This window comes from Bubalus kerabau, chromosome 14 (genome assembly GCF_029407905.1).
Source record: "Bubalus kerabau isolate K-KA32 ecotype Philippines breed swamp buffalo chromosome 14, PCC_UOA_SB_1v2, whole genome shotgun sequence".
In the NCBI taxonomy this organism is placed as follows: domain Eukaryota; kingdom Metazoa; phylum Chordata; class Mammalia; order Artiodactyla; family Bovidae; genus Bubalus; species Bubalus kerabau.
In genome coordinates, this window is record NC_073637.1 from 82834489 (window position 1) to 82978667 (window position 144179).

Genomic DNA, 144179 nt, shown 5'->3' on the forward strand with positions numbered 1-144179 from the left:
ATTTCCCAAGTGTTTATGTTGATGCTTTCTACTCAGCAGACATTTCCATTCTTACATAACTTGTAAAATTTAAATTATTCTGGCTGCTACAGCTAAGGATACAGCTCTTCTATTTTGCTTACTGCTATTTCCCAGGGCTCAGAATCTACATAAAATTATCAGACACTCATCCATTCCTCATAGAAGTGGTAAAGATACAGCCCTTTGGAAAATAATTTCCCCACATAAATTGAAAGCCTTAAAAATGTTTATTGAGTCAGTAATTCCAATAGGATTCTAATGTAAGGATATTATTCTAATATAGAAATCTTTTGCACAAAGATATTTAATGCCACACAGATGTGTAACCCTGAAGACAGAATTTACATATGTTTATAAAGAGGTCAAATCCTTGATAAAATAACAATAAAAATAATAGCTTAATAGTGAGTCACTTACTATGTGTCAAGCATTAAGCCATGTGTTTTATAAATATTATCTGAACCAATCCTCATGACAACACCATGAATTAAGTACTATTATCCTTATTTTTATAGATGAAGAACTCGAGACTTAGAAAGATTAAGTAACTGGTCCAAATTTAAGCCGCTATTAACCCAGGGATTGCCCAAGAATACTGGAGTGGGTAGCCTTTCCCTTCTCCAGTGATCTTCCCAACCCAGGAATCAAACCGGGGTCTCCTGCATTGCAGGCGGGTTCTTTACCAGCTGAGCCAGCAGGGGAGCCCTACGACAGCAGGGGCAGGTCCAAAGCAATGAGCTTCTGCCGGCAAGTAACGCGGCCCACCTCCAAACTGCAGCAGGCGGTGATGCCAGCATCCAGTGCCTCTCATTCCCACAGTCTTCAAGGCCACACTCCCCTGGAGTCTACATCGTCCTCATTCTTTCCCTCTCTTCCACTCAGGACTCAATAAGTTAATCAATTTACCCTTTGGTGTTGAGTAAAGGTAACGCCCTTTCTGACTCTGAATTTAAAAGAAGACAGCTGAGAGTTAATGTCACTGGCTCTCAAACTGTGGGCTAGGACCCATGAGAGTCCCTGAGATCTCTTCAGGAGACGGGTCGAGATTTACTTCATAACAAATCTAACACATCCGTTGCTTTTTTCACTCTTGCTATTTTGCAAGTAATTTACAAGCGCTTCCCAGAAGCTACAGGATAGATCCCATCTCAACAGACCAAATGCAGAAATAGATCAGAGAATCTCCATGCCTTCTGTTAAGCCAGACATTAATCAGATTTGCAAAAATGAAGGGGGTTGAAGATGGCGGAGGAGTAGGACGGGGAGAACACTTTCTCCCCCACAAATTCATCAAAAGAGCATTTAAACGTCGAGTAAATTCCACAAAACAACTTCTGAATGCCGGCAGAGGACATCAGGCACCCAGAAAAGCAGCCCAACTCTTCGAAAGGAGGTAGGAAAAAATATAAAAGACAAAAAAAGAGACAAAAGAGGGAGGGACGGAGTTCCGTCCCGGGAAAGGAGTCTTAAAAAGAGAGAAGTTTCCAAACACCAGGAAACCCTCTCACTGCCGAATCTGTGCCGAGCTTTGGAAGCACAGAGGGCAACATAAAAGGGAGGGGAAAAAAAATAAACAATTAAAAATCGCGGATTGTGAGCCCTGCGGTAACTCCCCCAGCGGAGAAGCAGCGCAGACGCCAGCACACGGCATTAGCAAGCGGGGGCTGGGCAGGGAAGCGCGGCGCGGGCTGTGTCCCTTAGAGTAAGAATCCGCCCGAATGTCCTGAGCGCTATCTGAGCGAAATAATTTGGGCTAGCAAACCAGACTGTGGGATATCTACCACGCGAAAAGCCAGCCCTAACCTAAGACACCGCCAGGCCCGCGCACAGAACAAAGGACTGAGCAGAGATAGCCGGCTGCAGACCTTCCCCCTCCGGTGACAGGCAGCCAGAGCTGGAAGGGGGCAATCGCAGCCCCAGAGAGACACTATCTGTAAAACTGTAAGCAGGCTTCTTTGCTAACTAAAACTTCTTGGGGGTCTGGACGGTCAACATCTGCCTGAGAAGGTGTGCCGGTTTTACACCCAGATAACCGAGTGGCGGGGAGGCGATAAGTCGCAGCATTGGCACCCGCCAAACACATCACCTGAGCTGCTCGGATCTGGGAAGAGCACAAAACACAGGCCCAACCGAGTCTGCGCCTCTGAGGACTACCCGAGTGCCTGAACCTGAGCAGCTTGGACCTGGGAGCTCAGCCCAGGGCCGGCCTCTGATTGTTCCCGGCGGAACAACCTAGAGCCCGAGCAGTGTGGGCAGGGAGGCTACACGCGCCGTGAGCGGGGGCAGACCCAGTGTGGCTGAGGCACTGCGAGCGCACGCCAGTGTTATCTGTTTGCAGCATCCCTCCCTCCCTCCCCACAGCGCGGCTGAACAAGTGAGCCTAAATAAAATAAAAAAAATAGTGTCCTCCACCGTCCCCTTTGTGTCAGGGAGGGAACCAGACACTGAAGAGACCAGCAAACAGAAGAAGCTGTAACAGAGGGAAACGCCTTGGAAGCTACAGGCCATAGATTAAAACCCTGTGGTTACTACGGATTACATAGCAAGGGGCCTATAGATCTTGAGAATTATAAGTCGGACTAAGGAACTGCCAAAAATGAACTGAACCCACAATACTCACAACAAAACCAGAGAAAGACCTAGATATATTTTTACTATTTTTACGATCAATCTTTCTTTCTTTTTTTTTTTTTAATTAAAAAAGAAAAAAATTTTTTAAGTCCTCTATTGTCCTTTAATTTTCACTTTTATAACTATTACTTTGCAAAAAAAAAAAAAAAAAAAAAAAAAGACCCTATTTTTTTTTTCTTCTTCAGCAAACTTCATATATATATTTTATAATTTTTTGACCGTGGTTTTTTTTTTTTTTCTTTTTTCTTTTTCTTCTTTTCTTTAACATTGTATTTTTGAAATTCCAAACTGTACTCTAGATTTTTAATTTTAGCCTTTTGATATATGCTATCAATTTTGTACCTATAGTTTTTTTCATAATTTCTGTGACTTTTTTTTTCCTCTGTTTCTTTCTCTTCTTCTTTTATATAACATCATATATCTGCAATTCCAAACTCTACTCAAGATTTTTAATTTATGCTTTTTGGTATTTGATATCAATTTTGTACCTGTATTTTCTTTATAATTTTTGCGACATTGTTTTTGTTGGTTTGTTTGTTTTCTCTCTTTATTTTTCTTTTTCTTCTTTTTTTTTTTTTTTTAACGTTGTATTTTTGAAATTCCAAACTCTACTCTAGATTTTTAATTTTTGCTTTTTGGTATTAGTTATCAATTTTGTACCTGTAGTTTCTTTATTACTTTCACGACCTTGTTTGCTTTTCTTTGTTCGTTTTTTCTCTCTTTCTTTTCCTTCTTCTTTTCATTAACATTGCATTTTTGAAATTCCAAACTCTACTCTAGATTTCTAATTTTTGTTTTTATGTATTTGTTACCAATTTTGTACCTTTAAGAACCCAATCTTCAGGACCCATTTTTCACTAGTGTACGAGATTACTGGCTTGACTGCTCTCTCTCCCTTTGGACTCTCCATTTTCTCCACCAGGTCACCTGTATCTCCTCCCTAACCCCTCTCTACTCTACCCAACTCTGAATTTCTGTATGTTCCAGACGGTGGAGAACACTTAAGGAACTGATTACTGGCTGGATCTGTCTCCCTCCTTTTCATTTCCCCCTTTTATCCTTCTGGCCACCTCTGTCTCCTGCCTCCTTCTTCTCTTCCCTGTATAACTCCGTGAACATCTCTGAGTGGTCCAGTTGTGGAGTGCACATAAGGAAGTGACTACTGGATAGCCCACTCTCTCCACTATTGATTCCACCTCATCTCATTTGGGTCACCTCTAACTCCCTCCTCCCACTTCTCTTCTCCATGTAACGCTGTGAACCTCTCTGAGTGACCCTCACAGTAGAGAAACTTTTCATCTTTAACGTAGATGTTTTATCAGTGGTGCTGTATAGAAGGAGAAGTTTTGAAACTACTGTAAAATTAAGACCGATAACTGGAAGTAGGAGGCTTAAGTCCAAACCCTGACTCCAGGGAACTCCTGACTCCAAGGAACATTAATTGACAGGAGCTCATCAAACGCCTCCATACCGACACTGAAACCAAGCACCACACAAGGGCCAACAAGTTCCAGGGAAAGACATAACAAGCAAATTCTCCAGCAACAAAGAAACACAGCCCTGAGCTTCAAGATACAGGCTGCCCAAAGTCACCCCAAAACCATAGACATCTCATAACTCATTACTGGACATTTCATTACACTCCAGAGAGAAGAAATACAGTTCCATCCACCAGAACATCGACACAAGCTTCCCTAACCAGGAAACCTTGACAAGCCACCTGTACAAACCCACACACAGCGAGGAAACGCCACAATAAAGAGAACTCCACAAACTGCCAGAATACAGAAAGGACACCCCAAACTCAGCAATTTAAACAAGATGAAGAGACAGAGGAATAGCCAGCAGATAAAGGAACAGGATAAATGCCCACCAAACCAAACAAAAGAGGAAGAGATAGGGAATCTACCTGATAAAGAATTCCGAATAATGATAGTGAAATTGATCCAAAATCTTGAAATTAAAATGGAATCACAGATAAATAGCCTGGAGGCAAGGATTGAGAAGATGCAAGAAAGGTTTAACAAGGACTTAGAAGAAATAAAAAAGAGTCAATATATAATGAATAATGCAATAAGTGAAATTAAAAACACTCTGGAGGCAACAAATAGTAGAATAACAGAGGCAGAAGATAGGATTAGTGAATTAGAAGATAGAATGGTAGAAATAAATGAATCAGAGAGGATAAAAGAAAAACGAATTAAAAGAAATGAGGACAATCTCAGAGACCTCCAGGACAATATTAAACGCTACAACATTCGAATCATAGGGATCCCAGAAGAAGAAGACAAAAAGAAAGACCATGAGAAAATACTTGAGGAGATAATAGTTGAAAACTTCCCTAAAATGGGGAAGGAAATAATCACCCAAGTCCAAGAAACCCAGAGAGTCCCAAACAGGATAAACCCAAGGCGAAACACCCCAAGACACATAGTAATCAAATTAACAAAGATCAAACACAAAGAACAAATATTAAAAGCAGCAAGGGAAAAACAACAAATAACACACAAGGGAATTCCCATAAGGATAACAGCTGATCTTTCAATAGAAACTCTTCAAGCCAGGAGGGAATGGCAAGACATACTTAAAATGATGAAAGAAAATAACCTACAGCCCAGATTATTGTACCCAGCAAGGATCTCATTCAAGTATGAAGGAGAAATCAAAAGCTTTTCAGACAAGCAAAAGCTGAGAGAATTCTGCACCACCAAACCAGCTCTCCAACAAATACTAAAGGATATTCTCTAGACAGGAAACACAAAAATTGTGTATAAATTCGAACCCAAAACAATAAAGTAAATGGCAACGGGGTCATACTTATCAGTAATTACCTTAAACGTAAATGGGTTGAATGCCCCAACCAAAAGACAAAGACTGGCTGAATGGATACAAAAACAAGACCCCTGCATATGTTGTCTACAAGAGACCCACCTCAAAACAGGGGACACATACAGACTGAAAGTGAAGGGCTGGAAAAAGATTTTCCATGCAAATAGGGACCAAAAGAAAGCAGGAGTAGCAATACTCATATCAGATAAAATAGACTTTAAAACAAAGACTGTGAAAAGAGACAAAGATGGTCACTACATAATGATCAAAGGATCAATCCAAGAAGAAGATATAACAATTATAAATATATATGCTCCCAACACGGGAGCACCGCAGTATGTAAGACAAATGCTAACAAGTATGAAAGAAGAAATTAACAATAACACAATAATAGTGGGAGACTTTAATACCCCACTCACACCTATGGATAGATCAACTAAACAGAAAATTAACAAGGAAACACAAACTTTAAATGATACAATAGACCAGTTAGACCTAATTGATATCTATAGGACATTTCATCCCAAAACAATGAATTTCACCTTCTTCTCAAGTGCACATGGAACCTTCTCCAGGATAGATCACATCCTGGGCCATAAAGCTAGCCTTGGTAAATTCAAAAAAATAGAAATCATTCCAAGCATCTTTTCTGACCACAATGCAGTAAGATTAGATCTCAATTACAGGAGAAAAACTATTAAAAAATCCAACATATGGAGGCTGAACAACACACTGCTGAATAACCAACAAATCACAGAAGAAATCAAAAAAGAAATCAAAATTTGCATAGAAACGAATGAAAATGAAAACACAACAACCCAAAACCTGTGGGACACGGTAAAAGCAGTCCTAAGGGAAAAGTTCATAGCAATACAGGCACACCTCAAGAAACAAGAAAAAAGTCAAATAAATAACCTAACTCTACACCTAAAGCAACTAGAAAAGGAAGAAATGAAGAACCCCAGGGTTAGTAGAAGGAAAGAAATCTTAAAAATTAGAGCAGAAATAAATGCAAAAGAAACAAAAGAGACCATAGCAAAAATCAACAAAACCAAAAGCTGGTTCTTTGAAAGGATAAATAAAATTGACAAACCATTAGCCAGACTCATCAAGAAACGAGAAAAATCAAATCAATAAAATTAGAAATGAAAATGGAGAGATCACAACAGACAACACAGAAATACAAAGGATCGTAAGAGACTACTACCAACAATTATATGCCAATAAAATGGACAACGAGGAAGAAATGGACAAATTCTTAGAAAAGTACAACTTTCCAAAACTCGACCAGGAAGAAATAGAAAATCTTAACAGACCCATCACAAGCACGGAAATTGAAACTGTAATCAAAAATCTTCCAGCAAACAAAAGCCCAGGTCCAGACGGCTTCACAGCTGAATTCTACCAAAAATTTAGAGAAGAGCTAACACCTATCCTGCTCAAACTCTTCCAGAAAATTGCAGAGGATGGTAAACTTCCAAACTCATTCTATGAGGCCACCATCACCCTAATACCAAAACCTGACAAAGATCCCACAAAAAAAGAAAACTACAGGCCAATATCACTGATGAACATAGATGCAAAAATCCTTAACAAAATTCTAGCAATCAGAATCCAACAACACATTAAAAAGATCATACACCATGACCAAGTGGGCTTTATCCCAGGGATGCAAGGATTCTTCAATATCCGCAAATCAATCAATGTAATACACCACATTAACAAATTGAAAAATAAAAACCATATGATTATCTCAATAGATGCAGAGAAAGCCTTTGACAAAATTCAACATCCATTTATGATCAAAACTCTCCAGAAAGCAGGAATAGAAGGAACATACCTCAACATAATCAAAGCTATATATGACAAACCCACAGCAAACATTATCCTCAATGGTGAAAAATTGAAAGCATTTCCTCTAAAGTCAGGAACAAGACAAGGGTGCCCACTTTCACCATTACTATTCAACATAGTTTTGGAAGTTTTGGCCACAGCAATCAGAGCAGAAAAAGAAATAAAAGGAATCCAAATTGGAAAAGAAGAAGTAAAGCTCTCACTGTTTGCAGATGACATGATCCTCTACATAGAAAACCCTAAAGACTCCACCAGAAAATTACTAGAACGAATCAATGACTATAGTAAAGTTGCAGGATATAAACTCAACACCCAGAAATCCCTTGCATTCCTATACACTAATAATGAGAAAACAGAAAGAGAAATTAAGGAAACAATTCCATTCACCATTGCAACGGAAAGAATAAAATACTTAGGAATATATCTACCTAAAGAATCTAAAGACCTATATATAGAAAACTATAAAACACTGGTGAAAGAAATCAAAGAGGACACTAACAGATGGAGAAATATACCATGTTCATGGATTGGAAGAATCAATATAGTGAAAATGAGTATACTACCCAAAGCAATCTATAGATTCAATGCAATCCCTATCAAGCTACCAACAGCATTCTTCACAGAGCTAGAACAAATAATTTCACAATTTGTATGGAAAAACAAAAAACCTCGAATAGCCAAAGTGATCTTGAGAAAGAAGAATGGAACTGGAGGAATCAACCTACCTGACTTCAGGCTCTACTACAAAGCCACAGTTATCAAGACAGTATGGTACTGGCACAAAGACAGAAATATAGATCAATGGAACAAAATAGAAAGCCCAGAGATAAATCCACGCACATATGGACACCTTATCTTCGACAAAGGAGGCAAGAATATACAATGGATTAAAGACAATCTCTTTAACAAGTGGTGCTGGGAAATCTGGTCAACCACTTGTAAAAGAATGAAACTAGAACACTTTCTAACACCATACACAAAAATAAACTCAAAATGGATTAAAGATCTAAACGTAAGACCAGAAACTATAAAACTCCTAGAGGAGACCATAGGCAAAACACTCTCTGACATACATCACAGCAGGATCCTCTATGACCCACCTCCCAGAATATTGGAAATAAAAGCAAAAATAAACAAATGGGACCTAATTAACCTTAAAAGCTTCTGCACATCAAAGGAAACTATTAGCAAGGTGAAAAGACAGCCTTCAGAATGGGAGAAGATAATAGCAAATGAAGCAACTGACAAACAACTAATCTCGAGAATATACAAGCAACTCCTACAACTCAACTCCAGAAAAATAAATGACCCAATCAAAAAATGGGCCAAAGAACTAAATAGACATTTCTCCAAAGAAGACATCCAGATGGCTAACAAACACATGAAAAGATGCTCAACATCACTCATTATCAGAGAAATGCAAATCAAAACCACTATGAGGTACCATTTCACACCAGTCAGAATGGCTGCAATCCAAAAGTCTACAAGTAATAAATGCTGGAGAGGGTGTGGAGAAAAGGGAACCCTCTTACACTGTTGGTGGGAATGCAAACTAGTACAGCCACTATGGAGAACAGTGTGGAGATTCCTTAAAAAACTGGAAATAGACATGCCTTATGATCCAGCAATCCCACTGCTGGGCATACACACTGAGAAAACCAGAAGGGAAAGAGACACGTGTACCCCAATGTTCATCGCAGCACTGTTTATAATAGCCAGGACATGGAAGCAACCTAGATGTCCATCAGCAGATGAATGGATAAGAAAGCTGTGGTACATATACACAATGGAGTATTATTCAGCCATTAAAAAGAATACATTTGAATCAGTTCTAATGAGGTGGATGAAACTGGAGCCTATTATACAGAGTGAAGTAAGCCAGAAGGAAAAACACCAATACAGTATACTAACGCATATATATGGAATTTAGAAAGATGGTAACAATAACCCTGTGTACGAGACAGCAAAAGAGACACTGATGTATAGAACAGTCTTATGGACTCTGTGGGAGAGGGAGAGGGTGGGAAGATTTGGGAGAATGGCATTGAAACATGTAAAATATCATGTATGAAATGAGATGCCAGTCCAGGTTCGAAGCACGATACTGGATGCTTGGGGCTGGTGCACTGGGATGACCCAGAGGGATGGAATGGGGAGGGAGGAGGGAGGAGGGTTCAGGATGGGGAACACATGTATACCTGTGGCGGATTCATTTTGATATTTGGCAAATCTAATACAGTTATGAAAAGTTTAAAAATAAAATAAAATTAAAAAAAAAAAAAATGAAGGGGGTTGGGGACTTCACAGCAAATAGATGGGAAACAGTGGAAACAGTGGCTGACTTTGTTTTTCTGGGTTCCAAAATCACTGCAGATTGCAGCCATGAAATTAAAAGATGCTTACTCCTTGGAAGGAAAGTTATGACCAACATAAACTTTGCATATTAAAAAGCAGAGACATTACTTTGCCAACAAAAGTCTGTCTAGTCAAGGTTGTGGTTTTCCCAGTATTCATGTATGGTTGTGAGAGTTGGACTATATAGAAAGCTGAGAGCCAAAGAATTGATGCTTTTGAAGTGTGGTGTTGGAGAAGACTCTTGAGAGTCCCTTGGACTGCAAGGAAATCCAACCAGTCCATCCTAAAGGAGATCAGTCCTGGGTGTTCATTGGTAGGATTGACGTTGAAGCTGAAACTCCAATATTTTGGCCACCTCATGAGAAGAGCTGACTCATTGGAAAAGACCCTGATGCTGGGAAAGATTGAGGGCAGGAGGAGAAGGGGACGACAGAGGATGAATGGTTGGATGGCATCACTGACTCAATGGACATGGGTTTGGGTGGACTCCGGGAGTTAGTGATGGACAGGGAGGCCTGGCGTGCTGCGGTCCGTGGGGTCGCAAAGAGTCGGACACAACTGAGCAACTGAACTGGACTGGACTGGGGATTTCATTCTTCTCACTAATCTTTTTTATTTTGGAAAATGTAGTTCTTTTTCATTAAGATATTCTTTATATTAACATGTAATGGTCTTATTATAATAGCTGTACATTTTTGCTTTAAATTTTTATACAGCAATATCAATAGTTATGACTCACATAAACAAGAGTTCTCTGGAATTCCCAGTCAGTTTTAAAAATATAAACGTGTCCTAAAACAAAAATGTAAGAATCACTGACCTTGATAAGTTCTTCAGTAATAATGAAGTCCCTATTATCGGCTCCAGGTCAGCAAAGAAAACATTTTGGAAGACTTGACATTTCTAGCAGCTGTGATCTTTTTCACAGACGTGGACACCTACCTGACCTAAGTTTGCTTTCGAGTTCTCATCACTCCCTCAAGATCTTAAAAAAAAAAAAAGGAAAGAAAGAAAGAAAAGAATGCAGGCTACTGCATTATATCCAACCCCAATATTCAGGGATGAACAACTCATTTGTCCTTAAACCTAATAACATTTGCTGGGTACCTGCATGAATCAAGTATTTAATACAATCAATATTTGGCAGTGCTGAGACATAAACCCATGTTTTCTTACTCCAAGTCACTTGCTCTCCCCCCACATTGCCACTAAGTAAAGCTTTAGAGCGATCAGCTTAAGTGCCCCCAGCACCATCACCACCCACCGTGCCGGGATCCGCTGCCGCTCCCCCACCCACCTCCTGCTTTCTCTCAGTTTCTTTCACACACACACACACACACTCTCTCTCTCTCTCTCTCTCTCTCTCTCTTAATAGAAACTAGCTGCATCCACATTTTCTGAAATAAAAAGAGAAATCACCATTTTGACCTTTGATCTCTTACGGTAAAATAGTCTCTTAACTATAACAATGACAGAAAAGGTTCTTGCTTCATTTCCATTGATAACAGTATTATTGAGCTATTTCCTTGCAATACTTAACAATTCTCCGTGGTTTTTATTCAACGACTCAATCCTTAAAATAACTTGTGAGTTAAGTATTATTAGCCCCACTTTACAAACAAGGCCACTAATGCCTAGGGAGAGCAAATAACTTCTCCCTGGTCACATAGCTATTACATTACAGAGCTAGGATTCATACTCAAATTTCTCTTTTTGAAATGCCTCAAATCCTTAAACTAGCCCTTTATTGTCCTTTGAAAGTTTCATTCTTCCTATTTCTATTTGTGGTACCTGGAATGGAATTACTTGCTTGGCTCTCTCGTGGCGGCTGGATACTGTGCACACAGGCATGGGGGAATCAAGTTTTACTCCCGTTATCTACTCGCTGACTTTTCTCGTAAGATGGTTTCAGTTCCTACTGTGTTATGGTTCCTCGGAAGTTTAAACAACAGGTCATGAAGCAAATGAAATGATGAGTAGCGGTATTTATTCACCCAGCTCTTTTGAGTTCAATAAAAAATAATAAATTGGCTTTCTATTTTAATGTTAACTGAGATGCAAGAGAGCCCTCATGCAGTCCAGAGAGGAGGGGAAGAAATATGGACAGTGGCAAGTACAGTTAATTGAACATTTTATAGAACATTGAGAGAGTTCAAGGAAAGTGCATTTCCCATTTTTTATCTTCCCGTGTTTAATGAAAATCCACCTATTATGACTGCATAGAAAAAGAAGAAATAAAAGAGAATTATCATTTTTATTTCTACTTAGCAGCTCATCCAAGCATTTGAGTTTGCCGGGTCTAGAGGCAAAACGTGGGGAGTTGGTTGAAAGAGACAGGAGAGAACAAAGATATCCACCTCCAACCCCCCTCACCCGAGTTAGAACCCGCCTTAACAGAGACGTCCACCTTCAACCCCTCAAACGAATTAGAACCCGCCTTTCCCTGGCTGCGCAGTTTAGCTTTTACAGTGGATTCTGAAGGAAGCGAAGATTCCTTTCCATTCCCAGGGCTCCTCCTGTTTGGGGCTTTACCTTCCATCTCTCCAGTGGGTGCCCTGCTCCGCTCTCCCTTGGGTGTCTGTATCCAGATGAACTAAAAAGTGTACTCGATCAGCTTTGATGGAACGCAGTACTGGGGTCCAATACCGCTTACACTCCACTGATGATCAAAATCAATAGGTGAGAAGAATGGAGCCCCAGCATGAAATGTTAGGAAAGGGGATTACTCATCAGAAGCTGGGTTTTTGAAAAGCAAGTTCAGCCATAGTGTCGAGACGGGCTCGACAAGCAGGGTTTCCGAAAGCGTGATACGGCCAGAGAACGAGAAACAAGACACAAGAATTCAGTGAAAGGTGAGGATCAGAGGACCAACACCCTCCAAGGTGAAGGTGCCGAAACTGAATCCAAGCCAGCTTTCCATACTTTCAGCCATGAATGAAAGAATATGCGGGGAGTTAAGCTATAACTCATGTGGCCTTCAGGGCCAAAGAACAAAATGATCACTAACCACTGAGTAACTAAGAACCAGTAATCAATAACAAATCAGTAACTAATATTCTTATCTATAGATTTTCCACCAGATACATAAAACGTGTGACTCTGAGATGCCAGCTGAGAAACACTCTGGGGTCGGTTTTCCGACCCCAGGATCATATCTTGTTTTCAAGACTATGAACTGTTCCCTCTGGACTTGTTCCAAGAGTCTCGTGCCTCATGGCATCCAGTTTACGAATAATTACACCTCTGCGGCCCTCGCCAGGACCTGCTTTTATTTTATCCTTCCCGTCTCCAAGACCATAGTCGCTACCCTTGTAACCTGATCACTCGATTCTGAAGTCAAATTTTCAGTAATGAAGTGCGTATAAATCGTATTGCTGCTTTCATTTTCTGCATGTTCACTTTCTGATAAATATATAACTCTTCCATGAGACTCGTAGAGGATATTGTACTTAAACTTTTTACAGCTTTTAAGTATTAGGCCCTAAGTGCCCATTAGCAAGAAAACGGAAAAGAGGAATGGAGGGACAAAAGGAATCCAAAGGAAGGAAGAGAGAAAACTGAGCCTTTGAAGAAGAGATGATGCTTTCTCTAGGCGGGGATTTTTCACCGCACCGCCCTCTACCATGAGGGCCCAGGATGGAGGAAATCGATGCCAAAGGTGAAAGATTTTGCCAAGAGCAAACAGGGAGACACTGAGTCATTTCACGCCCAGTCCAGAATACTTCGCACAGCCGTGCCAGGATTCACTCTGCTTCAGCGACTTGGTTATAAAACCTCCATTTTCTAAATGCATTCTCTGGAGGGGTTTGGTAATTCCCACATCCCCATAGGGTCTTACTATCTTTTCTCCCCTTAACCAAACAAACCATCCGCAGCTCTATGATGTTTGATTTCCAAGGAGAAATAGAAATGCTAATACCACATGTTTTGGCCAGTCTGCTTAATCCGTTCTCTGCCCTTCATCGCTTTGTTCCACGTGTTAGGGGAAATGACCCTGTAAGTGATCCAGACACCCGTGCCAACTGACTCCCACCTAGGTTTGACTACGGAAGAAAAAGTAAAGCAAGAGGAAGGCAGAAACTATCTTATTTCCGCTGATAGCCTCTCTCCGCAGCCTAGAGGGGCATCTCTGCACCCCCACACGGCCCTAGCCCACCCACAACAGCGCCTCGCTTCAAAGACCCGGATCCCACAGCCTTCGCCACGGCTCCAGCTAGCGCCCCAGCTACGGAAGCCCTGGTAACATTTCCTGCTGCTTTCCCCGGGCAGAGCTGGAAATGATGTTCTCCTGCTGCTAGTACCCTGACTGACTTGCCATCTCTTGCTTCGCTTCTTAGGTCTTCATCAGCTGTGTGACCATTTGAGTATGAAATTCTGTTTGAAATGCCAACAGAGTTTGCTGCTTCTTGGCCGGACCCTCCTACGTCTCAGCTCCTCAGCCGATTTCTCCCTTTGAAAGAGAGCTCTTTGTTCAGCCCCTGATGTCCTCCCACTCTGTCGGACTCTCCCAGCCTCTCAGTCCTCAGGGCCAGACCTCACAAATGCAAGGTCTGTGCACAGCGAAAGCAGATGGACGCAAGAGCTGAGAGGCGGGACGCTCCTCACTTTCTTTATGGGAGGCCTTATAAACAACCACAGCCTGAGAACTCAACATAGTAAGAATGACTGACCGAAGTTAACACTTACTAGTAACACCCAGGTGGTGCTAACGGTAAAGAACCCGCCTGCCAGTGCAGAAGACGTTAGAGATGCAGGTTCCATCCCTGGGTTGGGAAAATCCCCAGAGGAGGGCATGGCAACCCACTCCAGTGTTCTTGCCTGGAGAATCCCAAGGACAGAGGAGCCCGGCCAGTGACGGTCCATAGGGTTGCAAATGGACCCAGCTGGACATGACTGAAGCAACTTAGCACACAGCACAGTAACACCAGTGTTCCCCTACACACACACACACACACAGACTCACACACACACACACAGACTCACACACACTCACACGCACACGCACACACACACACACACACACTCACACACACACTCACATACACACTCCTGGGACCCTTTAGAATAACACTTCACAAAACTGGAAAAAATTCTGACTGTGCATTGATGTTTTATTTGATAGTAGCCCCCAAACAATATGTCCAGTGTTTGACCAACTACAAGCCAGAAAACTCCGTGCACCTATGTGCTAACTTTAAGATGACATATGTGAACCAAGACTATACGGTAAGATGGATTACAAATCAGTCATTTGTCTTACAAGATGATTCATCATACCATTCCTTCAAGTATCAAACATCTCTAGCATACTCAAAGCATTATTTTATTTACTAAAACTTAGGAAACACTTTTTATCATGAGAAAAATATCAACATATGACATATCACCATATTTCAATTTATTAGGGTCCAACTGTCTTCAGTTCAATTTGCCAAAATCTATAATGGAGACTGTCCTACTGAAAGCATTCCTCAGGTTCAAAGACTAAATGTCTGGACACTTGGGTTATGTCCTACTTTGGGGCATTTGCTTCATGAGCCTTCCTTTAAAACAATGGAGATTCATGCCACAGAAGTTTAAAGAAGGAAATATTCTGGAAGAGTCAGGATGCCTGAGGTCTGGAGAACAAAGATAGGACCTGAAGATCCAACTCAGGGCAGCCCATGAGAAGGGTGCATCCTTTGCATTGATGAGGCAGACACAGGAAGCTACAGCCGAAAGCGTGTGCATCCTCATTACTCCAGAAAGCCTCAACATTTTAGTGCTAAACGTGCACTCATGGACAGTGTTGGGGGGAAGAGACGGAGGAGGCACTACAGGGGTGGCGGGGGCCAAGGCAGGGGCATGAAGGATAGCTTGGGTGGGAATGACTTTCCCAAATGAAGATGAGACAAGATCTCTTATCTCCCAATAAACACTAAGGGAAAACAACGTGTGTACGTTTGGGGGAGCCAAAAGAGAAGGGGGTGAGGAGGCTGGCGATGAACGGCATAGGGTTTTGTCATATTAGTGAGCAAACATTACAGCAGAATTCTATCTACCCATACTGAACTATCCACCCATGCTTTTTCATCAAAACCTTTTAAAGGAATATTTATAAGTGTAATGAAAGAGTATAAAATTTGGTACATTTCTCTTATGAGAAAATCAAAGATATCAATATCTAGAGTGTATTTAAAAGTAAAAGAGCCATGGCTGGAGGAACACATTATTCTAGCATTAGTGGTTCACCAGAGGACCTGAGCTTATAGTATAATGACTCAACAAGCCCACGGACACATGTGCTAGTGTATGATTTTTTTTTTCTTTTTTTAAATGAGGTCAACACCTTATAAGCTGTAGAGTTTTTAAAGATGAAATCATGCTCACACACACTCACAAATATTGGTTTCTATAAATCAGTTCAATTTTCTGATGAAATTGTTTCGATCAAAATTTAGTTCACAAAATGCAGGATATAATTTATTTTTTATTGCTTTTACTTCCCTGTCAACACTGAAGTACTAGAAACTAAATATAATTTTCATTATATACAAAACGTGAAAGGTGAATACAAAGAATTGCTCTACTACATAGATTATTCCTAGGCTTCACAAAGGCACTGATCAGAGGCTTCTAATTCATTGCTGAAGTGTATTCTTTTTTTCCATGGAGGAAACAAAAATATAATGACAAAGTTATTAATTCACTACTAGTTTACAAAATGCAGGATATAATTTTATTTTTTTAGTACTTTTCCTTCCCTGTCAACACTAAAGTACTAGAAACTGATTATTTCTGTGTAATTTTTCATTCACCTTTCAAGGGTTAATAGTTTTGTTAATTATTTTCAGAAAGAAGGATACAACACTAGAAATAGCTTGGAACTTGGAGACATTCATGATAAGGAGAGAAATTCAATCATTTTCTGGTTCTATCCCTGTAGTTCCATCAAATAAATTTAATAGGAAAAGAGATGATGATCCTAACGCAACCATGATTTGCAAATTGGCAATAAATGAATATAAACCTAGCAAGATATTTTTACATGCTTATTTATAGCACTGATTTATAACAGGGAAAGCCTGACTCTTCACACGAAAGCCTGCCGAGGGACTGGCAGCACGTGCGTGACGCTGCAGGGGGAACCTGGAAATGCCATTCACAATCTAACGTCAAGAGAATGTGGAAATCAAGTCACCAGAGTGCTTTGTCAAGAGCTAATCCAGGGAGGGGTCTGGAGCAAGAAAATACAAATTATAATCAAGTAAGTAAGTTAAATTTGCTTAAAGCTTCCTTCAAAACCAGCTGTGTTGTAGAAGATGGGTAAGGATCTCAGATGAGGACTAGCCAATCAGATGCTTTATCACATGTCCCAGGTCTTTGATATATTCGCTACATAAATGAAACAGTTTGTTAGACAAGAATACAGAAAATGTAGGTCTCGGCACAGTATTTCTGATGATGATGTCTATAAAAATATTTAGCTATTGAAAGCGATTGGTGATTAAAAAAAAAAAAAAAACTGTTGAACAGCTTCTCCAGAATTTATCTGACAGGTTTTACCAGGAGAAATACAATCGACTGGGGAAACAGATGGGGTGACATGGATGGAGCTGAGTTTATGAGAGTCACACCAAAGTTACCAAAGTTACCAAAGTTAGCCGGGATCAGATTAATCAGGTGCTTGGCAGAGATGAGGTCATATACTGAGAACCGTGAACAATTCACTCAAACAATCTGTATACAGATCATCTCAGAGTGTTCAATATGGTAACAGAGGCGGTAAATATGGGAACAGGGAACTGATTTAAACACTCTATGAATTTTCATCTATATACAAAACATGAAAGCCGAATATGAAGAATTGCTCTACTACACAGATTCTTCCTAGGCTTTACAAAGGCAGCAGTCAGAGACTTCTAATTCATTGCTGGAGTGTGTTATCTTTCTCTAAGGAGGAAACAGAAATATAATGACCATGTTGTCGATTCACTTTTATTCTTAATATTCTCCCAAGGCTGAGTGCTTAACCACGGCTATGCAAAAATATGAGTATTTTTACTGCAAACACAATTGTTAGGGTGAAAATGAAGCTTGAGCATTTGACAGAGAAAGTTGATTTTAAGTACATGCTATCAGTTGTTCAAGCCGGGATTAATGACAAAATTAAGAGTCCTGTTTCCACTAAAACATCGTTTGATAATAATATTCCTGGACAACAAAAGAGCCAGAGTTCAAGTAAACTTTCAGTTCACCATACAGAGAAGTTAGATATCTCAATGAGTATAGAGAAATTTCCACCAAGAATAGCTTTAAAGCTTTGCACCCTGTCACCTTTTAGCAACATTCTTTCAAGTGACTGAAGGTGTGAACCTAATTTCTGTCTGTACTTTTATGGGAGTCTGGATTAATATAAAAACAATTACCTCATCGATGAATTTAAAACATGGCTTCATCTCTCTATAAATTTAATCTAACAGTCATAAAGATAGTGCACCACAGAACTATCAAAACAAGGGAAGAGATGATTAATTTTCCTAATGGAGAATAATAAAATATTGCTTGATATTGAAACCAATACATTTTTGGAGTAGAACTAAGCTAATGATGCTTTGTATGAAAGAAAGTACTTCAAATGAATATGTGCCTGCCTTGAACTTTCAGACTATACCCACAGACGCCGCTCCACCCTTACACTTACCCAGTTTTCAGGAGATATTCTTGACAAAGCTTACGAAACATTAGTGTAGTTGATATAAATCTGGATTCATTAACATTCTATATATGTTACTGACTAGTTCTGTGAGGTTGGAAATTGCTTTTAAGTTCCCAGAATCTCAAGTTCCTTATCTTTCAAAATAGATAATAACCTCTAATTCACAGAAATATTTTAACAATTAAATTCAACAGTGAGAGAGACTGGAAGACAAGCATGGAGGCGTTCGCCTTTGAATGCGACAAGCGCTGCATCCGAGGCCCTCACACTGAGAGCACTCGGGCGAGACAGTTAGATCACTCGTGGGGACACAGGAGAAGCCGCACAGAGGACGCCGCACGCGATAAACGGTGCACCCAGAGAAGCTCAGAAGAACGTGAGCAACCAAGTAAGGGACTCCTCCAGTGGGAACGAAGAGGGGATTTTCAGGAGGAGACAGTGATCAAATGCAGTTGAGAGTACGGATGAAGTTTCCCACTAAATTCAGATCAGATCAGTCGCTCAGTCGTGTCCGACTCTTTGTGACCCCATGAATCGCAGCACGCCAGGCCTCCCTGTCCATCACCAACTCCCGGAGTTCACCCAGACTCACGACCATCGAGTCAGTGATGCCATCCAGCCATCTCATCCTCTGTCGTCCCCTTCTCCTCTTGCCCCCAATCCCTCCCAGCATCAGAGTCTTTTCCAATGAGTCAACTCTTCGCATGCAGTGGCCAAAGTACTGGAGTTTCAGCTTTAGCATCATTCCTTCCAAAGAAATCCCAGGGCTGATCTCCTTCAGAATGGACTGGTTGGATCTCCTTGCAGTCCAAGGGACTCTCAAGAGTCTTCTCCAACACCACAGTTCAAAAGCATCAATTCTTCAGCACTCAGCCTTCTTCACAGTCCAACTCTCACATCCATACATGACCACTGGAAAAACCATAGCCTTGACTAGACGAACCTTTGTTGGCAAAGTAATGTCTCTGCTTTCCAACATGCTATCTAGGTTGGTCATAACTTTCCTTCCAAGGAGTAAACGTCTTTTAATTTCATGGCTGCAGTCACCATCTGCAGTGATTTTGGAGCCCAGAAAAATAAAGTCTGCCACTGTTTCCACTGTTTCCCCATCTATTTCCCATGAAGTGATGGGACTGGATGCCATGATCTTAGTTTTCTGAATGTTGAGCTTTAAGCCAACTTTTTCACTCTCCACTTTCACTTTCATCAACAGGCTTTTTAGTTCCTCTTCACTTTCTGCCATAAGGGTGGTGTCATCTGCATATCTGAGGTTATTGATATTTCTCCCGGCAATCTGGATTCCAGCTTGTGTTTCTTCCAGTCCGGCGTTTCTCATGATGCACTCTGCATATAAGTTAAATAAGCAGGGTGACAATATACAGCCTTGACGTACTCCTTTTCCTATTTGGAACCAGTCTGTTGTTCCATGTCCAGTTCTAACTGTTGCTTCCTGACCTGCATACGGATTTCTCAAGAGGCAGACCAGGTGGTCTGGTATTCCCATCTCTTTCAGAATTTTCCACAGTTTATTGTGATCCACACAGTCAAAGGCTTTGGCATAGTCAATAAAGCAGAAATAGATGTTTTTCTGGAACTCTCTTGCTTTCTTGATGATCCAGCAGATGTTGGCAATTTGATCTCTGGTTCCTCTGCCTTTTCTAAAACCAGCTTGAACATCTGGAAGTTCACAGTTCACATATTGCTGAAGCCTGGCTTGGAGAATTTTGAGCATTACTTTACTAGCATGTGAGATGAGTGCAATTGTGCGGTAGTTTGAGCATTCTTTGGCATTGCCTTTCTTTGGGATTGGAATGAAAACTGACCTTTTCCAGTCCTGTGGCCACTGCTGAGTTTTCCACATTTGCTGGCATATTGAGTGCAGCACTTTAACAGCATCATCTTTCAGGATTTGGAATAGCTCAACTGGAATTCCATCACCTCCACTAGCTTTGTTCATAGTGATGCTTTCTAAGGCCCACTTGACTTCACATTCCAGGATGTCTGGCTCTAGGTCAGTGATCACACAATTGTGATTATCTGGGTCGTGAAGCTCTTTTTTGTACAGTTCTTCTGTGTATTCTTGCCACCTCTTCTTAATATCTTCTGCTTCTGTTAGGTCCATACCATTTCTGTCCTTTATCGAGCCCATCTTTGCATGAAATGTTCCTTTGGTATCTCTGATTTTCTTGAAGAGATCCCTAGTCTTTCCCATTCAGTTGTTTTCCTCTATTTCTTTGCATTGATAAGAAGGCTTTCTTATCTCTTCTTGCTATTCTTTGGAACTCTGGATTCAGATGCTCATATCTTTCCTTTTCTCCTTTGCGTTTCACGTCTCTTCTTTTCACAGCTATTTGTAAGGCCTCCCCAGACAGCCATTTTGCTTTTTTGCATTTCTTTTCCATGGGAATGGTCTTGATCCCTGTCTCCTGTACAATGTCACGATCTAGGCCCTTAAATCTATTTCTCACTTCCACTGTACTGAAGAGCAATTCTGACAATATGTCCCATAGGAAGTGAGCTCCTGAGCTGTTTACTGAGAATAATCAAAGATCTAAATGAATCATTCTGGAGGCATCTACTAGGATTAAGGTAACAAGGAATGAGCTGATTTTGCCAAACCTAACAACGTAGAAATATTACTGGATTATTTGAAATTCATAAGTTATTGAAATGGAAATAATTGGAAACAACAGTTAATACGTGTGTAGCCTTCTGTATATGCCATGGCACTTTTACATAGATTAACCCATATAATCATCATATCTACCCCTTAGGTACATATTATGCTTTTCTGCATTTTATGCAAAAGGAAATAAAGCTCAGAAAAAAAGAGACTGCCCAACATCATGTAGCTAGTAGATCTGGGCACTAGCTATCTGGGCACCAAAAATTAAATTCAGACAGCATGACTTCAAAATACACATGTATACCTGTGGCGGATTCATTTTGATATTTGGCAAAACTAATACAGTTATGTAAAGTCTAAAAATAAAATAAAATTAAAAAAAAAAAAAACAACAACAAAATCCATGCTCTGACCTCTGTGAGAGTCAGCCTCTTGATGTTAAATGTCCCAAAACTGGAGGCTGGTCAAAAACAGTAGGAGAAATGTATGCGTGCCTGCTAAGTTGCTTCAGTCTGTCCAACTCTTTGTGACCCCGTGGACTGTAGCCCGCAAGGCTCCTCTGTCCACAGGATTCTCCAGACAAGAGTACTGGAGAGCCCTGCCATTCCCTTCTCCAGGGATCTTCCCAACCCAGGGATCGAACCCACGTCTCTTGTCTCCTGCATCGGCAGGCAAGTTCTTTACCAGTAGCACCGCCTGGGAAGGATAAATATACATGTGCTTGAAAAATGGAAAGCGCTGATATATGATGTTAAATGAAGAAATGGAAAGCGCTCATATATGATGTTAAATGAAGAAATGGAAAGCGCTGATATATGATGTTAAATGAAGAAATGGAAAGCGCTCATATATGATGTTAAATGAAGAAATGGAAAGCGCTCATATATGATGTTAAATGAAGAAGGAACAGATGGGACTCTGCAAGTGCGACATAGCCTCAGTTGTATTGTTTTCCCCCCATAAGTGAATATGTATAGAAAGAACAGATTAAAAATTAATAAAAATCAGCTGACCAGAAATATACCCAATATGTTAAGTATGGTTTGAGGTAAGATTATATATGAATTTGATTTTTATATGAATTTGGTTTTTAAATACATTTCAAATTTTCTGAAGCAACAGGTACTACTTCCATTAAAAAATAAATAAGGCTGATTGTTTGGTATGAATGGTGACCATAGATAGAACAGTTACAATTTTTCTAAAAATAGTATTTTTTAAATGAGACATTCAGACACAAAACGTTCCCTTGCCTTAACCTTTTCCAAAATATATGAAATCAACTGAGAAACAATTATAACCAAAGCTAAAATATCCTTCCTTCCCAATCCAACTCCCATCATACCCTTCCCTCCTGCTCCCAAACATACATGATAACACAGGCTAACAAAAATTTATGTTTGATAAATATATAAAATTGATATGTACTGGAATATCCCAGAAAGTCACATAGTTATCCATTTCAAATAGTATAAAAAACTTATCTTAGTCTTTTACTGTTCAATTCATATACAAAGATCAGCACCAGTCCGTCCAGTTACAGATCATGTGATTTTAGGCTTCATTGCAATCTTTTTTCCCTAGCACATTTCTCTAGCGCAAGAAAAGAAAGAAAATAATAAAGCAAGTCCAAAGTTTTTAGATTATCTTATACCTAAATTAAATAAGCTACCATATTTTATCTTTTTGTTCAAATACTAAAGTCTTTCACTTTTATTGTTAAATATGCAATATTACTGAAATCTTTTTTTATTCAGTGAACCCTCCATAATGATGACTGATTTCAGGTCTCTTTCAGTATCCTTCCTGCCTCAAAAATAAAGCCTCCTCAAAGACAATAACTGTTTAACTGTATAATTATCTGCTTGGGTATCTCTCCCAGGTCCACTTATCCTAGCTCAAAGGTCTCAAGTCAAACCTGGAAACCACGAATCGTATGGCGGTGATAGAATTCTGCCACAAAGCAAGCGTCAGCGCCAGCCTCTATCTGCAGCCGCAGCCACTTTCGGCTTTCAGTTTTTATTTAAAAGGCTTAATTGGAAGATTTTATTACTGCCAATTAGGCTTTTTAATTAAAAGAAAAAGTTGAAAGAGGCTGCAGGCAAATACTGCTGAAGCCCATATCAGCATAAAATCAAAGGAAATAAAAACAAAATTACGCTACTGTAAAACAGCAGTAACACGCACAGCTTTCCGTGACGCTCACCTCTGGTCGTGTTTAATGCTATGATAGCATGCGGCAGTGATGAAGTGGACATGGCTGATTGGAAAAACCAGAGCGCGCCTAATGTAACAATAAAATTCATCAAAATGAGACTCAGAAACCACATTAGCATTCAAGGCGAAAATCTACCAAAATGCACAGTTGACAATTCAAGTAGTTAGCAACTCGAATTCACCAGCGTGGCACTGACTCTACAGGCTAATGCAGACTCGCAAAATCTCTTTAACAAGCAGAATACTACGCATAAACAGTGTGGGTAATTGTTTATGTTGTAAGATGACTAGCTTTTTAATTTCGTTAAGGATTGTTTCGTTCCATATGAAGCCTTAGCTTGTCATTACTGTGGAGTTTTGCACTAGTGATGCTTTTTTAACTCAAAATGAAATTAGAAGCAGCACTCACTTGTATTTTGGGCAGCTTTTAAATTCCATGTCATGTTTTAGAGCAAAACAGAGCTTCTTATATAAAGGTGAGTTTATCATCAGTAGTAACAGATACAGGTAGAGATACTAGATCTGTACCAGATACAATTTCATACCTAATAAACTAGGCTATTTATCCTGAATTTTATCAATTATATCAAGGGTCTGAAGAAGATATTGAAAATAACTCTCATATAAGCTGTGGTATCAAAGAGTTATTTCTTCATGTTAGCTTTCTAACTCAGGATTAGATTAATATTTGCTCCCAAATAACAATACAAATTTTGGGGGAAATACATAATTGTCTCTGGAAGAAAGGGCAAACTGCTATGCCACCAAGGTTGATAGAAATCTTCGTGTTTATGTCTGACAAGTCACTTAGGGAGTTCATATTTTGGGCAGTTGAAGTCTTTACTAGAAGATAACGGACATGTAACAGAGCCTCTTCCTTTTTCTAGAGACAATAATCATGGAGTATCTCTTTCAGGAGGACCGATTCACTAAATCTGCAAACTGGGGATGGGGTATTTTGATTGTGTCATGGATTACAGTTTTCTTTCTTCTGCATATTCAATTTTCACAAAAAAAAATAAATTAATTCCTGTTTTTCCTGGCCTTGCAAACACTTTTATGACTTCTTATAATAACTAGAATAAAGTGAAGTGCAGTCGCTCAGTTGTGTCCGACTCTTTGCAACCCCGTGGACTGTAGACCACCAGGCTCCTCCGTCCATGGGATTTTCCAGGCAAGAATACTGGAGTGGGCTGCCATTTCCTTCTCCAGGGGATCTTCCCAACCCAGGGATAGAACCTGGGTCTCCTGCATTGTAGGCAGGTGCTTTACCATCTGAGCCTAGAATAAAACCCCAAATTTTATGCATAGCTTATGAAAGTCCTCCCTGATCTGGCTCACAATTTCAGCCTCATCATGAGTCTTCTCTCTAGTTTACTCTTTTCCAATAGTAAAGATTTTCTTTTCATTCTACAGACACACTAACAAGCTCTTTCATTCCTTGGGACATTAGCATATGTCCTTCTCTATGCCTAATACTCCAACTTCCCAAATGCTAGTTTTCCTATGCCCCTCAAATTACATATAGTCTCCCAGTAAAATTTACTTCTTCAAAGAAGACTTTTCCAATCATTTAGAAAGTCAATCACAGTTAATATCATATTCTGTCAAAATTCATATATTTATATACAAACCTAGACAGCGCATTTAAGCATAGACATCACTTTGCTGGCAGAGGTCCGTCTAGTTAAAGTTATTGCTTTTCCAATAGTCATGTATGGATAGAGAGTTGGACCATAAAAAAGGCTGAGCACTGAAGAATTGATGCCTTCGAATTGCAGTGTTGGAGAAGATTCTCGAGAAACCCTTGGACTATGAGAAGCTCAAACCAGTCAATTGTAAAGGAAATCAACAATGAATATCCATTGAAGGGACTGATGCTGAAGCTGAAGCTCCAATACTTTGGCCACCTGATGCGAAGAACAGACTCACTGGAAAAGACCCTGATGCTGGGAAAGATTTAAGGCAGGAGAAGGAGATGACGGAGGATGAGATGGTTGGATGGCATCACCGATTCGATGGACATGAGTCTGAGCAAGATCCAGGAGTTGGTGATGGACAGGGAGGCCTGGCATCACCTGCAGTTCATGGGGTTGCAAAGAGTCAGACACAACTGAGCATTTGAACTGAACTGAACTGAATACTCCATTGTGTATATGTACCACAGCTTCCTTATCCATTCCTCTGCTGATGGACATCTAGGTTGCTTCCATGTCCTGGCTATTGTAAACAGTGCTGCGATGAACACTGGGGTACACGTGTCTCTTTCAATTCTGGTTTCCTTGGTGTGTATGCCCAGCAGTGGGGTTGCTGGGTCATATGGCAGTTCTATTTCCAGTTTTTTAAGGAATCTCCACACTGTTCTCCATAGTGGCTGTACTAGTTTGCATTCTCACCAACAGTGTAAGAGGGTTCCCTTTTCTCCGCACCCTCTCCAGCAGTTATTGTTTGTCGACTTTTTGATAGCAGCCATTCTGACTGGCGTGAGATGGTACCTCATTGTGATTTTGATTTGCATTTCTCTGATAATGAGTGATGTTGAGCACTTTTTTAAAATTAAATTTTGTCTGACATAAGTATAGTTACCCCTGCTCTCTTTGGGTTACCATTTGAACAGAATAACTTTTTTCCCATTCTTTAACTTTGAGCCTATGTGTGTCCTCAATTCTGACGTTAGTCTCTTATAAACAGTATATATAATTGGGTCTTTTTTAAAAAACACATTCAGTCACTCTGCTTTTTTATAATTTAATCCACTTACAATTTGAGTAATTACTGATAGATAAGAACTTACTAAGGTCATATATTCATTGTTTCTTGGCTGGTTTGTGGTTCCCTTGTTCCTTTTCTTCTCTCTTGCTGTCTCCCTTTGTGAACTGATGATTTTACATAATGGTATGCTCTGCGACTTCACTTTCACTTTTCACTTTCCTGCATTGGAGAAGGAAATGGCAACCCACTCCAGTGTTCTTGCCTGGAGACTCCCAGGGATGGCGGAGCCTGGTGGGCTGCCGTCTATGGGATCGCACAGAGTCAGACACGACTGAAGCGACTTAGCAGCAGCAACTGCATGCTTTGATTCTCTCAATAGCTTCATCTTTAGTGTATCTAATGTAGGTTTTGCTTTGTGGTTACCATGAGGCTTACACAAAATATCTTATAGATAAAACAGCTTATTTTATGCTGATAACAACAACTTGGCATACAAAAACCCTATTCTGTTACTCCTGCCCTCCTTTATGTTTTTGATGTCACAATTTACCTCTTTTATGCTGAGCATTCATTAACAAATTACTATACTAATAGTTACTGTTATTTTTAATATTTGTATCCTTTAATATTTTTACTAGAGTTAAGTGGTTAACATACTACCATATTACAATATTAGAGAACCAGTCCCTTCACATGCATGAGGAATTGGTTCCAGAACTCCCCCCAACCCAACACACACAATACTCAAATCCACAGATGCTCAAGTGCCTTATATAAGATGGCATAGTATTTGCATTGAACCTACACATGTCCTGTACATTTTAAATCATATCTGTGCTTGCTGTGCTGAGTTGCTCAGTCGTGTCTGACTCTGCAACCCCATGGACTGTAGCCTTCCAGGCTCCTCTGTCCATGGGAATTCTCCAGGCCAGAATACTGGAGTGGGTAGCCTTTCCCTCCTCCAGGGGATCTTCCCAACCCAGGGATCAAACCCAGGTCTCCTGCATTGCAGGTGGATTCTTTACCATCTGAGCCATCAGGGAAGTCCATAAATCATACCTAGATTATTTATAATACCTAACACAATGTAAATGCTATGTTAATAGCTATAAATAAAATGCAAATGCTATATAAATAGTTGCTGGCTAGTGGCAAATTCAAGGTTTGTTTTTTGAAATTTTCTGAAATTATTTTTCAAATGTGTTTGTTCTGTATTTGTTTGCATCCACGAATGTGGAGTCCATAGATACAAAGGGCTGACTATACTCTGAATCTGAATATACACTTACCTTTACCAGAGTGTTGCATATTTTCATATGTTTTCATGTTACCAGTTAGCATCCTTTTATTTCAACTTGAAGAACTCCTTTCAGTATTTCTTGCGCTATAGGTCTAGTAATGATATATTCCTCAAGTTTTGTCAAAAAAAAAATGTATTTTGCCTTCATTTGATAAAATACTCTTTGTTGGCAGTTTTTCGCTTCCTTTCAGCACTTTGAATGTACAATCCTGCTCTCTTCTGGCCTGTAAGACTTTGCTGAGAAATCCACTGATAGGCCTATTGGCATTCCCAGATGAGTGACAAGCTTCTTTACTCTTACTACTTTTATGAGTATCTCTTTGCCTTTGAATTTTGAAAATTTTATTATGGAGTGTCTTGGAGAAGATCTCTTTAAGTTGAATTTACTTGGGGATTTTTAAGTTTCATGAAGTTGGATGTCCAAATTTATTCCAGATTTGGGGAGTTCTCGGTCATTAGTTTTTTAAATAGATTTTCTGTCCCTTTCTCCTCTCTTCTCCTTCTGGGATTTCAGTCATTTTAGATTACGTATCTTGACTTTATCTGTAATTTATATGGGCTTTTTTCACTCTTTTTCATCCTTTTTCCTCTGTTCTCCTGTGACTCAGTAATTTCCAAAGTCCTGTCTTCTGTGCTGCAGATGCTTTCTTGCAGTTGATCCATTGCATTACGGATGCTCCCCAGTTCACCTTTCATCTCATCCGTTGTGTTCTTCAGCTCCAGAAATTTTATTCGTTTTCTCTGTATTATTTCTATCTCTTTGTTGGTCTTCTAATTTTGTTCATATGTTGTTATCCTAATTTTGTTTAATTGTCTTTCTGTGGTGTGTGTGTGTGTATTTCATTGAGCTTTCTTGAAGCCATTATATTTATTTCTTTATCAGATGAATTGCAGATATTCATATTTTTGTATTAAGTTACTCAAAATTATTGTGATCCTTTTGTGGTATCATATTTCCTTGATTTTTCACATTTCTTGAAGCTTTGAATTGTCTTCACATTTGAAGCAGCAATCACCTCTAGTCTTTACTGACTGACTTTGGGAGAGGAATACTTTCTGTCAGCTCTGTTACGGATTCTAAAGGCTTTCACAGATCTTCCATGGATATAAATACCAGTACTGACTTAATTTTCTATTGTTGTTATAATAAATTACCTTGAATGTAGTGGCTTAAACACAACACAAATTTATTATCTTCCAGCTCTGGGAGTTAGAAGTCTGATCTGGGTCTCACTGGACTGAAATCCAGGTGTTTGCAATGCTCTGTCCCTTTCTGTTATGGTACGAATGCTGGGGGCCTCCCAAAACTCACATGTTGAAATTCTAATGCCTGGTGTGATACAATTAGTAAGTGCAACTTTGGGGATCTCCTTTGGTCGTGAAGCTGAAGCACTCAAGAACAGGACTAGTGCTCTTATAAAGCAGATCTCAGAGAGCTCTCTATAACTTTCCACCATGTGAGAATATAACATGAAGTCTGTGACCTGGAATAGGGCCCTCAACCAATCATGCTGGCACCCTGATCTTGGATTTCCCGTCTCCAGAACTTCGAGAAATACATTTCTGTCATTTATAAGCCCTGTAGTCTGTGGTTCTGTTATAGCAGCCTAAATGCACCAAGAGACTTTCTGAAGCCTAAAGTGTTGGCTTTTTGGCATTCACAGACACTGAAAAACAAGGCAAGGAGTCTGCTTCCTCGCACTTCCCAATGTCTGCAGGATGCCTGCACTCCTCAGCTCAGGGCGCCCTTCTTCCCTTCCAAGCCACAATTTTATGCCTCTCTGACCCTTCCTCATCATCACAGCTGGATCTCGAAGCCCTTTTAAAGATTTATGTGATGAGGATGGAGGCACCCAGATAAGCCAAGATAAATCCCCCCTCCTATCCCACGGTCCTTAACTTTAATCGCATCTGGAAAGTGTCGTTTTCCTCAGTTACAGGTCCCAGGCATTAGGGTGTGGACGTATGCGGGGAAGCCATTCTTCTATCTTTCGCACTTCTCTTTCCCAGTCTCAATTCCCTCACGTGTATAACAGGAGAGATAATGGTTCCTACTTCATAGGGTTATAAGGATAAAATGTGATTATACACATGAAGCAGTTGGCCCAGCATCTGGCATATAACTGTGGCCTTAAAACTGTTAGCTACTCTCATAAATAATAACCTATACCTGCCCTGCCCACTCACTTTTAACAAAATCCACTTTCCACCACCACAAAATAGGCAGGGTCACTAATTTTGAACCCTTCTTTATCACAGATTATTTTCTGTTTCTCAGAGAACAAATTTTTCTGTTTCCACTGGTTAATCTTAACATTTCAAAAACACTTGTCTCCTTTTCAAATAAACAGAAGAGGTAGTACCAAGAGTTATACTTGTACCAATGAAATTTTCAAACTGCCACTCACTAATGCGTCTTAGACTCCTTAAAAACTTCTCCTATGACTCTCCATGGATGCTTTTCAATCTAAATAAACCCCATACTAATATTCATCGTAAAGATTCACATGTCTCTCTCCCCAAGGTCCAGAGCTGAAAGTGGTGAGGCAGCTAGCCAATCACCTTCTGTTTTCAGAGGGCCTGGCGCCACAGTGTAACCAGATTGTCAAGGTTCACCTAGGGGATTACCTGCTAAATCACAAGTTTAAAGAAAACAATTTGGAGTTACCCAAGAGGAAACAACACACTTACTTATCTCTAGACTCTTCACACAGACTGTATTAAATTTTCCATAACCAAATTTACTGCAGAACTGAGAACAAGCATGCAATATTTGTGCTGAAAGTTTTTGATATTTGAAACTGCCTTTTATAAAGAAGCTTAAAATGTAGTGCAATTCCCCATCTCTTTGGCAAAACTCATTTTTTTCCATTTTGGAAAACTTGCCTGGCCATCTAAATCCTCCAGAATACAAAGTAAAAATCAGTTCAAAACACAGGACATAAATTAAACTAGATAGTGGTTTCCACTGTTAAGATTTTTAAACACTATATTTGATGTCACTGAACTGTTCAAGAATTCTTTTAGCACCAATTTCTGTACATTTTTAAGACAGCCTTCAGAATGGGAGAAAATAATAGCAAATGAAGCAACTGACGAACAACTAATCTCAAAATATACAAGCAACTCCTACAGCTCAACTCCAGAAAAATAAATGACCCAATCAAAAAATGGGCCAAAGAACTAAATAGACATTTCTCCAAAGAAGACATACAGATGGCTAACAAACACATGAAAAGATGCTCAACATCACTCATTATCAGAGAAATGCAAATCAAAACCACTATGAGGTACCATTTCACTCCAGTCAGAATGGCTGTGATCCAAAAGTCTACAAACAATAAATGCTGGAGAGGGTGTGGAGAAAAGGGAACCCTCTTACACTGTTGGTGGGAATGCAAACTAGTACAGCCACTATGGAGAGCAGTGTGGAGATTCCTTAAAAAGCTGGAAATAGAACTGCCATACGACCCAGCAATCCCACTGCTGGGCATACACACTGAGGAAACCAGAAGGGAAAGAGACACGTGTACCCCAATGTTCATCGCAGCACTGTTTATAATAGCCAGGACATGGAAGCAACCTAGATGTCCATCAGCAGATGAATGGATAAGAAAGCGGTGGTACATATACACAATGGAGTATTACTCAGCCATTAAAAAGAATACATTTGAATCAGTTCTAATGAGGTGGATGAAACTGGAGCCTATTATACAGAGTGAAGTAAGCCAGAAAGAAAAACACCAACACAGTATACTAACGCATATATATGGAATTTAGAAAGATGGTAACAATAACCCTGTGCACGAGACAGCAAAAGAGACATTGATGTATAGAACAGTCTTATGGACTCTGTGGGAGAGGGAGAGGGTGGGAAGATTTGGGAGAATGGAATTGAAACATGTATACTATCATGTATGAAACGAGTCGCCAGTCCAGGTTCGATGCACGATGCTGGATGCTTGGGGCTGGTGCACTGGGACGACCCAGAGGGATGGTATGGGGAGGGAGGAGGGAGGGGGGTTCAGGATGGGGAACACGTGTATACCTGTGGTGGATTCATTTCTATATTTGGCAAAACCAATACAATATTGTAAAGTTTAAAAATAAAATTAAAAAAAAAAGAATTCTTTTAGCACCAATTTCTGTACATTTTTAAACCAATAAAATGCAAATACTCAAACAAATGAAGGGGAAAAGGAACAAAAGATGACATAAAAATACCCTTTTAACAATTACTAAATATATATTAAAATATAGCAATTGATGAGCCAAATGCTAATGAACTCTTAGAAAACTATTAAGCCTTCTTCCAACACAAGGCACTCATTGCATTAGGTGTACAACATAGGAATTTAGAAAACACGCAGAATTCAGCCAAATAGATTTGTTGTAGTCAACATTCACAGACGCTAAAATAGAAAGCATGTTTTGTTTGAAAAGGGCACCTCAATTCCCATCCCTGCCATCAAGTGAAAGGGAAAATATATGGGGATATCAACTGTGAAATGTCAGCATACTAAGTAGGGTATATAGCTTTGTGTTTCTTGATATGAAAGGGAAAGATCCCGGTGACTGCTATTTGAAAGTCCATCTGCCACAGAGCTAGACTGTACTTTCCATGTTCTATAAAGCCGCTCGGGGGGACATGCAGAACGCAGAAGCACTGTCTCCAAACATCGCCCCATCGCCACCCACAGCTGTTCACGGGAGTGCCAGAGAGAATCCGGTGTGCTAAAGAAAATAAATTTAGAAATAAAAAGAGCTTCTGAATTTAAACAAGAAAACGGAAGACCTGAAGCAAATGCTATGGTTACCTTACCCCGTGAGACAAGTGTGCATGAATGAATGAATATTATAAGATTTTCCACTAAAGCCTAAATGACCACAAACTGTAGAGAGAGTCTAGCTCTCTTGTTGTCACTATCAAAGGGGGGAAATGAGCTAGTCCAAAGCAACAGTGCAAAAGGCAGATAATGAAAGCTGGAAATTGAAATGGTGATAAACTGTGTGCAAATCCTGTAGATTAGATGAATATTAACTACAGCTCCGTTTCAGATTCCACTACATGCACATACCATCTTAAAGAATAATTTTAAAAGCCCTCGTATTGTCATTTCAAAAGCAAAAGGAATGTACTCTACATGGACGCATCTGAATTCATAAATGGCAGTAAGTCACAGTATCTTTATATGTTTCTCAAGAACACCCTAATCACCTCCCAGATTTAACAAGATGACATCAAAACTATAAACAGCATCATTTCCCACACAACGATGTCACAGACACCGCTGGGGAGAGCGGGACACTGCAGTGTAAAGCACACGTGGAAAGGAAAAGTGCGACCAGACCACCCAGCTTTACAAGCGAGCATCAAAAGAGCAATAACGTGTGGAACTTAGCCCAAATCCTGCTGCCCAGGCCAGTACTTTTGCTTTTCTCACAATGGTAAGTTGGCTGGAAACTTTGAAAAGATAGGATACTGTCGTTTGAGATGGATTTTGCTTTGAAAATCTGGTTTGATAGATCACACTACAAAACATAGGTTGATAGATGGCTCCAAAAGGAAACGGGCAGCCAAGCGGAACAAGGGCGCTCAGGAAAACACGCTTTCCACACCAACTTGGCCAAGAATAAGACTGTGGGAAATACACTGAGGTTTGATTTGATGGTTCTCTTAGCAAAACAAAAATCCAAACCCCCCCCCCAAAAAAAAATCCTCTTTCATATCAATGACAAGATAGTGGCATTTGTCTTTGTAAAATCAATGCAGTGATGGCTTGTACCATGGCACATATCCCATTAATCTGTCTTGTTGTTTAGTCGCTCAGTGGTGTCCAACTCTTTGTGACCCCCCTGGACTGCAGCCCACCAGGCTCCTCTGTGCATGGGGTTTCCCAGCAAGAACACCCGAGTGGGCTGTCATGTCCTTCTCCAGGGGATCTTCCCCACCCAGGATCTGAAGCAGTGTCTCCTGCATTGGCAGGCAGGTCCTTACCACTGAGACGCCAGGGAAGCTCAACTGGGACTCAGATTTACAGTCCACAGAGTATACTGGTCTGACACAGTTTAAGAAATATATCTAGTTAATGAGATCCAAAACTTTTATTTGCTTTCCCTCAATCATCTGGATAATTTGTCTAAAACACTGCTCTCTTCTACTGTATCTTTTTAAATGATTCTGGCTGAATAAATTTTACTCATTTTTCAGTTGTACCTCCTCCCCCATTTCATATTAATCCGCCATCCTATTTTTCAGAACAGAAAAATCAGAAACACATTCCATATTTTACTAACATAAAATGATGGCAGAAAAACATCAGAAGCCAAAATATTCTTATTTTTTTCCATTTTATTCCCCTTAACCAGCTTAGAAAAGGAAACCAAAAAAAACCAAGAGTCTGTCTTGCTTGAGGTTTTAATTAGCTCATCTCCCAAAAGAGGTAAGGCAGTGCTGTTAAGCGCTGTTCTGGTTTCAAATAATTACCTGCAATGAGAGTCTAGGGCTGGAGTAACTATTGCCTCATTAGCATTCATCACTATTTCTCTAGCATAAAGTAAAAGAAAAATAGTATTAAAAGAAAAAGAAAAGGTAAAATTACAAATAGTGTACACAATTAGAAAAAAAATCTTGGCATGGACCATCTTTCCCCAGACACTGTTTGACCACACACTCTGTGACGGTCACGTAAGAGCCACATTCTTGAAACACACCTATCTAGAACAAGTCTCATATGTGTTTCTACTTTCCATGCAAAGACTCTTCCACTTTGGTGGGCCCCAGAACCATCTGGGGAGCTTATTAAAAGTTAAGATTCCCAGGACTCAGAAGATTCTGAAGCAGCAGGTATAGTGTGAGGCCTGTGAAATCTGAACACCCCAGGTTGATTCTCATTCAGCACACATATGGATCATACATGGAGAAATACTTCCCTAGAGACCGTGCAATACATCTTCTACCTATCAGAAGAAAGGGGATTCCCTGAATAAACCCTAACCCTAATAAGATGAAAATCCAGCCACAATTTTTTCTCACCGCCCACTCATGAATGAAGCTAGCGCACCGCCCCTAAGCTGAAGCTTCTGGTGCCGGTCCTTAGTACGCCCAGAAGGAATTCCTTTTATTTGAAGTAGGCTCTGTTCTAACCTTTGGAATCCTATTTTATAACAAATGTTTTCCTCTGCCGAGCCCTCAATCTGACAATCTAGACAGTGTAGGCAGACCCACAGAGGACTGGCAGAGCTACAAACCCAGTGAAAATTCTCCGGAGGTCACATGAGACGATTCCTTCCTACAGAGAGATGCAGAGGCCTCAGCTGTTTGAGATTTGGGTAAAGCGTTAGTCGCTCAGTCGTGTCCGACTCTTTGTGGCACCATGGGCTGCAGCCCGCCAGGGCTCCTCTGTCCATGGGCTTCTCCAGGCCAGAATACTGGAGGGGGTTGCCATTCCCTTCTCCAGGGGATCTTCCTGACCCAGGGGTTGAACCTGCATCTCCTGTATTGGCTACCTGCGCCACCTGGGGGTAAAGCTACGTGTGATTATAAAACATAGACGAGGAGAACAGAGAATGGAAATACCAAAGGAGAGTATCTTTTCTAAAGATAGAGGATACACACGAAAAAATAAATTCAAACGATATGGAATTTAAGAGTGAGATGACAAGATATCATTCCTCAGATCTAACCTTCCAGCTCTGTTCTCCTAAAACAGATATTCCAACATCTTTATTTTTAGTTATTTTACTGGTCACCATCACCACAATATATCTCCATGTCTCTCTCTTTTTATAAAGGCCAGGCAGCTTCTCATGTTTCCTCATCATGAGAGATGAGGGATTTGGTACCTACCTAGCTCTCCTCATTTCTCTCCTCCACCTATTATTTATTACTCATTTGAGATATTCCCAGTGTTTGCCTCTACAATTTTAAATTATGTTATTAAATTGCTAGTTTTGAATTAATTATCTCAGGCTGTATCTAAAGATGCTTTGAAAAATGAGGAAATTAGCCCATATCCTTCCTAAAGGTAAAATGTTCAAACCATTTTCTTAATCACTAACTTACGTGTTAGGTGACTAACCTGAGGCAAATCTGTTGAAATCGTTCTCTCTTCTATTCCTAGGCAGCAGTATGTCAGACAGGTATACTGTGGAGAATTGTTATAGAGTTTCTAAAACCTTATATTTGACATAAATATGAACTGACTGACTGTTCTCATACATTATCATTCCAATAGACATCATTATCTTCTTGTAACTTTGATATGATACATGATTTTGACTCACACTACATGACTCTCACGTGTTAATAGAAAGTTTATGCTCCATCTTAAGGCTTCCCAGATAGCATGCTTTATTTCAGCTCCATAGAAGCCCTTCTTATTTGACAGTGTCCTTGATTTCTAATCAAACTTCATCAGTATCATCCAAGAGTAGTAAAACATGTATTGCAGAAAAAAAGAAAGTTACCAAATAACATCCTAAAACAAAGACAAGCTATCCATTCTGAAAGAATGATTGCTTTCAAACAACCTCATTGGCTTAGTTTTGCTAGAGAATAAATAACAGAAATTGCTCAAAAGCTAACTTATAATGAGACAAATGGCAGAGCCATAAGTGAGAACTTAATGAATCTCAACTATTGAAGTCATGGCATTGCTGGAACCTGAACCAAAATGGCAGGCTCACCTATCAATTACTCATTCTTATGCCCAACAGGAAGGTGACTTCTTTCATTGTTTCTTTGAGCAACAATATAGACATTGAATCAAAAGAAAGAGAAACACTAAAATTATAAATCAAAGGACACCTTTTACAAGAATTCTATGTCATCTGCAACTAGAGACACAATTGCTTTTTTTTTGTTTGTTTTAAGCACACTTGCACCACACAGAGCATTAACTTTCAGTATCATCATGAGGCTAATTTATGTTATCAAGCTTGAATTTCCCTGGAATCAATTTTTTAATTTTCCCGGTAGGAAATTACTGTCTCTTGGAAAACATACAGCATTAACCAATTGCACAGTGCCTTTTAAACATTTATCACAAGGCTTTGTGGAAAAGTGTAAACCTTTATGCAAGTTTAAAAAGTCACACACTATTATGGGATCCATAGTGATTCACAAATAAATACAGTCTACAAGAGTAAGTTATTCAATGCCAAAATGATTATTAGGAAATTAATAAGATATATTATATCATACTATCATAACATAAAGCTTTAAATAGATATGTCTGTTATCTAAAGAAAAAAATTAACCAACAGAATGCTCAAACAGTGAGAAATTAAAATATATCCAGTGAGGCTGAGTTTGAATATTTCATAAGCATCTATTCAATGGATATGATGCAGAGATGAAAAGCCACATTAGCAAACAAACAATAGCCAAGACGTGTGGGGTGGAAAAGTCTAAAAGGTACAATATGTGTTTTATTTTTAAAAAAATCACAATTAGGTTCAAAATATTTTACAATGCAAAAAATAATAATTTTAATGTACATATTAGATAGCCTATCTTATATATACCATTTAATGGTATATCAGGCAGAAATGAGTTTAAAACATTTTATAAATTATTGGTTCTGTAGGCAGAAGACAGGATTATAATACTTGAATTTTTGGAAGTTAAATATGAGTTATGTTGAAACCAAAAACCCATTTTGAAAAAGCTTAATCTACAAGCTGATGATTTGAGATTAGTTACTGTGTGAAGAAGAACTGGGCTTCCCAGGTGGCTCAGTGGTAAAGGATCCACCTGCCAGTGCAGGAGATGCAGGTTCAGTCCCTGGGTCAGGAAGATCCCCCGGAGAAAGGAATGGTGATCCACTCCAGGATTCTTGCCTGGAGAATCCCACGGACAGAGTTATGGACAGACACCTGTGTCCACGTGTGCGAAGTCCCTTCTGTCCTCTCTAACTCTTTTGCGACCCCATGGCTGTAGCCCGCCAGGCTCCTCTGTCCGTGGGATCCTCCAGGCAAGAATACTGGAGTGGTTGCCCTGCCCTCCTCCAGGGGATCTTTCTGACCCAGGGATCAAACAAGCCTCTCTTAATCTCCAGCATTGGCGGGTGGGCTCTTTACCTCTAGAGCACCTGGGAAGCCCAGATTATGCGATAGAAGCTTCGTCTTGGGTTTGAGATTTTCCCAAGAGGAAGAAAAATAATGGTTAGCAAAATCCTAATTCTAACTAAATCTTTCAACTTTCTATTCATGAATCAGAAATCTACCCCTAGAATTTATTCCAGTAGAAAATATTTCCCTGCTCTAGAGACTATTTAATATAATGGTTTTTGTTATTATTCATAGAATAAACTGGTACCAAATGGTAAGTAATTCCATAGTTGCATATGTAGCATCAAAAGTACCAAGAAATCACAGTTCATGAACATAAATGATTATGGTCAACTCAGTATTTCATAAGAACAATCATTACAGATGTCAACGTGCAATGGACCCTCTTTACCACAGAATTTATACTAGCTTGTGGGGAACAATTTTCAGATACGCATGTTTTTGGTTTCAGCAATTTTCACGGCATTCTCTATATATTACAAATACTTGGTAACAGTAGCCACTATTCACTGTGCAACGTGACCCTAACGTTAGGTCAGAGTTATAGCTTAGTGGTCACAACACTGTGTTCAAGGGAAGTTCACTCAGGGTTGTTCATGGTTGTTTCATGAGACTTCAAATTAAGCTCCTGTAGAGGCAAATCTTCTAAGTGCTAGTACAATTCAGATTCAATTTTTATTATTTTCATTACTTTGTTACAAAGATCAGGAAACGAAAGATAGACCAAAGAACAGAGGGAGAAAAGCAGAACTATTATAATGGTGAAGGTACTGAACCGAATTCTGCCAGGACGGCTCTGAAGTTCCAACATGTACTTTCCAAAGCCACTTTAGGAAGAAAACCAAGGCCTAGATTAGTGCTGTGGCTTGACGCAATGCTGCTCTTTGAGCCTCTGACACTGCTCTGCCTTTGTGAATGCTCTTCCCCCTTTGAGCCACAGCCAAGCTGCATCCAGTCTTTCATGGATCAAATGTCCAACTTCTTCCATTAAGTCCTTTTTGATTATTTAAACCAATATGAATGTATTTCAACATTTAATAATTAGAGTTTAAACAAACCAATTTAGCATAGAATTAGGTAGAGTATCTTTAGAGTAATCGAGCAGAAGGCACAAAGGTTTCCCACATATACCTGCTTTTGAAAACATACAACCTCCCTCTTTATCAACATCCCCCATTAGAGAGGCACATTCGTTACAACTGACGAAACTGAACCAGCACACCATTACCCGTTGTCTGTCATCTATATGAGGCTTCCCTCTCGGTGATGCTCATTCTGTGAGTCGAGACACATTGATAACGGCATGTATCCACCATGATAGTATCATATTTGGCAATTTCACTGCCAATTTATCCTTTGCTTCTTCCTAACCCCAACAACCACTGATATTCTTTTTTATTGTCTCTATAGTTTTGCCTTCTCCCAAATGTCATACAGTCTCACAGTATGCAGCCATTTTTATATTAGTTTCTCTCGCTTAGTAATATCTATTTAAGATTCCTCCGTGTCTTTTCCTGGCTTGGTGGCTTACTTCTTTTTCACACCGAATAATAATCCGGTGTCTACATGTACCCCGGTCTATCTATTCACCTACTGAAAGGCCTCTCGGCTATTTCCAAGTTTGGGCAATTGTGAATAAAGCCGCTGTAAACACAGGAGCACAGGTTTTGTGTAGATACAAGTCTTCAGCTCCTTTGGTAAATACCCAGGAATGTGCCTGCTGGATTGTATGGTAAGAGTAGGCGTAGTTTTACAAGAAACCACCAAACTATGTTCCGAAAGGACTGTATCATTTTGTTTTCCTAAATACAAAGTAGTACAAACTGCTACTATTTATTTAGTAGCAATAAATGAGTTTCTGTTGCCCCACATCCTTACCAGCATTTGGCCTTGTCAGTATTCTGGACTTTTAGCTACTCCGATAGGTGTGAAGTGAGCGGTATCTCTTTGCTCTAATCCACAGTTCCCTGATAACATTTGATGTGAAGCATCTCTTCATGTGCTTACTTGCCATCTGTATATTTTCTTTGGTGATGGATCTGTTAAGACCTTTGACCCATGTGTTTTAAGTTGTTTATTTTCTTGTTGTTGAGTTTTAAGAGTTCCTTCTATATTTGGGTCAGAGTTCTTTATCAGCTTTATCAGGCTTTTTCAAATTTTCTCTGACTTGTCTCTTCATTCTCTTGATGTTGTTTTTCACACAGAAATTTTTAAAATTAATGAAGTCCAACTTGCCAATTCTTTCTTTTTGAATCACATCCTTTGTGTTGTATCTGAAAAGTCACTGACAAGTCCAAGGTCATCTAGGTTTTCTCCTATTTTATCTTTTAGGAGTTTTATAGTTTTGCATTTTACATTTAGGTCTATGATCTACTTTGAATTAATTTTTGAGAAGGGTACAAGGTCTGCATCTAGATTCAATTTTTATTTGCAAGTGGATGTCCGGTTGTCCCAGTAGTAATTGCTGAAGACCATCTTTCACCATTGTGTGGCCTTCGCTTCTTTGTCACACATCAGTTGACTATATTGATGGAGGTCCATCTCTGAGCTCTCCACTCTGCTCCACTGATCCATTTGTTTAGGCTTTTCTACTGTCATTTCATAGTATGTCTTGAAGTGGGGTAGCATCAATCTCCCCTCATGCCGTTTTTTTATATTTTTTCCTTTTTACATAATCATAATTAATAATATTTCCAGCTTTGATTCATCCTATATGCCAAAGAAAATGCTTGGCTAATGTAAATCTAGTGGGTTCCCCTAGAAGCTAGAGAAAAGTCAAGTTTCCTGGTTAAATGGGAAAAGGGGACAAAAGATAAGCCAAGAGGTATTGTGTAACCCTGCTGGTGAGAAATACTTGACTGTCCATATTGAATGTCCTTGCAGTTAAGGGAAACTAATTTGTATAATGCACATTTTCTTGGCCCTGTGAGTTAATTACTTGGTAAATGTGAATACAGTAGCTGATACCTCCTCTTAGCTCCCCTCACTTCCTCTTGAGCTGAGTGTCGCTGCAGAGGACACAGACTTGCCTCTCCTCCATGCTGTAAGCTTTACCTGGGTAGGGCTCCTACATGGGCCACAACCCGGAGTAGGACCAGGCATTAGAACAAGGAATCTGCATGATCTTGGAATTTCTGAATGCAAGTCTATTTGGGTAGCAGATATCAATCTACTTGCTCTGCCTACCCTCTGTTAGTAATAAACATTATTTTTGCCTCTATAGTTCTTTTGGATTTTTCTCTCAACATCTTTTCAGATGTTGAAAAAGGATGCTTTTTGTTGGCACTCTCTTGAGAGACCCACCAACCCCTTTTTGTAAAATTCTGAATGTGTGTTTACTTAAAAATCTAAAAAACAATTATATCAAAGTGAGAGAATTACAGACAATTCAGTTTTGCATCTTTGCATATTCTAAACTTCTATGAATATATATCATAATTAGGAAAAAAGGTTAAATATATATATTTTTCAATAAAATGTTTATCTCCTCCTTGGGAAAAAAAAAATTGGTCATACATAGTCCTTACATAAGGTGTTGTCTGAAAACACTCACTATTCTTATTTTAGGCATTAAACGGTATTTCAGTAATGAGTCCCCAAATGGATTGCACAGTCAGGAGAAGCTTGCAGGAATTCTCCTACCTCCTATATTATTAAGAACCTTCTCTAATCAGCTAACAGACTCTTGCAGTAATCAAAGAACATTGCCTCCCTTTAGCAGTTACAGATCTACATGACTTTTCAAAAACACATCACCACATTGCCTTCCCATGGGAGACACAGCATCCCTTTGGTCCAGTAGAAGCCATAATGCGCTTTAACAGTGACATTTTCCTCTAAATATCACTAACTTTCACAGAAGCCAGCACCTTCAAAGTGCTGGAGGCAACAGGCTTGGAATCAGGAGACATTTATTCCCTTCTCTATTAGTTTCTGCTCACTTAGCCTGGCTTCATTTTGACCACCCAAAAAATGAGAAAATTAACGCTTGTTTGTTTCTTAACAGTAACACAAGGGAAAGAAATGGGAGTCTATAGAGAAAGGCTACAATCTGAGACTTTTACAGATAAAGAAAACTACACACACATGAATGTTCAGAATCGTTATTATGTAATTAATTTCAGCAGTTCATCCGTTTAGGTTATATAAGAATTTTTTAACTCAAGATGAACTTAAATATGAGACAGTTTTCTCCAAAGATCACCAACTTTCACAAAAGCCAGGAGCTTCACGGTGCTAGAGGCTGGCGGAGTACCAAAATGGCAGAGAAGCAAGCCCTTTGTCTCGAGGAGGAAAGCTGGTGTTCTCCAGCTCGACATCACCCTTGAGAGCTTCTTTCCCCAATCAAGAAATGAAAAATCACTTGTATGTGGCAAGTTAACCAAATAATAGTGGAAGAATGCCAGTTCTAGGAAAAGACATTTTGATGGATGTGAAAGGAATGAAATCAGATTCCTGCTTTATTAAACAACAACGGATCGGTGTTCTACCCACAAGAGGAAGCTTACGAAGGAACAGAACAGTTGTGCCAGGGAGCTGAAGCCCACAAACATCTACAGCAGTTTGAAAAGGACTAAAGCATAAAGTACCCAGAGCATAAACAGCACGAAAGCAAGTGACATCTGATAGAAAACAAGAGACGCAGTAGAAAGGCATTGCAGCTTGAAGGCAGAAAGGCGCAAACGAGACTCAAGAAAAAAGCTTGTTTTTATGAATCTGAACACACTGGCAAGACCAGGGACACAGAAAATGACCTTTCCAACTTTTCAGGGCTATAGACGTCAAATAACTGGGAAAGGCCACATTAAATAGCTTTTTTTCTTTTTTTGCAAGAGTTTTGCTTTTTTTTTAATAATTGAATTAATGAGCTTGATTTCAGTGTCCTTTAAAAAAAAACAAGTAGGCAAAAGAAATAAGCCAGTGTTGACAAACAAAAAAGCATTAGAAGATCCTTAAATGCTGCAATAGTTAAGCTCGCAGTTTAGAACTGAGCCCAGCTGCGGCCTTAGGCTGGCAGCCGCAACGCACGCAGAGGGTTAAAAGCGCCACGAAAGCGGGGAGATGGGCTTGGAGGGTTTGCGTTCCCTTTTTGAAGTGATCATTTTGCCTGATCACCTCAGAGGCTTAAAGGAGATCAAAAGCTCCAGATGCTGTAATCTACTTTGTTGGAAAGAACCTCTAACTGAATCAGACATGGATAGAATACAATTACGTAAAAAGTAATGAAGTCTCCAATCAAGATTTGGAGCAGCAGTGTTTGGACTGGTCTAATTTCTTTACTGTTTCTTTTACAAAAGATATTGGTTGTTGGAAACATGCATTGCTTCCAAAATGCCAATAACTCCTGTTTAGGATGGGAGAAAAGACGATCAGGGAAAAAATTCTTGGGGACTCTATATTTATGTTTTTGCTATGAAAATTATAGTCACATAAGAGAGTGGGGATGGCATGGATATACAGGCATAATGAAAAGGGATAAACATGGCTTCATATTTGAATTTATGACAAAGCATTTGGACAGATCTGGCAAAGCCCAACTCCCAACAAAACCAGATGGAGCCGCATATCACAGAGAGAAGCTCACAGGAGCTTTCCTTTAGAATGCAAAAACAAATCCCCACTTCTGAACATTTTTTAAACAGTGTGTCTATATATTTGTTCTTCATATCTTGGCCAATCCTCTCCAGATAACTTCTGTACTCAAATTTTGAGAAACAGAAAATGATAAAGCAGTTGAGATGTTTGCTTTCAACTCAGTATTGACAGTCAGTAGGGCAAAAAAATATTTCTTAACACACACAGGGCTCATAACACTATTGTGGGCACTTGGAGGTACATATTAAAGAAAAAGCATTGTTTTTGAACCAAAGAAAATGAATGGTGATGTTATTGATGATACGGGACACATATGTTCAGAAATTCATTAGAGGAAGAAGCCAAATGTAAGAGATGCAAGAAGGCGTTTCTGACAAGAAACTGATCGTTTTGCTTTTCACTTTTGCTGCAAAAGAGCGCACGCTGTGAGGATCAGCCAGCCTCTCCTTGCTACACACTGCCACCTACAGGCCATCCCGCGATCGCTAGAGAGGAACTTGTTTTCTTTCTCAGGACTGAAAGTAAATGTCCTAATTAATTTCATCACGCCCCTATTTCTCATGCAGTGTTCAAGTTAACTATGCAAATGCACACTCGATCTTATGTCTATAATCATAAAATAAAAGCGCTGCCTAGGGCTTGAGACTGGTTTAGGAAAACTGAAAAAGCCCCTTTCTGCACATAACATTTCATAGCATGGCATATTTTCATTCCTGTTCCATTTCATTTCAGGAAGCAGATTATCAGGACTACGTGGTCAAAAAATTCTGAGTAAGGATCCCAGTTCTGCTAATTGAGATAAATCTAATATGCAAATGCAGCATGTAATGAAGGCTTTTCATGACAGGGCTGGCTGGCAGGAGGAGTATTTTTACCCAAATGTTTAATTATCTGTGATGCAAGTAGCCACTGCTTCTCAAGGAAAACATCACCAATGTTTACATTTAAAAGATTTGGATTTTTTAGATCATCTTTTTATAAACATAGAAAAAGGAAGTTAAAATGGAAAGACTTTAAGTGACACACTTTTAAAAATATACAAACTCAAGGATTAGTATCTGCTGTGTATAAATAAAATGACCAAAATATCTTGGTTATTAGGAGGAGACCATTATGAATTTAAAGACACAATTTGGTTCTTTCAATTAGGAACAAGAACATTCTGACATTTCCCTTTGGAAAGAATTATCAAATTACTTGCTTGAAAAAAAAATTGATCAAATCAGGCCAGAAAAGCAGCTTCCATGGCAACCAATGCATTAGAAGATCATAGATGTTCTATATCCTCATTTAGCATCTTGACTGATATAAATTCAGAGAGATTTAGTAAGCCCTAGATGAACTGAAAGCTAAATTTGATCACACTGATTGGTGAAAGCTACAATAAAATTAGTGGCGAAAAAAATCAACAGATTCCCAAAGATGGATTGTGATTTTCGTTAAATGTTTTAAACTCTCCCTTAACGTGAATTAATCAGAAACAGTCTTACACTTTAAAAATCTTTCTTTTTGTTCCACTGCAAATGTTTGGCTGGAAATTTCTATATACATCACATTTCTGTTATTCAATTCACATCTTAAATGCACTGGAGAAGCTCCCTGTTTATAGGAATCATGCAGTGGCATCATTTTGTAAAACAAAAGCTTTATGTAGTACAAATAGTAACAATTTTCTCTCCTCCATGTATTTGTTAAATAATGATCTCCAGATATTGAATTTTCTTAAGGTAATACAGCCATAATTTGCAGATAACAAAATACCAGGAGACATGTTCAGAAATTACTCCTTGAGAGTTCAAAATTCAAAGATACCACACTGCAAAAAAGAATTTGTACAAGCTGATTATCTCATATTTTCCTGTATTGTAAATAATAAACATTTGTGTATTAATCCGGTGATAAATAAAGACAACCAGTGGATAAAGAATCCTCCTGCCAATGCAGGAGACACAGAAGACGCAGGTTCCATCCCTGGATCGGGAGATCCCCTGGAGGAGGAAGATGGCAGCCCACCCCAGTGTTCCTGCCTGAAAACCCCATGGGCAGTACAGCAGCAAGAGTCAGACACAACTGAGCGACTCACAGACACACACACACACACACACACACACACGCTGAGAGGCAATAAGGATCCTGCAATTCGGGCTCTCAGGTTGAGTTTGCATGCTAAGTTGCTTCAGTCGTGTCCAACTCTTTGCGACCCCACAAAGACCACCAGGCTCCTCTGTCCCTGGAATTCCCAAGGCCAGAAGTGGGTTGCCGTTCCCTTCTCCACAGGTTGAGTTTAGCATAGCAAAAACTCAATGGCCTGGTTATACTATGCACTCCAACACCAGAGGGAGGAAAATAATAAATTAATTCTTTCTTAGTTAATAAGCTTTATTGTAGCTACATTTAGTTTCCTTTTCTTTTAACGCTAATTGAAACCTGCAATATGTTGTATCATTCTGGATTGGTGTGGTGTATATATAATGCAACTTACCTGTTACATCTAATGACTGACCATATGAAAGACGCGCCCTCTCAAAGGAATAAAAGATCTCATTTAAACTTTTAGATGAGAGTCTATTTTGGGGGGAGAATTTCTCTCCATATAATTTCAAGATTTGAGTTGAAATTTGGCATTTTAGTAGTGATACAACATAGAACAAAAATGTTATCTTGATTCTTTATTCTTATACAGTGTTTTTGTCTGAACTTAAAGGCTTTTAAATTTGCTGTCTTATTTCTCAAAATGAGGATGGTATTTTACTCCAAATTATTTTAAATATTTGAAAATTATTTAAGACTCTGCAAGCCAACAATCATTTTTGCCTAAAATACTAATTTCCCCAGAAGAAACATACTATGATTCTTTTTGCCAAATAATTAGGGGAAAGGGTTTGGTTCTATTTTGAATTAATTAGAGAATTACTTCCATTTTGCCATCTTGGTTCCTATTTGTAAGAGAAGACTGATCACAGGTGTGACTGTATTAGAAATTTTAATACTTATGTTGCAGGAGGGGAAAACACACATTTTGTATAGAAACATCTGATAATGACCGTGCCTGTGACGGGCCCTTTGAAGTTTAATAAGGCGTTTATATAACACATCGGTTTTGACTAGATCACAACACCATACAGATCATCTCACCGGTTTTCACCACATTCTTGACAGACAGGATATCCACCCTGAAGCTAGTGGGTCGGGGACATGAATGATGACCCACGTTTAAGTTTGTTCTGAAGCTTGTAACTACTCCGAGCTCCTTGAGGGTGAGCAGAATGTCTTCTCATCGCATCTCCCCTGCTGAAGACACTGCTTTGCACAAGTTGAAAACTAAAGTGAATTCATGACTCTCTGCCTCCACACTCCCTTTATCTTCGCAGATCACTACCTAAGTCCACCGAATCATACACCATCATGGCGTATTTCCATGCAGCTAAGTTAAGCACGGTAAAGAATCCGCCTGCAGTGCAGCAGACCCCAGTTCAATTCCTGGGTCAGGAAGTCCCCCTGGAGAAGGAATAGGCTACCCACTCCAGGATTCTTGGGCTTCCCTGGTGGCTCAGATGGTAAAGAATCTGCTTGCCTTGTGGGAGACCTGGGTTCAATTTCTGTACTGGAAGAGCCCCTGGAGGAGGGCATGGCAACCGACTCCAGCATTTCTGCCTAGAGCATGCCCATGGACAGAGCAGCCTGGTGGGCTACAGTCCATGGGGCCACAGAGCTGGACACGACTGAGCGACTGAGCACAGCCCACAGGCCACATGTAGAAGAGGAATCTTCCATGCGGCTATTCTCCAGATGAAACAAGAGCAATCCTTCTCCTTTTTCTTTGAAAACTGGAAAATGAAATAACTTGGAAACTATGGCGCATACGTTTAGACCATCATCTAAGAGACATGATCCGCTAACTGGAGGATGCTAACAGAGTAATAATTTATCTAAGGTTAGCCATGGGTCTTAGTCCACTACCATGACTCAATTAACGTCCATGGGGATTACTGATTTCTTCAGAAGAAACCTAGAACGCATCCATCTGAAGGCCTGGATGGGACACTGAAAGACCTGGTAGCAGCAGCCCTTCACGACGGCCCTGGGGGCTGCACCCCGTCCCCCACCCTGCGCTGCTCTTCACTGCCGTCCTGCATCTCAGGCCTTGGTCCTGCAAGGATGCTCTGGAGACTGACAGAATGCGGTGGAAATGATGATACCTTTCTTCCGAGATGACGTTATAGATAACTTCAATCTTATGCTGTCCTTCCCTCCACGCGTGTGTCTTTCTCTTCAGTTGAAGTCTCCAACTAAAAGCCTGCAAGGAACCAAGGCTTCCCTATAATCACATGAGTAAGTTTCAAAGTAATTCCAGATCCCGGCTGCAAACTCTTGAGAGGCTCAGATGCATAATCCCAACTGAGTTGCTCCCAAATTTCTGACCCTCAGAAACTGTGGGATAATAAAGGCTCATTCTTTTAAGCTGCTATGTTTTGCGCTAATTTGTTTCACAGAAATAGATAACTAATACAGATTTGTAGATATATCTAAGGATTTTATGCTTTTGCAGTTTGAAAGTATGAGTGTAGAATTAAACGTTTTTTTAATGCAAAAAGTGAACATCTAACTACATAAGACATGGTCAGGATCTGGTTTTTCTACACTAAAGTTTGTGTGCCTGTGTGCTCGGTTGCTTCAGTCATGTCTGACTCTTTGCGACCCCATGGACTGTAGCCCACCAGGCTCCTCTATCCATGGTATTCTCCAGGCAAGAATACTGGAGTGGGTTGCCATGCCCTCCTCCAGGGGATCTTCCTGACCCAGGGGATCAAACCTGGGTCTCCTGCATTGCAGGCCGATTTTTTACCTCTGAGCCATGGGGGAAGACCCAGACTAAATTTTACAACTCCTAAATCATGGACATTGGGAAAATCTAAAAAGGTTTGTAATGAACACTTTCTGCTATGATAAAGAAAGCTTTTAAGACATGAGGGAGTGGAGAATATTCCTGGATCAAAATACTGAACTAACAGTATGAAAAATAAACTCAACATAAAAAGAATAATGATCGAAATGATGCTAAATAATTCACAAAGAGTTTTGTAATAAAACAAGGCCTTATGGGCTTAGGGTCTATATCTAGAGCAGATTGGAATATGAATGTCTCTTAAGTTAAAGACATAAAGAAGCCTGAGTACCGAAGAATTGATGCTTTTGAACTGTGGTGCTGGAGAAGACTCTTGAGAGTCCCTTAGACTGCAAGGAGATCCAACCAGTCCATCCTAAAAACACTGAATATTCATTGGAAGGACTGAGGCTGAAGCTGAAGTTCCAATCCTTTGGCCACCTGATGTGAAGAGCCAACTCACTGGGGTCCATGCTGGGAAAGATTGAAGGCGGGAGGAGAAGGGGACAACAGAGGATGAGATGGTTGGATGGCATCACCGATTCAATGGACATGAATTTGAGCAAGCTCCAGGAGACAGTGGAGGACAGAGGAGCCTGGTGTGCTGCAGTCTGTAGGGCTGCAAACAGTCGGACACGACATAGCAACTGAACAACAGCAGCAAAACAAATTAGACAAATAGTTTGGAAAATCACTATTTAAAAGATTACATATTGATAAAGTTGATCTTTTGACAAAGTCTTCCCTGAAATACCTGTAGGGAACAAAAGAATGATGCGTGACAACAGGAACAGCAAGAGAGGGGATGTAATATATCAAGTGTTGAAACTTGATCTTAGAAACTTCTGATCAAAGGGTAGATGAAAGCTGGAAGAAATCCTGTAACAAAGATTTCTACCTGGATACCATGGATACTGCTGCTGCTGGCAACCTGTTTCAATGTGTTTAACATGCAACAGAGAAGGAGGGTGAAAAGATTTGCTTGGTCTCCAAGATGCTTTGATTTCATGTACAAAAGCTACAATCTCTATCTCCATGAAACACAATTTTCATTTTGGACTCTATATCAAAAATGTGCAATCCTTCAAGAATCACCACAATTTAGGCAGCACATTTATATAAGGGATAAAAAAGAGTCCCATGTTCAATTCATTGAAGTGTACTGGGCTAATGTGTTTCATAAAATAAAGAAGCCTTTAGAAAACATATAGTTAATAGGCCCACATGTAGGAGCCTTAAAAAGTTGGATTAACTTGGATATGGGGATTATTTGATTTCATATTTATAAATAAAATGGAAAGAAATTCCACTATCTAGAAAATCTATTCTTTTTTATGTAACGTTTCAGAAATTTCTTTCAAAAGATTTTTCTTTTGCACAAAGCATACTCTTTTCATTTTATCCTGTGATTCTTCATACTACCTGACTTGTAAGAAGGTGACTGATATTTCCTTTTGAGGTTAGTTCAAACATCCTCTCAAGGGATCAATAACACAAATTCTAAGAAATTTAGTACCCACCCCCTGCCATGTACTGCTAGGTCAGCCAGAGGACCTAAAATCTTCAAAACACATGACTTATTTTTCTATTATCAAACACATTACTTTGAACTAGTTTTTTAAAAAAAGAGACATTAGCCTATTTACTTCTTACACAATATTACATGCTACAGATTAAATGAAAGATTACTAAACATTCTAAATAATCCAATATAAAGCATAAAACTAATTAGTCTCTTCATTTTTAAATGATTAAGCAGTGGTATTTGTCCATTTGATCTTTAAGATAATATTTTAAATAACTCTTCCATATTACCTGGGAAGCTCCTCAGGCAATATTTCATATCAGTGTTTTGAACAGGAATTTTTGGTGTAGGCTCTCTCACTTTCGCAAGAATCCTACATTTATGGTATTTATTGATTGCAGAGAGTCTGGAGAAACATAAGAGGGAAAAACTGGTGTTTTGTTTAAAGTACATTTAACAGGAAGCATTTAAGATCAAACTTCACATGGCTGCTTCCCAAATTAGCAAGGTTTGATTTCTGCAGTCCAGATTCTTGCCAAATAGCAGAATCACAAATACCAGCCATTTTTATCTAAGGCTCAATTGTGATCAACCATCCACACGGAAAATTGCCAAGGACTCCTCTAGATCACTGTTTCTCAAACTATGGTCTCTGGACCATGGGCATCAGAATCAACTGAGATGCTTTTTTTTTTTTTTTAATTTATTTTTTTAAATTTTATTTTATTTTTAAATTTTACATAATTGTATTAGTTTTGCCAAATATCAAAATGAATCCGCCACAGGTATACATGAGATGCTTTTTAACAACAGATTTCTGAGCCCCACCCTTGATCTGCTGAGTCAGACTCTACCCAGGCAAACCTTAGACAATCTAAAACTTGAGAACTACTTTAGATGTGTTTTGTTACATTTCGACCAAGCCAGACTACTGTAGCAAGAGCTACAGAAAGAAAAAGACATATAAACTCCTCAAATTATATTTATTTTACCTATTTGTTAGTGGATATTGACTGCTATATCACACAATTTCTTTTCTGTGGGAACACAGAAAGCATGGATTTCAGCAAAAAGCTTGGTTTTTCCTGGAAAAAAAAGCTTCACTTTTATTCATAATTCTTACTTGTCTCTTTGTTCTGGTTACTAGATAGCTCAGCAACAAATTTGAGACCTACCTCTTGTAATATTACAATCTGTAATAAAATGTTTTGAACCTACTTCAACAATCTATTTGAATCTTCACCTACCCATCAGGCGATGCAAGACACAAGGGTTCGATCCCTGGCTAGGGAAGATCCCCTAGAGCAGGAAATGGTAACCCACTCTAGAATTCTTGTCTGGAAAATCCTATGGACAGAGGAGCCTGGTGAGCTACTGTCCATGGGATTACAAAGAGTCGGACATGACTGAGTGACTGTGTAGACACACATGTAATAAAATATCTTGAACATACTTCAATAGTTTATTTGATATCTTTAAAGACACGTGGATAGAAAAACAACTTAACTTAGTTTGGCAGAAAAATGGAATATAAATTGGTAGACAGGTCAATAAATCTCCTTACAATGCAATCTAAGATTACCTTCACTATTTTGATTGTTAGGTTGCACATTAACTCCATCCATTGAAATATATGCTTTATTATGTATGCTTTACATAGGTCTCCCCCATCTTTTCCTTTAAATGTTAAAAATTATTTTATTTGGCTTTGCATTCTCCACATCTCAGACCTGGTGCAAAGGTACAACTGGGGGAAAACTGGGGATTAGAAATGTAGAGAGGACCTGAGTGCACCATCGTAGGTGAAGTGGTGTCCAGGAAGGGTGGAGAGGGGGATGCTGGGGAGGCAGATGCTGGGGAGGTGGACGCTGGGGAGGAGGACGCTGGGGAGGTGGACGCTGGGGAGGAGGACGCTGGGGAAGTGGATGCTGGGCCTATAAACCAGAGCTCTTTGTTGTCACAGTTAGCTGATAACCTATTTAATAATGTAGCCCATATTTCAACTTTTCCAAAAAGGCGAGAAACTTGTCCATGGGCCAAGATCCATCTACACTAAATATTCTGAATTTCTGCAACATTACTAGATTAGTCATTGAAAAAAAAATATGTGTGGACTGGTATTTGCTGCTTGTCTTGGAGTATCAACACAGGCTAATTCCCAGGGATCACTTTCCTTCACATCCTTCAGTAAGTGCTCAAACTAGTCCTTCACAAGTCATCTGGGGTGACGAACTAGTCTAGTTTGTTTTTTTTTAATTTTCCACCTATCATCGACTGAAACTTTTGTAAAATACAATAATAAGTGATTCATTAGAAAAATGAAATCACAAAGACACAAAATGCAAGTGCATTTCTTAATATTTTTAAAATATCTTAAAATTATTACATTTGATAGATGTAAAATTCTCTGACAACTGTTTACAAAAGTTTCTAAATGCTTACTCTCGATTTATATATTTTTAATTGGAGCAGTAACATTATGTGGACAAGTACGTCTTTGGGCTACTGTTTCTGCAACTTTCCATAAACAACCCCAGCAATAATCCATCAGTTTATAGTTTATGAACCCAATTTCCTATAAATTTTTACAAAAGGGATTATGCTTGCCCCTCTCAATTTCTCTTAATCTTTTTCTCCTCCAAACAATTACTCAATTACAGTTGGAAATGCATTAGCAATCCCCAAGGCAAAGCCTTTTAGTAGTACATGTATAATTGAACCAAATCTAATTAGAGTAGCTTTTCAGCTATTCTTTCCTCAATTTTGGCCTAATTTGGGACACCACTTCCTTTTCACCATTGTTGTTTTCTAGGGATTTCACTCAACAACATCAGATTCTTCTCTCTTCAGGGCACAAAGAGAACTGCATTTCTCAAGCTCATGCCAATTGGGCGGGACTATGACTGATCCAGCAACAGAGAGTGTCAAGACCTGAGCTCGTCTATTCCTGTTGCCTGGACCAAGTAACCAAAAACAAGCAAGCAAGCAAAGAAACAAACAAACAAGCCACAAAACACCCCTTCAACTCCCTCCTGGTAGATTCACGGGCAGCATTTGGTGGCGCCTGCCTCTACTGCCCTGAGTCTCTGAAGGATTGTGTAAAGCCAAACGCTCTTCTGATCCACACTAGAAACGAAGCACAAGCAAGAAATACATCTTCATTGTGTTATGTACCTGAGATTGTGGAATTAATTGTTACTTTAACTTACCCTAGGCTGTCCTAGTTAACAGTATTTTTTAAAAAGGAAAATGAAGCAAGAAAAATAGACATCAAACAAATATTAAGAGATGGAATAACTGTAGTAAAATTTAAAAGAAAAATGGAATAAAGGGTGACATTTCCTTACATCAAGAGGACCTGACTTAATCTAAGCTGGGCCAGGGGGTCCAGGAAGGTCTCCCTGAAGACGGGAAATGGGTTGAGATATGAGCATGATGCGGAGTTGTTTGGAAGAAGAGGGGAAACGAGCACTTCAGACAAAGCAAACCACGTGTGATGGTCTGGAAACTGGAAAATGTGACGGCTGCCGTGTTAAAAAGAACCAAGCACCCCCTGGGAGCTTGGTGAGCTGCGAGCCCGTGAGATACCTACCTGGCACATTTTGTGCCTCTTGTTCCTCGGGCACAGTGTTAGGCTCCTCTCTGCAGTCTCAGTTCGCTGAAGACCCCGATCAGTGCTCTGGAGAACATGCTCTTCCACAGCAGTGCTGGGTGCACGAGTTACTTGAAAAACCTCATGTGTATTCCATGCCTGACCCATACCAGTTCCTAGTGAGTAACTGATTGCTGACTTAATGAATGAAGAAAGGGAATAACTGAAAACAATAGTCTGCATGGATCCATAACATCTGCCATCTCTTCTCAAGCAAAAGTCAAACCCCCAAATCACGTTAGAGCTACCCTAAATGTTGTGATTTTCTAAATGTTGTTCCTATCACTTCTCTCTCAAGGATAGAGGAATCTCAAATCAGTTCTCATCAAAATGTGGAGAGAGCCAATATGAATTATTGAAAACGATTTTTAAAGAATAAAAAATGCCATTTTATTACTGCCAATACAATAACACAAATTAATAGAATGATTGCAATGCTAAGGAGGTATTCTACTAACCCTCTTTTAATGAATCAGTCCCCAAAAAGTCCCTATTGGATATCACCTGTATGACTACTCTTAGAGACATAGTAAATCTTTAGAATCTGTACTACAAATCTTGAAGAACACAAAATCACTCAGAAAATCGGCACACCTAGATGGATAGACTAGAAGTTGCTGGAGATTACCAGAGTAAAAACAATGTACTTTTATGAAAGTTACCATATTTGTATTAGCATACTCATTTATTTTATGTGAATATATGTAACAAAATTATTTGAAAAAAATCTTATTTCCTGAAATTGATGTTTTATTCCCAAATCTTTTTCTATATACTATTTTAAATAATAAATTTCTCCTTTGTGAAAGGTACTGAAAAATAAAATTGACTTAAATTTGGATATATGTAGGTGCAGAAAAGTCTAGAACACAAATAACCAAAGAGGATAGGCCCTTTCTCCTAAAAGTGCTCTACAGTTTCTGTTCTTCACAAACTAGTCTTTACGATCTTTCAAATTCTCTCTTTTCACTGAGTGGTGAGCATCTATGGAAAAACTAGCTTAACATTCCACCCACCTTTGATTCAAGAACTATCCCTAGTTTATCACAGGTCCTAGGATAATGGTTACAAAACAGATCCCAACTTCATTTTAACACTTGCTCTTTCCAAAAAATTATATTTTTTTGAAAATTTTGCTCTCCAGATTGTTTTACATATGAATAACCAACAGAGAAATCTATTTTCAATTTTTAAAAGATATGTCACAAGAAATTAAAAAATAAAAATAAAAGGCAATTCAGTCAATTTGAGATTTGCCCTGGATATTACTTCCTGATTCTCCTTGCTGACGGTTAGCAAGGTCATTTCCATGATTATACTTTATCCTGATCCACTTTACATTTCAACTTAATGAAAAGTCATCCTCACTCTAGGATACTGCTCTTTTATGAATCAGTATCACATGAATCATTTATGCAGTCTTCAAGATCAAGTCAGTGCCTCTGTTATTGCAATATCTAATCTACTATAAACATACCCCTCTGAAACAAAAATCACTTGCAATAATTATAATTACTATATCTGTTTCATCAAAATTAATAAATTTTGCAGTCTACAGCTGCAGTAATGCTGGATCATATTCTGATAAATTATTCCTAAATTGTATATTTTGCGTAGCTCAAGATTCCAGTTGCATGAAGGCAAAGATGGATGGATGTATTCTTCAGCATAAAATATGTCAGGCTCACTAAAAGAAAAACATGGGGTCAAATGCCACTTAAAGCTGAGTCACTACTCTCCTTTATAGTCTGGTGATCAAACACATCTATTACCCTTCATGCTTTCAACTCTTCTGTATTTTTCTCCTTCTACAACAGCTCCTAATTACCCATGTCAGTGAATCATCTCACAAAACGTTACTAGAATTCCATCTTTAAAAATCTGCTGCATTTAAAGTCATTGTATTCAGTTATTCCAATAATAGAGACCGACATCCTGTTCTCTATCCCTGGTGACTCGACTGGTAAAGAACATGCCTGCGAGTGCAGGAGACACAGGAGACACAGGTTGGACCCCTGGGTCAGGAAGATCCCCTGGAGGAGGAAACAGCAACCTGCTCTGGTATTCTCAACTGGAGAATCTCAAGGACAGAGGAGCCTGGCGGGTTACAGCCCATGCGGACTCGAGGAGAGGGACACGACTGAGCACACATGCACGCTCTATTTAAGGAATAAAATTTAAAAGCACCAGATATATATGGATTCTCAGAGTAATATTCCATTATTTTAAATTCTACTCCTTTCTAAAAGAAAAATCCTTAGTAATATCAGGGGACAGAGTTCATGAAAAGATTATGAGGAATCACCTTATGAGAAGATGACTTTTACTCAAAATCCTTAAGGGCCTTCCCATCTTCCATATGGATTGCAGTTTAAACTGATAAATAGACAGGTTGTTGTCTCGGCTTGAAAGCCTATAATTTACTTCTGTATAGAGAAGTTTAAATGGATTTTTCTTCAACTTAAACACCGGTATTTTTCATCACCATTTTCCTCTTAGCATATTCACTCCTCAGTAATGTAAGATGACTGGGGAGAGTGGAAAGATATCTCCTGCCTTTGACAATGGAGCAGATATTATACCATCTAAGATAGGTCAAAGGTACCTTTCCAAAGGGTGTCAACAGTGACCTTAAATGATAACTTTCTGCCATAAGTAAAACAATTTGGGGTAATATTCACCAGAACCAACTGCAATTCAAGGTCCGGAGATCAAGGGTCTCTTGTAAGTGTGCTCTTCGTTAGCGCATGTGTACTTAAGGTCAGGAAGAATTCCAATGATGCTTCTCGTTTTATAGCATATATTCAGAGAGAAAGATTCCATCACAAGTAAATTTTGGCTCATACTCTTCCTACTCCTAGTTCTATGGATAAGAGACGGAGAGAGAAAAATTGGGGCTGTCAATTTTACAGTTATTTAAAATTAGATCTAGTGACTTTCACTTTCAAATTGTCTTAATGCATACCTCACACAAGATGGATCCAAAATGCTTACTAGCAGATACTCACACTTTGAATTCCAATGAACCTGTGCCTGTTGTCTCTTTTTAAACTCAACACACATCTTTTGATAGTGAGCTGCAAGAGCTGTTTGTGCATTTTGGAGATTAATCCCTTGTCGGTTGCTTCAATTGCTAATATTTTCTCCCATTCCAAGGGTTGTCTTTTTGTTTTGTTTATGGTTTCCTTTGCTGTGTAAAAGCTTTTAAGTTTAATTAGATCCCAATTGTTTATCTTTGTTTTTATTTTCATTACTTTAGGAGGTGGATCAAAAAAGATCTTGCTGTGATTTATGCAAAGAATGTTCTGCCTTTGTTTTCCTGTAATAGTTTTATAGCATCCAGCCTTACATTTAAACAAATAACCCCAGTCAAAAAATGGGCAGAAGATCTAAATAGACATTTTCCAAAGAAGACATACAGATGGCCAAGAGGCACATGAAAAGGTGCTCAACATCACTAATTATTCAGTTCAGTTCAGTTCAGTCACTCAGTCGTGTCCGACTCTTTGCGACCCCATGAATTGCAGCACGCCAGGCCTCCCGGTCCATCACCAACTCCCAGAGTTCACTCAAACTCACATCCATCAAGCCAGTGATGCCCTCCAGCCATCTCATCCTCTGTCGCCCCCTTCTCCTCCTGCCCCCAATCCCCTCCAGCATCAGAGTCTTTTCCAATCAGTCAACTCTTCGCATGAGGTGGCCAAAGTACTGGAGTTTCAGCTTTAGCATCATTCCTTCCAAAGAACACCCAGGGTTGATCTCCTTTAGAATTGATTGGTTGTATCTCCTTGCAGTCCAAGGGACTCTCAGGAGTCTTCTCCAACACCACAGTTCAAAAGCATCAATTCTTCAGGGCTCAGCTTTCTTCACAGTCCAACTCTCACATCCATACATCACCACTGGAAAAACCATAGCCTTGACTAGACGGACCTTTGTTGGCAAAGTAATGTCTCTGCTTTTCAATATGCTATCTAGGTTGGTCATAACTTTGCAAATCAAAACCACAATAAAGTATCAACTCACACTGGTCAGAATGGCCATCATCAAAAACTCTGCAAAGAGTAAGTGCTGGAGAGGGTATGGAGTAAAGGAATTTTCCAACATTGTTGGTGGAATATAAATTGATACAGCTACTATGGAGAATGGTATGGTGGTTTTTTAAAACACTAAAAATAGAACTACCATAAGACAATCTCACTCCCGGGCATATACCCAGAAGAAAACATAATTCAAAAAGACACATGCACCCCAATTCTCACTGCAGCACTATTTTCAATAGCCAGGACAGAGAAGCAACCTAAATGTCCACAACAGAGGAACTGATAAAGAAGATGTGGTACATGCATACAATGGAATATTGCTCGGCCATAGAAAAGAACAAAATAATGCTATTTGCAGGAACATGGATGTACGTAGAGATTGTCATACTGAGTGAAGTCAGACACAGAAAGACAAATAGGATATTGCTTACATGTGGAATCTAAAAAACAGGGTACAGATGAATTTACTTATAAAACAGAGGCAGAGTCATGGATGTAGAAGACAAAATTAATGGTTACCAGGGGAAAAGGGAGGAAGGGATAAGTTGGGAGATTGCAATTGCCATATACCCACCACTACATGTAGAATAGATGACTAATAAGAACCTGCTGTATAGCACAAGGAATTGTACTCAGTACTCTGTAATGGCCTGTGTGGGGAAAGAATCCCCACACACAAAACAGAGTGGATATAAGCATGTGTACAGCTGATTCATCCTCTGTACACCTGAAACTCATATGACACTGTAAATCAGTTATACTCCATGCATGCATGCTAAGTCACTTCAGTCGTGTCCGACTCTGTGCGACCCCAGAGACGGCAGCCCACAAGGCTCCCCCATCCCTGGGATTATACTCCATACATTTTTTTAAAAAGAACAACCTACGATATTACTGGAATGGAAAAAGTAGAAATGAAAAATCCTCTCCGCGTCACCTTACAACATCACAGACACTAAGCATAAAGTAGCAATGAAACAAGACATGGTGCTAGTCCTGCCTATTAGTCCAGACACAATCCCTGGATCTGTGTCAGGGAAACCAGAAAGGGATGAAAGGGTGGGGTTCCATGAAACATGATACAGAAAAAGCCATTCCCCTCAGAGGCTAGAATTGAGTGATACAGAATTAGTGCATCAGCTCCAAATCTTCTTCATTCCTCCGTAAGTAGAGAAATGAGAACCAAGAATTTGTAGTTAAGTGGACATTGTTAGCTAGGCAACTATGTCCAAAGTGTGTTATAAAACGAATCCATGTCTAGGAGAAAAAATGTCCTACGTAAACCACGTGACTTAAAACTTAGACCTAGTCTGATATGAAAAGATAGAAGACATACCTCGGGTGAAATATCCCTGAGAGCAGGAACTTACCAAATCAAGACTGAAGATTATTTCCCAGAAATGAAATTCTGGGGTAAAACCAATCAAATTTTAATAAAACTGTGTACACTTTCTCATTTATGTATTTATTTATGTTATCAAGCAGAGGAGAGGCTGAGAATGACCTAATTTGACAGCATTTAAAGTGAAAAGCTTTAATGACATTAGTTGACCAGAATTTCAATGAGTCAGTAGGATAATACAAATATCCCAAAATGTTGATGCAGTCATGGACTATATTAAGAAGGAAATTTCAAAAGAAGAGGAACACAGTGTTCGCATCTTTAAAAGAGAAAGAAACCCTGAACTCAGCAGGGATAAGGTGACATTTGGAATGCTGCATTTTCCCCCCATACTTGACATTTAAAGAGGGACACTGGCAATACACAGAAGTGCTTCTTGAAATATATTCAATGGAGTATCACTGTGTTACAGAGAATAAGGCTATTGTGATCAAATAAATTTGAAAAATACCAGATTAAAAACATATGTCATTTTTAAAGCAATTTAAAAATTGTTTCAAAAACCCCTTTCATATAGGCATCCTTGGAAAATGTCTGTGCAAGTGTGCATTGAAGGTATGGTTTTTGGCCTTTCACTGATGACTTTGACCGTGGGATCCCTTTTTAAGACGGAGCTCTCAGAAATAGTATCACAAAGGACATGCTTTTGGAAATATTGCCCTAGTATGTTCAAAAGGTCATGGACCAAACGATAAGAAATTTGAAAGCCATACTCTTTGATTGGAAAAGTAGGCATTTTATACTGGGAACGAAAAGGCTAAGGAGAATCATAAGAAGTGAATTAAATTGGAAGAAACAGATTTCTTTTGAGGACATATAAATTACAATCATTGAATGGAAAACAAAGGGTACCTTTTGGTTTAATATAGAAAAGGCATTTCTGTCATTATATCTAAGAGTGTCACGGTCTTCCACAAGTAGCAATGAGGCTTCCTAAAAGAATTATATTTTTCCCTAATAGCCATCAGTCAGGAGATTTGGGAAAGAAACCTTATATAAATAAAAATTCAAATTAAAATGAGATTAAAATTAATTCCAATACTATGATTTACATCCATGCATAATCATTTCTTCTCACTAAACCCACCTATACAGCTCTGCCATATTAGTAATAGTCATAGAACATAACACTCCCTACTTGCTGCTGCTGCTGCTAAGTTGCTTCAGTCGTGTCCAACTCTGTGCGACCCCACAGACGGCAGCTCATCAGGCTCCCCCGTCCCTGGGATTCTCCAGGCAAGAACACTGGAGTGGGTTGCCATTGCCTTCTCCAATGCATGAAAGGAAAAGTGAAAGTGAAGTCGCTCAGTTGTGTCCGACTCCTAGCGACCCCATGGACCGCAGCCTACCAGGCTCCTCCGTCCATGGGAGTTTCCAGGCGAGAGTACTGGAGTGGGGTGCCATTGCCTTCTTGCTATCACTCCCTAATTAAAACTTCCAGTGGCTCTTATAGTGGTTATCAAATAAGCTCCTATTTCTTCAGACTTTCCACTAGTCATGTGACTGAGCCTGCACACGGCAGAACTCTAGCACTGTGTGAAAAAAGACACATGCTGACTGTGTGATGTTGTACAGATACTGTCTTGGGGATAAGAGGTTACTGAATGTTGTATCAAAACAGTTAAATCATTAGAATACTCTAAGGGGTTTTTGGAAAGGCAAAGTTTTCAGCGATCCATATTCAGCAATTCTGAATCCGGTGTGGGGTATGGCCCAGGAGTGTATGCTTTTCAGAAGCCCTCCAGTAGATCCTGCTGAACTGGTTTTGGAGCCCTTCTTCTGAATTCAGGCACCACTTGCATGGGGGGAGGGGTGGAAACACACACCTCCCTGCCACCTCTCACTGTTATTATCACGTCTCTGAAGTGAACGGTGGTGACAGATAGGCAAGATATAAGATCCTCAAATCCTTATCCTCAAATGTGCATCCAGTCAAGGCTTTGCCCTTGAACCCTTACATGATGGACTAAACTGGCTCACTTTTAAACCACAAGGACGGTTTTGCCCAGATTTGACCAGTTGAGTAGCCTAGATGATGCCTCCTTTACCCTGGGCCAGATCTGGTTCTGAAATGGATTTTCCTTGACTAGAAACCCTTCCCACTTTGGCAGGCAACCTCAGGCCTATCTTTCCATACCTGCCACATGACATCTGCCAAATGCATATTTCCAAAGATGAGTCAAAGACTAAAGAATATCACTTTATTGCTCTCTTTTCCTGAGCACAAGTTCCTCTTTGGAAACTACTCTCATGAAGAACCTCTTCTCTATAAAAGTTGAGCTCGAGAACCATGAACGTTCCTCAGATCCGTGCTGTGTTCACCCCAGAGGATTTAAAGATTGTTACCAACGTTTAAAGCCTCCTATAATTTTCATTCAAACTACCTTTCTACCTTTATTCTTTTGTGACACCTTCACAAAGCGATCTACTTACTGTCTCCTGAACATTTAATCTTTAATGAATAACCTGTGTTCTCTCATCATGTCTCCAAGCCTCTGGACATGCTACTTTGTCAAATGTTGGCCCCAGTAAAAGCAAGCTTTTTAGACCAGATGTTGGCAAACTTTTTCTATGAGAGACCAGAGAGCAAGCATTTTGGGCTTTGTCAGCCATCCTCTCCTCGTTACGACTACTCCCTTCTGCTGTCACGTAGCATGAAAGTAGGCACGTGCTTTGTGTTAAATGAACAGGTGTAGCTGTTGTTCTTATAAAACTTCATAGAAGCAGACATGGGCAAATGTGGTCTGCAGCTCATGGTTCACAAAGCCACATTTTAGATTCAGCTCGAGTTCTCTTCTCTGACTCCTTTCATGAAACTTTAGACCTGTTCACCCCAATCAAGCAGAAATAGAATTTCTTTTTTCATGCTCATCTAGAATTTATACTTATTTTTACTATAATAATTCTTATTGTACTACATATTTACATATTTAATTTCCTCTCTAAACAGTGAATCCATCAAGGATAAAGACTGTCTTATAAATCAGTATCAAACAAAACAGCATCCTATATGTACTCAATAAATGTTGACTATTTAATTAAATAAATGAATTAATTACTAGATGATGAATATAAATGTTAATTTAATGTGAATCTTGAAAAATGGATAGGATTCAGCAGACCTTTGAAATGTAAGTGTAAAATACTTTTACATCTAAGGAGAAACTATTTGTTTTTCTCCCCAAACACCCTCCTTCATTCAATCTACAAGTACTGACTGAAGAGTACGTGCTGAAGGCAAAGCCCTTGAGAATTAACATTCTGTAAAGCAGCGCTTCCCAGAGTGGAAGACTATAAAGTACACTAAGTCACTGTGCCCACTAAATGTGCCTATTATCGCCTGTGCATGAAAGTCCTTTTAAAAGTTAATGGGATCCAAATGCATAGAGCAGAATAAAAGAGGAATACTCAGACCAAATTACACAAGAATTTATGACACTCTGTCCCTGTATGTTGAACCAAGGGATTTGGGTTACTGGAGAGAGCATTCTAATGAATTCTTTTCATCTACTCTACACATCACTGTCCTTTCGTTAGCAGCACATTGGAGAGGAGAGCATGGCAGAGCACCACCACACTAATCCTTTGTTTGAGAAGATCCCTAGGTCTTTATGTCCCCTTTAAGTACCTTTAATCTTCTTTAATTAAGTATGAATTTCTTAATTTGTATTGTTTATTATTCTGTCCAATTGGCTCTCCTCATGGCCATCTGCTCTAATGTATATTTCATAACTGATCTTCATATATTTTAAATGTCATACTACTCTGGGCAATCATTTATGCAGTTGCTAAGAGCCAATTTCTGTTGGCTGAAAAGTTAATATTTAAATGATGAAAGCTTAAATTATTTCTCCAAACATCTGAATATCTACTGTTAAGTTTTGAACATATCTGATCACATTAAACTTATACCTCCTGGTTTGAGACAAAAGGACTTCATGTGTATATTAGTATCCTGAGCCTCTACAATGTTCAAATGAGGTCCAATTCATTGTCATAACTGAAATTTTCACAGGTTCTGAGATTATCTGCCAAAGCTGAACTTCAACTCATTGACGTTGCTCCCAGCCACCCTCAAGTATTTGAGGATTGCTGAGAGATGTCTTGGAAGGGGACAACAGAGGATGAGGTGGTTGGATGGCATCACCAACTCAATGGACATGAGTTTGAGTAAACTCTGGGAGTTGGTGATGGACAGGGGGGCCTGGTGTGCTGCAGTCCATGGGGTCGCAAAGAGTTGGACACGACTGAGCGACTGAGCTGAACTGAACTGAAGAATGTCTTCTGTATTCTCAAGAGGAAATCCATTCTCACTCGGTATTAACCCTTCTCTGCCACCTTTTGCTGTAAAATAGGATCGATACATGGAGCCTTCAAGGTCCCTTGCTATGGTAATAGAGGGAATAACATCTCCCTCTTTGTTCTGCTTTGCTGGTAGGGACAAGTTGGGGGGCCTATGCCCCAGTAGTTCACATATTTTAATAAACCAAGTCTATTTTTCATCACAGTGTTTTTTATTCTTAACACACAGACATAGGTCCATGTATTCTGATACATGGTATCAGAATATACCTTGAAAGGTAGGCTCTCAAGTAGAAACTTGCAGCTGTCTTCAGAGTAGGCTTTCTCCTCTGATGTCAGAACTTTTGTTCTTTGGAAAAGTTTATTTCCTTGATGGATTTCCTCAGGACCAGTTCTTTCAAAGGATCGCCTCGCTGTTGTTATAGTTAATGTACGCTAACGTCTCCCAGGTTGGCCCCTGTTCTCACTGCTGTGTGTCATATTGAAAGACCAGCTTGTGCTCAAAATAGAATCCTTGCTATGTTCCTAATACTTTCATCCTGAATGCCTTCTTTGATTTAGTAAAGACTGCTCATAAGAATTATCAAAAAACCGTTACTCCACTTCCCTGGATAAAAAAAAAAATGACATACAGGCTCTCATATATTAATATTATTAACATCTTGTCAGAAATATCTGTCTTATGTGGAGAAGTTCCCTGATGACTTCAACTTTGTATTTAACGCTGGAAAAGATCTTGGATAATGCCTGCAGGGGCAATGTTCTACAAATGAGAATTTTAGGTCCAGAAAAATCAAAGGAATTGTAAAAGTCAAGCAGCTGGAAAGCTGAATATTATTATAGTCACTCGGAAAGACTAGAAAGATAAAACTCTGAAGAAAAGGCTAGGAAAAATTCATCACAAACTTCGATGTACATAGTCATCCCAGGTCCTTGGAATTCCTAGCACCGAGCTAGGAATGGCGGCGTGCCTTGGCAGGCCAACAACAAAGCTAGCACGTATCACAGTTTCTCTTCTCCTCCCAGGGAAGGCTTATAATAAGGACATGTTGCCGACCAAAAAGTATGCTGAGTCCACGCCCCGCATCAAATTTAAGACGATACAGTCTTTGTCATTCGGTATCATTTTGTGTGCCCGCTCTATGCCCCAGCAAGTGCTCTCATGGCAGCGTTGGGGACGTTTCTGTATTTACTGCATGGTGCCAAAAGACGGGTCAAAGGACATCTCTGAAATTCTTGTGGGCTAAGAAAAGAGAACATATTTCAGTGTCTTCTAAAAACAAAAGGACTCTGGGAACGGGAGCCATGAATCTGCTCTCTGACAGCCCCTGTTTGTGATGGTTATTGCTTACAGGGTTTCACTGCTACCTGCAAGTGTAAATCGCGCTCCTGGGACTGCTCTGCACGTAACCTTTAACTCACACTGGATAGCAAACGAACGAAAGAGAGGCAATACCATCAGATGTGATGATTTATTTTTAAAGCTCAAGTTTTTTGTTTAATATAAATGTAAAAACATAACTTTCCCTTCAAGCCAGCCAGGTAGTTTAGGCAATTTATCAAGCCCAAAGCACTGAAGCTTCACAGTAAGAACGGAAGAAAATGCATTTGTGCCCAAGTAATTGTCTTTCTCTTTCTGTAATCTACTAAGATACATTTGGGGTGCAGGTGATTACAAATAATGATTACAGTCAAATACAGAAATTCCTTCATGCAATTAGCCCAATTTCTTCTTTAACTTTTAGAGGTGCTACAACGTGACTAATTTAAGTCTCCTTTTGCCTTAGAAGTGCTTTGTATTTTTTTTAATTTCTTCAAGAAAACTTGTTAGCTCTCGTTTTCTAATGAATTGCAATTCTTCTGAAAGACATTTTTTCTTCCATTGTCTCCTTTGATGAAAGCTATTTTATAGCCTTTGTACAAGTCCTGCCCAAATACAAGCAGACCCATGTAAAGTGTGAGCTGTGCTGTGACTATTCCACATAGCAATCAGGTATTTATTGGGCACTTACTATATGCCATGAAGTATAAGGAAACGTAAAAGTCAACAAAAATTATAAGATTATTGATCTCATGGAATTGACTATAGTGGGGAGATAAGAATGAAAGTAAGGAAATAAATAAACAAGATAATTTAAAGTGGGTTAAATGACTTAGGGTAGGGATGGCAGTTACTTCAAAGTGAGTAGAGAGACAGTACTTCCCTGGGAAAGGAATATTTGAGCTGAAATATGAAGATAAGAAGGACTCAGGCTTGAGAAGATCCAAGGGAAAATAGTTGGGATAAAAGGAATAAGCAATGTGAAGACTCTCAGTCAGAACAGAAAGGGGGTCAGTGAGGGGGGAGTCACAGAGATACGTGCTAAGAGTAGACAGGGCCCAGGTCACCCAGTGCTTTGCAGGTCACTGCAGAGGATTCGATTACATCAGGGTGCAGGAGACCAATACCAGAAAATCTGAAGCAAAGAGACATGGGAGTCTTCAGGAAAGAAAGAAAAGATAAACGAAGCAGTAATTTCATTATGATATATTCTTGAGGTGTTTGCTTATTTGCTTTTTGCACAGAAATTTTGAAGCTTTGGAATTTAGCAGAATGATAGTATAGCATCTCTTGTCTAATAGGCTGAGTGCTTCCTTACTGTTTTGAGGTAACTAAGCCTGTTCTAACTTGCTTTGCAGGTGCATAAAAGTGGAGAGACTACAGCTACCCGATAATACACACTCCCAAGTACATTTAATGGAACAGAGAACTCCAGAAACAGGGAAAAAATAATACAAATGCTATAAAACCTGAATAATAATTTGAATCACAAATTGGCAATTAAACCTTACATTCTCTGACAAATGCAGAAGCCCATAGGCTAATTGTCTTTATCAACACAATAACCAAATTTCAAAACAAGGTTGCCTTGCCTTTACTGTCTTCAAACTCACACTCATAATAGAAAGTCAAATGAGAGGATTGTTACATTTGAATTAAAATTTCATACATCAGACTTCAAAATCAAAAATAGCTATAATGTTAAGACATTTCAAAGCATAGAAACATTAAGGAAATAGACTATACATTAAATCCTTTCATCTGTTAAATTCTGTGCAATTTTCCACATATTCTCAGAACAATGGGGAAAAAACTCAGGAAATTACTTCCAGAATTAGATCAGAAAAATTAAAAACCATTTTCTGTGCAATTTACTGTACATTTTGAAAACAAAGTTCTTAATGCCCCTGAAAGCCTTTAATATACTTTGAGCTACATTTTATGAAAGCAAAAGGAAATCTCTGCTCAAAGATATAGCTGATGTGATTCTGAAAGTCAGTTTGTCAAAGGAATTAAATCAGATTAAAAAAACTGGCTCAAAGTAAGCAAAACTGGTCAACTGAATGAACATTTTGTTAGATACCTGTACAAATATGGTGCAAAAGATGACTTTAAAAAGAAGCTGAAAATTCAGCTTAACTGATCACCTTGAGAAGGCTTTATATGCTGTCTAAACACAGAAAACCTGCCATTTTCCTCCCCATTTGTCTTTTCAGCTTTAAAACCCAAACATCTTAGTGGTTTAGGTGAGACTTTTGTCACAACACTAACATGGTGGGTTGAGGTTTGGCAGAGATTGGTCTTGAGAATTCTGTCTTTCCCCTACTGTATTCTGTTTTGTCTTTTGATCTGAAAGATCAGAGACCCAGAGGAAAACATAAATACCAACTACTGGTGATGAGCAAGAATTCCTCAATAGTTTACCATTAACTTAAGACTAGATACATTTGAATTGAATTTGAACTGTTACTGAGTACTAAAAGTATACATGTAATTCACAAGATATAGATGCACAAGAATAAAAACACTAAGATTGATGTAAATGTTTGTTTCTGAAATTTAACTACTTAAATTCAGTTCATCTTCCACAGTGTCTCTCTGATTGGTCCTATGTCTTCCTGGTAAATGGAAACTGGCAATAAACTGAAATATTTCTGAAGAGAGAACCATAAAGAGCAGGTAACCCATCAATTTAAAAATAGCAGAATAACATAGAAGTTTAGCCTGTAAATGCTGGAAGTAGGTTACCTGGTCTTGATCTGGCTTTTCTACTTTGTAGTCATTAACTTCCATTATTTGTATAATGGGAATAATAATAGTACCTATATCATAGGATTTGGCAAATAATTAAATGAGAGGATATCTATAAAGTGCTGAAAATTGTTCCTGGCATGTAATTAAAAGTATATACACCTCTTAGGCATTATTTTTTTAAAGAAGTAACAGTTTACAAATGACCAGGAATTGTTCAAGATAAATAAAAGTGAATCCTGAAGTCTATAGTTAATGAAGTGTGAATAAATGATAACTAATGGTACTTAAAAAGTAATTGTAGTATCATCTGTTTTTATTCTAACTTGTTTATCATTGGGGAATAAGCACAAATAATAAATAAACCCCAAAAGGGTGTATTAATAGTTCCATCATTGAAAAATAACTAATGAAACAAGGGACACACTCCTCGCTACATGATAACTTGAAAAAGCATGAATGGGTGTAAATCATTCATGAAAAACCATGAATGGGCTTACAGAGAGCTGATTTCAAATCTATGCTAGTTAGATGATCTCTCTGATACTCCTGGGGTGGGTGGTTCCAACAAAACAGAAGTATTAGGAAAAAAAATTCTCACGAGCTTGGAATAGGGATTGAGAGAATTGTGTCACTATGCCTCAGCACCTGGCACAGAGTAAATATTCGATAAAGGTTGCCATGCTTCTCTTTTAAGACTGGTGTCACTGAGATCAGTGCAACCTTCCTGCAATTCCTGTCTGTGCTGCCACGGTCTGGGCAAAGGCGAAGGCTGAGCTGATAACTGGTCTACCCTGGGAAAGGCCTGACTGCTCCAACATGTATCTTGTCAGGTGAAGGCAACTGGGATAACTTCTAAGTTGAAAAAAATAAAAGGAAGAAAAAGCTCTTCCTCTCTTGGGCCTCAGGGTTCTGTATTACTGAGATTATGTAGATCAATGTCCCTTGCTCAAGATTCACTGAATTTAGTGCCAGGTGATGGCCCGTAGCAGACGGGATCGCGCTCAAGGACAGCCTCAAGTACACTGCTCTGAGAGCTGGCAGGAAAGAGCACACACAAGCCAGCTAGAAACGAATCAGCGACGCTTTAAAAGTGGGAATAGCTGCCTCTCCTTCCTATCATTCTTTCTGTTTGGTCTTCATAGAAAGACACATTTGTGCTTGCTTCAAGCAGATGCTTCTACTCTCTTACCTAATGATATAGGGAATCACTAGGGTAGTATTTTGGAAGAACAGATGTTGACTTCAACAAATGTGGCATTTTACTGTGGACAAAGCCAAAGAAAATCTGGCAAATGCAATGTTCATAGGCCTACTCATCTGTAGAACTATTCCCAAGAATATTTAATCTAGATTAGCACTGTCACATGAAAATATGTGAGCTACTTGTTGAACTTTAGACTTTCTAGTAGCTATATTAAAAAGTAAATAAATGACATAATAAAAAATATATCTGATTTAACACAATATTTCAAAAATATTATTTCAAGATGCAGTCAGGAAGTTCCCTGGCAATCTAGTGGTTAGGACTCTGCACTTTCACTGCTGGGGGCCCAGGCTGAGTTCAATCCCTGGTCAGGGAGCTAAAATCTGGCAAGTCACAGGTTGCAGCCAAAGGAAAAAAATGTAATCAGTACAAAAGTATTAATGAAATATTTTACGCTCTTTCTTTTGTACTAATCTTAAGAATCTATAGGGTATCTCATACATATGCATGTCTGCTACGTCACTAAGTCATGTCCAACTCTTGCGACCTCATGGATTGTAGCCCACCAGGCTTCTCTGTCCATGGGATTTCTCAGGAAAGAATACAGGAGTGGGTTGCCATTTCTTCCTCCAGGGGATCTCATCCCAGAGATTGAATCCATGTCTCCTGCATAGACAGGTGGATTCTTTAACATGGAACCACCTAGGAAGCCAGCTTACACATATAGCACATCTCAACTCAGACTAACCACATTTAGTCAGTTGCTAGTAAATTAGCTCGGACTAAAGATCTGATATGAAATAATATAAGTAGACTGCGTTTTTATGTTCCTTTTTAATGACCATATATCTTGATTTAGCACCATTTGAGATAACAAACTCTAATGTATTTTTTTTTTAGTCAGTTTTTAATCTATTTCAATTCCTGGGCATAATCCAGGTGGTATAAATGGCTGCAACTGTTTATCTAAAACTACCAGGGAGAATTCTGAAGTAGTGGTTCTCAAGAGGAAACCCGATGTACAAGATCAAAACCCACAGCAATCTGCCCTTAAAAGCCATCCTGAAATGCTTTTAAATTTTAATTACAATATCTAAGAAGATAGATATTTGCTGAATGAATGAGCAAAGAGATGATGATGAAGAAGGTATAACTGGATAAAATTCATATTTCATAACTTTATAGTTTGTATTTTTGTTGGTAAAGATTTATTATGTGTTCTGTTAAACCATTTATGGTGAAATAAACAAACACAGATAGATATTACTATGGGTTATCTAAAACTTTTCCTCCAAGTAAAATTTACAGAAACCTAAAATTACTTCTAAATCATTCAATTCAGGGTAGAAACTGTATAATCAAGACATACAGAGGCATGACATAAAAAAAATCTAGGACAGACCATGGAAGGTGAAGATCAGTAGAACCTTAAATTCATTACTTCAATTTTTTCAAGACTTTCTAAATCTTTTTGCTTCAAAGTTGTTCAAAATTTTAGAAATATCATCTCTACCTTTAATCATATTCTACATAAGCAGAGGAATCGGAAAATAATCATTAAAAGCTCATTATCTCCTGTCCACACTATAATAACTTGTAATTACGTCCTACTTTTTTCTCATGTTAGCTTACCCAAGACACTACATCAAGGTCTTCTTATAAAATGTAGTTTTTATTACAGTCTTCCCATAATCAAGGACTTCCTTGCTACTATCAGAGCAACTCCAAACTCCTTGGCATCTTAAATCTTCCATCGGATGCCCATACATAATAATGTCTTCCTGACTCACTATCTCATCAGCCACTCCTCTTTATATTTCTGCACATTCCGTGCCTAACAAATTATTTATGTCCAGAGTCTATGAGAAATGGTGGAGAGAGACATGCCAAAGTGCTCTATGAAATTTCACTCTGTCCTTTCTGAGGCCAGCCAGAGTGCCCATGAATCAGCTGCAAGAGACAGATACGCACACCTGGCCAGGAAGCAGCTATAAATGTGAAAGAAGAAGTAATGGGATCAAAAACACAGGTATGGGCAATCTGATATTATGAGATCAAAAACCCAGAATGGAAAATCTGTTCAGTTGATATGTTAGAAACTCCTGCCAAACACTGAGAGGTCTTAAACCCTGAGTCCCTAAAGAGCTGCCCAGTACTAAGGATTTTTAGTGGTATTTGAAGGTCTGTTTTGTCAAGGTCAATGAAATGTGCCAAATTAAACGACCTGTCCAGCACATGAATCAGTTTTGGGAATTTTAAGAGCTGAGTTTTTTTCCAGAAACTTTCCAGATTAACCAAAATCATGGTTAGATGTGAATTCTTATTGTTTTACATAAGATCAGACCTTATTAAAGCTAAAAATATAATATAGATCATTTCATCACAGGCTCCTGTGCTACCTTCATGCAGGAAGAAGATGTAACATCAGTCCTATAATTAAGTGGAATAGAAAGTTCATGAAAGTTGATCTGGTTACATATAAGATCTATAATAAGACTGTGTCTCTTTCATCCCCATTTTCAACAATCCCCAGCACTGAGAATAGCGGACACCTTAGTCTTTCTTTCAATTCTTTCAGTCATTTATGACTGCTTAGTGAATGACCTGGGTGTCAGAAGTATTCTACCAAATGCATCTCAGGTTCTCAACTATCTACAGCATTTCCTATGGCCCAACACATCCCTTTCTAAGAGTCAAATGAGCAATATTCTAGAGAGGATATGAATCTTATACTCACAAAAGTCTTGGTTTTGAATGGGAAAGGATGTATTCTTTATAGGGAATGCTGATATACTGTGTGCCAAGAGAAGCTAAAAAGACATACCATCATGCAGTTTTCAGACTGTTATAACTATGTTCAGTTCAGTCAGTTCAGTCGCTCAGTCATGCCCAACTCTTTGTGACCCCATGGGCCGCAGCACGCCAGGCCTCCCTGTCCATCACCAACTCCCAGAGTCCACCCAAACCCATGTCCATTGAGTCAGTGATGCCATCCAACCAGTGCATTCGCTAATGCGTAGTTTTATTTTAAGATAGAATTGAATTTTTCTTTCTTTTGGAAATATCAAAAAAGCAACATTGTTTAACAATGTCAAATACATGAAAAAGTCTATGTAACTTTTATTTAGTATTATTATTGCTCTTTCCTAATATAAAATTTTATATAAAAGAGCTGTTCTTTTACCAAGTGAAAAAATAAAAAATTTCTAACAACGGTACCTTTTAAAAAACTCAAATGAGGTGAATTTGGCAAATAAGACATCTACTACAAGGCAATCATACTAAAACCTCATAAGCATCAATGTATAACTAATATAATTGTGGTCCAAGAAAAATTCTATTAAGCAGTGGTATTAACATTTTTCTCCACTGTTTTCCTATTCTTAATATGGGTCACTGATCAGCTCCTTCAGAAATCATTTGTTATAAAATACGTTATAAAAATTAAGTTGACATTCTGGTCAAAACAATGGGTTAAACAGTCCCCCTTTCTTCTCCACACACACACACACACAGGACATATTTAATTACAGAAAATGGAAATCATCTGATGTTGCCAGAGTCCTACTATCATTAGGCTTACAGGCTTATATTACAGTGTGTTTTATCTCATTGACTCCTCACAAAAAGGGGATATAAATATTAATATTTCTATTTTTACAGAGGAGGAAAATGAGTCTCATACATAAGGTGATTTTTCCAAAGATCAGTCAACTAGGAAGGTGGAATCTGGATATGAATTCAAGTGCTTTGCTTCTACAAGCTATTTATTTATACACCATGACTCTACTTTTTTAGAGCTTTGTTCTTTTTATGTTTGTTTTTCCAGGAGCTTTGTTCTTGAAACAACATTTCAGGAAATCAGGAGAGCCTCACATTTTCCCTCAAATTAGTTCTGGCACAGAAACACCACACATACACGCACGTGTGTGCACACATGCTCATGCACATACAAAGATATGCAAAAGGTTTTAAAGTTAAGACATTTAATCATGTGTGGTGGACTCTTGTGCATGTATGATGCATTCCCAATGAGATGACGTGATGAGAAAGAGGCCAGACGGTTGTGGCGGTTATAAACATATTTTAGAGTCAAAAGCTTGATTCCTCCACTTCAGCGCTGTGTGACCTCGAGCAAATTGTAACTTCTCTACATCTCAGACTCCTCACCTATAAAATGGGTCGAAGGATACTGCCTGCTTCATACGCCCTTGGATCAGAGCCGGGCAAGGAGCAGAGGTGCAGGTAAACCACGCCGTCCTTGGGCTCAAAGGGAATGAGCAGAAGACCTGTTTCCTGGTCACCAGGACTGCCGTCCAATTTTTGGAGGCGAGTTTCACACCAACTGTGGGGTGTTTTGCAAAGTGGACTTTGCAGCTTTTTACAATGAGAAGCAATTAAGTCACCTGCTGAGCTGTCATATACGGACTATTGAGAGGACTGTAGGGTTGGAGAAGCTAAGTTGCCCAAGTTCAAAAAGCAGTTCCTCAGCTGAGCTACATAACAGGGAAAAAGGTCACCTTTGACTGATTTTTGCTCTTGGCTATCAAAGGTGGACAGTCTTTCACAGCATATTCCCCACGTGCTCTAACAGCCCCCTGATGGACACTTTTGATAGAACGTTGGAAAGAAATGTTAAAGAAGTGAAATGTCTAAGCTAAGCTTTCTCTGTGCGAGAAACTATCTTCTATTGTAACTACCTCTAGCTCCACCATGGTGCACTCTTGAAAAGGACCCCTTACAAAGCCATAGATACAAACAGAGAACAAAAATCCATGCCACAACTCTCCTCTAAAATGCTTTAGATTTATTTGGAAAGTTCTACAAACATTCAGAGACTCAGCTGGAAGATTATTCAAGAAAAGAAGCTCAGAGTCCAGCTGAACATTGATGAATACACTTCCATCTAGCATGGTTCAAACAAACAATAATTCAGTTACTAAATTTACCTCCTAAAAGATTTCAAAATCACAGAACTTGGAGGTTAAATAATGTGCCAGCGGTACTGAATGTGCATAATCTCCATAAACTAAAAGCAATGTCTGTGTGAAGTCATAATAACCACGTGAGATGAAAAATAAAAGCCTCAATCAATACAAGTACTGCTTGGTAGGGATAAGGCAAAATAACTTGTTGGATCATACTGTTTTTCTGATTTTGGTGAATCAAACAGTTGCTTTCTTATCATACAGGAAAAACTTTAGAGGTAAAGCTCAGTATTATAGATACACTCGGATGTATATGAAATTGACGATTATGCGGAGTGGGTGAGGAGTAAGTCTAGCAACTATAAAGTGATCCAACTTGAACATTGATGGTAATGCTAAAATTTAATTTAATCTTATTCAAAGAGAAATGCATATAAGTAATAAAAGAAGAAAATATGCCTCTGCACTTGCCAGTTAACTAGAAAACTCTGTGTCATCATTAGCCTTTTCAAGCATGTATTAAGACCTAATATTTTGCATGATGTATCTCTTCATTTAGAAAGATGGCACTTTCAAACCACTGTCAGTGGATAATACAGTTGGAATGACTGTTTTGAAGTAGTGATCGCTTTCCTTGCTGCAGGAAAGCAGTGTGATGCAGTACTGTGTAAATCAGACCATTGTTCTCAATTCCTTTTTCCTTCCATACTATAAAATTATCAATCTATTCCTTTAGCTGTGTCATTTTATAGTTCTTCCCTCTCTGGGGATGCTTCCTGACTCCCACTGACATTGGGCATGGCCACCTGACTCTCTTTGAAGTGTCTATGGGGTGACAGAGCAGAGGAGAGTGCACAGTGGCCCCTCCACGTCCCCAGGTTCCACATCCCTAGATTCAGCCACAGGTCCAGCGCTATGCTTACAGTATGTGATTGGTTGAATCAACAGATGCAGACTCTGTAGATACAGAGGGCTGACTAAGGGACTTAACAACCTCAGAATTTGCACCCGTAGGGGGTCCTGAAACCAATTCCTCCCCCTACGTGTGGTCACCTGGGCACCTCTGATGTTGTGATGAAAGTACACCCTTAGCACAACAAAAATGAGATACATGAGCAGACTTGAACCCAACTCACAGCTGGAGTTAACCCTGCTGACCTATATAGCCTGAAACAGAGCTGACCCGGCAGGCCCCCAGGTGCAGAGATGAAGACAGTAAGGATGGGTAATTGACAGCTTCTGAATGCTGGGATGGTTAGCATTATTGAAACAATAGCTGTCTTAAATGTTTAGAATGTGGATTCCAAAGTCAGAGAGGTCTCGATAGGAACACTTATTCTGAAGCTTAACTGTGCAACTGTGCAAACTTCTTAATCTACCTGACTCTTAGTTCCCTCATTTTGTAAATCTAAGTGTAACGATGTCAACCTACTAGCATTGCTGTAAAGATTAAATAGCACAGTGTATGTAAAACAAACCGGCTAGGCCCAAGAAATTCCTCTGTAAATAGCTCCCGTCATCATCATCATCATTGTTATAATCAAGGCATTTCTCCTATAATAGTTGAGGCCTCACTGAGTCAATGGTAGCTCGTATCATGAAAGAACTCCTGTGAAACATCCATGGTAGGGTCTTACACAAAGTAGAATCTCATCAACATCTCTTTTCTAATAACTCTTTCCCAACCAGCACATACAGAAATGGGACTCGTGATTTTTATTTCAGTAGCTCCATTTGCTAAATAACCAAGGTGACCAAAAATAAAGCATCTTTTTGCACAATGAGATGTAAACTCGCTAGTCCATCCCAGACTGAGGCCATAATCAAATCACTTTGAGAGTAACAACTAATATTTCTCTGGTTTTCAAACCCATCTGCTATTTTTCAGCCAGTAGTCTGCACAGTCACACACACACACACACACACACAAACACACACACACACACACCCATAAGTACGGCTATGAGTCTGCAGTGGGAATCTCACTCAAGCCTGAGGATCTACGGCTATAGTCCGTTAGGACTGACTACTAAAACAAAGTGCCAGAAAATGAGAGACTTAAATAATAAACGATTGTTCCTCACAGTTCTGGAGGCTGGACGTCTGAGATCAGGTGCTCTCATGCTTGAGTTCTTGTTGAAGGCACTCTTCCGGTTTTGTAGACGGCCATTGTCTAATTGCTCCTCTCATGGTGGAGAGAGAGAGAGGGAATTACTGTGTCTCAAAGAACACTAATCCTACTCACGAGGGCCCCACCCTCCAAAACCTAAGTATCTCCCAAAGAGCGCACCTGCGGGGTTAGGACAGCATACAGGAACCTGCGGCAGCCACAGACGTTGCGTCCGCAGCGTCCGCCCTGTGACTGGGCGCCGCCGTCTTGCCCACACTCGGCTGCCGCTCCCGCGGGCACCACCTCCTCGAGGCCCCTGCGCTTGACACGGCTGGCCCTTCCCGCACGGCCTTTGCCAGCTGATGGCCAAAGCCGCTCAGTGTTCTAGGCCGACACGGGGACAAATGGATCCCTTTTCTCGCCCACAACAATCTGCCAGAAGTGAACCAATGCAATCAGCTCTTCTGTCCTAATAACTTACAGAGATTTTAGAGGAAATAATCCTTTCACTTTTTATGCACAGCCCTCATGCTCATAATATCCAAAAATGAGCCTGCCCCGGAAGGAAGGAAGGAAGGAAGCTGGGCTTGAAACAAATCTGAGAGATGGGCACCATTCTGTGGCAGAATCGCCACTCTGGGGCAACTGACCCAGTCCTGCTACTGGGTCAATTCTGTACTTTGCTATTGGGTCAGGTTTGTTTTCTTTGCCTTTCCTATTAATGTGGATTATTCTCTAGGAGGTCCTTCAGTCTGTCTTTCAAAATGTATCTTTCCACACACCTAGTCTGATCTACTCACACAAATTCAGGCTTATAATGATATTGCCTTGAGCCTCCTGCTATAAATAAACTGCCATTTATTTGGTACAAAACAAAATGAATAAATGATGAGGAAAAAGCTTGAATGTAGGTAAGTTATCATACTCAGATATTCAGCATTATTCTATTTTTAACCTCTTGGTTATCTAATAAGCAGCTCAAACACAGCACATTGAAAAATGAACTCTTGATTCTTCAGCCCACGCCCAACCCAAGAACCTAAACGCCACCTTTGGCTCTGCTGCTTCTCACATTTCACACGCAATCCAAGAGCAAATCCCTTTGACTCTACATACAAAATAAATTTAGAATCCAGTGACAATTCATCGTTTCCATCACAGCGATGCTGACTCAGGTCTCTCATCACCTCTCACCTGGGCAATTATAAAAAACCCTCAAGTGCTCACTGCTTCCACAACAGACCATTCATTGTCTATTCTTAGTAAAGAAGCCTGTGTGATCCTCTAAAAATATAAATCAGAAAATATCTTTGCTCTGGTCTTAGCCATGTACTGCTTCCCATCTCACTCACAATAAAAGCTAGGATCTGCTCCCTTCACTTCATGGCAAATAGAAGGGGAAAAGTGGAAGCAGTGACACATTTTACTTTCTCGGGCTCCAAAATCCCTGCAGATGGTGACTGCAGCCGTGAAATTAAAAGACACTTGCTCCTTGGAAGAAAAACTATGGCCAACCTAGACAGTATATTAGAAAGCAGAGACATTACTTTGTCGACAAAGGTGGTGGTTTGGTGGTTTTAGTCACTAAGTCGTGTCCAACTCTTTTGACCCCATGGACTGCAACCTGCCAGGCTCCTCTGTCCATGGGATTCTCTGGGCAAGAATACTGGAGTGGGTTGCCATTTCCTTCTCCAGGGGATCTTCCTGACCCAGGGATTGAACCCGGGTCTCCTGTGTTGCAGACATATTCTTTACCAACTGAGCTACAGGGAAGTCCTGTACCTTCCCTGTCGACAAAGGTCCATCTAGTCAAAGTTACGATTTTTCCAGTAGTCGTGTATGGATGTGAGATTTAGACCATAAAGAAGGCTGAGTGCCAAAGAATTGATGCTTTTGAACTGTGGTGTTGGAGAAGACTCTTGAGAGTCCCTTTTACAACAAGCAGATCCAACCAGTCCATCCTAAAGGAAATCAGTCCTGAATATTCACTGGAAGGGCTGATGCTGAAGCTGAAACTCCAATACTTTGGCCACCTGATGTGAAGAGCTGACTCATTTGAAAGACCATGATGCTGGGAAAGATTGAAGGCAGGAGGAGAAGGGGGTGGGAGAGGATGAGATGGTTACATGGCATCACCTACTCAACAGACTTGAGTCTGAGCAAGCTCCAGGAGGTATTGAAAGATGGGGAAGCCTAACAAGCTGCAGTCCATGGGGTCACAAAGAGTAAGACATGACTGAGCAGGTGAGCAACAACAACAAGAGTTCTTACAATACCTGTAAGACCCTACATCACCTGACACCCTGGTTCTACCCTCACTCACCCTGTTCCAGCTCACCGACCTCCTTGCTGTTTCTCCGCTATCCCAGATCGGTTTCCATCTTAGGGCCCTGGCTCTGCTGATCCCCCCACCTGGAATGCTCTTCCTCCAAGAGGACTCTTCGGTGACTAATTCCCGCCACTTCCCTCAGATCGCGTTTTCTCAGCAGACCCATCCTAGTGCTACTGACTCCTCCCTCCACCTTGACCGCTTCTCCAACTCCCTCTACCCTCGTGTGTTCCTTCCCTTTTCCCAAGCACACCAGCACCAATCATAGTAATATTTATCCACTCGTTGTTCAGTTGTCTTGTGTCTATTCCCCCTCCCTCGTGTAAGCTGCATGAGGATGGGTGCTTTTCTCTGTTTTGTTCATCAAACAGTGCTAGATCTATAAAGGAACACATGTTAAAAGGAAGAAAAAGAAAATTATTTCATAACATAATGTTTATTTATATCAAATAGTACTTGCCCATCCTATGGTATAGCCCAGGGAACTATATTCAGTTATCTTGTGATGAACCATATGGAAAAGAATTTGAAAAAGTGTATGTGTATATATATATATATATATATATATATATATATATATATATATATATATAACAGAATCACTTTTCTGTACAGTAGAAATTAACACAGCATTGAAAATCTACTATATTCAATAAAATACATTTTAAAAAATAGTACTTGTCTCATCTTAGCAGAGGACCAAAGAGAGTTGTCAAATTTTATGAAACATGTTTTCTTCTTCAATTCTAGTTATTTTTACAAGTTGTCTATATACATACCATTATCTTGCACAAAAACACATCATAATTATTTCATCTATTTAAATGTCTTTGATGCTCTATCTAATCTCCTGGGACCCAAGAGGTGTAAACTGATATGCAAATGTAAATTAGTCTGAATAGCTACATCATGATATAATTTTTAGTAATGGGACAATATCAAACACTGCTGATTTAAAAATTATACAGATAACAAACGCTATAGAGAGAAAGTGGAAGGCGCTTCGGAACAAGTAAGATGAAAGTTATGTATCAGCTTCATAAACATGCTTTACTTACATTCACTCTAAAACAGCATCTGCTTCTTCAGGCTCACACACAGACCTCAAGTATAACAAGTTAAAAACAAAAGCTTCTCCTCCCATTCCCCAAACTTTCTCTTTCCTTAAGAAGAAAAATAGCACCAACATTCACCCTGTTATTCCCTCACTTTCAACACCTACTTAATGCCAATAACCAAGCTCTGTCAATTCTATTACATAATGTTTCTCAAAATCACCATTCCATTTCTCGCCTATACCACAGGAGCATACTCCTAAGTCGATATCCACCCCACGGCTTGCCTCTCTCAAATCTAGCCTCCAAAGAACATCTGATCTTACCATTTCATTGCTGGGAACATTCTGGTCCCCCTTGCCTTTACAGTCAAGTTTTAAAAATCTTAATGTGTCTGACCCAAAACTCTGTGGTATCTTAATATTGCCTTCCTCTTGAGAGTCAATTAAAGAAAACATTCTATGCCTGAGTGCAAAGTATACAGCAGACTATTTAAGAGGGATGATTTGGGTTATGTCTCCTCAGCAGCAAACCATAAGAAAATTTGAGATGATCTGAGATAAACAGAAGCTCCCGTACCTTGGCCACCTGACGGGAGAGGACTCACTAGAAAAGACCCTGCGGGAAAGACTGAAGACAAGGGAGAAGGAGGCGCAGATGGTGAGATGGTTGGATGGCGTCAATGGACATGGGTTTGAGCAAGCTCCAGGAGACAGTGGAGGACAGAGGAGCCTGGTGTGCTGCAGTCCACGGGGTTGCAAAGAGCTGGATGTGACTTAGCAACTGAACAGCAATAACAATGAGAAAAGAGGAAGATAAGGCAAGGAGAGAGGAGGAGGTGGGGAGCAGGGAAGAAAGGAAGAAATGGAGGGGGAAGGGAGGCTGGGGGGAGGGAGGAAGAAGTGGGGAAGGCTACCTCAGTATCAACCTTTACAGACGCATGTGCTCAGTCCCTTCAGTGGTGTCTGACTCTGCAATGGTGTGGACTATAGCCCTCCAGGCTCCTCTGTCCATGGCACTGTCCAGGGAAGAACACTGGAGCAGGTTGCCATTCCCTCCTCCAGGGAATCTTCAACCCGGGGATGGAACCCATGTCTCCTGCATCTCCTGCATTGCAAGTGGATTCTTTACCACTCAGCCACTAGGGAAGCCCACCTTTATAGATAAGGAGTCAGTAATGTTTCATATGAAAATATAATATTTCTATTGTAAGTAACAAATAACTTTTAAAACTTTATTTGCATCATAAGTGAATACCCAAATGGAAAAAATTTCTCACTGGAAGAATTGTTTTCAATTTTTCATATTAAATGCTTGCAGTAATCTCCTAGTTACATAAGGGAATAATAAGCCTGGCGGATATGATACACTGCTTATTAAGGAAGAAGCATCTATTTCTCATTTCAAGTTAAAATTGGATGACAGGTAAAAATGATGTTGTTGCTCTCCTTGTTTATTTAATTTTGGGGATTGGTCATTACTGCACTGCTCTATTTCACCTAATCGGATGACAGCTAACAGTCTTCTGATTTGAAAAGTGTTTTCGCTTCACCTCTTTCAGCTTCGTGAACACCCTGTTCTCTGGACAGGCAGTGCCGAGCTCTTGAGTCGAAGCGACTCGCCCCAATTGCGTTGCTGCCGACAGAGCCAGTTCACTGCTCCTTCTTCCAACCACACTGACTCTCTGCATCTTTGTAGGAACTGTGGATTCCCATTTATGATTAGATGGTTTGGTTTTGTAGCTGCAAGAAGCCCTTCTGATCATTTATATTCATAGAAATATCAAATATTGCAGCAAGCTACCTTATATCAACTCATCTCTCCCTTCAAAGAGCAGACGAGACAATAAGACAGAGGAGATGCAGGGAGCTGAGGAGATGCAGGGAGCTGCACTCACTACAACCGTTCCGTTCACCGAAAGGGCAGCAAGCACCGCACAGAAGCCTGCTGTCTGCTGTCACCCACAAGGGCAAAGATGAGCCTGATTTATATCAACAGTAAAGTGACTTTGCTTTCTCATTTTCTTTTCAAATCTGGTGGCAAAAGTAAATAAAATTATAAGGAAGCTTTTGGAATTTCTATTCCTACCAACTTTTAAAATTTTTAAATACTTACCATAAGAATATCTTCTGCTGCCTTTTTATCTCACTCTCCCTTTCTTTCTGCTATAAATAACCTGGTGATATAAAGTTGAAACTACTGGCATCTTAAAAGTGACTTCCAGGTCTTTAATCTTGCTGTTTCTGTTATCTTCCTATCTGTTTTCTTTGAACTATAAAAGCTCTGTCTCTGCCTTTAGCTATTTCTTTTAAAAAAATCTACATCTCAAAACTTTTGCTCTTCTCCTCTTCAATCAGAGGCAGTCAGGATGATGTTTCATGCGATAAGGCTACCAGCAGGGAGTTGAATGTATCTTCAGCCCGAGCCCTTCTCAGCCACGGTTTCTTTCATAATGATCCACCGATGGTCAGTTGAGCACTCTTAAGCAATTTTAATGTGCTAAGTCTCCTCAGTCATATCCGACTCTCTGCAACCCTGTGGACCGTACCCCGCCAGGTTCCTCTGCCCGTGGGGTTCTCCAGGCAAGAATACTGGAGTGGGCTGCCATGCCCTCCTCCAGGGGATCGTCCTGACCCAGGGATCGAACTGGTGTCTCTTAAGTCTGCTGCACTGGCAGGCAGGTTCTTTACCACTTCAATAACAATGTACAATTTTAAGAAAAAGTTTATGGACCCTTTTAAAAATAAGTTGGATCACATCCAAGGTTATTTCTGGAACATTGACACTATAATTTTTTATGATATTCTTTCCTAAATGGGAGATAAAAGGATGGTACACATTTAGAGGTAGGAATTTCAAAACTATGTTTACACCTTAGGAGTAGGTTTTTGTGACTGTTAGCTGAGCCATCTACTATGGTGACAAGAAAGGTGGATAATTATTTTTCAATCTGTGCATCAACTCTTCTTTAATGAAATCCAAGGCGTTTTTGTTTGGGGGTATAGAAGTATTTGGCACCAAATATTAAACATTTACTGTATGCCAAAATCTTACCCACAGCCTTGCAAACTGGGTCTTGTGGAATCCAACTTGTAATTAAGAAAACTGAAGCTGAGTGAAAGCCAGTGACTTGGGAACACTACACAGCTAATAAGCAGTAGAACCGGGAATCAGCTAGAACCATCTCACTCTAAAGCTTACGGTCACTTCACAAAAATGGTGATGCACAGTATCAAGACACATGCCATCCACCTTTGGGGGCGCCTGTCACTGTCCGAGGCCAAACCCTCCCTAAGCGAGACTGACCCGGAGTTAGGTCGGGTGAGCCAGGAACCTAACGTGAAATGCTGAAGGAAAGAAAGAAGGAAGGGAAGGAAAGAGGGAAGGAGGGCATGGGAACAGGAGGGGCTGGCAGGGACCCAGAAGAGCAGCAGTCCCTGCCCCACTCCACCCCGGGCGCATTTCAAGTGCAAAATAACTCCACGGGGGCAGCAATTACGGGAGGCAGGTGTGTGCCTCTCTGTAAGTGTGTAGGTGGGAGCCCATCTAACAGGTCAATTTCTCTTCTACTTTATCGGCTGTAACATGCTGTGCACATCACAGTTCTTTGGGACAAATGCATTTCAAAAGAAAAATTAGTCTTGAACACTGAAACTTGCAACTGTGTATATTTTACCAAATGTCAATCCCTATTTGCTACCTGATTTGAGTGAGTCTGATTCATTATGCAGTTTCAAGCCTGAGAAAGTTCTTTCAAACAGAAAAAAAAGAAAAAGAAAAAATGACTTGTCCCAAATCTTGGACCACATGCAGTTTCCAGAAGTATAATTTAAGTCATTTTCCATCATTCACTTATAATTTTGCTTTCTACTCTCCTGCTTCCAGCTAGGTTACAACCTCCTGGCCATAAGAAAAATTGCCTCAAGTCTTACCTTAATTCTCCCATTTTAAGATAATTTCAGATAAGAGCACATATTTGTTTGAGAGTCGACTGTACTATTCTCCTTTCTCTGACTAGATGTTAGACTGAATTTTTTTTATTTCAAATTTCTCTTCAAACTGTGTCACTCTTCATAACAATTAAGTATAATATTACTAATGATCATGTAAGAGGATCCTTCTAGATGCAAAATGTCTCAAGACAGATATTTTTTGTCATGATTGTCAAATTATCTCCTGAGACCTCTTTTAAAATAATATAATGTGGTGCAACAAATTTAAATTGTGTTATTATTTGTATCACAATATTCTAAATGAATGCTACTGGAAGTGAATTTTGAACATATTTTATGGCCTATATTTGTGCCAATAACAATAACAATAATATTCATTTTGTGCTTCTATGTACCAGTGTTTAAAATAAATCATCTCACTTAAGCATTAGGAAAGACCATTTCATTATGTACTTCAGATTTCTTCCTCAGGTAAAATTCCAAGATGAGAGATTCCTGGGTCACTAATTGTGGGCAGTTTGCAAACTCAAAACACAGTTGTATCTACAAAGATTATATTAATTTATGCTCCCTCCATCGATGCATGAAAACCCCTTTCATACCATATTTTTGTTAGCATTGGGCAGTCTATCATTCTTTTTTCAAAAATTTCTTCATTTGACAAAAAGCAAACACTGAGACCTCCCTCTTGTTTTAACTTGCACGCTGCTAAGTTCTCTTCTGTTAGTGTCACACGGTTATCTTGGAGGATTTTCTTAATGCTGTGGTTCTCAATTTGAAAGTACTATTTAAATACTAAAACAATTAACCTTCCTCACATTTATTATAAATAGTTGTCCCAATTTAGCTTGACTCTTCACTTTAGTCTTTGTTATTTGGGACCTGCAGTCTTTTATGTTCAAATAATTAAATGTATTTATCTTAGTCTTTATATATTATTCCATTACAAAGCCATCTTAATAAAACACAAAGAGTTCATATCACTCCCCTATGTCTTGACCTGCAGTGGCCCACCCCTCAGTGTAACATTCAAGATCATGACTTAGTTCTCACATATCTCTTACAGATCATCTTTCCTCATGTTCACCCTTCAAGGCTGTGACCTAATCTTGCCAAATTGCTTTTGTGAAAGCAACCTGCTTTCTTTCCCACAGTTCATCCTTTTCTCTTGTTGTTTTCCCCACTTCTGACGCCCACGTCTCCAGCCGCATCCCTCTCCTGATTAACTCCTCCTGTAACTTCGAGAGTCAGATCCCATGTTCTCTTTCAGGATGCACTTCCACAAGCCACTCATCCTGTCGACACTGGACGATTTTCTCAAATGTTGCCATAGCATTCCAAGCTCAGTTCCTTCATAGCATTTACAGTGTACTCTTTCCTTCCCAGCTAGAGGCCAGACGCTCTGTGCAGCCCAATAGCTGTACATTTGCATCTACGTATTATATGACACATACTTATGTCAGTCATCATTTTGTTACATGAATTAATGATAAAAACTGATGATGAGGGTACTGGAATATCTGGATATGTTTTATTTATAAATATATATCTAAAGGATTTTTATTTCTAATACATAATGTGAAGAGAAATAATTTGGGAGTCTTACCATTTGAAGTAGCAAAGGAAAGGGCAATGGTGTGTCAAGAAGTATAAACATGCTTCTGAGGCCAAGAACTACCGAAGCTATGCCACAGCATCTAGCTGGGGTATCTATAAAGAATGATTTATTATGGCCTTGGGGAAGACATGTATTTTTTTCTTCCTCCTATTATATTTCCCTATTTTACTCAACCTCAAATAACACATAGTAAGTGAAATTTAAATGTTACATCGAGCGATAACATCAGGAAAGAGAGTTTAAAGAAAAAAAAATGAAGGAAAAACTAACAAGAGAAATCTTAGGATGGTTCAATGAAATATCAGGTAAAAGGTAATTTTAAAGGGAATCGGAATGGGTAGAAAACAAGATTCTATTTCATTAGCTACATAAACCATTTTAGTGTGAACATCACTGATGAGAATTATGAACCTTCCCACAAGCTGCCAAATACAGCAGTCTCTGATGTTGATTTTTCCCAGTCTGCCTCATGAATTTCAGCCTGGTGAAAACACCGATTCACTCTCAGAGCCCATTCACAAGCCACTAACCTGAAAAACGCAGTGGGTGTGTGCGGCAGGGGAAGGGGCCTGGGCCCTTCATGGTACAAACGTTCAAGGCTAAATAAAGTGCTTTGTCAAAAATGAAAATTATTGTCCTCAAGAACAAAAGTGTCCTCAACAAAACAAAAATTGTGAAAAAACAAAAATCAGTGAAAAAGGCTATAAATCCATGAAACGTGTTTCTCGATACAGTAAAGCAGAGGTTAATGCAATTACCCTTTAAAGAAGGCATGTCAGCACAGCAAAATATCCAGCACGTGTCACTAAATATCTGTTTGTCTCCAGTGACTTTTGTCCAGGTTTAACCTCAGATCTTCCCTTACTTTTTCATTTAACAAAAATGTTGGGTCTTTGGGCTGAATAACACACTATTAAGGACTTCAATAAAGTAGTTCATGTAACTTCATAAGCCGTCAAATCTTTTTAAGGAGCTGATAATTTAATAAAAGTATGAAAAGAAAGCAATGAACAGCTTAACTTTGAAAGCACAATGTGGGGGGAGAATGGTGTACAAGTTCAACAATTTTACTTTGTTTAAACTAGTATGGCAAAGATAATTATTTGACTCACATATTAAGAATGTATGTCTATAGTCATGTACAAAGCAAATATTTTCACCAATAAAATTAATAAAACATCAGGCAGTAAGCTAGCCAGTTTCATCTATCAAACTTGCAAAGACTGAAAAGGCACAGCCATGGTGAGTAAGCGCGCAGGGAAGCCCAAGCTCTCCACTCTGCAGATGAGCAAGAAAATCCCTGTAATTTGTTTCTAAAGTCCTCTGATATATATATATATATATATATATATATATATGCCTTCAACATTTTTCTAGGTATTTTTTTCTCCTTTTCTGCCTAAGGAAATACTACCTATTCCATATTGACACTGTTTCTTTCCTTTCAAAAAAATATATTCGTTCACTTGACTGCGCTGGGTCTCAGCGGGGCGACAGAAGGTCTTTGTTCTCCGGGAGGCATGGGGAATCTTTAGCCACAGCGTGCAGGATCTCGTTTCCTGACCAGGGATCAACTCACATGGATTCTCCGCATTGGAAACCTGGAGTCTTAGCCACTGGACCACCAGGGAAGTCCAACACTGTTTATTTTTGAGTCCTGGAGGTAAAGCAAGGCTTTTTCCCTCTCATGTCACATGCCACCGGACCCAGGAGTGGGTTAGGTGTCCTTATTTCCCCTTGCCATTTCCAACTATTATTCTCAAAATAGGTAAAAAATACACACACGCACCAACACACACCCACACCCCCACATACACACCACCCACACACACACACACCCTCAAACATACACACCCATTTATTTAAAGGAAAGACTTTACCATATAACAAAGCTTCTTGGTGATAGCATCTTTTTAAAAAAGTATCAAGAGCAAAGGCATGCTAAATAAATTAAAGAAAGTGGTCAGGAAAGGAAGAGAAAGCACAAATTTGATTTCCTAGCACCTTTGCGACTCTAACCACCCTTCACTTTTGCTGTTTCCACATTTCTACTAGCTGTGTGGCGGTCTTACGCACTCTCATCTAATACGGCTTCTCTGACTCCTGAAGTAGAGGCAGCAGCTGCAACAGGAAGCGCAGCTCACCAAGAAAAAGGGCGGGGGGAGAGTGTCATTACCAGTGACAGACTCATCATTGCCCCGTCACCATTAGTAAGCCTACCACACTCCTAAACGGGGCAATGTCAGTGAAAAATCGTAACATCAGACTTCCCTACCCATGCCTAATCTAGTTCACAAGCCAACCTAAAGTTGGGAATACTGATTTATTACCATTTCCCAATTTTTTTCCTGAAGGCACACTGTATAATTTGAATAACAGATTTCTGGAGTCAGAGCCTCATTACTGCAATGATTCAGCCCTCTATATATATCATTTATAATACTATTTACGTCCATTTCATAAAAGAGCTGCAACATTTTCTCCATCAATTTCTGCTGCAAATTGCAAATGAGACAAAAGCCTTTCACTTGCATATATATCATAATGTTGCCCATTGATTATAGTAATGTTTTTCAAATTTGATAATCACAACCAGCCATTAAAAGATTACTCCTTTCTATAAACTATAAAGCTTAAAATCATTGAACAGATTGGAAAAGCAATTATTAAAGCTATTTAGCAGAAAGTTTCTCTCAACAGAAATTTTATTATGCCTAATTTATATGAGATCTTATACCAGAAGATGGCATAAATTTCCTTTTCTCTCTGCGCTCCCCTTGAAGCACAGAAAGGACCCAAAAAATCATCTCATTATTATATTTTCACATGAAACCCAGAAGCTTACTCAAAATTTGTTACACAAAAAACTATCCAACAGTCTCATGAATGCAACTGAAGAGTCCGACCTCATCTTTCACAATGACTGTTAGAATGTGGATTTATCCGAGGGGGTCCACCGTGAGCATGAAATTAACTATTATTTGGCTATTGACCTTGAATGGATTCAATGATCTAATTACAGGCAAAATCACCTCTGCACATGTTATTCATCATCATATATCACTGTACTTAAGAACATGGATACCAGTCTGAGCTTGCAGACGAGTCAATGCCTAAAGCCTTTAAGTCACACTCACATTTCCTCCCTGGCTTTAAGTTTTCCCCTTGGATGGATGAGGGTAGTAATCTTGCCCATCTCAAAGGATTATTGCACTGATGAATGACCGATGCACAGTGCCCGGCATACAGGAAACTGTTGCTGTTTAGCTGCTAAGTCGTGTCTGATACTATTGTGACCCCATGGACTGTAGCCCAGGGAAGAATGCTGGAGTGGGTCGCCATTCCCTTCTCCAGGGGATCTTCGGAACCCAGGAATTGAATCCACATCTCCTGCTTTGGAAGGTGGATTCTTTACCCCTGCCCCACAGGGGAGCCCTAGGAAGTACTCAGTGGGTAATTATTATCACGGAAATTTTTCTCTCACCACACACTTGATCTGCAGTTCAGTGAGTGGGCAGGGATAGGATTTTATTTGGGAAATAGAGTGACAGCAACAACATAGTAGAAGAGTACTTTTTAGCCCTCTCTCCCACCGAGAGAAACAAAGATTTTGACAAAACACTTAAAGATAAGAGTACCTTTGTGAGAGCTTGGAAGTACAGTGGAAAGGTTCTTGCACCCCACTGAAGCAAAAAATCTGAGAACAGATATATCAAAGAGGATAAGAGAAAGTTTCACTTTATCCATAGGAGCCTTTGCCAAGATGGTACAGTTCAGGGCTAAGAGAGGCCTCTCGGCCCATGACTTCTGCCATGAAGAAAGTGACAGCATCGTAAATGTCCACCTTCACAGCCGCAAGGACACTGCCAGGAGGCCTCTGCTTCCCCAGCCAGAAGGCTGAGTGGCCAGCATGGCTGATTAAACTGTTGTTAAGTTATTGCCAGATTACACTTGGATGTTTTACCTATATTTTATAAAACCACAAAGACGCCACCAAAAAACTGTTAGAACTTTGAACAAATTTAGTAAAGTTATACACAAAATCAACATCCAAAACAACACTTCCACACACCAAAATGAACGACGCTGGTGGCTTCCAAGTCACAGGTGCTGGAGGGAATGGGAAGATGCTGGTCACCAGGTACAAAATTTCAGCGGTCCAGGGTGAATAATTCTGGTAATCTAATGTGCAGCATGGTGACTGTGGTTAATGACACTGCATTACACACTTGACATTTGCTAAGAGGCTAGACCTTGGACGGTCTCAAAAAAATGTAACAATAAGGGTATCTACGTGAGGCAATGGATATGTTAATTAGCTCAACTGTGGTCATCATTTCACAGTCTGGGCTTCCCTAATAGCTCAGTTGGTAAAGATCCTCCTGGAATGCAGGAGACCCCAGTTTGATTCTCCAGGTTGGGAACATTCACTGGAGAAGGGATAAGCTACCCACTCCAGTATTCTTGGGCTTCCCTTGTGGCTCAACTGGTAAAGAATCTGCCTGCAGTGTGGGAGACATGGGTTTGATCCCTGGATTGGGAAGATCTCCTGGAAAAGGGAAAGGCTACCCACTCCAGTATTCTGGCCTGGAGAATTCCAAGGACTGTATAGTCCATGGGGTCTCAAAGAGTTGGACATGACTGAGTGACTTTCACTTTCACTTTTCACAATCTATACATATATTAAACCATCACTTTGTACATCCATATATATACTTTTTATTTATCAAATATACCTCAATAAAGATTAGGGGGAGAAATAGTATGTAAATAAGTTTTTTGAATCAGTAAAAAGACTGAGCTAAAAATGGAAAAAAGCAAAAGATTCTATGAAGCACCTCTAAAATAATAGTATGCTCAAATGACCAATAAAAATTTTTATTAAGATGCATGTAATGCATTTATTACAGAAATAAATATGATGAAGCATGCACCAAAAGAGAATATTTCAAAATTTCATAGCTAAATATTTTATTTTCCTTCATCCCCAAAGAAACAAATAAAATAAAAAGGAAATTAATTTGCACATTTTCTGAAGGCTTCTAAATGTTCAATAAATCTAGCAGGCAAAGGCATATAGGTGTAGGCAAATCAGATTTAGCTGATTCTCCCCTTGTACTCAACATTATTCATTCATTTCTCAGGTTACATAGGAACTGGAGTACTCAAAGCACTGTAAGCTTTATAAACATTATTATTTTGATAAGTAATTTTTATCCATAAAGTTTTATTATTTCTATAGAACACTGAGTTAGGTCTCATATATGACAACTTAAATTGAGACTGCCATCAAGAAATCTAAAATTAAGAAGCAAGACAGACTACCATATAAAAGAACAAATAAGCCCATAGGTTAAGACGTGTACATGTCTTATGGATACTAGTATCAAAATTAGCAGAAATGTAACAATAATAACAGTATTTTACAGTTAGCACTTTTCTAATATACATGTTAAATGCTTCTCAGACTAATACTCTGAAATAAGACTTTATTCCCATTTCATAGGTAAAGAAACTGACCCCAATCCTGACTGGTATGTATTCATTTTCTACTCATGGCACTCACTGAGCATTTCTGAACTTTCCTTCATTCTCCTTGGTGTGTATGTGTATGTGGTTTCTTAAAAATTTAATTATTTTTTAATTGAAAGATAATTGCTGTACAGAATTGTGTTGGTTTCTCCCAAACATCAAGATGAATCAGTCACAGGTATACATGTCCCCTCCCTGTGAACCTCCCTCCCACCTCCCTCCCCATCCCACCCTCTAGGTTGATACACAGCTCTGGGTTTGAGTTCCCTGAGTCATATAGCAAATTCTCGTTGGCTATCTATTTTACACATGGTAATGTATATTTCCATGTTACTCTCCATACATCCCACCCTCTCCTTCCTCCCATCCTCCCTTAGTTTTAATAAAATCTCTCAAAGCTTAGCAAGGTACATGGCACTCAAGCTAGAGACTACATTTCCATCTGAGTAAGCTCTGACCACCAGGCAGTGAGTGGAACTGAGCTATAAAACCTCCAGATTCCATAATTAGGGTCCCTTTCCTTCTTACTCCCTCTCTCTTTCTGCGGGCTGCAAGGCGGATGTGATGCTGACTTCAGCCTCGGGAGGACAGCCCCGCAGGAGATAGTGGAGCACTGGGATGGAAGGATGTCGGCCCGGGAGGAACTCCCGAGGCAGAGCTGCCCCCCTTCCCTACACCCTGCACTCACAGGTCTGTGCGGTTGCCTCAGAGACACACAAACCCCTCTCCTGTGTTATCTGAGCCCTGTACCTGAGGTCTCTGTTCTCTCCTCTCTGTCTCATCTCCATTTCTCTTTACATTATTTCAGCCATAACCTTACCAATCCATCACTGAAGGAGCTAGAGATCACCTGGCTAGAGATGCAGCAAGAAGTTGGTCCCTAATCCTAACCCTTGAGTCTACACCCTTCACGTTTACCTTAGGGAAATAGACTCCTGGCACAACAAACAAGCATGGCTGCAGAGAAACGTTTTACAGTGATTTTCTGGATCTTCTTGACCTCACATCCTGTGGAACAGAGGATATTAAAAGTAATATGGGCTTCTTTCTCCGTCTATTTCACCAGAGTCACTTCTTAAAAAATAGAGTAAGCATAATGGTAGTCTCCTCCATTTCCTACAGAAACGGCCACGTCTGTTAAACACAAGGAGCTTGCTGTCTCCGCAGCAAACCCAGCTGTTTCCGCACCAGAAGGCAAGCGCGCTGCGGCGGCGCCGAAGTCTCGCGTTCTGGCACATTCTCCTGATACAGCTCCGAGCCTGAGTCAGGGCCGCTTCCCTTTCTTCGCTGTTCCACTACTGCACCCATGTCGGCACGAATCTTAACTTTGCCACAACAAGCCCACCATGCGTTTTTATGCCTCTGTTCTCTTCCCTCATTATATTGCTTTTTGCTGATTTATTTGTCGCCCTCTGGTAAAAAGAAACACAATTTACTTTTAAAAATACGTACACGGATAAAACTATACACACATACGCACAAGTTCAAAAACAAAGCCAAACATATATCCAACTATCTGTGATAAAGTAAGGCTGTACCAATGTTAACATGTAAGAGAATGGTCTCAATATTTAAATACAACACAGCAAATAATGTCCAATACAAACATGCTGGAGTGATTTTACTAAACGTCATGTACCTGCTTTCCTCGTTACCAGATCAATCCAGTGTGGAACACATGTGGAATACCTGCTGATCTGACCCACTACTGATCTTATTTCTTTTGTTTTTAATGAAAGCCGTGGTTGAAAACCCTAATTTATACAAACAAGTCATTGCGAATAGTATTAAGGGCAGTACATTCTAGATAACAAGAAAATTCTTCAAGTTAATTGAAATTAATAGTAAAATTAAATTCTGTGATCATCCTTCAGTGTAAATGAAGAACTATGCTATAATATGTCATTTATGTCTTTAGACACTAGGTTTAACTCAATTATTTGTTCAGGACTTTGAAAATCAAGTACATCTTTTATTTAAATGTTTCTCTTAATCTTTCAGATATCTCTTCTGGAAGTAACAATTAAAAATTTGGGATAGAAAAGTGAAATGTAATACTGTATCTAATTTTACTTTTGTCAAATTGTCATTAAAAGTTACAATGCTGAGAAAAAAATAGCTCTGGCCATTCCTTGTAAATCTCACTGTAACAAGAATTTTTTATCTCAGATATATCTGATTTGTTGAACTATGTCATGTAATTTCAAATTTAATTGACTTAAGGCTGTCAAAACTATTCTTTAAATATGCTGAGCTCTCTAATCTAAATATTGCCGTTAGCTTACCGCTGTGACAAACACGCTGACACCGGCGGTTTCCGATATTTGTAACTAACTCCACTGTATTTTCTAGTTATACTCTCTGCTTCACAAACTTCTGATTCCTTCACAGTTTTTCCACTTTATATTAATCGATAGTACATTATCCTCATTCTATAGATATATCTCATTCAGTTGTAGTGGATTAAATTTAAACACAATAAACGTTTATAAAATCATCTTGCCATATAACTCAGGCCTAAAACTTTGTAACCTGCAAAACTGATGCTATCATCAACTTATAGCATAAAATCTCCATCAGCTGTTATTCGTGTAATAACTACTACTTCTAAGCATTCTGCAACTGTGCATATTTGAGAGGACAGCGGGTTATTAGTAAACCATGCAGTTTTAAGTCGTAAGTTGTTTTATCACCAAAATCCCAAGTACCTCACCCGTATCTACTGAAAGAAAACTTTTTAGCATCTTAATGAGACGTTTTTCCTAATGGCGCCCAATCACAACCACATTTGTCTCTACTGAGGATTTCTCAGACGAGGTCAGGGGGGCCGAGCAGGACACAGGACTCGCCTTGTCCCCTGAACACATCAGAAACGCACGTCCCCGTGGAAGGATTCTCACTGGCACCAACTGGACGCTGGCAGGACGGCTGCCGCAGGACCCGAGCTCTGAGGAGGAGTCCCAGGGGCCTGGGGAGGAAGGGAAGGGACGATGGGGGTGGGCCCTGCGCGCCTGGGAGGGGCCCCGGGGAGGAGACGGACCCTCAGGGAGGGCCCCCTGGGGAGTGAGTGCTGAGAGCCACACAGTGGGGACCCCGGCCTGGGGTGCAGCCCGGGGACTGATCAGCGCGGCTGGCTGCGGCGCCTGTCGGAAGCCTGGTCTCTGCTACCAAGGGATGTGCACACACGTGTGTGCGTGTGTGTGTGTGTGTGAAGTCTGACTGTTTGCGACCCCATGGACTGTGGCCCACCAGGCTCCTCTGTCCATGGGATTCTCCAGGCAAGAACACTGCAGTGGGTCACCATGCCCTCCTCCAGGGGATCTTCCCGACCCAGGGATAGAACCCGGGCCTCCCGCACTGCAGGCGGGTTCTTCCCAGTCTGAGCCACCAGGGGCGCCCGGGAGAGGGCAGCGCTCACACGTCAGGGGAACGCGGCCCCTCGGACCCGACCCTCGGCTTCTGCTCCAGCAGCTCTGGACTAACACCGGCCGCTGACGGGCGGTGACGCCGGCTGGGCGAGGAGGAGCCCGCGCCCGGCTCTGCCTGAGCTTCTCTCATCTCCAGCCCGGCCTCCACCGACGTGACGGCCGCCAGCACAGGCTGCGGGAAGAGGGACCTGCGCTCACACCTGACCCAGCCCTCCCGCCGCAGCCCCCGGCACACGGACTGCAGAAACGCTCCCCTACACGGACATCCTTCAGGACCGCGATAATAACTGCTCCGCCTGCTTCCATAAGAGACGAAGATAAGCAGATAAGGAAACAAACGGCTTTGTTTCAACTGAAAGAGGAAGAAGACGTCTCTGAAAAAAACTAGTGAAAAAGAAACACTTCACCAAAAAGTTCAAAGCATTACTAAGAGCAATGCTGACTGACTTAGGGAACAGAATAGATGAACAACAGGGAGAATGTTAACGAGGAACGAGAAACACAGAAAAGAAGCAGTCAGAACTGAAGAACACCATAACTGAAATAAAAAAACACACTAGAAGGAATTAACAGAAAACTAGGTGATACAGAAAAACACGTTTAGTGATCATCGAGAAGACAAAATAATGGAAATCACCCAATTAGAACAGTAAAATAATAACAAACCACTTTTCAAATGAGAATAGTTTAAGGAATCTCTAGGACAATGTCAAGCATACCAACATTCGCATTATCTGGGTCCCAGGAGAAAAGAAAGGGGTCAAAAATGTATTTTATGAAATTATGGCTTGAAACTTTACAAACCTGAGGAAGGTAACAGATATCCAAGTCAGGAAGAACAGAGGGTCCCAAACAACAACCACACCAAGACATATCATAATTAAGACGGCAAAAGTTAAAGAGCATCCAAAGGCAACAAGAGAAAACAAAGAGTCATATGCAAAGGAACGCCCCCATAAGACCATCAGGTGATTTTTCTGCATAAAATGTGCAGGTCAGAAGGGAGTGGCATGACATTTAAAGCACTGAAAGGGAAGACCTGCAACCTAGAATACTTTACACAGTAAGATCATCATTTAGAATTGAGGAGAGGTAAGGAAATTCTCAGACAAGCAGAAACTAAGAGTTCATCAATACTACACCCACCCAGAAAGAAATGTTAGAGTCTTCTTAAGTAGAAAAGAAAAGATTATATCAAGAAGTAAGAGCTTATGGGAAAAGAAAATTCCCACTAGTAAAAGTAAACATATAATAAAGGCTAAGGATCAACCACTTAAATAAGCTAGTATGAAGATTAAAAGACAGAAAAATTGTAAAATCCACTATAACTACAATAATCAGGAAAAGGATAAATGTAAAGATGCAGAATAGACATCAAAAACACAAAACATGGGGGGAGAGTATTATTTAGATCTTTTAGATTGTATTTGAACTTAAGTGACTACTTGTTTAAAACAAGCAGATGTAATTATAGGTCAACATATACAACCCCCAGGTAATCACAGATCAAAAATAATAGATACACAAAAACAAGAGAGAAAGCCTATATGTACAAGCTATGTATAATGACACGTGTTGCACTCAACATGTCAGCAGATATGGAAGACCCAGAAGTGGCCACAGGACTGGAAAAGGTCAACCTTCATTCCAGTTCCCAGAAGGCTAGTACTAAACAACCTCAAACTATCAGACAATTGCACTTATCCCCCACGGTCCTAAGGTCATGCTTAAAATCTTGCATGCTAGGCTTCAGCATTACACCAATCAAGAACTTCCAGGCATCCAAGCTGGATTTAGAAAAGGCAGAGGAACCAGAGATCAAATTGCCAACATTCACTGGATCACAAAGAAAGTTAGCGAATTCCAGAAAAACTTCTATCTCTGTTTCATTGACAACGCTAAAGCCTTTGACTGTGTGGATCACAATAAACTGTGGAAAGCTCTTAAAGAGATGGAACTACCAAACCATCTTATGTGTCTTCTGAGAAACCTGTATACAGGTCAAGTAGAAACAGTTAGAACCCTGTGTGGAACAACTGATTGGTTCAGGATTGAGAAATAAGTACGACAGGGCTGTCTGCTGTCACCCTGTTTGTTTAACTTATACACTGAGCACATCATGAGAAATGCCAGGCTGGATGCGTTACAAGCTGGAATCAACATAGGCGGGGGAAACATCAACAACCTCAGATATGCAGATGATACCACTGTAATGGCAGAAAGTGAAGAGGAACTAAAGAACCTCTTGATAAGGGTGAAGGAGGAGAGAGAAAAATATGTCTTAAAACTGAATATTAAAAAAACTAAGATCATGGCTTTCCTGGTGGCTCAAATGGTAAAGAATTCACCTGCAAGGCAGGAGACATGGGTTTGATCCCTGGGTCAGGACCATCCCCTGGAGAAGAGAATGGCAACCCACTTCAGCATTCCTGCCAGGAGAATCCCATGGACAGAGGAGCCTGGTGGGCTACAGTCCATGGGGTCACAAAGAGTCAGACATGACTGAGCGACTAATCACAAGATCATGGCATCCAGTCCCATCACTTTATGGCAAATAGAAGGGAAATGGTAGAAGCAGTGATAGGTTTCCTCTTCTTGGGCTCTAAAATCACTGCAGGTGGTGACTGCAGCCATGAAATCCGAAGATGATTGCTGCTTGGCAGGAAAGCTATGACAAACCAGACTTTGTGTTGAAAAGCAAAGACATGACTCTACTGACAAACGTCCGTATAGTCAAGGCCATGGTCTTCCCAGTGGGCACACACAGTTGTGAGAGCTGGACTGCAAAGAAGGCCAAGCACTAAAGAACTGATGCCTTCGAACTGTGGTGCTGGAGAAGACTCCTAAGAGTCCCTTGGGCTGCAAGGAGATCCAAGCAGTCAATCTTAAAGGAAATCAATCCTGAATACTCATTGAAAGGTCAGATGCTGAAACTGAGGCGCCAGGATTTTGGTCACCTGATGTGAACAGCCGACTCATTGGAAAAGTCCCTGATTCTGGGAAAGATTGAGGGCAGGAGGACAAGAGGGGGTCAGAGGATGAGATGGCTAGGTGGCATCACTGATGCAATGGACTTGAACTTGGGCAAACTTCGGGAGAGGGTGAGGGCCAGGGAGGTCTGGTGTCCTGCAGTCCCTGGGGTTGCAAGGAGTCAGACGTGACTGGGCGACTGAACAACAACATGTATAATGACCTGTCACTAAGAGGTTTGCATTTGCATTGAATTTTATACTTTGATAAAATCACATTTGAAATAACATTCATTTTCAAGTCTTGCCCTTAAGGTGTCTCTTGGGGCTATAGCTTACAGGAAATCAAAGTTTACTAACCAGAACTACAGTGGCATTGGACTGTATCAGCTTAGCCAATCTAAATCAGCATTTCCTAGAATGTTGTATGGCTCCAACTGAGACTGACCACAATAGAAATTTGCAGGATATTAATATTTGAAAATGAAAGTGAGGAAACAACACTTTCCTCCCCTTCTCTCCCCTTTCCTCCTTTTTCTCTTCCTTCTTTCTCATCTTGAAGGTCATTGTAAGAGTGTCAGGCAATACAGCAGCTCAGGCACCTTACTGCTGATCTGTTGCAAGCTCATCTTACTGGTAAGAGGTAACAGCCAGGCCCATGGCATCTCCTACAGCTTCCCAGCTTCTAGGGGATTCCCTCCTTATGCTTCTCCACAAGCTGGGAAGGTCTGTGTGTAGTACTATAAAAAGGATGCCAGCTTCTGCTGCAGGTCACCCACCCCATCTCACTGAGTTGGAGATGCTGAAAGACTAGATTCTAGCATGTCCTTGCTCCTATTTCATGTCCTATTCTCTGGCCCACAGCAACATCAGGTCTAACACCAGACTCAAGAATCCTTGCTTAGACATATCCATTAGGTCTCATAATTATAAGAGCTAAGTGAAAGAAAGTGAAAGTGAAGTCTCTCAGTCGTGTCCGACTCTTTGCGACCCCATAGACTGTAGCCTACCAGGCTCCTGCATCCATGGTATTTTTCAGACAAAGGTACTGGAGTGAGTTACCATTTCCTTCCCCAGGGCATTTCCCAACCCAGGGATCAAACCCAGGTCTCCCGCGTTGTAGTCAGCCACTTTACTGCTTTACCGTCTGACTACAGTATTCTATATCACTCATGCTGGTTGTTCCTTCCTGACCAAACCTAGACAACAGTCAACATTTTCTCAATGTTGACCATTTCTATTTCCATACCCAACAGCTGAGGGCTTCCCTGATAGCTCAAATGGTAAAGGATCAGCCTATAATGCAAGAGACCTGTATTTGGTTCCTGAGTCAGGAAGATCTCCTGCAGAAAGGAAAGACTACCCACTCCAATATTCTTGCCTAGAGAATTCCATGGACTGAGGATCCGGTGGGCTGTAGTCCACAGGGTCTCAAAGAGCTGGACACGATCGAGCAACTAACACACACACACACCCCACAGCTGAAACATAAACATGCCTCTGTATTTTTACTTCATTGTCTTCATTCTAATAATAAAAACTACTTATCTAAAGGTGGGACTGGATGCCATGATCTTCGTTTTCTGAATGTTGAGCTTTAAGCCAACTTTTTCACTCTCCACTTTTATGGCATCTGGTCCCATCACTTCATGGGAAATAGATGGGGAAACAGTGGAAACAGTGGCAGACTTTATTTTTCTGGGCTCCAAAATCACTGCAGATGGTGACTGCAGCCATGAAATTAAAAGACACTTACTCCTTGGAAGGAAAGTTATGACCAACCTAGATAGCATATTCAAAAGCAGAGACATTACTTTGCCAACAAAGGTCCGTCTAGTCACGGCTATGGTTTTTCCTGTGGTCCTGTATGGATGTGAGAGTTGGACTGTGAAGAAGGCTGAGCACCGAAGAATTGATGCTTTTGAACTGTGGTGTTGGAGAAGACTCTTGAGAGTCCCTTGGACTTCAAGGGATCCAACCAGTCCATTCTGAAGGAGATCAGCCCTGGGATTTCTTTGGAAGGAATGATGCTAAAGCTGAAACTCCAGTACTTTGGCCACCTCATGCGAAGAGCTGACTCATTGGAAAAGACTCTGATGCTGGGAGGGATTGGGGGCAAGAGGAGAAGGGGACGACAGAGGATGAGATGGCTGGATGGCATCACTGACTCGATGGACATGAGTCTGAGTGAACTCCGGGAGTTGGTGATGGACAGGGAGGCCTGGCGTGCTGCAATTCATGGGGTCGCAAAGAGTTGGACACGACTGAGTGACTGATCTGATCTGATCTATCTAAAGGTAATTGTGTTATTTCAACTAAAGTGTTAGTATTTATCCCAAACTCTAAAAAGTCATATTCCATAATATTCTTTCAATAAAACTCATACAAGCACTGAAACTCAGTCTCAAGGCTTTGCCAACTGTGAGTCAGTTTATTCTTTACTTTGTTTCACAATTAAATGTAAATCTCATTAATATAAAATTAATTCATACAATATTGGCACCTCAGTCGAGTGATGGTTGGTATAGCATCATGATTATAAATATAGATTGCCGAGTCAAACACCAAGTGTTGAACCCAGCTTCTCCTCACTCTTGCTGTGTATACTGGACATGTTACTTATCTCTCTTGTCCTTCATCTCTTCATCTGTATAATGGGACTAAGAAGAGTCCCTATGATTATAGACTTGCTGTAAAGATTTAAAAATTAATGTAGTGAAAGTTTTTAGAACCATCCCTGGTGTAATGTAAAGAAAGACTGTATTGACATTAACTAGCTATTTATTATTGGAGAAGGCAATGGCACCCCACTCCAGTACTCTTGCCTGGAAAATCCCATGGACGGAGGAGCCTAGTAGGCTGAAGTCCATGGGGTCGCTAAGAGTCGGACACAACTGAGCGACTTCACTTTCACTTTTCACTTTCATGCATTGGAGAAGGAAATGGCAACCCACTCCAGTGTTCTTGCCTGGAGAATCCCAGGGACGGGGGAGCCTGGTGGGCTGCCATCTATGGGGTCGCACAGAGTCGGACACGACTGAAGCAACTTAGCAGCAGCAGCAGCAGCAGCTATTATTATTAAATATATGCCACAAATTCAGATAAGACACTAATGAGCAAAAGAACAAAGCTCTTTCTAGCTAGTAGGCTGCATTTATAACTCCTTTCCACTAATATTCTGTCTCATAACAACTCACAAGTGGCTACAGCATAAATTGTAAAGTGCCCTGTTCTTGCTAACAATGCCTATAATGCACTCTAATATTTTCTATTATTTTCTATTTGATTTTATTAACATGCTGGCCACATAACTGTTCCTCTAGGGAATTTATTTTTTTTTCTGTCTCAGCTTCTTGACTTAGACCTGGAAGCCTGAAACAATGATGATGGGAAAGCTGGGCAGAGTTACAATGAATTGCTTAAATTAATCAGTTCCTTCCCCTGGAGCTGTGATAAATTCCCCAAAGTGCATCCTGCTACATGATGGGGGAGGAGGGGGAAGGATGTTGAGAAGACCTCACCAATATCCACTATCATACATATATTATCACATCTCTATGAGTAAATATTTTGGGAAATTCTCTTTTTCTGAGCTTTGGTCCTTAACATTAACTCCTGTCATGTGGGTTATGACGTATTTTAATACAATCTCCTAAGACTGCCAGCTCCCACGCCAAATGCTGCTCATAATCTACTAAGTTGATTTCATGACCTACTAAGTTCTAATTTATAGCTTACAAACCCTGTATTACCTTCAGTAGCAGAGCTCTCAATCCATGCCTTCCCTTTCCAAAAGAAAAAGAGCAAAAGTAAAGAACCATGCAGAGGCTGGGATCACCTTCCGGCATCCTCATTTGCCCCTTCCTGGCCATCAGCCACTTGAGTGCTTCCATCAGCACCTAGTTGTTAATTTTTTCTCTCCCTAGTTCCCTAACCTCACCGTGTAGCATTTAAGAACATGACTGGAGTCAGAGACTTGAATTGGAGCCTCAGTTTTGGCCGATTAGTTCTCTGACCTTGAACAGCACTATTTACCTCTTGGAGCGTCAGTTTTCCCCACGTGCAAAAATAGGGTACTGTAATCAACACATTCATAATGTTAAAGCGAGGACCAAATGAGATAAGACATGAATACCTGGAACATTTAAAGTGCTTAATATAAATCAGCTATGAATGTTGCTCTAAACGCTAACTCACATAATAAGCTAATTGCTCATTTTTATAAAAGACCACTTAAAAGTAATTAGCCTCCAATTAAAATAAATAAGTAAATTAAAAAAAAAAAAAAAGAATGGGCCAAAATAAATAAATAAAAGACTACTTAATGTTTCCATTTCCAGGACACTAGATGTCAAAAACTTAAGCAAAGAACTTCTAACTATAGAATGTCAAAGATCAATCAGCTTACAAAGAGAAACTTTATTTATGGCCAAAAAGCAGTTCTCATGTCCTCAGGTCACATTTGTTGCTGCTGTTCAGTCGCTCAGTCGCATCCGACTCTTTGTGACCCCATGACTGCGGCCCGTGAGGCCTCCCTGTCCCTCCCCATCTCCCAGAGTTTGCTTAGACTCATGTCCGTTGAGTCAGTGACGCCACAGCTCAGCGTCAACGTCCAGTCGGTAATGCCACTGGGCATTGCTGACACGTCACAATCCAGACAGCTATGTACTTGACTACTGTTGCTGAGAAGAGGGGAAAAAAAGAAAAAACAGACTTTTTTCCTTAAAAAGCACTAACAATATTTCTCTTTGTCTCTGAGTTAGCCTGGAAATATTTCAGAATTAGACCCATGGAAGTAAATTATTTGACTTTCTTCTTCTAAGACTAGTATTTTAAAAAAGCAAATCTTAAGACATGATTACACATTGAGCTCTTTGGGAAAACAAGTAAGTCAAGACGTGAATTAGCTGAATGAAAATTGTTTTTAGAATCATTAACAATCTGCATGACACCCCCCAACCCTCCCCCAATGAATCTTCCAATTTGCCACACGCTATTTTATACTTTTGTTGAAATCTATTTATGTATTCACATTACTTGTTCACAGCCAGGAGATCAGAGCCCTAAAACAGAAATCACATTAAATGCAGCAGACAGAATGTGAAAAGGCTGTAAAATTACCCATCCATAGTTACGGAACTGTTATTAACCCTGTGGCAACAGGCCAACCTAGAGAAGTTGTTTAAAGTTGTCATTCAGAGAGTGTTAGCACTCCACTGTGGTCCCATATTTTTCACACCCATTACTTCTGATTCACAAGTTTTCACTTTGGTAATGCATAACACTTGCCCATTGGTAGTGTTGCTTTTTGCAGTTAGTCATAACTAAATACAAGTTATATATTGCATTTTGACAACAAATGCATGAGGTAGATTTATGTTCATGTGTTCAATGTTATACAGTTCTGAATGTTCAGTTTCCCAAAAGCGAACTTCAATGGCTTCAGCTGCTACCCATAAGCTTCATTTGGTACTAAACAGAGGCACTTTAGGCTAGAGGACATGAGTGAATGGCTAAAAGAGGGAAAGCTGAATAACTCTACAGACAAATAAAAAGAGCCAGGATTTGATCCTTTGCGTTTTTCCTCTCTTTCACTGCTTTGATATAGGAGTATCTTATGAGTGAACTGAATTCCAGTAAGATAATCAGCTATGAATGCACTTTTAATTCTTTCAATACACTGTGGTGATACATCATTCTTTAGATTTATGCTTCATTACGCTGAATTGAAATGGCTAAAGAAGACCTAACTTATGCCTGGAATAAAATGGGAGCATGAAAAGAATAAAAAGCTAACTTTGTATCTCTGACTAATTATAGAACTTCTTTGTATAAATGATTATATTTTTTTTCACTTTTTTTTTTAATTTTATTTTAAACTTTACATAACTGTATTAGTTTTGCCAAATATCAAAATGAATCCACCACAGGTATACATGTGTTCCCCATCCTAAACCCTCCTCCCTCCTCCCTCCCCATTCCATCCCTCTGGGTCGTCCCAGTGCACCAGCCCCAAGCATCCAGCATCGTGCATCGAACCTGGACTGGCAACTCATTTCATACATGATATTTTACATGTTTCAATGCCATTCTCCCAAATCGTCCCACCCTCTCCCTCTCCCACAGAGTCCATAAGACTGTTCTATACATCAGTGTCTCTTTTGCTGTCTCGTACACAGGGTTATTGTTACCATCTTTCTAAATTCCATAGATATGCGTTAGTATACTGTATTGGTGTTTTTCTTTCTGGCTTACTTCACTCTGTATAATAGGCTCCAGTTTCATCCACCTCATTAGAACTGATTCAAATGTATTCTTTTTAATGGCTGAGTAATACTCCATTGTGTATATGTACCACAGCTTTCTTATCCATTCATCTGCTGATGGACATCTAGGTTGCTTCCATGTCCTGGCTATTATAAACAGTGCTGCAATGAACATTGGGGTACTCGTGTCTCTTTCCCTTCTGGTTTCCTCAGTGTGTATGCCCAGCAGTGGGATTGCTGGATCATAAGGCAGGTCTATTTCCAGTTTTTTAAGGAATCTCCACACTGTTCTCCATAGTGGCTGTACTAGTTTGCATTCCCACCAACAGTGTAAGAGGGTTCCCTTTTCTCCACACCCTCTCCAGCATTTATTACTTGTAGACTTTTGGATCGCAGCCATTCTGACTGGTGTGAAATGGTACCTCATAGTGGTTTTGATTTGCATTTCTCTGATAATGAGTGATGTTGAGCATCTTTTCATGTGTTTGTTAGCCATCTGTATGTCTTCTTTGGAGAAATGTCTATTTAGTTCTTTGGCCCATTTTTTGATTGGGTCATTTATTTTCCTGGAGTTGAGCTGTAGGAGTTGCTTGTATATTCTCGAGGTTAGTTGTTTGTCAGTTGCTTCATTTGCTATTATCTTCTCCCATTCTGAAGGCTGTCTTTTCACCTTGCTAATAGTTTCCTTTGATGTGCAGAAGCTTTTAAGGTTAATTAGGTCCCATTTGTTTATTTTTGCTTTTATTTCCAATATTCTGGGAGGTGGGTCATAGAGGATCCTGCTGTGATGTATGTCAGAGAGTGTTTTGCCTATGTTCTCCTCTAGGAGTTTTATAGTTTCTGGTCTTATGTTGAGATCTTTAATCCATTTTGAGTTTATTTTTGTGTATGGTGTTAGAAAGTGTTCTAGTTTCATTCTTTTACAAGTGGTTGACCAGATTTCCCAGCACCACTTGTTAAAGAGATTGTCTTGAATCCATTGTATATTCTTGCCTCCTTTGTCAAAGATAAGGTGTCCATATGTGCGTGGATTTATCTCTGGGCTTTCTATTTTGTTCCACTGATCTATATTTCTGTCTTTGTGCCAGTACCATACTGTCTTGATAACTGTGGCTTTGTAGTAGAGCCTGAAGTCAGGTAGGTTGATTCCTCCAGTTCCATTCTTCTTTCTCAAGATCGCTTTGGCTATTCGAGGTTTTTTGTTTTTCCATACAAATTGTGAAATTATTTGTTCTAGCTCTGTGAATAATGCTGTTGGTAGCTTGATAGGGATTGCATTGAATCTATAAATTGCTTTGGGTAGTATACTCATTTTCACTATATTGATTCTTCCAATCCATGAACATGGTATATTTCTCCATCTGTTAGTGTCCTCTTTGATTTCTTTCACCAGTGTTTTATAGTTTTCTGTATATAGGTCTTTAGATTCTTTAGGTAGATATATTCCTAAGTATTTTATTCTTTCCGTTGCAATGGTGAATGGAATTGTTTCCTTAATTTCTCTTTCTGTTTTCTCATTATTAGTGTATAGGAATGCAAGGGATTTCTGTGTGTTGATTTTATATCCTGCAACTTTACTATAGTCATTGATTAGTTCTAGTAATTTTCTGGTAGAGTCTTTAGGGTTTTCTATGTAGAGGATCATGTCATCTGCAAACAGTGAGAGCTTTACTTCTTCTTTTCCAATTTGGATTCCTTTTATTTCTTTTTCTGCTCTGATTGCTGTGGCCAAAACTATGTTGAATAGTAATGGTGAAAGTGGGCACCCTTGTCTTGTTCCTGACTTTAGAGGAAATGCTTTCAATTTTTCACCATTGAGGATAATGTTTGCTGTGGGTTTATCATATATAGCTTTTATTATGTTGAGGTATGTTCCTTCTATTCCTGCTTTCTGGAGAGTTTTTATCATAAATGGATGTTGAATTTTGTCAAAGGCTTTCTCTGCATCTATTGAGATAATCATATGGTTTTTATTTTTCAATTTGTTAATGTGGTGTATTACATTGATTGATTTGCGGATATTGAAGAATCCTTGCATCCCTGGGATAAAGCCCACTTGGTCATGGTGTATGATCTTTTTAATGTGTTGTTGGATTCTGATTGCTAGAATTTTGTTAAGGATTTTTGCATCTATGTTCATCAGTGATATTGGCCTGTAGTTTTCTTTTTTTGTGGGATCTTTGTCAGGTTTTGGTATTAGGGTGATGGTGGCCTCATAGAATGAGTTTGGAAGTTTACCATCCTCTGCAATTTTCTGGAAGAGTTTGAGCAGGATAGGTGTTAGCTCTTCTCTAAATTTTTGGTAGAATTCAGCTGTGAAGCCGTCTGGACCTGGGCTTTTGTTTGCTGGAAGATTTTTTATTACAGTTTCAATTTCCGTGCTTGTGATGGGTCTGTTAAGATTTTCCCTTTCTTCCTGGTCGAGTTTTGGAAAGTTGTACTTTTCTAAGAATTTGTCCATTTCTTCCTCGTTGTCCATTTTGTTGGCATATAATTGTTGATAGTAGTCTCTTATGATCCTTTGTATTTCTGTGTTGTCTGTTGTGATCTCTCCATTTTCATTTCTAATTTTATTGATTTGATTTTTCTCCCTTTGTTTCTTGATGAGTCTGGCTAATGGTTTGTCAATTTTATTTATCCTTTCAAAGAACCAGCTTTTGGTTTTGTTGATTTTTGCTATGGTCTCTTTTGTTTCTTTTGCGTTTATTTCTGCTCTAATTTTTAAGATTTCTTTCCTTCTACTAACCCTGGGGTTCTTCATTTCTTCCTTTTCTAGTTGCTTTAGGTGTAGAGTTAGGTTATTTATTTGACTTTTTTCTTGTTTCTTGAGGTGTGCCTGTATTGCTATGAACTTTCCCCTTAGGACTGCTTTTACCGTGTCCCACAGGTTTTGGGTTGTTGTGTTTTCATTTTCATTCGTTTCTATGCAAATTTTTATTTCTTTTTTGATTTCTTCTGTGATTTGTTGGTTATTCAGCAGCGTGTTGTTCAGCCTCCATATGTTGGATTTTTTAATAGTTTTTCTCCTGTAATTGAGATCTAATCTTACTGCATTGTGGTCAGAAAAGATGCTTGGAATGATTTCTATTTTTTTGAATTTACCAAGGCTAGCTTTATGGCCCAGGATGTGATCTATCCTGGAGAAGGTTCCATGTGCGCTTGAGAAGAAGGTGAAATTCATTGTTTTGGGATGAAATGTCCTATAGATATCAATTAGGTCTAACTGGTCTATTGTATCGTTTAAAGTTTGTGTTTCCTTGTTAATTTTCTGTTTAGTTGATCTATCCATAGGTGTGAGTGGGGTATTAAAGTCTCCTGCTATTATTGTGTTATTGTTAATTTCTTCTTTCATACTTGTTAGCATTTGTCTTACATACTGCGGTGCTCCCGTGTTGGGTGCATATATATTTATAATTGTTATATCTTCTTCTTGGATTGATCCTTTGATCATTATGTAGTGACCATCTTTGTCTCTTTTCACAGTCTTTGTTTTAAAGTCTATTTTATCTGATATGAGTATTGCTACTCCTGCTTTCTTTTGGTCCCTATTTGCATGGAAAATCTTTTTCCAGCCCTTCACTTTCAGTCTGTATGTGTCCCCTGTTTTGAGGTGGGTCTCTTGTAGACAACATATGTAGGGGTCTTGTTTTTGTATCCATTCAGCCAGTCTTTGTCTTTTGGTTGGGGCATTCAACCCATTTATGTTTAAGGTAATTACTGATAAGTATGACCCCGTTGCCATTTACTTTATTGTTTTGGGTTCGAATTTATACACCATTTTTGTGTTTTCTGTCTAGAGAATATCCTTTAGTATTTGTTGGAGAGCTGGTTTGGTGGTGCAGAATTCTCTCAGCTTTTGCTTGTCTGAAAAGCTTTTGATTTCTCCTTCATACTTGAATGAGATCCTTGCTGGGTACAATAATCTGGGCTGTAGGTTATTTTCTTTCATCATTTTAAGTATGTCTTGCCATTCCCTCCTGGCTTGAAGAGTTTCTATTGAAAGATCAGCTGTTATCCTTATGGGTATTCCCTTGTGTGTTATTTGTTGTTTTTCCCTTGCTGCTTTTAATATTTGTTCTTTGTGTTTGATCTTTGTTAATTTGATTAATATGTGTCTTGGGGTGTTTCACCTTGGGTTTATCCTGTTTGGGACTCTCTGGGTTTCTTGGACTTGGGTGATTATTTCCTTCCCCATTTTAGGGAAGTTTTCAACTATTATCTCCTCAAGTATTTTCTCATGGTCTTTCTTTTTGTCTTCTTCTTCTGGGACCCCTATGATTCGAATGTTGTAGCGTTTAATATTGTCCTGGAGGTCTCTAAGATTGTCCTCATTTCTTTTAATTCGTTTTTCTTTTATCCTCTCTGATTCATTTATTTCTACCATTCTATCTTCTAATTCACTAATCCTATCTTCTGCCTCTGTTATTCTACTATTTGTTGCCTCCAGAGTGTTTTTAATTTCACTTATTGCATTATTCATTATATATTGACTCTTTTTTATTTCTTCTAAGTCCTTGTTAAACCTTTCTTGCATCTTCTCAATCCTTGCCTCCAGGCTATTTATCTGTGATTCCATTTTAATTTCAAGATTTTGGATCAATTTCACTATCATTATTTGGAATTCTTTATCAGGTAGATTCCCTATCTCTTCCTCTTTTGTTTGGTTTGGTGGGCATTTATCCTGTTCCTTTATCTGCTGGGTATTCCTCTGTCTCTTCATCTTGTTTAAATTGCTGAGTTTGGGGTGTCCTTTCTGTATTCTGGCAGTTTGTGGAGTTCTCTTTATTGTGGCGTTTCCTCACTGTGTGTGGGTTTGTACAGGTGGGTTGTCAAGGTTTCCTGGTTAGGGAAGCTTGTGTCGATGTTCTGGTGGATGGAGCTGTATTTCTTCTCTCTGGAGTGTAATGAAATGTCCAGTAATGAGTTATGAGATGTCTATAGTTTTGGGGTGACTTTGGGCAGCCTGTATCTTGAAGCTCAGGGCTGTGTTCCTTTGTTGCTGGAGAATTTGCTTGGTATGTCTTGCCCTGGAACTTGTTGGCCCTTGTGTGGTGCTTGGTTTCAGTGTCGGTATGGAGGCGTTTGATGAGCTCCTGTCAATTAATGTTCCTTGGAGTCAGGAGTTCCCTGGGGTCAGGGTTTGGACTTAAGCCTCCTACTTCCAGTTATCGGTCTTAATTTTACAGTAGTTTCAAAACTTCTCCTTCTATACAGCACCACTGATAAAACATCTACATTAAAGATGAAAAGTTTCTCTACTGTGAGGGTCACTCAGAGAGGTTCACAGCGTTACATGGAGAAGAGAAGAGGGAGGAGGGAGTTAGAGGTGACCCAAATGAGATGAGGTGGAATCAATAGTGGAGAGAGTGGGCTAGCCAGTAGTCACTTCCTTATGTGCACTCCACAACTGGACCGCTCAGAGATGTTCACGGAGTTATACAGAGAAGAGAAGAAGGAGGCAGGAGACAGAGGTGGCCAGAAGGATAAAAGGGGGAAATGAAAAGGAGGGAGACAGATCCAGCCAGTAATCAGTTCCTTAAGTGTTCTCCACCGTCTGGAACACACAGAAATTCACAGAGTTGGGTAGAGTAGAGAGGGGTTAGGGAGGAGATACAGGTGACCTGGTGGAGAAAATGGAGAGTCCAAAGGGAGAGAGAGCAGTCAAGCCAGTAATCTCGTACCCTAGTGAAAAATGGGTCCTGAAGATTGGGTTCTTAAAGGTACAAAATTGGTAACAAATACATAAAAGCAAAAATTAGAAATCTAGAGTAGAGTTTGGAATTTCAAAAATGCGATGTTAATGAAAAGAAGAAGGAAAAGAAAGAGAGAAAAAACGAACAAAGAAAAACAAACAAGGTCGTGAAAATTATAAAGAAACTACAGGTACAAAATTGATAACTAATACCAAAAAGCAAAAATTAAAAATCTAGAGTAGAGTTTGGAATTTCAAAAATACAACGTTAAAAAAAAAAAAAAGAAGAAGAAGAAAAATAAAGAGAGAAAACAAACAAACCAACAAAAACAATGTCGCAAAAATTATAAAGAAAATACAGGTACAAAATTGATATCAAATACCAAAAAGCATAAATTAAAAATCTTGAGTAGAGTTTGGAATTGCAGATATACGATGTTATATAAAAGAAGAAGAGAAAGAAACAGAGGGAAAAAAAAGTCACAGAAATTATGAAAAAAACTATAGGTACAAAATTGATAACATATACCAAAAGGCTAAAATTAAAAATCTAGAGTAGAGTTTGGAATTTCAAAAATACAATGTTAAAGAAAAGAAGAAAAAGAAAAAATAAAAAAAAAAAAAAAACATGGTCAAAAAATTATAAAATATATATATGAAGTTTGCTGAAGAAGAAAAAAAAAATAGGGTCTTTTTTTTTTTTGCAAAGTAATAGTTATAAAAGTGAAAATTAAACGACAATAGAGGACTTAAAAAAATTTTTTTTAATTAAAAAAAAAAGAAAGATTGATCGTAAAAATAGTAAAAATATATCTAGGTCTTTCTCTGGTTTTGTTGTGAGTATTGTGGGTTCAGTTCATTTTTGGCAGTTCCTTAGTCCGACTTATATTTCTCAAGATCTACAGGCCCCTTCCTATGTAGTCCGTAGTAACCACAGGGTTTTAATCTATGGCCTGTAGCTTCCAAGGCGTTTCCCTCTGTTACAGCTTCTTCTGTTTGCTGGTCTCTTCAGTGTCTGGTTCCCTCCCTGACACAAAGGGGACGGTGGAGGACACTATTTTTTTTATTTTATTTAGGCTCACTTGTTCAGCCGCGCTGTGGGGAGGGAGGGAGGGATGCTGCAAACAGATAACACTGGCGTGCGCTCGCAGTGCCTCAGCCACACTGGGTCTGCCCCCGCTCACGGCGCGTGTAGCCTCCCTGCCCACACTGCTCGGGCTCTAGGTTGTTCCGCCGGGAACAATCAGAGGCCGGCCCTGGGCTGAGCTCCCAGGTCCAAGCCGCTCAGGTTCAGGCCCTCGGGTAGTCCTCAGAGGCGCAGACTCGGTTGGGCCTGCGTTTTGTGTTCTTCCCAGGTCCGAGCAGCTCAGGTGATGAGGTGTTTGGCGGGCGCCAGTGCTGCGACTTAGCGCCTCCCCGCCACTCGGTTATCTGGGTGTAAAACCGGCGCACCTTCTCAGGCAGCTGTTGACCGTCCAGACCCCCAAGAAGTTTTAGTTAGCAAAGAAGCCTGCTTACAGTTTTACAGATAGTGTCTCTCTGGGGCTGCGATTGCCCCCTTCCGGCTCTGGCTGCCTGTCACCGGAGGGGGGAGGTCTGCAGCCGGCTACCTCTGTTCAGTCCTTTGTTCTGTGTGCGGGCCTGGCGGTGTCTTAGGTTAGGGCTGGCTTTTCGCGTGGTAGATATCCCACAGTCTGGTTTGCTAGCCCAAATTATTTCGCTCAGATAGCGCTCAGAACATTCGGCCCGATTCTTACTCTAAGGGACACTGCCCGCGCCGCACTTCCCTGCCCAGCCCCTGCTTGCTAATGCCGTGTGCAGGCGTCTGCGCTGCTTCTCCGCTGGGGGAGTTCCCGTAGGGCTCACAATCCGCGATTTTTAATTGTTTATTTTTTTTTCCCCTCCCTTTTATGTTGCCCTCTGTGCTTCCAAAGCTCGGCACAGATTCGGCACTGAGAGGGTTTCCTGGTGTTTGGAAACTTCTCTCTTTTTAAGACTCCCTTCCCGTGACGGAACACCGTCCCTCCCTCTTTTGTCTCTTTTTTTGTCTTTTATATTTTTTCCTACCTCCTTTCGAAGAGTTGGGCTGCTTTTCTGGGTGCCTGATGTCCTCTTCAGGCATTCAGAAGTTGTTTTGTGGAATTTACTCGACGTTTAAATGCTCTTTTGATGAATTTGTGGGGGAGAAAGTGTTCTCCCCGTCCTACTCCTCCACCATCTTGGCTCCTCCCCTCTGATTATATTTTGACATGAGCTTTTACTGTCTCCAGTGTTCTTGCCTGGAGAATCCTATGGATGGAGGAGCCTGGCGGGCTGCTGTCCATAAGGTCGCACAGAGTCAGACACGACTGAAGCAACTTAGCATGCATTTACTGTCTTATGCTAAAAAAAAAATCCATCCCATTACATTCTGATCATTGCTTCTTCTAATATACTTAGTAAAAAACTATTCAGTTTTTCTTAAAGGATTAAAATTAAGCTAAACTAAACAACAAAAAGAAGCAGAATGCAAAGATGTAGGAAGGCAATCACTACTAAATAATTTGTATCTTCAACAATAACAACTCCTAAAAATGCTTTCATAATTTACCATGTTTCCACAATAACCTGTATTTACAAAGCTCAAAACCAAAGGAAATTAAACAATTTATTATTTATAATATATGCATACACATTCATTCCTTTCAGTCACGTCCAACTCTGTGCAACCCCATAGACTATAGCCCACCAGGCTCCTCTGTCCATGGGATTCTCCAGGCAAGAACACTGGAGTGGGTTGCTGGGCCCTGCTCCAGAGGATCTTCTCGACCCAGGGATCGAACCCGGGTCTCCTGCCTCTTCTGAATCACAGGCAGATTCTTTACCACTGAGCCACTGGGGAGAAAAGCTAATGAATGATGCATATTCACTTATAACCAAATAGAAAGTAGAAACAGAAATTTGAATAGTGATTACCATGGTAGGCAGAGATGTATGATAAAGGAAGAAACTTGAAAGATGAAAGCTATTCCTGGTGTTCCAGGACAAGGGTTGGTAAACTTAGACCCACAGGCTAGTCCCATTGTAACCTGCTGGCAAGAGAAAGATTTCTTGGTAGACAACCATGTTCATTTGTTTACATACTGCCAAGTGAATGTCTTCATACGACAGCAGCAGAGTTCAGTCTTGAGTCGTGTCCGACTCTTTGCGACTCCATGGACTGCAGGACACCAGGCTTCTCTGTCCTTCACTATCTCCTGGAGTTTGCTCAAACTCATGTCCATTGAGTCGATGATGCCATCCAACCATCTCATCCTCTGTCGCCCCCTTCTCCCCCTGCATTCAATCTTTCCCAGCATCAGGGTCTTTTAAAATGAGTCAGCTCTTCGCATCAGATGGCCAAAGATTGGAGCTTCAGCTTCAACATCAGTCCTTCCAACGAATATTCAGGACTGATTTTCTTTAGGATGGATTGGTTGGCTCTCCTTGCCATCCAAGGGACTCTCAAGAGTCTTCTCCAACACTACAGTTCAAAAGTATCAATTCCTCCGCGCTCAGCCTTCTTTACGGTCCAACTCTCACATCGATACGTGGCTACTGGAAAATCATAGCTCTGACAACACAGACCTTTGTCAGCAAAGTGATGTCTCTGCTTTTTAATATGCTGGCAAGATTTGTCATCGCTTTCCTTCCAAGCAGCAAGTGTCTTTTAATTTCATAGTTGCAGTCACTATCCACTGTGAATTTGGAGCCCAAGAAAATAAAGTCTGTCACTGTTTCCATTTTTTTCCTCATCTATTTGCCATGAAGTGATGGGACTGGGTGCCATGATCTTCGCTTTTGAATGCTGAGTTTGAACTCAGCTTTTTCACTCTCCTCTTTCTCCCTCATCAAGAGGCTCTTTAGTTCCTCTTCACTTTTTGCCATAAGGGTGGTATCATCTGCGTATCTGAGGCTTTGATGTTTCTCCTGGCAGTCTTAGTTCCAGCTTGTGATTAATCCAGCCTGGCACTTTGCATAACGTAGTCTGCATATAAATTCAATAAGCCAGGTGACAATATACAACCTTGTCACACTCTTTTCCCAATTTTCAATCAGTCCATTGTTCCATGTCCGGTTCTAACTGTTGCTTCTTGACCACACACAGATTTCTCAGGAGACAGGTAAGGCGTTCTGATATTCCCATCTCTTTAAGAATTTTCCAGTTTTTTGTGATGCACACAGTCAAAGGCTTTAGCATAGCCAGTGAAGCAAACAGATGTTTTTTCTGGTATTCCCTTGCTTTCTGCATGATCCAAAGCATGTTGGCAACTTGATCTCTGGTTCCTCTGCCTTTTCTAAATGCAACTTGTATATATGGAAGGTCTCAGTCCACATACTGCTAAAGCCTAGCTTGAAGGATTTTGAGCATTATCTTGCTAGCACACGAAATGAGGTAGTCTGTGTGGTAGTCTGAACATTCTTTAGCATTGCCCTTCTTTGGGATTGGAATGAAAACTGGCTTTTTCTAGTCCTGTGGCAACAGCTGAGTTTCAATATTTGCTCACATATTCATATTGACTACAGCAGTTAAACAGCATCGTCTTCTAAATTCCAGTTAACTTTTTGATCAAATACAAATTAAAGTACAGTGTTTCTTTTTAATGCTTAATTGTCCTTATACACCATTTCATTAGAGCAAGTTTATGTATAGACCAGTGATTCTCAACTAGGGTCAATTTTGACACCTCTCCACCCCCCACATGGAACATTTGGCAATATCTGGGGACTTTCCACTTGGCTGTTACCACCAAGTTACCTAGTAAGTAGAGGTCAAGGATGATATGGAACAGCCTAGAATGTACAAGGTAGGCCAGATCAAGAAAGCCCCAAATGTCAATTGGGCCAAGGTTGAAACACCCTGATAGAGACTCTTGGATTGAATCAGAGAAAACTAGAGTCAAGATTCTTATGGTGAGGCCAAATTCAACACAAGAGATACCTCTTACAAAATTCCTTCTGTATTTGGTCCACGGATGCATACCCAGGGGCTTCCCAGGTGCCACAGTGGTAAAGAATCCACCTGTCAATGCAGGAGATACAAGAGACGTGGGTTTGATCCCTGGGTCAGGAAGATCCCCTGGAGTAGGAAATAACAACCCACTCCAGTATCCTTGCCTGGAAAACTCCAGGGAGAGAGAAGCCTTGCGAGCTACAATCCCTGGGGCTGCAAGGAGTCCGACAGACGGAGTGACTGAGCCTGGGCACACAGCCAGACACACACACATCCTACACACCTTCATACAAGTCGTCCACACAGTGAAAAGACTCGAGGCACTCTCCATGATTCAGACTTCCTGGGTACGTGTTTTTCTCAAATCAAAAGCACTGTTCAGCCTGAATTCCCCACACATACGGGTTGCCCACGTTCGCTGGTGTGTTCTCCACACGAGCAGACGGCACATGAACACAGTATTTAACTTGTCCTGTGGCTGACACCTCATCATTTCAGGTAGGTAACTGACCATCTTTCAACAATATGGATTGCCAAAGGACACTTCTGGAGGTATCTTATTTGTTATGCAGCTTCGAGTAGAGTGTGTGGCGTCCATACCTGCCTTGATCCACATGCAAATGATCCGAGTGAGCAGCCTTTTTAAGGATGTCTGGAAGATTACATGTCATGAACTTCAACAGCTGGGCTGCCACCACCAGGAGGAAAAAAATGATTCCAGCAAATGTTTCAGATGTATCCCAAAGAGGCAGTGAACATTTTCATCGAAATAAAAAATCTGTTTTATAATTAGTATTCCATACATAACTGTTTCCTTTTTAATTTTAGTGCATTAATGGGCATTTCTAATCTTCACAAGAAGATATATGACAGCTTTGTTGTTCATTAAGTGTCTCATTAGTAGCCTCTGACAAAGTAGGATTCTAAACAGCCAAAATTAGTAACTGTTAATAGCCAATTCTGAATCTTCTAAAATGCATGCTCTGATGTTCATAATCACAGCTAGCATCCCCATTATTATTTACTTATAGATGTTGTTAATAAAGACCTAGTAGAAACACTTATTAAGGAAATTGAAATAGTTTCTCTGCAAATTAATTAATCAATGTCTTTTTCTGTGTGGTCTATTTTAAATTGCAAAATTATTTGGGTTTACAATGTGCCTCAATATGTAAAGTTCACCAAGTGAAATATAAGACATTCTCAGAATTAATCTTAATTAATTGCTCTATCCACGACTAACCTAGACAAAATTATAAAGCAGATAGTATACATTTCAGCGTGCTTTCTATCCAATAGATTTAGAGGTGCAAGAGCCTCTTTTCATCATTTTATTTTATTTTTAACTAACTTCATCCCTATCGGTTCCAGTTCTTCACATTCACAACAGTGACGTTACTGTTGGGAACACTGTGTGGTTCCGTCTATCACACAAACGCCACACCCACAAACCCAGCCAGAGCCAGCCGCCTCTATCTTCAGCTACCTCTGAAGCTGTTGTAAGACCCCCACGCCCTTCAAAGTGTTACTGTTTAAAGGCAACTATTTGCATAGCATGCTCTTAAGATTCTTTTTTAAATTATTTCCTTATTTGGCTTTGTGGGGTTTTAGTTGCATTATATGGGATCTTTCCATGCAACGCTTGGATTTATTTGCCCTGAGTCATGTGGGATCTTTGTTCCCCGGTCAGGGATCAAATCTGTGTCCCTGCATTGCAAGGCTGATTCTCAACCACTGGAACACTAGGGAAATCCCAGGCCTTAAGATTCTAAAGGCATGTTCTTTTATGTTTGAGAATTCATCTTAACTTTACATTTTATGTAAAACAGCAAAATATTACTATTAAGTATGGTGTGGAAAGTTAAGAATATATGTTATAATTCCTACAGCAAATCCTTAAAAAGTAATGTGGAAATGCCAATGACAAAGTTAGGAAAACATGAATTTAAAAAAAAATTTGATTAATCATAAATGACAAGAAAGGAGGAGCAGAGGAACAAAAAACAGAAGTGGCAAAGAGAAAATAAATAACAAATTGATAGACTAAATCCAACAAAACCAATAATTACGTTAAATATTAATAGACTGAACATGCCAATTAACAGAATTCAAATATCAAATTCAATTTTAAAAAAGGAAATCCCAACTACATGCTGGCTATTGCACACATAAACTTTGAAGATAAAGAACATGTAGACTGAAAGTAAATAGGTGGGAAACATAATGGATTGCTAACAGTGAGCAGGAAAAGACTGAGGTAATGTTATAGCAGACAAAATATACTTCAAGACAAAGTGTATCCTCTCTATGACCTGAGTGACAATAAAAATACATTATATGAAATAAGTAGGATACAAATACTGCTATTGTTGCTTAGTTGCTTAGTTGTGTCCAACTCTTTGCAACCCAATGGACTGCAGCAAACCAGGCTTCCCTGTCCTTCACTATCTCCCAGAGCTTGCTCAAACTCATGTCCACTGAGTTGATGATGCCATCCAACCATCTCATCCTCTGTTGCCCCCTTCTCCTCCTGCCCTCAATATTTCACAGAATCAAAGTCTTTTCCAGTGAGTCAGTTCTTAGCATCAGGTAGCCAAAGGATTAGAGCTTCAGCTTCAGCATCAGTCCTTCCAATGAAGAGTCAGGGTTGATTTCCTTTAGGATTGACTGGTTGGATCTCCTTGCAGTCCAAGGGACTCTCCAGAGTCTTCTCCAACACCACAGTTCAAAAGCATCAATTCTTCGGCACTCAGCCTTCTTTATGGTTCAACTCTCACATTCATACATGACTACTGGAAAAATCATAGCTTTGACTATACAGACCTTTGTCAGCGAAGTGATGTCTCTCCTTTTCAATATGCTGTCAAGGTTTGCCATAGCTTTTCCTCCAAGGAGCAAGAGACTCTTTGGTTTCTCTTTGCTTTCTGTTATTAGGGTAGTGTTATCTGCATATCTGATGTTATTGATATTTCTCCCGGCAATGTTGATTCCAGCTTGTGCTCCATCCAGTTCAGCATTTCTCATGATGTACTCTGCATAGAAGTTAAATAAGCAGGGTGACCATATGCAGCCTTGAGGTACTCCTTTCCCAATTTGAAACCAGTCTGTTGTTCCATGTCTGGTTCTAACTGTTGCTTCTTGACCAGCACAGAGCATACAGTTTTCTCAGGAGGCAGGTAAGGTGATCTGGTATTTCCAACTCTTTAAGAGTTTTCCACATGCAAATGAAATCATCCATATAAAGAAATGTTTAACTTTAATGCTTAATTTAAATCTAGTTTCTTGAACTTCTGCCAGAAGAAGCTAGAAACCGTTCAATAAACCAAGAATAAACAGAAAAAAAGGAAAAAACAAACATAAGAGTGGAAATCAAAGAAACAGAAAACTGGCAATTGAGAAATCTCAAAATGCCAAAAATTGTTTCTTTGAAAAGATCAAAGAAATCTATCAACCCCGGGCTATACTGATTCAGAGAAAGAGAGATAGAACGCAAATTATCATGATCAGCTTTGAAAGAAGGCTTGTCACTTACAGATCTAGAAGACAGTAAGAGGACAATAAGGAAATATTTTGGCTCAGCAAGTAAAGAATCCACCTGAAATGCAGTATACTAGGTTAGATCCCTGGGTCAGGAAGATTCCCCTGGAGGAGGAAATAGCAACCCACTCCAGTATTCTTGCCTGAAAAATCCCAGAGACTGTGGCCTGGAGGGCTACAATCCAAAGGGTCACAGTCAGACATGACTGAGTGACTGAGCCCTCAAGGGAAATATTTTGAATAAATGAATGCCAACAATTTGGACTAGTTGATATCTACTGTGAGAAGCTGTTGAAAAGAATAATGCATATAGGAAAATGTATATAAAATGCTTAGGTTACATTGGTGCCAACAGTAACTCAGGCCTTATATCTCTCACACAGCCTCTTAATTCCATGGGCAGGAATAATTCACTTAATAAGTGAGAAAAGAGGAACTTAAAAATAATAACTAATTTTCCGGTTTACACAGAAAACAAAGAAGAGTTGTTATTTGAACCCAATGTCTACTTGGCTCTAAAGTTTATGCCTTCTTTTCTTCCAGAAACATTTCAGTAAAACTTGGCTCTTTCCAAGAAACACCCACTACATGCCCATGAATAAAAGGGAACCATAACACAGCAGAAAATTTACAATATGTGTATGGGCTTCCTTGATAGCTCAGCTGGTAAAAACTTAACTTGCAATGCAGGAGACCTGGGTTTGATCCCTAGGTCAGGAAGATCCCCTGGAGAAAGGATAGGCTGCCCACTCCAGTATTCTTGGGCATCCCTTGTGGCTCATCTGGTAAAGAATCCGCCTGCAATGCAGGAGACCTGGGTTCGATCCCTGGGTTGGTAGGATCCCCTAGAGAAGGGAAAGGATACCCACTCCAGTATTCTGGCCTGGAGAATTCCAAGGACTCTATAGTCCATGGGGTCAAAAAAAGTTGGATGCGACTGAGTGTCTTTCGCTTTTCACTTTCACTATGGTTTAAAGAAAAGGAACTAGTGAACGCTCAAGCACCCCAGCAAACACCAATATTAAAGTCACATTCTTTCTTAGGGGCTATGATTAGAATGCAAAAGTAGGAAGTCAAGAGATACCTGGAGTAACAGGCAAATTTGGCCTTGGAGTACACAATGAAGCAGGGCAGAGGCTAACAGAGTTCTGCCAAGAGAACGCACTGGTCCCAGAAAACGCCCTCTTCCAACAACACAAGAGAAGACTCTACACATGGACATCACCAGATGGTCAATACCAAAATCAGATTGATTATATTCTTTGCAGCCAAAGATGGAGAAGCTCTATACAGTCAGAAAAACAAGACCAGGAGCTGACTGTGGCTCAGATCATGAACTCCTTATTGCCAAATTCAGACTTATTGAAGAAAGTAGGGAAGATCACTAGGCCATTCAGGTATGACCTAAATCAAATCCCTTATGATTATACAGCAGAAGTGACAAATATATTCAAGGGATTAGATCTGATAGACAGAGTGCCTGAGGAACTATGGATGGAGGTTCATGACATTGTACAGGAGGCAGTGATCAAGACCATCCCCAAGAAAAAGAAATGCAAAAAGGCAAAATTGTTGTCTGAGGAAGCCTTACAAATAGCTGAGAAAAGAAGAGAAGCAAAAGACAAAGGAGAAAAGGAAAGATATTATACCCGTTTGAATGCAGAGTTCCAAAGAATAGCAAGAAGAGATAAGAAAGCCTTCCTCAGTGATCAGTGCAAAGAAATAGAGGAAAACATTAGAATGGGAAAAACTAGAGATCTCCTCAAGAAAATTAGAGATACAAAGGGAGCATTTCATGCAAAGATGGGCACAATAAAGGATATAAATGGTATGGACCTAACAGAAGCAGAAGATATTAAGAAGAAGTGGCAAGAATACACAGAAGAACTGTACAAAAAAGATCTTCATGACCCAGATAATCATGAGGGTGTGATCACTCACCTAGAGCCAGACATCCTGGAATGTGAAGTCAAGTGGGCCTTAGGAAGCATCACTATGAACAAAGCTAGTGGAGGTGATGGAATTCCAGTGGAGCTATTTCAAATCCTAAAAGATGATGCTGTGAAAGTGTTACATTCAATATGCCAGCAAATTTGGAAAACTCAGCAGTAGCCATGGGACTGGAAAAGGTCAGTTTTCATTCCAATCCCAAAGAAAGGCAATTGCAAAGAAGGTTCAAACTACTGCACAACTGCACTCATCTCATATGCTAGCAAAGTAATGCTCCAAATTCTCCAAGCCAGGCTTCAAGAGTACGTTAACCATGAATTTCCAGATGCTCAAGCTGGATTTAGAAAAGGCAGAGGAACCAGAGATCAAATTGCCAACATCCATCCTAAAGGAAAGCATTCCTGAATATCCATTGGAAGGACTGATGCTGAAGCTGAAACTCCAATACTTTGGCCAACTGAACTGATTGGATCATCGAAAAAGCAAGAGAATTCCAGAAAAATATCAACTTCTGCTTTATTGACTATGTCAAAGCCTTTGACTGTGTTCAGTTCAGTTCCGATCAGTTCAGTCACTCAGTCATGTCCAACTTTTTGCAACCCCATGGACTGCAGCATGCCAGGCTTCCCTGTCCATCGCCAACTCCCGTAACTTACTCAAACTCATGTCCATTGAGTTGGATCACTACAAACTGTGGAAAACACTTAAAGAGATGGGAATACCAGACCACCTGACCTGCCCCCTGAGAAATCTGTATGCAGGTCAAGAAGCAACAGTTAGAACTGGACATGGAACAACAGACTAGTTCCAAATCAGGAAAGGAGTACATCTAAGCTGTATACTGTCACCCTGCTTATTTAACTTATATGCAGAGTATATCATGCGAAATGCCAGGCTGGATGAAGCAAAAGCTGGACTCAAAATTGCTGAGAGAAATATCAATAACCTCAGATATGCAGATGACACCACCCTTATGGCTGAAAACAAAGAACTAAAGATCCTCTTGAAGAAAGTGAAAGAGAAGAGTGAAAGAGTTGGCTTAAAGCTCAACATTCAGAAAACTAAGATCATGGCATCCAGTCCCATCACTTCATGGAAAATAGATGAGGAAATGGTGGAAACAGCAAGACTTTATCTTTTTGGCTCCAAAATCACTGAAGATGGTGACTGCTGCCATGAAATTAAAAGACACTTTCTCCTTGGAAGAAAAGCTATGACCAACCTAGACAGCATATTAAAAAGCAGAGACATTACTTTGCCAACAAAGGTCCATCTAGTCAAAACTATGGTTTTTCCAGTAATCGTGAATGGATGTGAGAGTTTGACTATAAAGAAAGCTGAGCGCTGTAGAACTGATACTTTTGAACTGTGGAGTTGGAGAAGATAAGAGAGTCCCTTGGACTGCAAGGAGATCCAACCAGTCCATCCTAAAGGAAATCAGTCCTGAATATTCATGGGAAAGACTGATACTGAAGCTGAAACTCCAATACTTTGGCCACCTGATGCGAAGAACTGACTCATTGGAAAAGACCCTGATGCTGGGAAAAACTGAAGGCAGGAGGAGAAGGGGACAACAGAGGATGAGATGGTTGGGTGGCATCACTGACTCAATGGGTATGAGTTTGGGTAAACTCTGGGAGTTGGTGATGGACAGGGAAGCCTGATGTGCTGCAGTCCATGGGTCGCAAAGAGTCAGACACTACTGAGCAACTGAACTTAAGGTTAGGGTCCTGAATGGACACTGACATAAAGCTTAATATGGACACTGAACTATTAAAGTCAAAGGACCTCTATGGAAGAACCTATCCTCAAAGGCATTCCAGTTTGAGACTGTCAGCTGAAAATTATAGCCACAATCTGAAAGTAGAGAGTTATTTTATTTGGTGGGAATTTTTAGGACTCCAAGCCAGGGAGACAGTATCTCGGTAGCTCTGAGAAAACTGCTCCAAGGAGGCTGGAGGGGGAGTCAGGCAATATACAAGTTTGCCACAAAGGGAGCAGGCAGTCTGGACATCAAAGATCAGGTATGGGGGAAGGAATTTAGTGTTCTCTGTTGGGTAAGATGCAAGCCGCTGGGCTTACTGGTTTCATTCCTTTCGTATGCACCACAGCTCAAATCCTGTTTCCCTGTTCACCCTAAGGAGTGGCCGAAGGCTGCTTCCTGCATTCCCCCGGCTCCTCCGCAATCACCGTGTGGGTGGGGTGCCAGCATCCTCCGGATAGCAGTTTGGGGAGCCCGCATTCACAGTTGGAGACCGGACGTCCTGATAGCTGCGACATTGCTTGTCTACTGATGTGGCAGGAGATGGTTTCATTTCACAAGCCCAATTTCAGAACAACAAAGCCTATGCCTTTTAAATGATATAACATGATGCTTTAGTAATAGATACAGTTTACCTTAGTGGATGCCTGTAAAAAATTATATCTAAATATTATTCTGTTTTCTTATTACTCCTAACTTTCTAGTTGTCAAAATTGTATATTGTGAAAAAATTTTTTAATTTTACTTTTAAATTTAAAAATACAGGATAATAATTTGCACTTTAAAATTCTAAAATTACAACTAAATTTTAAGTACTATGAACATAATAAAATAACCATAATCATAGTAACTTCTCTAGGTCAGGAAGTTGGTTTCATACAGCTTAATACTTGCTATTAGGTAGTTAGAACAGGAAACAGGAATCCAGAATGGCGGTGCCTAAAAGACATGGAAGGGAAAAGCCTTCGAAAATAGAACAAAGGAAGCACTCCTGGGTAGCCCAGTTTACACAGCGCAGGCCTGGGGGGAGAGGAAAAAACACACAAAAAGAGGCGCCACAGGGCCGGGGTCCCTCTCTCTTTGTCGCACGCTCTCTTTCTCTCTTCTCTTCGCGTCTTTTGGGTCAGCACACGCCTCGAGGATGTATTTTCCTTTATTTTCTAAATAAAACTGAGCTGTAACACGGAGCCATAACACTGGTCCATCCGAGGGCTGTAAAGCTGATCCGTCGCTTCAAATTTTTGTTGTGACGAGACAGAACCGAGGAAATTACATCCTCCCCTGACACTTGCCATAAAAATTCAGTGCCATCCAAATTACTTATTTATTTTTATTGGCATATAATTCCTTTACGGTGTTGTGTTAGCTTGTGCCGAACGACAAAGTGAATCAACCGTACGTATACACATAGCCCCTCCCTCGTGAATCTCCCTCCCGCCCCTGCCCCGTTCCACCCCCAGGGCATCACAGAGCCCCGCGGCTCCAGCAGCTGGCCACCCGCTGTCTATTCACGCTCGGTGGCATATTCGTCAGTGCGGCTCTCTCAACTCACCCCACGCTTCCCCAGCTGTGTGCATAGATTCACTCTCTCTGTCTGCATCTCTATTCCTGCCCTGCAAATAGGTTCACCTGCACCATTTTTCTGGATTCCATAGATGTGCTTTAATATATTACATTCAGTTTCCTCTTTCTGACTTCCTTCACTCTGTATGGCAGACTAGGTTCTTCTACATCACTGCAAGTGACCAGTTTTGCTCCTTTCTATTACTGAGTAATATTCCACTGTGTATATGTACCACATCTTTTTCATCCATTCATCTGTCAGTGGACATTTAGGCTGCTTCCAAGTCCTGACTACTGCAAATAGTGTTGCAGTGAAAACTGAGGTGCATGTTTCTTTTTGAATTATGGTGTTCTTAAGGTACATGCATGGTAGTGGGATTGCTGGGTCTTTTTTAGTTTTTTAAGTAACCGCCATACTGTTCTCTAAGGTGAGTGTATCCAAATTATTTTTAACCAAATTACTTTTAAATTGTTAACTGCTATATATCTATACCCCAATGTATAGAATATAAATTTAATTCACAAATTTATAATTTGTATATAAATTAAATGGATTTAACAGACTAACAATGAATTTAACAGATTTAAATTATGTTTAATGGATTTAACAGACAAATAAATCATGCTGAAAATGTAATTAATTACTTAGTTAAATTAATTACATTTCTAAAACATCAACCAAAAACCATCTGGGCTCAGACTTCTTATCATCAAAATGCTAAATGACAATGGAGAAAATTTTCCATTTTCCATGTGAAATTGTAATATACCCTTACTTCTGAGGATGAACCTAGAGCCTATTATACAAAGCGAAGTAAGTCAGAAAGAGAAAGAAAAATATCGTATACTAACACATATATATGGAATCTAGAAAAATGGTACTGATGAATTTATTTGCAAGGCAGCAATGGAGAAACAGACATAGAGAACAGACTTATGGACATGGGGAGAGAGGAGGAAAGGGTGAGACGTATGGGAAGAGTAACATGGAAACTTACATTACCATATGTAAAATAGATAGCCAACAGGAATTTGCTATATGTCTCAAGGAACTCAAACAGGGGCTCTGTATCAACCTAGAGGGGTGGGATGCGGAGGGGGAGGGAGGGAGGTTCAAGAAGGGGCTATATGTGTACCTATGGCTGATTCATGTTGAGGTTTGACAGAAGACAACAAAATACTATAAAGCAACTATCCTTCAATTATTAATTTTAAAAATGCTAAATGATAATGGAGCAAATTTCCAATTTCTATGTGAAATTATATGCTCACTTCTGTACCATGGCAAATTATAAATCCAATGTGAATACAAATCCAAAATATTTCCAGATATTCAAGAACTTAAAACGTCAATTGACTATTCTTTCCAAGCATGTGTGCATGCATATTCAGTCGTGTCCAACTCTGTGCAACCCCATGGACTGCAGCCCACCAGGCTTCTCTGTCCCTGCGGATTCTCCAGGCAAGAATACTGGGGTGGGTTGCCATGTCCTCCTCCAGGGGATCTTCCCGACCCAGGGATAGAAGTGGAGTCTCTTAGGTCTCCTGTGTTGGCAGGCGGGTTCTCACCACTGGTGCTGCCTGCGAAGCCCCCAGATTTCTTTCCAAGAAACCCACTTAAATAAGAGTGGAAGATAAGAAAAAAGACTTGGGATATGAAATAAAAGCTTTCCCAGGATTCTGATAGAATGAAGTGTGAAAATAACAGCTGTGCAGCAGGTCTAGGAAATAAGAGGCCCAAATGAGAAGAGGAGCTTAGTGGGCTCTAGGAAGAAATTTGGATGTGAGAGTTGCACTGTGAAGAAAGCTAAGTGCCGAAGAATTGATGCTTTTGAACTGTGGTGTTGGAGAAGACTCTTGAGAGTCCCTTGGACGGCAAGGAGGTCCAACCAGTCCATCCTAAAGGAGATCAGTCCTGGGTGTTCATTGGGAGGACTGATGTTGGAGCTGAAACTCCGATACTTTGGCCACCTCATGCGAAGAGTTGACTCATTGGAAAAAGACCCTGATGCTGGGAGGGATTGGGGGCAGGACGAGAAGGGGACAACAGAGGATGAGATGGCTAGATGGCATCACCAACTCGATGAACATGAGTTTGAGTAGACTCCGGGAGTTGGTGATGGACCGGGAGGCCTGGCATGCTATGATTCATGGGGTCACAAAGAGTCAGACACGACTGAGCAACCGAACGGAACTGAACGGAACTGAGGAAGAAATTCCTCCTAAAGAAAGCCATAAGAAACAACACAGAAATACAGTTTATGAAAAACTCATCTTTGTTATGTGAAGTCAATGGCAGTGTGGCGTGATTTACAGAAATTTATGAAGGGTTGGAAAAGCTAACCCAGGGACTTCCCTGGCAGCCCAGTGGTTGACTCTGAAATTCCACTGCAGGGGCATGGGTTCAATCTCTGGTCAGGGACCTGAGATCTCACATGCTGCTGTGGTACATCCAAAAGAAAAAGTGAATCCATTTGTCCTTAATCTTGGTGATATTCTTTTTCTAACCATGAAGTATTAACAGTGGACCTTTAGGAAGGAATTCTAGCAAGTGGTAATGATTCTAAAACCAAAAATATTAAAACAAAATTTATTTAGAATCAATATATGAAAGATCCTAAAGTATTTATTTAAATATAGACAATACATGAAATATTTATCCGGATGTAGGCAAAGGATAGGGTAGTAACCTCAAGTCAACCTCTAGATTAACAGTGAAAGACCCCATTATGCTTGCAAAATCAAATATAAATATTATTAGTAATAATGTGAAAGTAAAACTATACATGGCACAATTAGGAGAGGAATGATAAGGGTACTAACAATTATGTCTTACATTAGTGCAAAACCAAGAAGTGTTACTGCCTGATTTTGCTGAAATAATAAGTGTAAGTTGATAAATAATGCTTAATGTCATGAAAGTGAAAGTGTTAGTTACTCAGTCATGTCTGACTCTTTGCAACCCCATGGAATTTAGCTTGTGAGGCAACTCTGTCCATGGGATTCTCCAGGCAAGAACACTGGAGTGGGGGTAGCCATTCCCTTTGCCAGGGAATCTTCCTGACACAGGGACTGAACCCAGATCTCCAGCATTACAGGCAGATTCTTTACCATCTGAGTCACCAGAGAAGAGCTACTGTCTGAATTTGAGGAATAATAAGTGTAAGTTGACAAATAATGCTTAAAGTTATAAAAGGAGCTAATAAAAGATAATTAATAATACCAATAACAATGATTGAGAAAAGAGGAAGGGATGGAAAAATATGAGTTAAATACCAATCTTTCCTAGTAGAGGCAATAGAGTTGATATTTCCAAAGTTGATATTTCAAGAAATACCTTATTATTTAGATGCATGGGATTATCCAACAAAAGATCTAATAATAACAGTTGAAAATGATTGTTTCTGACAAGGGAGTATAAAGGATAGAGCTTTTCATTATAAGCTTTTCTGTACTGCTGGAATTTTTAGCATACCCATTCTGTTTTGATTGCAACAAATAATTTTAAATAAAATATAAAACAAAGGGAAAGAGTATTTCACAGATAATAGCATATAACCTTGACTAACAAATGAATACTCTGAATATATTGCCATTGACATGAGCAAAAAAAGCCTATAAAGGCAAGAATAGAACAAATTTTTTTAAGAGGTAGACAATGGCTATAATTCATATAAATTATTCTATATGCAATTTCATTAGCAATAAAACAAAAATTGATACAGCAAGAATAATTCTACTTCTAAAAGTTCTGCAAGCAATGCTCTTGTACAAGCTAAAGGAAATGTTGAGTCAAAACACTGCAGAGCAGCTTCCGGGCTAAGTCAGCCCTGAAAAGATCCAGGTCATCAGTAAATCAAGGACTGCAACAAATTCTTAATAGCATAAGAAGGTTTAACTCTATTCCAATAATGAGATATATAAATAATGAAAAATGTCAGCCAGAACAGTCTCCAGCAGAATTTCTGAGCCATCCACAACGCTTTTATTAAAGTTTGACTGTCACCGATTAATATAATAGAGAAAACGTCTCCTTCAAAGCTAAGACCTTAGGCTCCAGAGGCCTTTCTCTTTACTTGCAGTCTTTTACTCTATGTCACCTAAATGCCCAGACTATTTTAACAGTTTTAGAAACCTCAGACCCCAAACTACGTAAGTAAGATGCAATGTAAAAGTTCACAATTTTATATTCAACAAGCTTAAATACTGAAAACACCAATTGTCTTACAGTCTTCTCAGCTTCAAACGAGTTTCAGCCAGCTCTAGGAGTTGGCGATGGGCAGGGAGGCCTGGAGTGCTGCAGTCCATGGGGTCACAGAGAGTCGGACACGAATGAGCGACTGGACTTCTCAGCTTCACCCCTTCTCCACGTAAACTGGATTCAGCTGTGAACACATCCATGACGCATCAGGTGCTTATCAGGACACACTTGTTCCCACCTGCTTCCTAGGAGTAGGTATTCTATTTCTGACCACAACCTTGAAAAATAAGCACATTTTCTGTACTCCACATCTGCAACTTGATTTCAGGGAAAATCTACTATTCTCACACAGCCATCTAGGTGCTACTCAATATCTTATGGTGAGTAGTATGGTCCAAAGACTCTTTCTGCTCTGAAATGCATTCAAGTGGATTCTGTTATGTTAGTTACTGCAGGACTGCATGGCCAGCTGGCTTACACTGCTCGTGCCAGATGGGGAAATGGAGCGGGAAATCTGTGTGTGTGCGCTCTGTTCATGGTCCTGGGAGGCCAGGCGTTATTAAAGCTACTAGAAGGAGGGAGCGGGAGGAGATCATAAGTCATATTATGTAACGCAACAGTTATAGTAACTGGTACTCCAAACAGATTTGTAACTTCTCGTAAAGCACTGCAGCATGACTCAACTGCAAAGCTCCAACAAGAAACACGATGCAAAACCCAAGAAAGCCCGAGAAACACAGGCAGTAACAGTTAACAGGATCAACAATTAAACGACAAGTACTGAGTACTTATGAATCTTATTGTTTACCTATACTTACGTTTATCTATATTATCTTATTTAATCTCAAAAAACCCTATGCACTAAGTGCTATCACAGCCCTCATTTCATTGATGAGGAAACAGAGACTTGGAGAGGATATCTAACTTGCCCATCCCTCGCAAATGGTATAACAGCGATTCAAATCCAGACAGTAGATTTCCAAATCTGACATGATTAAGCACTCAGCGCCTGCATAGCTCAAGGGGGCTTCCCTGGTGGTTCGGTGGTAAAGAATCTGACTAAAATGCAGGAGACAGAGATTCGATCCTTGGGTTGAGAAGATCCCCTGGAGAAGGAAATAGCAACCCACTCCAGTATTCTTGCCTGGGAAACCACATGGACAGAGGAGCCTGGTGGGTGACAGTCCATGGGGTCAGAGAAGACTTAGCGACTAAACAACAACATGGGTCAAGACAAAGACTTACGTATAAAGAGTAGATGACTGATTTTACTGAAGCTGAGCTAAAAGATATGCATTAGGGATCCAAAAAAAAGGGTTATAAAGTAAAATAAGAAAAGAGGGGTTAACAACCTGTTGAGCTAGTACGAAGAAAAATTTAAAAGTGCCTTAATCTCTTTTGTAAATATCTCCCAAAACTCAAGACCGATACAGGAAGTAGTTAGGTATAAATCACAATTAACAAAATACGAGAAAGGCAGAGGTAAGGCTGAACATATTTTAAGAGTTTATTTGTAAGCAATTTTAATTGAATAGCATATTTTAATAAGGGCTTCCCTTGGTGGATCAGGCAGTAAAGAATCTGTCTGCAATACAGGAGACCTGACTTTGATCCCTGGGTCAAGAAGATCCTCTGAAGAAGGGACTGGCAACCTGCTCCAGTGTTCTTGCCTGGAAAACTGCATGGACACAGGAGCCTAGTGGGCTACAGTCCATAGGGTAGCCAAGAGTCGGACATGACTAAGTGACTAATACTTTCACTTTTTAATAAAACAAGTTAAATTTATTTCTATGCATAAACAAAGTATTATGAAAGGAAAAGAGAAAGTATATTTAAAAAACTAAAGGGTCTAATCTTATTTTAAAAAGACTGATATACAGAGATTTGTATGGTAAAGGGAGGTGATGAAATTATGAGGTTCAGTTTTACAGAGGTTTAATAGGTCATTAATATCTATTTCTGTGTTCAATCTGACATTCGTTTTTCTCTTTTTCTGTAAGCATTATGGCTGCAACTACATTTTCCCTATTTGCTGAACTTTGAACCTGATACCCATAAGACCCTCAGTAGTCTTTCAGAAGAAGGAATTATCTAGCCTTTTGGAGAATAGAGTAAGCCCAACCTAATTGAAAAGACTCAAGATTCTATAACTCTGGATCTACTTTGGGACAGAAATTTTTTCAAGACCATTTGGAGTTGAAATACTATCTTCTTTGAGAATTTTGTTTTCTAAGAGTTATAAATACATTTAAATATTAGATTAATAGATGAATAGGTGAAAAGACAGGTAGGTAGACTGACTGATTTCTAAGAAAACTTGTGAACATAGAATGTAAACTATGATGTAAAAAAAAAAAACAAAAAACAACAGTGTAGTCAAAAGGAAAGAATTAAACTCAAAATTCTATCCAAAATAATTCACTTTTGAGATTTCACCAATAAATTATTTACTCAAGTTACACAGACCAAACGTAATATTCTGTGTCAGTGGGACACCTCATGGCTTGTCACCTTCATATGTAAAAACAGCTTTTTAACTCTTTTTTTTCTCGAGTTGGCTCAGGTTCCCACAAGTTTCTCTCAGATATTGCCAGTTAGCACAGTGTGATTGCTACATGTAATACAATATGACAAGACTGCCGGTTAATGTGTTCTCTAAAACACCCTTAAGTAACTGGCTTAATACAATATTTAGAATGGTGCAGTCAGCTGGGAAATCATGCTCTTGACTATAGTGACTGCTGAGCACAGATGGTAGCATTTCCCTCCAGGCTTTTATCCTGAGCTTGCAGGGGCAATTTGTTCCCCCTGGAATCAAGTGCTCAAAATCAAATAAAAGTTTTAAAACAATATTTTCTTCTCTAGAGCACAGCTTTAAAAGAGAATAAAGAGGATTCTCCTGCTAAATTTACTATTTTCTTCCTTTCTCTACAAAAATACTGGTCACACTCAGTCCCCATTAATTGTTCAACTACAAAGGTTATTCAGAACTTCAACATAATTGATGTGGATTCATTACAACAGAAGAGGTTTTTCTAAATGTTACTTTTCCAAGCCTCATTTTTTTCCTTATCTAGTCAAAATACAAATGTAGGATCCACTGTTAAACTACATTTCTCTAGCCATGGAACATAAATGTCTGTTTCTCTCCAGAAATCATCTATCACTTACAACAGAATCTCCTGGGGAGTTCTCTTTATTTCAGATTTACTGGATCAGAATCTCTGAAAAGGAGGCAAGATAAATTGCATTTTAACAAGCTTCACAAAAGCTTTTTGGACATATTAAAATTTGAAAGTATTAAATTATAAATTCCATAATTCCTCATCTTGATTGTAGACTTATTAATTGAAGCTTTATGAAGAAGTGAAAAAATAAACATGTATATATATAAAAATTTATGTGCACATATATATATAATAAGTTAGTAAAATATTATAATCAAACTTCAAGACTTCAAACTCAGACCCATTAACTATAAGATTTTTTTTTAATTTTCAAATAAAAAGGTAAGCCATACTAAATGAAACTTAAAGGGATTGAGATTCTTATTCTTTTTAACATGGATATGAAAATATCGAATTCAGGACCAAAAGTTAGGTCAATGAACTCATTGCTCATTCATTCTTTAGCTGATCCGTGTCAATCCTTCTACTAAGTGCTGGAGATAGAAACACGAATTAGATATACTCTGGCTAGTACAACAAACACAAAAAACAGATCTCTGTAACATAATGCAGTAAATATAGGCAAAGGTATATCAGAAGCACCAAAGAGTACAACTATCTCTGGTTGGGTACAAAATGAAGGGATAGTGACAAGAAGACTTCTTGGACATGACTCATGGATTGAGACTTTAAATAGAAGTATGAGTTAGATTGCTCAAGAGTATGAGTTAAGAGGATTGTAGGCAGAGACACCAGAATGAACAAAGATATGGAGACAAGAAAAAGCATGGTTTGTGAGATAAACTGTGAGTAATTCAGTGACCTGAAGAGAAAAACCAGTGTCAGGAATTGGTTTAGATTTGAAACTTGAAGACAGGCAAAAGTCAGATCATTAAATGCCTGGTAAGACATGTGAACTGCCTTGGATTTTAAATACTTTTTACTTTGCTCTTCCCTTCTCCCGGGACTCCAGTTACAGGTTTGCTAGACCGGTTGGTAATACCCCCACAGTCACTGAGATCACACACGTTTCAGTTTCCTCTCCTCAGGCCTCGCTGTCTGCGCTCTCTACATCCATATACTCAGGCTCACTGACCCCTTCTGCAGTGTCTCACCTGCTATAAAGTCAATCCAGGGGATTGTTTTCTGATTTTATTTTTATCTCTAAAACTTCCACCTCACTTTGTATCCTTTACTTCTCTTCTCTTTATGCTCATTTCCTTTTTTTTGCTTTTTAAGCCTTTTTTGTATTGAAGCATAGTTGACTTGGGCTTGCCTAGTGGCTCAGATGGTAAAGAACCCACCTGCAGTGCAGGAGGCCCAGGTTCACTCCCTGGGTGGGGAAGATCCCTGGAGGAGGGAATGGCTGCCCACTTCCTGCCTGGAGAATCTCATGGACAGAGCAACCTGGCAGGCTACAGTCCATGAGGTCACAAAGAGCTGGACATGACTGAGAGACTCAGCAGAGTTAATTTACAATATTACATTGGCATTAGGTGTGCAACAGAGTGATCAAGATTTTTATAAATGTCAGGCAGAGAGAGACAAATAGTGCATATTTTCACTTGTAGAATCTAAAGAATAAAACGAATGAATGTAACAAAACAGAAACAGACACAGAGAACAGACTAGTGGTCACCACTGGGCAGAGGAGGAGGGGCGGGGCAAGATCGGAAAAGGAGAGTATGAAGAACAAACTAATACGCATAACATAGATAAAATAAGAGCAGGTAATGCACAGCACTGGGAATATAGCCAGTATTTTGTTCACGTTTCCTTTGAAATCTCTGAGTGTATTTATGATGTCATTTGCTAATGTTATGATACTCATCGTTTTGGGCATGTTGCTATAGCCTGATGTTTCTCCTAGCTATGGTCACAATTTCCTTCTTCATAAGTCTGGTAATTTTTTATTTATTGATAGATATTGTGTGTGTTTTCCCATTTTTGGAGATTAGCTTTTGATCTGACAGGCAGTTAACTTACACGATACTTTTGAAATTTTTTTTTAAACTCTGCAGAGTGGATATAAAATACTCCTTCTCAGTTAGGTTTTTGCAAGAAAATTAAACCCTAGTGCCTAAGGCAATATTGAACATAATGAATTAATTTATATCTAATGTATTTAGAATGGTATTATATCAACCCTGAAAGAAACAAGAAAAGAGTTATTCAAATTTTTTTCCACAGAATGCCAGTTGAGAAACACCAATGGTTCAGTGGCACTACTAAGGCATGACCCTTTCAAAGTTTCTCGGAAGGTCCAGGTGTTTAAGGAGGACTCCTCATTCGAACTAAAACTCAAATGTTTCCCAACCATGTGTGAATTCTGGAAACTTTTCAACTTACAGCTTCATAGCTCTTCTTTGCCTGACCTCAAGCAGTTTTGTCATACACATGTACAACTTAGTATTTAGCAACAAATTCAAGCCCCTAAACAAATTTCTGACATTTTTTTCTCCATGCAGCCTCTACCTTCCTGCTATTTTGCTCCATAAATTCCAGATGCCTCAAGGTTCCTGGACAACAGTTCTGTCTACTCAGCTCAGTAATACCACTGTGCTCTGTTCAAGACCCCCTCTCTACACTGTAGTCTGGAAAGTGTTTGAAGACAGAATAACCGTAGGCTCATCTGGTTTCCCTTCTTTCATTATTGTGCCAACTATTTGACCAATGTCCAAAAATTGTTACAGCATATATATTGTCCAGTTTTATCATTATTTATGGGAGGAAGGTAAGTCCAGCCCCAGAGCAAAAGCTTTATCTTGGACCTTAAATTACAGTTGATGGAGAGCCAACAGAGGGTTTTAATCAGAAGACTGACATGGTTAGCTTTGTATCTCAGATGACTGTAGCCGTCCTGTGGAAGGAGAAGGTGAAAAGGATTAGACTGATAAAGGGAGACGCTCCAGACATATTTGGCAGCTGAAACCATCAGGATGAGATGGTTATTTTTAAATGTGAGAGGAAGGGGTCAGAAATAGCTGCGAAGGACTTAAGCTTGGGTGTCTGAGTGGCATTAGCTTATACGAGAAAGGGGACCTAGCTGATGGCAGTTCTGTGGTTCATATTGTCTATGAGGCATCTTTGGAACACCCAAATGGAGAGAACCTTTGAAGACTTGAATACACAAACCTGAAACTCAGGGGATAAGCTTTTGGTTGGAAGAAATAAAATCACGAGAATGAGCACATAGTATACAGAAACTGTAGAGGAAATACTATTGTTCAGGAAGAATATATGGACCCCTAAGACAACACAGGGGAAATAAGCACACTAACATTTAAGGATGAAAGGGATAAGGTGGAGCTGGAGAAGTCCTCTGAAATGAAGAGAACCAGGAGACTGCAGAGTTATCAAGGTAACGAAGACTACGATTTCAAATGAGAGCTCTAGCTAAGTAAAAGTTAAGAGAATGGTCATTTGCTTATGCAATTAAAGAAGCAGAAGACCATTACTCACTCAGTAGGTAAGTGTAGCCGAAAGCCAAATGCCAACAGGCAAAGAACATGAGGGGGAACAGAGAACAAGTAAAGCCTACTCCTTTAAAGGCTGAAGAAAGCTCAGGAAGACACGTGTGGATCAGGAGAGAATAATACCTTTAGTATATGAGACTTGAATTCCTGAAAGCTGAAGAGAGGAACTTAAAAATACAGGAGAGGGCAGAGAAAATGGATTAAGGTCACAGAAGAGAGAGGCCAAGATGAAGTCAAGAACACAGAAGGATAGATTAGCCTCGATCAAGAGCCTTAATCTCCACTGGTGTCAGAGGAAAGAACATATAAATTAGCAACGAAGCCCATACAGGTTTGTTCTGACCGAGGGTTCCCACCTGTTTCCGGAGCAGTGACAAGACCTTGATCTAAGGATAGACTGCTATACAGGTTGGGAAGAGAGAGCAAGGGTGTCGGAAACTGAGGGCAAGGGCCTTATTCTGAGAGACAGCTTTCATTCAAAGCCTTTACAGTGCTTTCTTGTTGGCTCAGTCAGTAAAGAATCTGCTTGCAATGCAGGAGACTGCCTGCAATGCAGGAGACCCAAGGTCAATCCCTGGGTGGAGAAGATCCCCTGGAAGAGGAAATGGCAACCAACTCCAGTATTCTTGCCTGGAGAATCCCATGGACACTACAATCCATGGGATCTCAAGAGTCGGACACACTTAGAGACTAAACTACCACCGCCACCAGTGACAAAGACCCTGGTTAGGGAACAGTCACTGAAGACCTTGTTATCAATGCAAGCTGTCACATAGCATTCAGAGAATGTACATGCGGGGGATACACATGAGAATGTTAATTACAATGATGACGATTAAAACATATGTCCTGACAGATACCTCTCCACCCCCACCCTAACCCACCCGCCCTGCCCCCTACACACAGGAACTCCCTTCAGAACCGCAGTCCCCTGGCTGCCGAGAAGGCAGCGAACCCTCAAGGCAAGGGAATCTCTGCAGAAGAGAGGTGCCATCCCCAAGGTGATGATTCATTCCCTGCTATGGTCTGTATCCCATGACTGGTCAATGCAAGGACCCAGAAATCCGGCCTCTGTGCCCCACGGGCGGACTGAACTGCCATTCCAGTTCCAGGTCCCTGGAGAGCCAGCAGAGGCCGTGGTCGCTGTGGACCAGCAGTCCAACCTCTCTGTCCACCCCCTCCCCTTCTTCCTCACACAGGGGCGTCACACACAGGACAGGCCTGAATTTCAGACAATCACGTTCTGAAGACTGCGTTTCTAATTAAAAAGTACTCGTTGCTTGCCAGAAATTTTTAACTGCACATCCTTTATTTTTACTTGCTAAATCTGGCAACTTTATCCACAGGTATTAATCCTGAGAGCACTTCCTAGTAAACTTCCTTCACACCAATTCCATTTCAGGGCTGGCCTCCCAGGGAATGCAACCTGCAATCGTCAGTGGATTCTGGAACTAGTTACCTACTGGACGGCTGGCAGTGAGGAGCCCATATCTGGGCATAGGCAGAATATAAACAGTTCCCAGAAGTAGAGTGATGCATGTGTGCTAAGTCGCTTCAGTTGTGTCTGACTCTTTGTGACTCCATGGACTCTAGCCCGCCAGGCTCCTTTGTCCATGGAATTTTCCAGGCAAGAATACTGGAGTGAGTTGACATTTCCTCCTCCAGGGGGATCTTTCCAACCCAGGGATCGAACCAGAGTCTCCTTCATCTCTTGAATTGGCAGGCAGATTCTTTACCACTGAGCCACCTGGAAAGCCAGAAATAAGAGATAGCCTTACTTATATCCCTCCCAGGGAAGAACTTGGAGAATTTTTGCTTTGGGGCTCTATGGGTTGAGAAGTCCTGACTCCCAAAGCAGGAATTCTACCAGAGGAAACGACAAAAATCTCACTAAACTTTAAGCTCTGGTTATCTCTCTAGCACCTTAAGCTTCACATGACAAAGAACCAGCAGGCAAGAAGTTACCAGACTGGGCAGAGGCAGTTGGTCATTAAAAAGAGATAAAGCTACTATCATATCCTGGAGGCAGGGAGAAATATGTTTGGCGCCCTTAGACATTGCTTGTTCCTCCCTTGCTCAGTTTTGATGGTAAGCAGACAAGTATAGAAATCATGACTAGAGAAGGCCATAAATGACTAGGTACGTGACTATATGCCCTAAAACGTACTGTGGCAGGACAAGAAAAAATTAAAAGACAAAAGAATCACAGAGGAGGGTTACATAGAGGTCAGAACAAGCTTTCTGTAAATTCAGAGTATATTGATTTCTCCTATCATCTTCTCCTGATTTTCCAAGAATACAGATCTATTATCACTGAAAAAATTACTACATTATAGAGAATACAAATTAGTGTTTACTGAGAATCTGCTATATGTCAGGCAGTTTTCTTACATTATTTTCACATTAATTCTTACAACCCTACAGGTTAAGTCTTAGTCTCCACAGATTGGAAATTGAGTTTTAAGAAGTGAACAGTGAAAGATATTTCTCTTCCAGGACGCCCACCTGGGAAACTAATAGAACCTTGGGCTTCAGACAGACTGAATAGGACCATGGAAATTGAAAACAACACTGATATGGCCAGTATAAATGCTCAAAAGCATGACTCTGCAATGGAACTTTCTAGAATGATGGAAATGTTCAATATCTATGTGTTTTCTGTCTCACATGGTAGCCGCTAGCCACAAGCAGCTAGTGAACAATTGGAATGTAACTAATGCAACTGAGGGATTTTCCTATTTTATTTAAATTTAATTAGCTTAAATTCTCATTTAAATATCCATTTGTATTCGTTAGTACAGATCTAAAGTACCCCAGGAATTTTCTTTGTGCTTCTAATAAAATATACCCAGGGGTTAAGATGGTTGTTACATCAACGCAACTCTGAATTTCTAGCGTAAGATTTCTACTTTATTGACCATACTTTTCCTCTCCCTCAAGTTCTGACAAAATTGCACTCATGGCACTCCAAGCTCTAATTCTTAAATAGAGCAAATGTATCATACGTATTATGGGCTTCCCTGGTAGCTCAGCAGTAAAGAATCCACCTGCAATGCAGAAGCCACAGGGGAGACTAGTTTGATCTCTAGGTAGGGAAGATCCCCTGGAGGAAGGCATGACAACTCACTCCAGTATTCTTGCCTAGAGAATCCCATGAACAGAGGAGCCTGGCGTGCTACAGTTCATAGGGTTGCAAAGAGTCGGACACGACTGAGTGACTTAGCATGCACACACACATCACAGACATCAAATAAAGATTTTTTTAGCAGCTACTGCTAATTTCAGAGAGACCCTATTATACAGAGGCTTCTCTGGTGGCTCAGACTGTAAAGAATCTGCCGGCAATGCGGGAGACCTGGGTTCAATCTCTGCTTTGGGAAGATACCCTAGAGAGGGAAATGGCTACCCACTGCAGTATTCCTGCCTGGAGAATTCCATGGACAGAGGAGCCTGGTGGACTATAGTCCATGGGATCGCAAAGAGTCAGACACGAGCTACTTTTTCCTTCTTCATAACTCCTTAGCTAGATAAAGTCTAATTTTTCTTTCTCAAAAATACTGTAGATCTATATTAAGTTAAACAGTTGTTTTCTGTTTTTTGTTGTTGTTTCTGTGCCTGGTTTTGTCGAGAGGGGCCGGTTTTGTTTCGTTTTCCACCGTGTGACTAATCTTTAAATGTCGCCAATTTACTGTTGACTGTCTGTTCAACCTCCTTCTCCAGAGATTTAGACCAAATAGATTTTTCCTGATTAGGTTGCTCATCATTATTTTCTGAGCTTCCAATTAAGTATCATCTGGCAATCTGGCAATTTTGTGAAACATTAAGGCAGGCTGTATTCAGTTCTGCCTTTTAACGTTTAACTCTCATTAAAGAGAATCTATTTTGAAACCACTGCAGAACTGAGACCTCCAAATATTTCATAAGTTTTGACACTTTGCCAAACCTACAAAAAGCTACACTCTGCTTAAAAGGATTTTTTAAAATCAAATCCTGACAGACCATTTACCAAATTGAGTATCTTTAATTTTCTGGCTTCTCTCATTCAATCTAGCGAGTCACATTGAAATTCTTAAGTTTCAGTGATTTCACAACTTCCACAAATGTTTTGCAATTAACACTACCTTTCTACAGGTAAAGTATGAGGTGAGAGAAACACCTCTTTGAGAGTGTTAGCAAGGTATCTCTCCCTGCCTTCATATGAGTACTCACTTTTAGCACCTGCTTCTTTGCTGAGATGAAAAAGGAGATGTAGATTTTTAAAACCTAGAGTGTACTACACATTAAAAAACCAAAAAGAAACACCAAACTTTTACCCTCAAGTTCTTATGGCTTTCAAGTAACTGGCTAGATGATAGAGGCCACATAAAAAGAATCTAAGCAAATGCTCAGCTACATTAGACAATTATTGAACATGTCTGTACCTCTGCTTCTTCGTCTAAAAAATAGGGATACTAATACTACCTACCCTATAATGTTGTTTTGAAAATTAAATAAGTTAATATTTGTAAAGCACTTAAAAACAGTGCCTGGCATAAAGAAACCTAGCCTAAGTACATGGAATCATAGTATACACGTGTTGACTAGAACTCTAGGTATTATAAACTTTATGTGTATATTTAACACTTGCGTGATCTTAGAAACACTTCTTACACATACCTTTGAGACTGTAGTATTTAGATTCTAGAAATAGCAGTAAAATTTAAAATGTTCATTGTAATTTTATATAAAGAGAATTCACAGAAAAGGGGTTTTCACTCAGATTGGAGATTGGTATTGTGATACCTCAGTAATGGATACAGACAAGAGCTTTGTCTTCCTAATGGAAAGGATGCCTGCAATTCTCGTAGTGGTAACAGTTATGGGCAGTGATGTTGCTATGCTCACTGCACCACATTATTCATTCTGAGCAAACTTGCCTATTCAGTCAACCAATGCTCCTAAGTCACCTTCATTTCACCTCTTTCTTTTATTTTATTCACCTTTATTACTAAGTATGAGCAGTAACATTAGCACCAAAATGGCTTTCATGACATTTTATCCTTTACTCTAGTAAAGGATAAAGACATTAACAAAAAAAAATCACAGAAATGTGAAACTTCAACTGATTTATATGAATGTATTTGAGCATATTAATTGAAGATGTGATCTAGTCGAGAGATTAAGGAATTTTCCCTAGAGAAGAGAGGACTGAACAGATGCCTGAAGGTGTAAGGAAGTTAACCATCCTAGAAACAGCATGAGCAAAGTTTCATGGGATGAAATGAAGAGAACAAGGCAAATGAGATCATCAATAAAGCTGGAATGGTAGGTAGAGAACAGACCATACTGCGATATTAGGCTACGCTAAGGAACCTTACCCACATCATACAGCCATAAAATCCACTGAAGGATTCTAACCAGGAGGTGAGGAGGGAACAAACATGATCAGGTTTGACTTCACAGCAAATTAGTAGGCCTACAAGGAGAAGAAGACAGACAGGGAGAGAAGGAGGTAAAGTTAAGTCAGTCAGTAGGGAGACTATTTAAATATGCTGCCTTGAGCTCCCAGGTGGAGATGGAAAGAGGTATAAATTCAAGAGACACTTAGGAATCTTGATTCACTGGATGTGGGAGGTGAGGAAGAAGAGGGGTCAAAAGTAATTTCTAACTCTCTGACTTGCATAACTATACCAGATTTAGGGAGGGAAAAATCATGAATTTTGAGCAGCGGGGGGATTACTGAATTTGAAATTCTTTTCTGTGTGTGTTGGTTTTTTCTGTTCTTTTTCTTTTAATTTGAAGTACGGTTGATTTACAATATTATATTGGTTTCAGGTGTACAACATAGTGATTCAATATTTTTGTAGATTATAGTCCATTTAAAGTTATAAAATATTGGTTATATTTCCAATATTTTGTGCTACACAATATATCCTTTGGCTTTATTTTTTTTATTTATTGTTTTTAAATTAATTTTTGTTGGAGAATAGTTGCTTTACAATGCTGTGTTAGTTTCTGCCATACAGCAGAATGACTCCGCCATACATATACATAGACACGTGCCCTCTCCCTTTTGGATTTCTTCTGCTCGGGTCCGCACAGCGCATCAGGTGCTTTCTCACTCGGTATCGACTCCAGACGTATACCAGCAGTGCACGCGCATCAATCTCCAGCTCCCAGTTCCACCCCCTTTCCAAAACCTTCAGTTCAGTTCAGTTGCTCAGTCGTGTCCGACTTTTTGCGACCCCATGAATCGCAGCATGCCAGGCCTCCCTGTCCATCACCAACTCCAGGAGTTCACTCAAACTCACGTCCATCAAGTCAGTGATGCCATCCAGTCATCTCATCCTCTGTCGTCCCCTTCTCCTCCTGCCCCTTGGTGTCCATATATTTGGCCTTCCCTGGTGGCGCAGACAGTAGAGAATCTGCCTGCAATCCAGGAGACCTGGGTTCCATCCCTGAGTCGAGAAGATCCCCTGTAGAAGGGAACAGCAACCCACTCCAGTGTTCTTGGGGCTTCCCTGGGGGTGTTCTCTATGCCTGTGTCTCTATCTCTGCTTTGCAAATGAGATCATTTATGCCATTTGTACCTCTCAATTCCTACCTTATTTTGCCCCTCTCTCTTTCCCTCTCTTAAAATATTCAAATAAAGGTATCAAGTTCACAGTGAGAAAATGTCTAATTTTAAGTTTAACAAATTAACTGGTACCAGTCTACTCTTCCCATAGTAAATGATTATAAAACTGACAAAATATATGAAATAGTATTTTCAGATCTTGGTCAAAAAGGCAGCACTGAACTCTAATCCCTGAGAAAGGAAATACACAAAAGAAGTCCCATGCTGCTGCTGCTGCTGCTGCTAAATCACTTCAGTCGTGTCTGACTCTGTGCGACCCCATAGACGGCAGCCCACCAGGCTCCCCCGTCCCTGGGATTCTCCAGGCAAGAACACTGGAGTGGGTTGCCATTTCCTTCTCCAATGCATGAAAGGGAAAAGTGAAAGTGAAGTCACTCAGTCGTGCCCGACTCTTAGCGACCCCATGGACTGAGGCCTACCAGGCTCCTCAGTCCATGGGATTTTTCCAGGCAAGAGTACTGGAGTGGGGTGCCATAAGAAGTCCCATAATTGCCCTGAATTTCTGCCCCAGGGAAAATTTCCAGATTACAATGCAGGGAGGTGGAGTCCAGCAAAGTACGGCAATACCACTGAGCTGAGGGATCAAAGCCTGAAGTTGCCGAAGAAAGTAAAGTCTGTGGAGCTGGATATTGTAGACTAGGAAGCTGCATGGAAAAAGCTCACAAATCGACATAAGGATCATCTATTATCTAGATATCTGAATATGTTACAAACTTTTGCTCTAAATATTTAGCAGGTCTTCAGAACAGACAAGCATTCAGATGCATCTTGTTTTCCCATTTCTGGTGGCTACCAGTATTCTTTGTTTCGTAGCTACATCACTCCCATCATAAACACAGTCAGTAATGTTGTGTTTTTTTTTTTTTTAATAAGAAACAAATTAACTCAAAATGACTGAGAAAAATGTTATAACATTTTAGCTAATGAAAGGCCAAGAAAATGCAAATTCCAGACTCTAAAAAGTACACTGGTGCCTCATGCACTGTCTCAAAGACGAACACGGCACTTCCTCAGTCATGTCTTAAGGACAGAAGTGAGCTCTGACTTTTACTCACACCTGGAGGCAAAGGTCTGTAAGTCACATCTCCAAGCCAACAACCGCCATAAAAGAAAAATAAAATAGGAATTGCACTTTAACATGATGTTATACCTACTCCCGGAGAAGGCAATGGCACCCCACTCCAGCACTCTTGCCTGGAAAATCCCATGGACGGAGGAACCTGGTGGGCTGCAGTCCATGGGGTCACGAAGAGTCGGACACGACTGAGCGACTTCACTTTCACTTTTCACTTTCCTGCATTGAAGAAGGAAATGACAACCCACTCCAGTGTTCTTGCCTGGAAAATCCCAGGGACGGGGGAGCCTAGTGGGCTGCCGTCTATGGGGTCGCACAGAGTCGGACACGACTGAAGCGATTTAGCGGCAGCAGCAGCAGCATACCTACTCCCAAGCCCTCAAAATTAACAGTAAAGGATGAAAAATATAATTCCACAAGAACACAGAGAACTGGAAGGTACAGACAGAAAATGAGAGATGTCAGAACTAACGCAAAAGGTAGAAAACACAATCACGGTACAAAACGTGGTACAACTCAGCAGTCAAAATATCGTAGATATCGACAGGGTAGTGAAAACCAAGAAGAGCGACAAATTACACCGAGAGACAGTGGGAAGGAGAAGTCTTAGGTAACTAAGGTCAGTCTTTAATATCGACTGGCCGAAAAGTTTGTTTGGTTTTCCATACCACCTTACAGAAAAACCCAAACCAACTTTTCGGCCAACCTGACAGTAACAAGATGTAGTAGAAATCTAAAATCAATAAACGAATAGAAACAGCTTCTTTGGATGTATGAAGGAAATGACAGGAAATGCACAGAGAGGACACGCAGTCCCCCTTGAAGGGACAGGATCTGGAGTAGAGAGGAGGGATGTAGAAAATGGCTGCACTCAGTCGTAAGCTTTTAAACTGTGTGATTTTGAACCCTACATATATTGGACTGATGAAAATTCAGATTGCTTTTCTAAAGTTCAATAAGGCTCAAAATAAGTTCAGTAAGTTTATCAAAGACATCTTTTTTCAAATGTCACACTTTATTTAAAAAGGGCTCCGGTTTTCTCAGAAGATCAATACTGTCATTTTCTGACAGTCAGTCTCCTCTGTGTATTACTGTTGAAGGTTGATATGTATTAACCACTGGCACACGGCCCTAGAAAGAACCTTTATCTTACAGTGGAGAACTGTAAAGGATTATCACTTTACTTCTACATTTCTTCCATATATTAACCAATTTGCGAAAATCTTCCCACTACAAACCTCCACTTACTCACCGTCTGACATGATATTTGAGGAGACGTAAGTACTGTTGCCTGAAAATCCCATGGATGGAGGAGCCTGGTAGGCTGCAGTCCATGGGGTCGCACACAGTCGGACACGACTGAAGCGACTTAGCAGCAGCAGTAGCAGCAAACTGGAAAGAGAGTGGAATTTGAAGCCAGATAGACTTAACTTTGAACTCTTGTTTTCTAACTTTCTAGCTTAAGTATATTTATTAATTTCTCTAACCTATATTTTCTCATCTTTAAAATGATAGCAATTCCATTAATGTATAAAATAATGCACATAAACATCTTGTGGTGTGCATAGCATGCAGTAGGTATTCAATAAATGATGGATATTTTATTACATCCATTACATGATGGATTTCTATGGTATCTTCATCAGAATTTTGTAATCCGAGTGCCCATAAATTCAAAGGTCTACAAAACAAGGCCATGTATCCTTTTAAAGTTTAAATTATCATGATCCAACTGTCCATAAGCTTTATTAACCAAAAAATGGTACCCCTAAATGTCCCCAGTTATTTTGGGTCATCCAAAGAGCCCTGGCAATTGTCCAGAAACCATCACTCCACACTGCTCCTCAAGGTCCTGCCCGTGAGGCGCCTGAGAACCCTCCAGACCAGGTCCCCCACCACTTCCCGTGACCTACAGGGCCTGAGGGAAGACTCGGCGTGAAGAGGCAATGGGGTGAGAGCGCAGAGGGAAAGAGGAGCCCTGTCCCGCATCAGACTACAGACAAGATCTGTGAGGGTTATCTGGGGGTGGGGGAGGGGGATAATTTAAGTTAGGAAACTGAGAGTCAACTTTTTTTTTTTTAATGAGGCAGGTTTTAGTCTGTGTATGGGAATTACTGCAGCTAGTTTATCTGCCCTTGGTAAAAAGAGGAGCTAAAGCCATTCTAAATGCTTAAGATTCAAGTAGTGGGCATGTTTAGAATCAAATGTTTCTTGAATCAAAGTAACTTTGTACTCATCTGAAAAATACAGTCAATCTTCATCATTCGCAGATTCTGTAGCTGCAAATTTGCCCACTTGCTTACAATTTATTTGTAGCCCCCAAATCCATACATACGGTGCTTCTGAGGTAATTCTCCAACATGGAGACGCTGAGAGTGGTGAAAAATACGTCATCTGCGCACGTTCCCGGTGGAAGGCAGAGACACTGTGCCTCCCTGATCTCACAGTGTAAACGGTGTCCTTTTAAACAAGTGTCCCTCTCAAGGGTACTTAGTGCCACACTTTTCACACATCGTGCTTTCTGTTGGTCATTTCCCTGTGGACAGTGGGCCTGGCCACAGTGCTGAAGGGCTGGCTAGTGCTTCCAACCAAGCACGGGGGGGCTGTGATACGTCTTATGGAGAAAATACACGCGCTAGACAAGCTTCCTTCAGGCAGGGCTTACAGAGTACTGGCTGCAAGTTCGCTGCTGATGAATCAAGATTACATATTAAATAAGGGTTTTTTAAAAACAGAAACACGTATAAAAGAAGGTTACGTACTGATTGGTTGATGAAAATGCTGTGACTATAGGCTCACTGGCATCTAACCCTGTATTTCCTCCGGGGCAATGATTCCTCTTCTCTAACTCAGTGTTCCTGAAAACACCTCAACAACAGAAGCGAATCATAAGAATGTACCAGAGTCTGATTTATTACAGTTGAGGGGCCTCTTCTTTGGGCACTAGGGGAAAATAAGCCAGGGAGACGTAAGCTCACTGGGACAGGCTGGGGAGACAAGAACTAGTGAGATTCTGACTCTGCTGTGACAGAAGTTCTTGAGAACGCAATGCGGGAAAGCTCCAAAGGTCCGAGCCGTAGGCTGCTACCGGTGCTATCGTCCATACCTCAGATGGACCCTTCTCCAGCTCTCCTAGGACTAGCAAGACGATGGTCCAGGCCATTCAGCCATGGTCCAGGGGAAGCCATTCGCACTGCAGCTACCCAGCTCATCTCTGCCCAGGGATAGGACGCCTTATTCCCGAGAATCAGCGCCGGAGCCAGAAGGGCAGAACGGGGCCTGGGAAGGACTCATTCCTAGGTTCCCTGTTTGGGGCCTACACTTACTAAATGGGTTTCTTTTTCGTTTGTTTGTTTAAGTGCCCGGTGTTAAAAGGGTATTGATTTACTTGAACTAGGCAAGTAGACTAGAGTGAAATGGAAAAGGAATGGTAAATCAATAAAGTCAACCTTTAGAAGCTCTTCTGAAACACTCCAAAGTAACTCTGTTTGCTGTTCACAAGGTCCTGCTTGAGAGGCCTCTCAGCTTCTGACCATCGCCTCTTCCTGGCACCTCCCCACATCTTAGACCAGCAGTTCTGTTAAGTCTTTAAACACGGCTAATTCAAACCCAGGAAATCAGTCCTGAATATTCATTGGAAAGACTGATGTTGAAGCTGAAACTCCAATATTTTAGCCACCTGATGCAAAGAACTGACTCATTTGAAAACACCCTTATGCTGGGAAAGATTGAAGACAGGAGGAGAAGGGGACGACAGAGGATGAGATGGTTGGATGGCATCACCAACTCAATGGACATGAGTTTGAGTACACTCCCGGAGTTGGTGATGGACAGGGAGGCCTGGCGTGCTGTGGTCCATGGGGTCACAAAGAGTCGGACACGACTGAGTGATTAAACTGAACTGAACTGAATTCAATTCAAACCCAGTTCGTTTGCCTGCTTGGAAACAGATTCCAAACACTGGCTTCATTCTCAGCTCCTTT

General features: G+C 40.0%; 2 long non-coding RNA genes across 2 annotated transcripts in view; both read right to left on the reverse strand.

Moving 5' to 3' along the window:
• LOC129627365 (uncharacterized) overlaps positions 1-902 on the reverse strand; it is a 2859-nt gene extending 1957 nt beyond the window's left edge. The window contains exon 1 of the long non-coding RNA XR_008702586.1: positions 705-902. This is a non-coding gene — a long non-coding RNA (uncharacterized LOC129627365). The remainder of the gene's footprint in view (positions 1-704) is intronic.
• A 9588-nt stretch (positions 903-10490) lies between these two features.
• On the reverse strand, positions 10491-77454 carry LOC129627366 (uncharacterized). Its single transcript, XR_008702587.1, has 3 exons — positions 77378-77454; positions 11482-11622; positions 10491-10675 (listed from the first exon to the last, which is right to left on the reverse strand). It is a non-coding gene; the product is annotated as an uncharacterized LOC129627366 (long non-coding RNA).
• Between the last annotated feature and the right edge of the window lie 66725 nt (positions 77455-144179).